Raw genomic sequence first — 140,861 nt, 5'->3', positions numbered from 1 at the left:
TCATCCATAAAATTTATATTTTGCATTGGATGAATTTTGTAGCTATTTTTTGTAAATTTAATTGAAAATTAAAAAAGACGTTTAAACCTGTTTTTCCCTGACAATCCTAATTTGCCTTGTCTGTGGGTAAAAAAAACCAAGTTAGATTTATAAAAACAGCAAAAATACGCATTTCTACAATGATGAATTTGTTGGGACTTTTACTGAACATAGTCAGATAGTGGTTTGTTTGATATGCGTTATTCGTTTGTTATGATTGCTTTGTTTTTTTTCATTATGTAATGACTCAAATACAACATAGAGCTTTGTGTCTGGCCCTACCCTGGAAATATGAAGCTTCTGAATACTGTACACAAATGTAAAATTAAACTTAATTTCACTGATTATATCATATATTGCAATATGCCCAGCCATTTACAAGGTGCTATTGAAATATAAGATAAAAGATGAATATATTTTCACTGAATAAGTTTGACCAATATGTTTGAATCATGTGACGTAAAAAATCAGAAACTGTAAGTAAGTAAGTAAGTAAGAACCAGGACAGAATGAAATTTGTAAATGTAATAAGTATCATCAGCTATAATATTCTCACAATTAGTATCTATGACCCTCTATATTTGCATAGTTGTATTCGTCTATGAAAAAGTATAATTCAATATAGAATTAGTTGCACCAAATTAACATAGGTAGCACATATGGCAGCTAATAAAAATAAATACCTCTGAAAGAGAGAAATTCAGAACTCAGTAAGGACCAGGTAGAATGAAATTTGTAAATGTAATAATTATCAACTGCTACACTATTCTCACAATTAGTATCTATGACCGTATAATTCAATTCCGAAACCAGTTGCACAAAATATACTTCAGTAGCACACGTGGCAGCTAATAAAAAATAAATATCTCTGAAAATAGAAATTCAGAATTTAGTAAGGACCAGGATAGAGCGAAATTTGAAAAAAAATAATTATCAACTACAGTTACACTGTTCTCACAATTAGTAGGGGGAAGTCCCGTAACGCCAGATGGCACCCAACGCGGACACTATTTGACACGTATTATTTATCTAGTATAAAACTTATTATTTCAAAATACAAGTAAAAGGGGTGCGGAATCACGCGCCAAGACTCACCTGTGACGCACACGGTCACGGCGGGAGCAACCCTTTGCTGTTTTAGGCGCAAAATCACGGCCAAAATATCAATTTCTATATTAGCCATAGTTGTTTTTGTCTATCAAAATAGTATAATTCAATCTAGAAACTAGTTGCGCCAAATTAACGTTAGTAGCGCATGCAGACGCTAATAAAAATAAATGTCTCTTAACTAGAGTTTTTTCAAGAACTTTTTTATCCAGCTAAATAAGCCGTGTGCAATAAAAATGAAAATAAGTCCCCTATTCATTATATCGTATGCATTCTGCAAATGACATAATAATACTGTATATCTAAGCACGTGCCCGCATTAATGCTCGTAGTTACATCTTCGCTTCGAACAAAACGCTTCAGGTGCTTTTGCAGAGAACGCGCCCCCATGTGCCTGCATACAATACACGCAAATATCTGTATCTAACTGCATAGTGGCCGGATAAAGAATTCTTTAAAAAAAGCTTTTACGTAGGTAGATTATTTGGATTACTTCTGCATTGCAATCTGAGAGTGGATCGGGCATCTCGCAAAAGAACGAACATTGAGAAAAAAGGGAAAAATGATACAAAAGAGTATGCAGAGCAAGATAAATACGAAGATGGGGTATTTGAGTTTACCGAAAGTGCTGCACGTTATTGCTTATTTGTCTACATATATTTCAATGGCGTAATTAAGACATCGCAATATTTTACATGAAAGTCCAAGTGAATTCTAATCTTTTATTATTTTTATCACGTTAAATTCCATGATATTGGTAACTATATTAGATAATTTAGTAAAAATGTATCAAGGAGACTTAATGTATCAAACTAATTTTTTTAACCAAGGTTTCTAGAAAAACATATTTTTTATGTCGATGCTAGCCCAGTAATTCTGAAGATAAACTAGAAATTTTCAGGCAATTGTATCATTTTTGTCAAAGATATCTGAGTGACGCGGCTTCTACCAAATTACATAGAACTTTATAGCATCAGATTCATATGACTGTTATGGAAATTGGCGTATTAAATACGTACTACATAATAATGAATTTAGTTTAATGCAACATATAATAAGAATTAATGATTTTCAATTTCTATATTATTATATGGCTCTACCATAGATTAGTATATAAAGTTAAGGGTATTTCAATCAGAGGACTTAAGTCGACCCGCCTCGACAACCAGATGTTAAGTAGTGATGACATCTGTTTTATTTACAAATAATATATATATATATATATATATATATTTATATATAGAAATATGTTCCAAGGTTTGCATTTAGCTAGCATTGCTGCATGAAAAAATGATCACTATTACAGATTTTGTAAAAATAAATTTCATCGCATAGAGATAAGACAATTGTTTAATTTGTCATCTATTAAACCGTCGTAGTTATTCAAGTCAAATAATTACACAACAGCTTTTAGGATCTCTTAAAGTTTTGAATATGCACGAGCAAAAGATCTAAAACTCAAAAACAAATAAAATTGTGTTTTTTATTAACAGCAATATTTGAAAGTAGAGGTAAAAAGATGTGTAATCAGCCAAAATCTATAACTAAATATTCATTTTCGTTGTTAGTTTGATTGGTTATGAGTACTGTTCTCTAATTACGAGGTCTTAATATAATTTTTAAGTATACGTTATATATAAACAAGTTATATTCAATAGATGTATTCATATAACTTCTATGATAGCTTACATGTGAGTGGGATAAAAAGGACCAACTAAACTTTCATCCGAACAAAAAATAGTAAGTGAAAATATAAAATCAGTTGAAAAGCTATTTTACAACAAATAAATTATTACTTATTCCATTTCTGCTGATGAATCTTTCTAATAAAATACCAGATCATTGTATTGTATAGTGTGTAATCTTTGTAAAAAGTGCCATTAAAATTTATATTCTATATCGATTAATAGTGTAGTATTATTTCGCAAATATCTTTGAAATTATTAATAAGACATTGGATATGTTTACCCCATGTCTGTCATAACCAAAAATTTCGAGAAATAGTAAAAGAAATATTTCTATAATTAGTAATTTACTGGAAATTTTATTGCACATAGTTCGATGGTTGGATGTTTGATACGTTATATTTTCTGTGATGTAGTTCATTTAGCTTAGGCCGCATGATTACTTAAAGTCAAATGGACTGTTGTGCACCACTCTATATTTAAATCATTAGTATAATTCAAATTACTAGTTAAATTTGAATAGCATCAACTATTTGACAAATAAAATATTCCTAATAAATCTAAATAGGCGTACAGGCTGAGTTTAGTGATAGTTAACGCTAATGTTACATACCATTAAGGTTATAAATGTTACAGAAAATTTATATGAAAATTATTAATTGTACAACTTCATGTAACAATAATATCATATATGTTGAATATAATAAACCAATTAAATACTATTTTATTTATACCTCACTTCTTTTATCGTGATTTTTTTATCTATTTAATATATATATATATATATAATATATATATATATATATTTAACATAATATATATATATATGTATATATATATTATATATGTTTGTGTGTGTGTGTGTGTATATATAGTAGAATGTCTTTAAATAAAGCTGAAATACGTAATGCAATTATCCTCGTACATAACGCCATAAAACGCGCAATAAATCATAAAACTTTTCCATTATATTATAGAGTGCCTACATAGATTATGACGTACAGACACGTGCGAAGTTCTAATAAAATATCAAAAATAAACAAGTACATGACAACTATAAGTATCTTCGTGAAACACATAGCGTGACAAAACCGCAACAGAATAACCACTAAAGCTCACGATGCGCAAAAACCGTACTACGCGATCTGCAAGCTCTCTAAGCTCGAAAGCTCTGTAACACTATTAAGCCCTCTTTCCACCGCCTAACATCTCGTCTTTCTCCGCCGCGTGCCGGACTTAAAGCTCGGTAAAAGCACGAGACGTAAGAGCACTGTGTACGTAATACGTCCGTAATTAGCAGAATGGACTAGTCCGAATATTAGTAAAGCGCTGATGGTTCTCCGGTGGAGAGGGCTAGAGGGCTGACGACGGGAGCTTTCGGAAAAGCTGTTTGTTATTCGGAACGCGTGCGACCATCTTTGTCGTTGCGACATCTGTTACGGGCGGGCGCGGCGTAATCGCAACTTGTAAACAATAGATCTCACGGCTGCAAACTTACTTTGTAGCACAATATTAATATTATTTGTGATACTTTCCAACAAATATTTATCTGCAACAACTATTTCATTCTTGATTTTATAATATTGATATGGAGCAACACATTACATTTTATGATTGACCATATTGTTGACTTTTTTTACTTTCTTTGCAAAATTATTGTTTCTTATTTAAAAAAATTATTAGCATATCATAGTGTACTATAATTTATATACGATATGAAAATAGTTCAATATAGTTTCTGGTCAAGATTTGACCAGGGCTTTTTCTATTTAACACGGAAACCTTCATGGTAAGGATACAATTGTATAAGTATAAATACCTGTAACTTGTAATAAGAAGTGAGACTAGCAAATGTAACAGAGAAGAAATTTGTAAAGTGAAGTTCAATATATCACACGTAGTGAAGTTCACGTATATCACAAACTAAATAGTGGTTTTATTCACAAATCTTATGGTGATGGAATATTTATAATTTACGAAAATCTATATGATTAAAATATTTACTAAAATTAGTTAATAATTTGGGCAAAAACAATTTAGGAGAATTTTTATTAGTTTTTTTATAAAAAGCAAAACTGACGATAAAATGAGTTAACATATTACATATTACATATATTTCAAAAAATTTGAAAATTATTATTAATTTTATATATCCACTGTAATAGCTACATAAATAAAAGTTTAATGATTTTTTTTTGTTTATGTAATCATAAAATTACCAGAATGTAACTGTATATAGAGGTACTGCGATCAAAATAAATTATGACGAATAATAAAGTTATATATTATGTCTATTTTAAACATTAAAAAAATCGGCTAAAAAATGTATAATTAAAATCAACTAAAAAGTTATTTTATAGTGTATAATGCTCAAATATTCGTGATAAATGATATGTGTATAAATATTTATTTAAACAATCTTTTATCACTTTTTTGTTTCTATTGCAAATTATCAGAAGCTTGAATAAATATGTTTTGAAAAATGGGTGCATTATAAGTAATTTTTATTTACTGGATTTTAACACGGTATAAAACTTGAAGTTTTTTGTATTCATGAACAACAATCAGAATAAATAATGCATCATGTGCTGTATCGATTACATTGAACTATAGTGATCATAAAATTTTATATTTAATGTATGTTTCATGGAAAAACATAACCCAGTATCAGTTTGAAAAGTGTTTCTAATTTTTAATTTAATTCGGAAAATATAAGAGTTACTTGTAAATTTACATCCTTTGGTATTGTAAACAATTTTGATTTGTTCATATTTTTTATTTGTTCTTAATTAATGTTAATTTATATAGTAACTGTAAAACTCATATATCCTCTTGAAAAATGATTAAATAACGAGCTAAACTTCGACTTAGTTATTAGTCAGTAACTCAAAATATTTAAAGAAATATTAAATTTACTTAGTCAATTAATAATTTTGTATTTTATTATGATTTATCAATAGTGTTTTATCGTGTAATAATACAATAATATAATGCAGTCCAAAAATAGTAGACATTGGTATCAGTATTTCACATAAGATATCAAGCCGCATAAATTAGATTGAAGGGGTAATTCTGCCATAACAGATCATATAAACATAGATTTGTCATGGCAACCCTATCTTATGGTTGTTTATTGGCAGTGAAAATTGTGAAAATATCTATTTATTTGCCGTGCGCTCAGGTGTATTTTACATATAAACGAGCAAGAAAATATGTTATAATAAAATTATAAAAAATGATAATCAATTATAAAAAATCACATTTTTGGGGCAATTCTGCCGCAACAGAGCCATAAGACCGTTGTCATGGCAACGCTATCTTATACTTGTTTATTGGCAGTGGAAATTGTGAAAATGTCTATTTATTCGCCGTGAGATCAGGCATATTTTATATATAAACAAGCAAGCAAAAATGTTATGATAACTGCATCCTCATAGATTCTGTTATCATAACATTCTTGTTTATATGTAAAATATGCACAGCAAATAGATAGACATTTTCACAATTTTCACTGTCAATATACAAGCTTAACATAGCGTTGTTGAATGTGATTTTTTATAATTAAAAAAATAATTTCCACAGTGAAAATCTAACTATTATTTCATAGATAATAACAACGATTTTGCAATAAAAGTTTGATGGCGATTTTTCTCTAGAATTATGGCAATCTAGAAGGTGTGGTTATTTCCGCCATTCCATAATGAAAAATCTCGTGTTAAAACTCTTCTTATGAGAAAAATGTGTATGCATAATCAAATGCAAAGGCTAAAGGTCGGTTCCGGCGCCACGTTTATGAGCGTCGCACCGATTATTACACAATAAATCTCTGTTATGTGCATTAGGAGCAAACTTTAACTATATATACCAGTATATAGTACCTTGAAGACTGAGACCAATTAAGGAACCCAATCTCTTGGTAGCAGTTCGACCTCCAGTGATGCGGTGTGCGTGGCAGTAAATACCACTTTAATGAATGTTGATGGCGGCCGCCTCGGGCGATTCTGCTTTTAGTTCCAACTCAAGATTTCCCATTCATGAACCGTTTCTCCCTATCTCTCTTTTCGACGCCGCACTTCTGTATTCGAGTCAGCCATCAAATGAAAAACTTTGACCGTTTGCACGTGGATTATAAAAGTATTTTCAAGATTTGTAAACAGGAGAGCACCAGCGAAAAACAGAGTTCGTTTCGTTTTGGGTTTGACGATTTTATCTCTATGAAAACCTTCAGGATGTTAGTAAAATTCACTGGAAAATGTTACGAAAATTTTATATTATGAAATGTACAAATTTATTTTATAAAACTACATTTTAAAACCAGTTTTTTTCAAACTAATTTTATAAAATTTCAAAAAAATCTTTGTTCGATTTGAATGTTTGGAATCCACTTATAAAATGCATGTGCTAATGATATAGTACAGCTGAAATCAAATTGAAAATTTATTCAAACTAAAACAAAAAAAAAATTCACACACACACACACATACTTTTTCCAAATTTGGTCTCATTCGATTCTGAATGTTTTGAAACGTCGAGGAAACATAAAATTAGCGAATCGGATTTTTTGATGAAAACATAAACTTCTTCGGTGAGTTAATAATGATATGAATGGAATTTTGCACATTACTATTTATAACACTAAGGAATTGTTGAGAGATATTTGACTCAATTATAATGGTATAATTTAAATATTCCACATTAGTATAAACTGATAGTTTGTTAGGTGACATTGAATTCAGAATTATAATTATGGCATAAATTAAATATTGCATATTCAGTGAGAAAAAGTTAAAAGACAGAAATATCATAATGTTATATTATAATCAAATGTTGATGCAGATTTTTTACTCGTATATGTACTATAAAATAATAAAATAATGTGAACTTATTGGAATTTAAATACATTTTTTTATCTAAGAATGTTTTCGACTATTGGTAATTGAAGTAAATCATTGTTTCTTATTTTGTTCATTGATATTTGCTATTTAATAATTAGGATAATTATTTAAATTAATCGAAAACGTAGACAAGAATTAATCATTTTTACATTAGTCTGAAATATATAGCATACCTATTGTCCCGATTTATAATTTCAATACGATTTAATTAATTTGTTGATTTATCGATTTATTTAGAAAATATTTTTCTTACTCTGAACAGTTCTGGAACTATTTCGTAAGCCGAAGTTCTTTTAAACTATAGACAAATAGTATATCACTGTTACTTATCTTGTTTATTAATATTTGCTATTTAATAAATATGATAATTAATTAAGTAGAAGAGTTTATTTGCATCTAAAACAAATGTAAACTAAGCATTTTTACATTAGTCTAAAATACATAGCATACCTATTATTCCGATTTATAATTTTATTACAATTAATTCGCCTGATGATTTATCAATAATATAACATTGTAGAATTTATTTAGAAATCTTTTTTCTCACATTGAACAGTTCTGAAACTATTTCGTAAGTCGAAATTCCTAAGGTGACATGCTAAAATACCATAAATAATGTGTCTTTCATTATTTAGAAAATGAATGTATCAAATTGTAAATCGTAATTCTATAAAACATGTAATTTCACATTTTATTTTCATATTTAGCTTTATATTAAATATAACCATTAAAAATATATTAAATTATATTTACTAATTTTTTTCTACCATAAAACTTTCAAGTATTTTTCCATTATACAATCCTGGTTAAATGTTCCATCTTTCAAGATAAGTTGCAAACACACTATAGTTCATTCATTTTAAAAGAAGAACTCTCAACTTTAATCGATTTTAAATATTTTAATTTCATAGTTCAACAAAAAGTCCTAATTTTTGAGAATTTGAAACAATTGTGTAATTTTAGACTGTTCTACAATTGTTATAGAACCCAAAGTTTGAAAATAAAAATTAATAGAGATTAACTACAATAACCGAAAAATGGTCACAATTTCGCCAAAGCTCTAAGTTGCACGTAAAAGTTCAGTTTATAAACAACGTAAGAAAATTCATTTTTCGAAAGTTCAATACTGTAAATGCTTGACATTGATTTCTGGGACACTATATATTAATATATATATATATATATATACATATATATATATATATATATATATATATATATTTGTGTGTGTGTATGTGTAAACGTGTAAATAGAAAATTTACGATTCTATAAACACAGTTCGCTTTTTCCATTTCCTAGCAAGAAAAACTACGTAAAATAACCATTTTCTATTTTGACGACACAATCTGTTTTAAAATGTCTCTGAACAATTTCATTCTTTCATAAGATGATGCCAGTGCAAACCGTGCGTGTTTTATTTCTATCTTTTGCCTCGTGTGCTTTTCTTCTATTTTTTTCGTTTGCTCTCTGGGAGCGCCTGTGATATTTTTCAACGTGATATGAAAGAGAGCCCGGCGTTAATTGGAAACGGTATGATATAGTTTAATGGTCGCTCGCTCCGGGAGCAAATTGTCGCGAAGATTCATTTCACGATAGTGCTTGCAATGCTTGTTAGCCGGTTGAACTGAATGTATGAAAGCCATGCGTTCCCATCGCTTGGAGGCTGAGGGAAATCTTTCTCAAAACTGATTTTTAATATACTTAATATCAGATTAATATATTGACTTGATATCAGATAAATATATTGACTTGATACTATTTAGCTATTAAATATAGTTGAAATAACTCACAAAATGTAGATGCTTTGACATATGAATATTATCAACAAATATTATCTATCAACAAATATATAGGAAATATAAAGGATTTGGCCACAATTTGTCTTTGAGCAATTATTTTATAAAAACCAAGCCAATTAAATTACAAAAATACCACATATCAAACATTCTACTATCTGACTGTGTACAGTATAACATCAGCTAATTTCAATTCATCATTGAAGAAATTAGTTTTATCATAAGATGACCATATTTTTTAAGTTAAATCCGGGACGGTGGAGGAGACGTATGCTAAATAGATAGAATGTAGTTATATTATATGTTATCTTGATAGTTTTAGATTAAAAAAAATTATATGTTATATATATATATATATATATATTTCTTTGACCTACGATATTATATCTTATGCAACTTGATCTATTTTTGAAGTAAAACTTCTTTAGGCGCGACAAAGGTGTAAATCCGTACGAATGCAATGGAAGTCCGTTACGGCCGAAATGTTCGTCATTCGCTCTCGATGAGATCATTTATATAGGGGTCGATTATGATTAGTAGACGTGTATGTGAATAGAATTCTGTCGTCGTATGCGTAACAGCATCAATGTTGTACGCGTACCGATATCAACAAGGGGATCGGCATAGATACATAGACGTTTTAAAGTTACATCGTAGTACAAATCTTAATTTAATGAAAATTGCCTGAATCAGAAGAATATTTCACCCTGTTTTTTGAAAATAATAAAACAAACTAAGCATTTGTACTAAACATAAGTGTATTGATTATAAACTATTTCTATATTATTTGAAGTTTCTATATATCTTTGAAGTCATTAAAATGGAAAATATTTGTTAGCCAAGACAGATATTACAGCTGTTCAAAAAATGAGATTATATCGTCAGCGAAAAATTAAAAAAAAAATACAAGCAGTCAATGAATGTATGTTAATTTTAATTAATGAAGTTCTTCAGACACAAATATTATATAATGATGAGTGATACTGTGAAAACAATATTTGTTTATGCGTTGTTTAACATAATCCACTGTGTGAACGAATATTATAGAAGTTATTAATCAGCAACTACTTGATTTCTCTAATGAAGGTTCATTTCTAAATGGCAATTACAATGACAAACCGAACATGTCATATTTGAAGTATAAAGCCATACATACTTATCCACATTATATAAATGTGTATAATGGTTGACATAAATATGTGCATCACGAGTGTTACTATAATACTAATAACAATTATTAAAAATTGTTATATAATGTATTTATTTTAACTTAAATGCCATCTTGTACAGTAGCAAATAAGTTTTACTTCAATCGCGTGTGAACTTTACGCGCACTCTTTTTTTTGCTTCTGAGTTTTGTATGAAATCAAATTCAATTCTTTTCAAAATTAACTTGACTAAATTAGCACTTGTGTCAGGTAGTCACAATGTTTTCATAATTTCTGCTATTTGTCGTGAAACTGATAGTAAAACTTTGAAAATATTGATGTGTGAGACTGTTTTAATTTGCCTTTGGAAAACTGTATTCGACAATTTTCTCATTCAGAATGTATAATTTATATGAGCATATACGACGTATATATCATGTTTACATATTGATGAGTACTTGTTACTTTATTATCAAGTAATAAAGTATATTTTTCAAAAAACCTAGATAATCCGGAACAACAATTCTATATCCAAGACAAACATTGATTTTAAGAAAATCTTGGTACATAGGGTAGAATTCAGGACAGCCCTGGTCAAACCGGGACGTATGATCATCTTATTTGTTACTGTTTTTAAAAAAAATTGATACCTGGGCCTTTGAAGTATATGCGGGGTAAAACGGAACAGTAAGGGGGCAAAAATTTCAACATATCATTTTTAAGTTAAAATTGTTTTCTAAAATAATAGTCTACATTATTTATTTAATGCGATGCAGTATAATTACTAGCTTGAACAACCAAATTAAAAATCATGATCTAAATATGTATTTTAAAACAAAATAAACAAAAATTTTGATCAAGTATTGCTACTTCATAATTCTGTTTTAGAAGTTATTTCTTTTTAATTCATTTCAATCAGAATAACTGTTTTCCTTTAAATTCAATAATTGCAAATGAGATAAATAATTTTTTTAAGTACATATTTTAGGGGCATATTTTATAAAGATCACCGGATACTACTTTTGTATTGCACTTTATCAGAAGAATTTACAATCAAAGTTGTAATAAACCTTTAGTGTAATTAAGAATGTTGTAAAAGTGATCTTTTAAACTTATTTTACGAAAGTGTAAAGGTTCTGGAGGTTATTTTCCCCAATCACATGTATGCTATTCTAAAGGTTGTATAAGGAAACCATTAAATTCAACTTGAAAATAACAATATATTAATAAATCAAATATTATTTTTTTTATTTAAATTCAAATTGTGATAAAAAACTATCATGAGTAAATTGTAAACCAACTTGCAGTCGTATGTGCTCCATCGCACAAGTGGATCGTTTGTTATATGGATGCATTTATTAAGTACGTTCGTTACTGGTAGAGAATACTATTGTGTAACTTCATAGTCATTATATTTAATATACTTTTTCTATTGTATATTTATTTATACTTTTCTAGAGAACATTCCGTCTAGAACTTTCCAGTGTATAATTAAACTAGTTAGGGCTAAACTAAGCCAGTATCACCATGTCCGCACACCCAGAACGGTTATGATAGGAATAAACACATTTTAAAAAGCTTATTTTTTTAAACAAGAAATTTTTGTATATTTTCCTTTTTTTGGTCTTAATTAAATAAGATTTTCTTTTATTTGTTTAGTTTTCATCCAAGAAACAAATGAAATGTATGTCACTATCATCCCACAAAATTTATCCTTAAGACTAATGTAAATTATGTACGAAAAAGTTAATTGCCGGCAATTAACTACTAATGTACAAATATTAGGTATATATTATATAAATCTATTTTTTGATATATTTGACTTAATTCTGTGTTCTGTTTATAAAACATAAATCGATTAATTGGTTATATACTAAAAATATGACTTAATTTTTGACCAAACTATCGCGTCTCTTGTATTATGCAGTTAGAATATTAATACACCGATGGAAGTAAGCCAACGCAATGGATCATAATTCGTATTAGTTGTATCATTGACTTTATCTCCAATATGGACGAAATTCGATCCAATAATGTCGTTGGATCCGGCGGCAATTTTGCGAATATCGCGTACGCGGTTATAACACGTAACCGCAAATACATTTCCCTATTGACCGTTCGGTATAATGGTCACGTCCCTCGCACAAATATCGTTTTCTAATTCCGTGTTCCGTATCCGAACTGTTTGCCGATCTAGGCAACTCGCCCTTCGATTACGACCAGGAGACCAGGAAACCAGCCCATTGGAGATTGTGGACCGAGAGTTCTTGACGGGATAAATTAGTTCCTATAGATCGTTTCTAAATTAGCCTTTTTCTAAAAAAGTTTATAAAATGGTAGTATTTTCCACATTAGATCAAGATCAAGAATACTATTTGTCAATCTAGCAACCCGTTTTTTGATTACAATCAGGAGACAGCCGATTGTTGCTTGTAGTCCAAGAGTTCTCGTTCAAAATAAATATAACTTACTAGATGACAATAGTTCCAATTTTTATAAATATCCTATACTAATATTTATCATTTAGTTAAAAATCATTAATGTCTTTTACACCACAGTCGATACCAAAATGTTTGTACTTTAATTGAGTGATGCTAAATGCACAACTGCATTAAATAAAATAATGAGACTCTATTTCTACACTTCAATTTCACAGTAAAACCCAAATTAGCTACATAACAACATATAACACATATCAATCAGACAAATATCGAAATATGTTCATCGACATTGTATACAAAACTGTTTACGCTACATTTTTATAATGAATTTATTTTTAACTATAGGTTAATTAATATTTTTGTGTATAAATAAAACTACTTGCTACAATTAAATAAAATTCATCTAAAATATTTTATTAAATTTTGTTGAACAAAATCTGTCCAAACCATTTGATATTTAACGTATGAGCCACCTTCCATTGTTTCATTTTAAATTAGGCTCCTACTTTTGAATAATTGAATAAAAAAAGTAAAGTTTCTAAGTGGTTTCGAAGCAATTACTCACCTTTCCTCAACCTCTATTTTAATACTATAATTGTCCAAATCGGTTCAGCCGTTTTAGAACCTTAGTATACCTAACATAATATTGAGTTCCATTTTTATATATAAGACTAGTTTGTATAAATTGTTTTTTTTATAAAAAATGCTTTGTATATAATTATTGCAAGTTTTTCTACGTCAGATCAAGATACTGTTGAGGCATCTCGTTCTTTCATTGCAACCAAGAGACAGCCGATTCTAGATTGTCGATTGATAGTTCTTGACTGAGTAAATATAGCAAGTAATCTCCTATAGATTGTTTCTGATTACTCTTTTTTATACAAAAATCTGTGTTTTTTATAAAATTATGACAATATTTTTCACATGTGATGAAGATGTAGATACTGCAGACAGCTATTGTGGATTGTAGACTGAGAGTTTTTGTACTGGCTAAATATGACTGATTGATTTGCATATAATGTTTCTGATTAGTCAAATATAACTAATGAGTGTTTATAACATTGTTGCACGTTTAGATCTCAATAAAAATACTGTTTGTGGTTCTAGGCATCTCGATCTTTCATTGCAACCATGAGACAAACAATTGTAGATTGTGAATTAAGGGATTTTGTACAGGATGGATATAGCTAATTATTTTGTATAGGTCATTTTTAATCAGTCATTTAATAATATTTGTTGCCTCTTGAATAAGTTGATTGGATTATTTTTAGTATCAGAAGTTACAAACTTAATATATATTAATAGTGCGAATATATATTATTACTAGCTTTTATCAGTCTATAGTGCATCTAATTCGATATCTGATTCGATCAGTATTATATAACTTCTAATAATAAAAATACATTACTTAGGAATATTTTTTGAATTTACATTTTTAGATAAAAATGAATATTACTACAGCTTAATATAAACATTTGTATTGCGTCAAAACAGATAATCTCATTAGAGAATTTTATTCATTCATTCATTCGTCAGCATACTTGACTCAATTTATAGTAAAATTTGAGTCTAAATTTTGAGAAAAATTATGCGACATTGTCAGTAACCTATCATTTACATATAATTTATTAATAACATATTTAGTATTGGTATAGTCAACTTGTTGCAAAATCTAAATAAATTGTGTATAGTTACATACAATTCTTATCCAAATGATATATAAATTTATATTTCAAAATTTCGTAATAGTCTTTTGCAACTCATCATAATTTTCCGATTCGTTCGAACTTTGTGAAACTTTTCAAATTACTATCCAAATATTTAAAAACAATTTACGAACTAGTTGTAAGTACTCTAAAACGTTCGTCTACTCTCATGCTTCTTTCACAAGTGTATGCCGACTGGTACATAGAATGTGTGCACGTGACTTCTGTAAGATTTGCTGATGTTGGAAGGAACGCCTTCTGTCTAAGACGCTGACGTCAGGGTACGAGAACGAAATATTTCGTGTTTTGTTTTCTAATGGTATGAACTAATCCCTTGATTTTCTAATTTACTTCTTCACAATAAAATTACTTTGTGTTATTGATAAAAACTGCATTACAAAATACAAAAAAGTTTTAATTAAATCAATTGATAGGTTGGAGTTTTCAACAATATTTGAATGTAAAGTAAAGTATGAAATTTTGCATTGGTTCACTAATTTACCTCATCAATGGGTTAAAATGACCAGACAATTTTTATGAAATAGCTGAAAAGACATAGTTTTACAACGTCAACGTATGAATTAAGCTGTAAAATATTTATAGAACATGGTTAAATATTTTTTGTTTTAATGTAGTTGGTTTGGTTTGGTTTTGTTTCTTACAGTATAAATGTATTTCATAGTATACTTCCATAAGTCTTATAGGACGTTTGTGCCCCGTCCTACACTATTATTTTAATTTGAAATAAACATCATATACTATACCATATTCAATTTTGCTTATGCCTTCTATTTTTTTTTGTTTCGAACTAAAACCTTTAAAGCTTTTAAAATGAGTGATTTATCGACCTACACATTTAATTCATCATAGCATCATAAATATTTTACGATTCATATAGAATTAATACAGAGAAAAATATACGATTTATTATTATTATCCTTTTGATAAATGATTTCAATTTAAACGCACGTGAGAGTAGCATGTTGGTAATGCATTTGCAATAAAAACGTTATGGTTTTGCACCAGACAAAGTGGACATTCTTTATCATAAGCGAATTTATCTTAAAAATGTTATTAATATAGTATCCATTAAAATATCTGTCAAGATGAATAAAGCAAAAGTCAAGTCGCAATATTTATAAATGCGAAGTGAAAAAGATTATTGTCGTATTATGATGCAATTGTAGTATTAACTCTAAAACTATGCTCATTTTTGAAGTAAAACTTCTTTAGGTGCGACTAGGGTGTAAATCCGTACAAATGCAACGGAAGTGCGTTACGGCAGATAAGAGGAGCGATTTTTCATTCGCTCTTGATGATTTCTCATTTCTATACTGGTCGATTCTGATTAGACGTCGCGTATGTGAATAGAGATCTGTCGTTGTATGCATAACGGCATAAGCGTTGTATGCGTACCGATACCAACAAGGAAATCAGCATAGATAAATAAACATTTCAAAGTTACATCGTAGTACTAATCTTGATTTAATAAAACAATGCCTGAATCAGAAAAATATTTTACCCTGTTCGTTGAAAAAATAAAACAAACAAACGTAAGTTTATTGATTAGAAATTATTTTTATATTATTGGTAGTTTCTATAAATCTTTGAAGTTATTAAAATGGAAAATATTTTTTAGGCAAGACAGATGTTACAGCTGTTTAAAGAATGAGATTATATCGCCAGAGAAAAAGTAAAAAAATACAAGCAGCCAATGAATGTATGTTAATTTTAATTACATGAAGTTCTTCAAACACAATTACATGATGAGTGAAGTTGCAAAAACAATATTTGTCTAGACGTTGTTTAACATAATCCACAAACAAATATTAAAGAATTTATTAATCAGCAATTACTTCATTTCTCTAATTAAGGTTCATTTCTAAATGCTAATTACAATGACAAACCTATCATGTCATATTTAAAGTATGACTTTAATTACATTATTGTTTTTAAATATTTTTAATGCTATTATGATTATATAATTTATAATCTATCGATTATATAAATGTGTATAAAGGTTGACACTAATAAATATCTGCATCACGAGTGTTACAATATTACTAATAAATATTATTCAAAAAAAAAGTTGTATTTGTGTATTAATTTTTACTTAAATGTCATCTTGTAGAGTAGCAAATAAGGTTTACTTCAAGTGCGTGTGAACCTTACGCGCACTCTTTTTTTAATTCAATTATAGCAAAATACTTTTCTATATTTGGTGACTTTTCATAAAATCGAAGGGCAGGTCGGTAAAAAAATCAATAACTTGAAGTATTGTTGGGAGTAATTATAATAATATTTTCTATGGATGATTTTATTACGATATTTGGCGTTAGTAATAATTCGGAATTATCCAAACATGATATATTTCATTACTTGAAATTTTTATTTGTTTAGTTACACAGTTAGATATTTATTAGTTATTATAGTATTCGCCTATAGTTTTATTTGCAAACTTCTAAATTTTTCAAAACTAAAAGTTCCTCGCGAAATAATATAAATTCGGTTTGCTATAATTTTATTATTATGTTGCATTTTTTTTTGTCACAGACTTTAATTGAAATGTATTTTCAGATAGTTTCCAGAAATTATAAATTTTGTTTTATATAGGCTATTGTGTTAGTCCAGCATTATCTTCTTCCAAGGCGTGATGTGTTTACCAAACATATGTTTGTTTTATTTTATATTCTCCAGCATTTAATAAAGATAGCATAATTATAACAGTTGAAGTAGTTCCATGTACAAAATAAGTTCATTTATCATAAAAACTTTTTTTACCCGGTTTAACTGAATATTCTATATATCTTTTGAGAATTGAGTCATCGACCTAACAGTACCTACGTGAATTCCTCTGATCCACTGATAACGCTAGTCGACCTCATTATATATAACGTACATCCAAAATAGTTAAATGCTCATTCCTGCTGCAGCTTGCACGGATTACTTAAAGTTCGCAGAATTAGTGTCCATCGTATCTGCCAGCCACTCTAACTCAAGTTTAAAACTCAGACCGGTGGAGAGTCCTAGTCCGGAGTTTGTATTTGATGGGAGCACACATAGAGATCTACTAGTTTGGGGTAATTATATAGTTGGCCGGCGTAAGTAACTCGATAGAGAGACCACGAATGCTTTGGTCTGAGTGTGGGTTACAGAAAACTCAGAAATTTTAGGATTGATCACAAAGAGCTTTTATATGCATCTAAGTTACATTAATCTATGAATTATATGCAACTATTTGAGTTTAGAAACATCTTCAAATTACATTTAATGTAACATCTTCCAATTACATTGTCGTTCGAAAAAGATTATTTATATTGAAAAAAACATTTTGAAGTAAAACTTCTTTAGGCGCGACTAGGGTGTAAATCCGTACAAATGCAACGAAAGTACGTTACGACTCTCGATGAAATCATTTCTATACAGGTCGATTGTGATTAGACGTCGTGTATGTGGATAGAGATCTGTCGTTGTATGCGTACCGGCATCAACGCTGTATATCAGTTCCAAACTCAACAAGGAAATCGGCCTAGCTGAACAAACACTTTAAAGTTACATCGTAGTACAAATCTTGATTTAATGAAAAATGCCTGAATCAGAAGAATATTTTACCCTGTTCCTTGAAAATAATAAAACAAATTAAACATTAGTTTCGCGAACTAAACGCAAGTTTATTGATTAGAAATTATTTCTATATTATTCGTAGTTTCTATAAATCTTTGTAGTTATTAAAATGGAAAATAATCTTAAGAAGGACAGAAATTACAGCTGTTTAAAGAATGAAATTATATCGCCAACAAAAATAACAAACAAAAAAGTATGTTAATTTTAATTACATGAAGTTCTTCAAACAATTACATGGTGAGTGTAGTTGCGAAAACAATATTTGTTTATGCGTTGTTTAACATAATTCACTACGTGAACAAATATTATAGAATTTACTAATGAGCAATTAGGTTCATTTCTAAATGCTAATTACAATGACAAACCGATCATGCCATATTTGAAGTATGACCTTAATAACATTATTGTTTTTAAATATTATACATATTTTAATGCTATTATAAATATAAAATTTATAATTTATAATTTATCATTTTACAAATGTGTATATTGTATATTGCACTGAACAATAATATAATTACATTTAACCTAGTATAAGATGATCAATATTCTGAATTACAATAAACGTGACCATACATAATGTTGGTTAAATCTATGGTCTAGATACGCCGTTTCATATAATGATTATTTCCCAGCACAAGTTTGTTATGTTTTCTATTATGCGAAAAAGTATGTACATAATATTATAGATAAAACATTGCATAAAATTTTATTATTTTTCACTTACCTTTATCATCAGACAATACTTGTATCGTATTCGAAAATCCTACATAACAGTCCATAATAATTAACGTGGAAACCTGAAAAGAAAGTTCTACAGGTCGGGAACTATATAATTTATTCAATCTAAATAGGACGTAAAACTTCGTAGAAGTTGTTCTCTATAAATACATTTCAAACTTTCTAAAACTTCAAGTTATTAAATATTAATCACTTAATAATACTAATATTTGATTTTTCTTTGTTACAGAGGCATACTGTATCAGAATATGCGAGATTATGGTAAAGCTGTGGAATCTTTTCAAAAGGCCATACATTTCAGACCTTCTTTAGCAGGTTAGTAAATAATGATAAAATAGAAATAATTAATATAAATAAATATGTATATATATATATATATATACATACAAAACAAATACTTGAATACATTAAGCTAATTTTATCAAAGAAAGTCGACCATAAAGTTCTTTCGAAGGAACCACTAAGCTTTCTAAAGCCCTAATTTAACATGAATATTTTTTACATTTTAATTGGCAGCTGAAACGAGATTTTTGTCGATTTCTTTTATGTAATATTTCTTTTACTTGACAGTTCGAGGGATAAAACGAATTTGATATTCTTATCAAACTTTTTTCTATTAATCAGATGGTATGAGTAATTATTTCCGCGAGATAATATTGAAAGATTGGCATTTCAATTAAAGGAGTGTTTTCGACTTTATTTTCAAACATGATTGCTTTTGAGGATCTTTTTTGATTAATTAGGTTTTCGATATGAATAATTAAAATGGGATTTATAAAATCGATATATATATATATATATATATATATATATGTGTGTGTGTGTGTGTGTGTATATATGTATAAAATAAAATATATGCAAAAATTAATGATTTAAAAAGTTTTTGATACATTGAAAAAACTTCCATCAAATTTTGTATAATATCGGTATCGGTTGAACCACCGACATATCAGAAACAAGTAAAAATTAAAAAGATTAACAACAATATTTGAAAGTAGAGGGAAAAAGATGTACCAGACATCATCTTGATTCTTACGACGTTGGTATTAGAATATAAATATCAATGTTCAAAAATTTATAAAAAAAATATTTCATTTTGTTTTTAGTTTCTTCGGTCGTGAGCACTGTTGTTTAGTTTACGAGGCCTTAACATAATTTTTAAATTTATGTTATTTAAATGTTTTAGAAGATGTAATTTTATTTTTAAGTTATATTCAACAGTCTTTTATATATAACCTCTATAAAAGTTTACATGTGAATGGGGTAAATAGGACCATCTGAACAATTGCCCTGGTGAAGGAGTGAACATAAATATTAAATAAAAAAGCAAATTATGTTAATAAAGCTATAATACAAGAGATAAGTTAAATAAATAGTTATTGCATCTCTGCTTATGTTTATTTCTGACAAAATCTAGATCAAGGTTATGTACAGTGTTTATATACAACATTCATATTTTGCATTGGTTGAATAATGTAGCTATTATTTCGTGAAATCCAATAAAAACCAAGAATAAGTAATGAAACCTATTTGACACCTGCCCACCTGACCGTCGTTTACCTCGTCTATGGGGTAAAAGAACCAGATTACAAATTTTTGCAAGACTTCGATGATAAATTAGCTAGTAGTTTTACTGAACATAGTCAGATAGTTGTTTGTTATTTGTTGTGATATTACTGCTCAAAGTAAAATTGAAACTATTAATACAATATATAATTATAATTACTTTGGCCCAAATTAAAATTCTCTACAATTCAAGAAACTGCTCATTGTCAGATATTTAACGTAACATATAATCATTATTGACCCAAAATATCATACTACCCTTAACATATGTGTCTGTTATCCCCTTATTAACACATAACATGACATTCATGATAGTAAATCGAATAAAACGTATCATGAAAATTCCAAAATCATCGTCATACCTATTCAAGTCCTCCGTCACCGATTTTTGAAGATTCTTGTAATGGGTGCCTGATGTATATATTTATACTCGATCTCAAAATATACACATACAGGGTGGCATAGAGAAATTCGTTGAAAAGACCTAGTATGTAGAAGGCATAATGGGGTATTGGTTTGCTTCTGAATAGAAATTTATGAGGGTGGTGTGTATTGAAAATATTTCATATTCCATCGCTTATGATGCGGATAAGTGGGTGAAAGACGTGATATTCAGGCCGCATACACTCATAAAGCTGTACGTTTATTTTCATACGAGATAAGCATAATAAAAGATTATTCGAGAAAATTTGTGTGTAATATCGAAAACTATTATATTATATCTTTGGTGATCATAAAATCCGCTAGTAGAATTTTAAATAAGATGCGAGATGTTATATTTTATGGGCGATATAATTTTACTATGTAGCATGAGCAATATGTTGCATCCGTGTATAGTTTTACAGTTACTTATATAGAGGAGTGTATACAAATAACAATTGGAGTTGTTGCTCACGATATACTTTCTGCTAAAAGTGAAAGTTTTATATCAAATATTGATATAACCATTGGGTTGCATTCTAAAAAGGCACATAGAAGAGATGATAGAAATGCGCCAGGGTACAGCAGTGACAGTCGTCATAATAGTTTATCATACTAATTGTACATAAACATATTCTGTAGACCGATAAACTTACTAAATTTTATTGGAAGCTTGAAAAAAACTAATAATCAAACAACAAAATTGGCCAAATGTTGTTATAATCCGATAAGCAATTTGAACTAATCTGGTGACTTCACAAAAATAATATTGGTATTTTATTTTTCAAATACTATATAAGAATTTAAATTGAGGAACAGCTGTGATGAAATGTTCTAAATAAATAAAATAGCAAATAAACATATTTTTAAATTTCCGAAAAATAAGTTTTGTCCAAAAATCTGATTTGCAAACTTTATGTTTTCTCGACGATAAGCCATTCTGAATCGAATGAGACCTAATTTGAAAAAAATATGTGTTTGTATGTAAGCCGATTTTTGAACATTTTTCGAACTTTGCTTAAAAACAGCTGAATCGATTTCAAATTCAAATTTAAAATTCATTCGAAGTAACTCGATAAAGACTTGCGTTTGTTAGTTTTGCACGACGATCAGCCAATACGTTTCTTTGTTATTAACATAAAAAATAAAAAAAATAGTCTACGTTATATAGCCCACAATCCTGAATCCATTTATAAAATTCAAGAATTGTTCGAAAGATATAGATTAGGAATCATACTGATTAATTTCCAGTGAAGATCGGCCGGATCGTTTTATTGCAATTGTAATTCCACGATTTTGATTAATCTTTTTTAGGCGATAGGCAAAATAATTAATAATTTTAATAATTCTTCAGATTTTGAAAAAAATGACCAGCGTTTTTTTGGCGCTTGTTACAATTAGACCTGTTGATACAATTGACATTTTCTTAATAACTGCTGAATCGATTGCACAAATTTAAAAAAGATGTACGAAATCGTGGCATTATTTTCTTATTGGAGATGCATAATATTTCACAAAATAATTTATTAGGACATATAAGTACGTGTTTGTGCACTAAAATTAATATAATTACAGATAATTTCAAAGTGTTCGAGAAATATCAATTGGAAATCTCAATGTTTAGATTTAATTAAAAGAGAAAATTTCATTTTCGCAGTTGAAATTTTTCTAAATAAAATATTATATATTATAAAAATATATAATAAAATTTAAAATCTCTCATGCTCATGAAAAATTCTCATGTTTTTTGAAGATGAATCTCCAATTTCTGAAGAATTTAAGCTATAAATTATCTAACTTTATTTATCACCTTGTTGAACCCGGTATTAGATATCTTGTTAGTCGTAAAATGCCTCCACGAATCCAATAATGAAATACCTGATCTAACATTTGTCCTATAGTATTTTATTATTCGCATTGTGTGAACTTTCCCATTGGTGTGTTTCGCATATCGAAGTGTACGCTGCATATTTTCTCAACGCGTTCGAAATACTTGGGCGTGTTTTAGAGAAAGATTAATTACTGTCACTAATGAAAATCAAACGTGCTTGATAAGAACTAGCAAAGGGTAATAAATTATATGGAATAGGATTTCGAATGCACGATACATTTATTTGAATTAATTAGAAATCTTTATAAAAAATAAGAATAGTTTAAATGAAAAGTTAAAATTGGTAATACCTTGGAATTGACCCATTTAAGATGAGAAATAGTGAAGTATAGTATACTATATAATAAGAAATCGAATGCACGATACATTTATTTGCATTAGTGCGGGACGGGGCACAAAGGTTTATTTTGACCTTTAGTATGTACTCGTATATTGTATGACCCAAACCAATTATAGCGCAACAAAAACACATAACAAATAAATAACTATCAAACTATATCTATATATATATATATATATATATATATATATATTATAACTCATATTAATTTGTATAATAATAAATTTATTTTCAAAAACCAGTGGCCGAAGCTTATTCACAAAACATTGAAATTGTAAAAAAATCTCATCTCATGAATAAAAGTAAATAAAACATTCAGCATTTATTTCCAGTGATTTATTGAATCGCTGAAAAGATATTCGTATCAGTACCTGTTGCCGATTTAATTAAATGCAAACAATTTTTCTCGCGTTAACTTGAAAAAATCTTTCGCTGTTGATGATTGTTCGTTCGCCTTGAGGGAAATTGTCCCCAATTCGGCGTGTCATTTTATAGAGTGTTTAAGATAGATTCCGGTAAGAGTTTTCCAGTTTTCCGGGAGGACATTATTTATTCTCCGCCGTTATATGTACTTCAAAATGTCCCCCTCTTTTTAACATTTTTCTTTTTTCTCTTTACTTCGTCGTTGCTTAGTTTTTTCTCGTCGTTTTTCTCATTATTTTCCAGCGTCTGGGGTAGAGAGAAATGCTGGAAGGGCGGCTGTAAATCACACCACACACCCGTCGCTTTTCTTCCTGGGAAAAGCGGGACATTTTGCGTCGGCTACAAATCGCGGTCGCAGTTTACAACCCTTTTTATATATATTGCCAATCCATCTTTATATATTGTCCTTGATATTTTTATTATTTTGTTCACGATGTACTTAACAAATAAAAAAAATTAGTAATAAATTATTACGCGCTTGATAATAATATTTTGTAAGATAGGATAGAGCGGTCTTAATGGTTTGCAATTTTATTTACAAAAAGCCGAAATGCCATGACTAGACTGACTGACTTGGACAAAATTAAAGTATTGGACTGTGAAGTTGAGTGGTCGAAGGATGTCAAATATCTTGGTGTGACCCTGGACCATAGACTCAGCTTCACAAAACATATTAATACAAAAATTGGACAGGCTTACGGGATGTTGAATCTACTGAGACCTCTCTTGAACCAGAACAGCCCGCTAAGCGTGCAAAACAAGCGGACACTTTACTTGACACTAATAAGACCACTACTGACATACGCCGCTCCTGCATGGAACGCGACGACTAAGACTAACTTACAGAAACTACAGACATTACAAAATAAGACACTACGAATAGTACTTAACAAAATAAGGGACCCACTGACTAGACATTACTACTCTTCAAAATACATACACAAACAGACTGACGTACCGACAATACTTGACTACATGAAAAAGCTTACTAAAAATTTTTACCTAAAATGTGGGGATCATCCTAATATTAACATCGCGGGCCTCGGCCAATACACAAGAGACGATATTTGGTATGGCAATCACGCCATGCCAAAATATATACTGATTGACCCATAGCAGTAAACGTAAATTGGCTCGATACAAATTTTCTCCCTTAGAATGAATAAATTTTTATTATGTTTTTCTTCTTTTTGTGTTATTATGTGTTATTATAAATAGTGCTATGTGATTTTTTTTTGGGGGATAAATTTTCATTCCTCTTTTTTGTCACACAAATATTAATTTATTTATATATTTTGAATTAATTATTGTTTGTAAAATCAAATCCAATGAAGGATACAATACCTTCGGGTAAAAAACCCATGTTATAAAGTGCAATGTACATACTTTTATATACTGAAATATATAGTCTTTGAATTGAAAAAAAAAAAATTGAATTGGTTTGCAGGTAAAAAGGACCACCGCCGATATTTCAAAAACAAGTAAGATTAAAAAATTTTTTAACAACAATATATGAAAGTAGGGAGTAAAAGATGTATAACCAGACATCACCTTGATTTTTATGACGTCGCTAACGGCAATGTTAGAAAATCAACAACAAAAGTGTTATCTTTTGTTGTTTGATTTTTTGGTTGTAAGCACTGTTGTTTAGTTTACGAAACCTTAATATAATTGCTAAATATACCTTATTTAATTGTTTCATAAGATATATGGTTAATTTTAAGTTAAATTCAACATTTTTGTTTGTAACCTCTATAAAAGCTTATCTGGGTGTGGTAACAAGGACCAACTGAATCTTTACAATGGCAAAGGTTAAACAATGAAAAATAGTAAATGAAAATGAAAGTTCGCTATTATTTCGTGAAATTTCTTTAAATTTAAAACTAAGGCATTGGACCTGTTTACCCCTAGTCGTTTTATTTTACCCTGCGCATGGGGTAAAATGTATCAGGTAACGAATTCTTGAAAAACAGCAGGAAAAAGAACACATTTCTGCATAATTATGAATTAACTGGAAATTTTGCTGAACATAGCACGATAGATGTTTGTTTGATACGTGTTATTTGTTGTAATGTAGTTCATCTAGTTTGGACAATTTATATTGTCAAAAAACTTTGACTCAAAGTCAAAATGTACTCTTGTGCCTACCCTATTTATGTTTAAAAAAAACAAAAATAGTTGCGTAAATATATAGATTTGATAAAATATATCCAAAGTTTTAATGTAACCCATATTAGTCTTTATGCGAAAACAAAGACGTACGGTGCGAGTTTAAGATTTCATATACCAAATCAACAATCGCTTTATACCATAAATATTCATGACTTGATCAATTTTTGCGGCAGCAGTTTTTCATATTTTTAACTGTTTTCCATAAATTGTATAGTTTAGTTTCCTCAAAAACTGCCATTTTTTGTATATTTATCTCTGTATCTTCGAAAACGCTAGACCTGCCTTTGCAATGTTTTTTGGATTATTCAAATCGGATACTCCGTTTACTCAAAATCTCAATTTCTATTTTCTGCATTCTTCACTCGGTACCTCCTTAACAGCTGGACCTGCCTTTGCTAAAAACTAATCAGCACATCTCCCTATCAACAGGAATCGAATGTTTTTTGAATCATGAAATTCGGTTGATCCGTGTGACCGAAAACGTGGACGGACGGACAAAGCACACACACACACACACACACGTACATCAATTTTTTCTGAAGTATGCCAAAATGTTCAGAAACCTCTGAAACGTGAAGATATGCAAAAAAAAATATTTACGATTTTCGGCCCATTACTATAACATATCCTACGGGAAGTTAATTATGAATTACTTATATAGGAAATTTAAAACAAAATTATTCTGCTGGTATAATAACGATTTTCTGAATCACCCTTTTCCTAGCTACTATTGTTGTTGCTAATGTACTGTCGCGTCATTTTGATTAATGACCTTATTTTTACAACAGAACTAGCATGTAAAACTTGCTAAAGCAAGAAAAGTTTGTGAAATGACGCAAAAGTGTACGAATGTTTCATAAATACTGGACTTACATAGTAGTTTTATTTATTTTGCGCAGCGGAGAAGACTGAAATAGTACCTTGCTGTATATTATTTTAAATTATTTAGCACTAGTGTGGCTTTAGAAATGAGTTTTTTTCTGGAATACTTCTGTTTTATGAATGAGCAAGCATTGCTTTTTCTGTCAACTTTTCATGTAAAGCAGAAATTTACATATAGGGGCTCAAAGTTCTGCGGGTATAAAGGTCCACCATCTCTCTAAGCTAAGTATAGATTTTCTTAAATCACTAATTCAAAGTAGAGATCAAGAGATGTGCAAACCAGCCAACATCGTCTAATACTTCTTTAGGCGCGACTTGGGTGTAAATCCGTACAAATGCAACGGAAGTGAGTTACGGCAAGGTCAAGTGCCAATGATTTGTCATTCGATCTCTATGATATCTCGGGTTCGATTGTGATTGGTCGTATTTGTGCGAGGCTTCTTCGTATGCGTGACTTTATACGTGTGTAGTATTTGTGCGAGGCATCTTTGTATGCGTAAGTTTATACGTGCGTACGTCACCGAAATTGTGAAGCATATTGTGATCGCGTGTGAACCTTACGCGCAATATTTTTGTTGGTGATTTTTTTTTATTTTGGGCTCTTGTATTTAGTTTATGATACCTAAGCGTATATTTTAGGTTAACGTATTTAATTGATTTGCAAGATGAATTATTTTTAATTTGGATTTAATACTTTTTTTTAAATAACCTCTTTAAAAAACTAACTAAACCGTTGCATTGGGAAAGGTGTAACTAATAAGAAATAATAAACAGAAAGTAAATTAATATATATATATATATATATATATATATATATATATATATAAATGTATATATGTGTAAATAATCACTTTAAAAATTTTGATCTAGTAAGAAGTTTGCCCTTGTAAACAATGGTTTCAGCTAAGTTTTGCTCATATATAATGAAAATGATTCGTCCCAAAACATTATGTTGACTAATTTCTCATTACAATGAATTATTTATTAAAACGAATTATTTATTAAAATTAGAATCGTAATAAATATTTAAGAGAATTTTGTGCTGTGGTGAACATCTTTTAACCCAACAACGTGAAAATTTCTTTTGAAAAAGTTTTGTATCGCAATTTGCCGTGGGCGTTGTACTAAGGGAAATGATTTTTAACGGCGCTTCACACCCTCTCGTTTCTACTGGCCATAGTAAAAGAGCTGGTAAATATTTTCCTTAATTTATAAAAGTATTGAGAAAAAAAATTAATTGTGGATGAACTTATCAAATATTAGTTAAAGCTGAATACAACATTATTATAATTCATGTTGATTATTTGTTTCATTCATTCACTATTTTTTCTACTGATTTCCCATAGCACACAGAACAAAAAATCTTAAGATGATATTAAAAAATCAATAATTTTTATTCGTGATTATTTATACTCATATTGTTAATATTTTAACTATTTAGTTGTTTTTCCAACATGTTTTTATAATATACTATGTCTCTATTATGGCTGCCAATTATAAATCAATAAATTTGCTAAATGACCTCAACTGGACAGTTGTAAACTTAGTATTGAATAAAAAAAAGTTATACTCGTGATTGTTTAAGCCGCAACATTGTTGATCTATAGTATATAAAAATACTTTTGATCGAAAAATGATATTATAATTGTTCGCATTTTGATTATATTCTAAAAAATATTCAAGTGTAAATTCGGTTCTAGCCCTCAGGCAAAGGTAGGTAAGCCGGTCCTTCGGTAGTTGGTGAGATTTTTATTAAATGAAGTGTTGAAAACTCGGGAACACCGCTTGTCATTTTAATCTTTGGCTAATGCTCTCAAGGGACTTTTTGAAGAAACTGATTCATAAACAGCACTTCTGGACCAAAAGTTACAAGAATTTCTAATAATATTGATAAACACACCTGGTTAACAGAGATTTTCAGTTATAAATACGGGTATATATAAATAAAATATTCTTTATACCAAAAGTTCATTTACGAATCCTTGTAGCCGTCTCTATTAATGTGGTTTAAATTATTTTTTTGATCATCATATAAACTATTATCATTAAATCAGATTTAAACAAAATAAATGAGTACTTAATTTTATACGAGCAAAAGTAAATAGTATATGTTTACTTTCGAGTAAAAAAGCAATCTACATTCATATATATCGTTTGTTTTTTATTATACTCTCATGATTTATACAATCAAACAGATTTAAATATTATATTGGATTAGCATTAATATAAACTTTTGTTTTATAGGAGCAAAGGTAAATAGTGTATATTTATCTATGAGTAAAAAGCAATTTATATTCATATATTCCGTTTAAAATGTTTTTCAGTATACTCTCATGATTTATATATTCAACCATGTTAAAATAATATAATACTTATAAAAAAAATTGCATATTTACGAGTAAAATAATAAGCAGTAAATGTTTCTCAATACTGTCATATAATAAAATATTTGTTTTGTTAATAGGTTTAATACATATTAAGAAAGTAAATTTGATGAATTTTTCAATTTAATTGTACATAGTACATTCGTAGAATGAGTAATTCATGAAGTGTTGAAAATCACTGAGAAATTCATATACGTATGTTACAAAGATTGATCTACTTACATAGATCGATTATTGTAACTTTGTAATAATTATTGGCATAAACACATCAACAATAGTAATTAAAGAAATTCGAATTTTAGAATGTAAGTATATTAAGTAGAATTCAAATATTGAAATGTTAGAAAAATAAGAAAATGTCAATAATGTATAATTATATTGCAGTACTACCCATTTTTACTTAACATTAGGAGTATTAATTAAGAGTTTATCCATCTCTACAAAAAAAAATCTCTATTTATAACTTACTGTAATTTTATTTATATCTTGTATCTTTGTGCATGTCCATAAGGTTTATATTATAAGTTGTTTATCTTGTCATTACAATTTTTCAATCTTCTATCTAGATATTTATTTTGCTCGTCAGTAGAATCTAATTTCAAATTTTCCATCTAGATATTTAGTTCACTAGTCAGTGAAGTTTCTTTTTTGTCTTGTGTTAATTTGCTCAATAGAAGAGTCTCTTTTCCAATGATCTATCTAATTTTTGATGTGCTCGTCAGTAGAGTTCCTTTCACAATCATCTATTTAGATATTTAATTTGCTCGCCAATAGAGTCTTTTTTCAAATTTTCATTAATTAATCATTTAAATTAGGCGTTCCGTTCTCTCAAAAACCGAATTGTCATTTTTGGCACTTTTTGCCCGAGCTTCAGGGCGATAGAAATCGAATATTTTTTGGAATTATTCAAATCGGTTGATCCGTGTTCTCGAAATCGTTGACGAAAAATAGTATCCGCACACACACACACACACAAACAAACGCACACACGCGCATAAATATACATACACACACACATACATTCCTTTTTCTAAGGTATACCAAAATGTTCAGAAGGCTTCAAAACGAATAGATATATAAAAAAAAATTTTTTTGATTTTTTTATGATTACTTTAACTTACTTATTAGTAATCAAATGCTTGTACGTGATTGAATAGTATTTTTTTTATCAATCAGAAATGCCGTTTATATTAAAACAGAAGTTCAATCTTGCTTTTATATAAAAATACTTAAGTTGATAAAGTTTATTTCACAATATAGAAAACACATGATAATTTGAGTTTAATGATTCATGTAAACTAATTGTGTTTTTATCTATCAGTTAATGAATTTTCTTCTTGTCAATATACATATATTGAATATAGACAATAGCACGTAAATTCCAAACGTTCTACACTAATGTCATTTACAAAGTTTATTGATCCAAGTCTTGTTATAGTTGTAGCAAGTGATGGAACGATTTTAAAAACCCAATATAACTTTATCAATTTTATCGATTGTCTGGAAATTAATAATAGATAAATCTGCGTAGAAATAGGCGAGAAGACAAACTTATAACACTAAGTTAATATCAAACTTATATGTCTATAGCGAATGTTTCGAAAGCGTCGTGCATAATATATTGTTCTAAACTTAATATTTATGTTTCGTGTACGAGACAAGCTCAGCATCTCATCCTGTCCTCTTGAATAGTGTATGGTAATAAGCTTTGCACAAAATATTCAGATATATTCACACTCTTACATCAGTGCTTTGAACACATATAGGCAGGGCCAGACTGTTAGGTAGATATATAACATTAAATAGAAGATATAGAACCTTACTTAAAATGTTTGTAATTTGATCTTGTAAACTTACTTTACTTCTTACATGCAAATATTACACATGTTTGCAAAATAAATTGGGTGTGCAAAATATGTTTTTCAATGTACTTTTTAATACGAATCTGAAGCCAAAATTGAGGCTCAAGTTGCACAAAACGAAGAAAATTAAAGAAAAACGACAAAATCTTCGATCTAGTCATTTTTCTGCAAGGTGATTAAAATTTCATAGTTTCAGTCGTTTCCAGGCCCTTTCACTTTAAGTGAGCTGTGCAACTAATTTCCGCAACATTTTTTCATTTTTTTTTTAGTTTTTTTCGTAGAATCCAGCAACATATTTTCAAAGTACTGTAGATATGTTTGCAGATTACTCAGGGTTAACAAGTAATAAATATTTTTGCAGATTTCAGCTGAATTCTACATAAAAAACTCAATACAAAAAAAAATTATTGCAAATGCAAAATATAGAATTCGAATTATCATGTAGTAGAATTACTGAATTGGAGATGTTCTTATTTTTAATTTTTCTCTGCTTTTTGCAATTTGGCCCCTAATTTTCACGTTAGATTCATGTTCAACGTTTAGAAGTACATTTAAAAAATTTATATATTTTGCACACTTAATACATACAGATTTTTTTATTTTATTTTGTGGACTTGTGTATTTTTTGCATATTAGAATTAAAGTATGTTCACAAGATCAATTTACCACCATAATTTTATGTAAGGTTCTTAGGTGCTTGTTGTAACAGTTTATTTTAAATTGATATATATATATATATATATATATATATATATATTAAGAACTACTAATTATATTTCTACTATTTTTTCACCAAATCGTTCAAAAATAATTCTATACTGTGTTCATTATTTTACTCTTAATATTTTTTTTTAGAAAAAGTGCAGTTTTACAAAAATACCACTGATAATCTTATAATTAATAAATACTAATAATAAATCTAATAATTCTATGATTATTATAAAAAAATAACATGTTCCTGAGTAACTCTTCGCATAAACGAACAAACTATATTTGATACGAATAAAATATATAGGGTTTGTTGTAACAGAAATTCTTGTTATAGATCAACGTCTATTAAAATTATTGCAAATAAAATACATAGTTTTCCTGTAACACAATTTATATGTGCACTTACAAATTATACTTCACTAAGTACTACACAATACCATGTTACAACTAGCCCCTATATTTTGTTTGTAGTTACCCCAGGTTTTTGTTACATTAATAAAGATATTTAAATCATTTAATAATCAAAAAGTTTGTTACACATTCTCAAATGTTGAAAAATTTAAAACGAAAAATATAAAATAGGGTGTGGCACAAAGATCCAATTTGTCTTTGATCAATTAGATTGTGAAAACCGAACTAATTATATCAGAACAAATATTACATATCAAAGAAATAACTATGTTCAGTAAAACTCCTAGCTAAATTCATTATCCAGGAGCTGTAACCTGCTCCTTTTTACCCCATAGGCGGGGTATAGTAGGACAGCCAGGGACTCTCCACAAACAGCTCCAATGCTTTATTTCTAACTTTTAAAGATTTTTAAAAAATAATAGCTACTTTATTCAATCAACGCAAAATATAAATTTTATGGGTAGATTTTTTACATTGTATATAACCTTGATCTAGTGTTTTGTCATAAATATTCGTTAGCAGAGTTGGAGTAACTATTAATTTAATTTATCTCTGGTAAAATTGCCCTTTTTAACACAATTTACATTTTATTTACTATTTTTTTATTGCTTACACCTTTGCAAGGGTAAGGCTCAGTAGATTTTTTTTACCCCACCCAAATGTATAAGCTTTTATAGAGCTTATATAAAAATTTTGTTGAATCTAACTTAAAATCAGCAATACATCTTATAAAACTATTTGATAACGTATACTTAAAAATTATATTAGGATTTCATAAACTGAACAATAGTGCTCACTACCAAAAAACTAACAACGAAATAAAATACTTTTGGTATGGATTTTAAAACATTGTCGTTTTTCTCTCGATAGCAACGTCGTAAGAATAGTTATACAGATTTGTCTCTCTACTTTCAAATATTGTTGTTAAATAATCACTTGCTTTTGATATGCCGGTGGTAAAACTTTGCTCCTTTTTACTTTCACATTTTTTTATATTGAATTTATAAACAGAGTTATAAAAATCAATAGTGTCAAAAATTTTCATAAACTAGAACATCATTCAAACTCTATAGTCTCTCAGTTTCTTGAGACACCAATTTCAAGAAAACTGAAGAAGAAGCTGCTCAATGATAATTTTCACGACCTTTTTCACTACCATATCCTTGCACATATAAATTTAGTGTATTATAATACACTATATATAATACACTATATATAACCTGTGTAATACTATAGTATTACACAGGTATTAGTAATTTCACTCAAGTATGAATATATTTATCACAATAATTTATATGTGTGTTTGAAAGTGTGGGCATGTGTGTGAGTGAATGATATAACAAATATAGCTCATTGAATTATACTGTATTGTGATTGCTATTAAAAATAAAAGTTAAACAAAAAAAACTTTTACAAGGTTTGCCTTTGAATCCCCACTTAACAAATTCAGTATGTAAACAACTGATAATACAAAGAATAAGGTAAAATGTGTTTGTTTTTTTTTTTTTTTACTGAATATTTTCGATTAGTTAAAGTGTCCAATCTATAAATTTTAGTAACTTTTACCATCACATGCCCCTACTTTCCTCGTACGCACCTAAAGCAGTCTTTCTTCGGTCTAACGAACTTGCTTCGAGGCCAATATATGAGCTTGGAAAATTAGATTTACGCCGTAACGTCGCCTGCACGATGCATTGATGTCATTTCGCAGTAAACGAATAAACCACAATATCTCCGCCAAGAAAAGAGTGACGAAAGAGAATGTCTTGATGGGATTTTCATACGAGTTTTATGATATTTTCACACCCGTCCACGTACCTAATAACCTCAAACAAAAAGTGCCATATGCACGCGATATGATATGTGTTTCCAGAATCGTAAACAATTTTATATGGTATACCGATAGTGAGACGCGTCAGGAATCTCATAGTGCAAATATAGAATAATAGCGACTGCAGTAGTGTTCTTGGGATAGAAATAAAACTTTATATATGTATGTTTTATACTCATATTTAAAATTTTCAAAACCTTAATATAAAAGATAATTATCTTGAGAAATACATGCATTTACTTGTTTTTACTATGTGCATAAAATAGCTATTTTCTCAAAAAATATAATTGTTTACACATGTAGACATATAATGCATTCCTACTGCAATTATTAACCCTTTTGCTACGAGAGCGTTTATCGGAATGTTTGCAGGAGTGTCGCTGCTGTATAGAAAAGCGTTTTCATTATTCAGCCACAACGATATATTTAAATATTTTTCTGTCATTATAATTAAAAATGTTTTGAAAGATAAAAAATTACGCTTATGATAATTCAAAAATCACAATAAAAAAATAGAATTCTAAATAGTTCAATTCGTAGTGATAAATCTTAAAGCAAAGACAAACATAATATGTCGACATTAGGTGAGGCTCGTACACACAGCACGTAATGCGAATAGCGTCCAAGATTAACACTAGGGTTTATACAAAAACCGACATTTCAGAAAACCGGTTTTCGAATTTTAATTTTACTAAAAAACCGGTTTTAACCGGTTTTCGAATTTTATATAGAAAATAAATTTTTGCTCGAATATTCTGTAATTTATCTGCAAATTTAATGTAATTCAGAGCAGTATTTAACTGAATTCATTTATTATTCAATTTAATAGATAGTAAACAAAACTATTCTAATTTTAATTAGTAGAACTAAAAAATAATAGTTTATCTTAATTAAATAATCATTTTCAGAATATTTTTTATGATAGAGATAGAAAAGTTTTCGAATAAATAAAAATAATACATTTTTAAATAAAAAAATAAATAAAAAAAAATTAGATACATGTTGGTACTTTTTGTTTATATTCATTTTAGTTTTAAAAACAATTAAGCTAATTAAGCTAATCTCGGGTATTGTCTGTACCGAACAATTTTAATTAATTTTTAAACATTCTAATTGTTTATTTGTTTAATAAAACGTGATTTCAAAAAACTGAGAATGTCTATCGAATTGCTACTTAGACATGTCCTTTGATTACTCACAAAATTTTCTGAAATAGACAATACTCTCATACTTGCGACCAAATTATGCTTAATTGTTTTTAAATCCTGATATAATAATTCTAAGTTTTTTGTTCTTTAATTTGCGACTTCTGGGGTTTAAAACTTTTTTTTAAGTTTGAGTAGAGGAAGTTACCTCTTCAAGAAGAAGCCACACTGATTTAAATTAATATATACGCTGGTATGAAAATCTAAATTAATATATACAAAACCTTTCTGGGAACTATTGCAGACTGATAAGATATCAAATGCTATTGAACCGATATGATTTCAAGAATCAAAACGCTTTCATCTATCTTTTATATTTGGCTATATTTGTCATTTTCCAATAATACAGTGAAAACCGACTTTTTTCACTAAAAAACCAGTTTTCGAATTCCATAATTTTCGCCAAAAAACCGGTTTTTAAAACCGGTTTTTGAAAACCGACAAACCCTAATTAACACTCGTAGCAAAATGTTTCAATATTCATTTATGATAGTATTTTAAAGTTGCTTGTCAATTCTAACTTCATTAACTGCTACAATAAAGTAGCTAATCTCTAATTTTTCTGAAATAAACTTCTTTAGCCGCAACTAGGGTGTAAATCCGTACAAATGCAATGGAATTGCGTTACGCCACAACTGTACGTCATACGCTTTCGATGAAATCATTTCTAAACGGGTCGATTGTGATTAGTCGTCGTGTGTGTGAATAGGGATCTGTCGTTGTATGCGTACCGATATCAACATAGAAATCGGCATAGATAAATAAACATTTTAAAGTTATATCGTAGTACATATCTTGATTTAATGAAAAATGCCTGAATCAAAAGAATATTTTGCCCTATTCCTTGAAAATATTGAAACAAATTAAGCATTTGTTCCATGTACTAAACGTTAGTTTATTGATTATAATTAATTTCTATATTATTCGTAGTTTCTATTAATCTTTGAAGTTATTAAAATGGAAAATATTTTTTAGGTAAGACAGATATTACATCTGTTCAAAGAATGAGATTATATCGCCAGAAAAAAAGTAAAAAAAATACAAGCAGTCAATAAATATATGTTAATTTTAAATACATGAAGTTTTGCACACACAAATGATGTGTGAAGTTGCGAAAACAATATTTGTTTAGGCGTTGTTTAACATAATCACTGTGTGAACGAATATTATATAATTTATTAATCAGCAATTACTTCATTTCTCTGATAAAGGTTCATTTCTAAATGCTAATTACAAGGACAAATCGTTCATGTCATATTTTAAGTATTAAATATTTACATATCTTTAATGCTTTTATAAATATATAATTTATAATTGATCATTATATAAATTTGTATAATGGTTTACACTAATAAATGTGTGCATCGCAAGTATTATATTACTAATAAACATTATTCAAAATTGTTATATGATGTATTTATTTTCACTTAAATGTCATCTTGTACAGTAGCAAATAAGTTTTACTTCAATCGCGTGTGAACCTTACGCGCACTCTTTTTTTAATTAAAATTCGATTCACTAGATTCACTAATACAATGAAGTTGCCATTCGTCTCATACTTTTTTAAACATTATTGCACCACATAAGTATCATTATTGATAAGTCCATCATTCAAACATAAAATAATAAGTCTTCTAGAAATATACTAATTACCAATAAGAATGAAGATGCCATCAACAATTGTCTATAACTCAATTCAAACTGGAGCATCTACCCGAATGGGCATCAGAAATGGGTCATTTTATACAAAACCCAAATGCTTCATTCTGTTTCACAAACACACCTATATATAAATTTTCTTTATAACGTCTCTATCCGAGAGGTCGGCTGGGATTTGAACCGGCACGCATCTTTCTCTGGTTCCAAGCGCCGCGACGGAGTGATATATTAGCGGGACTATATCAAGGCCGAGCTGATTCCGTTTGGCAAATGGAGCGAAATATTGAATCGCTTTCGAAGGTGGAAGTCGAGGCCCTTGCGAAAATGACGTACGACCTAAAAAAATTTTTTGGAGGAATGGCGTATTATGAAGATTGCTCTTCGTTAGTATGAAGATAGAGTCTCTGAATATTTTTTAAAAATTTCATAAAGAAATGTTCCACAAATTAAATTTTGGTAACAAATATTCCACGTTTTGAAATTGTTTGTATTTTATTTGCACTGAGATGACTTTGAATAATAGCAACTAGAATTTTTATTATAAATCAATATATTTATATATTGTCTTTTTTGTTTATATTGAATTGTTAGTGGAGTATATATGAAAAATCTTTGGCCTTGAACCGGAACTGAGGTACACCAGAAATGAGGTACTAGTTACCTAAACACAAAATAGTAAAAGTACTAACAAAATAACATGTTTTGTTTCTTGATGATATTTATTTGAAAATTTAAAAGTTTCAATTTTTTTCTTGACCTCAAATGAACTACCATGCAGTGCTTGCAAAAGAGTACTATGTCGTTTTGTGCATTGTATAAGTATTCCATTGTATAATTATTTCCAAGTAAACAAAAGTAAACAAAAATGTAAAATTTCATCAAGCACCTAATAATGACATTAAAATTTATCAAAATCACTAGTATTGGTATAAGCTCATTGATTTAAATAGAAATAATTGCAATTAATAATAAGTTATTAAACATTAAAAAAACACTAAACAACTGCGACAAGACTGCGGCAATGGTACCTAACATCTGGCAAGATTGTGATGCTTTTACATTATCGAAAAATTGTTATTAGCCAATTTTCAAATAAGGCTACTGTATCATTTTGTCTACATGTGCCATTTTGTCCATATTTTTCTTACATACCGCAGCAAGTAGTGATGTATATTGCAGCTTGAAAATATAGGACGTAAATGTGATAAGAGTATCAGCACGATTTGGAAAGCACAAAGTTAAAATAATATTTCAAAAATAAGATATGACAACATGGAAAGGGTATTCCATGGCGTAACTGGTTTTAACGCGCTGACTCGCGTGTGGGCAGGGCGCGGGTTCAGGTTCCCGCTTTGGCAACTGCATCGTGCAGCAGCGATGTTCATTTTTATATGAAATTATAGACTATATGTTTCCAATTGAAAATATCCTATTTCAGTCACCCACGCACCTGACCTAGGGCATTATTACCCATTATTTATTCACTATGTACTATTACCAACACTATTATTCGTTTCAAGTTTTTTTACACTAAGTATTTTGATCTTTTTTTTATTATTAATTGCAGTTTCTACAATTTTTCATGTTTTCAATATTTTATATTTTTAATAAAATATGTGTATATATATATAATACGAGTAATTTAGTGATGAAATTTTTTTGGAATTATTAATGACGGTATTTAAATGAAACCTACACAGATCCTTATATATATAGATATATATATATATATATATATATATATATATATATATATATATATATGCCAAAAAATTATTATATTAAAAATAAGTTTACTAAATTAAATTATTAGTAAGAGTAGCTTTTTTAAATTATATGAATTTCTATAATAAAGTTTTCATCAGTATCGACTCTTTCTACTCGGGGCACGCACGCGCCCGGTTGTTTCATCTCAACTTACGTGAACATGTACATGTACGTGTATTTACTACCCTTAAGTTCCTATTTCGATGTTTTCTTCCCCGACTAATTAATTACCCACAATGTTCTAAAGTAAATGTTCACTTTCTCTTGGCGTGTGTAGACGTAGAACGTACATTTACCACGACGTAGCTTGTTACACTCTACGGTATTAAATATTTGAGATGCAATAATTGTAATTGTAAATAAGACTCAGTTCTCTGAGCCATCAAGCGAAAACCAAATATTGAAATTGTTTTATTGCGTCTAGGAGTATGTGGAGGAAATTTGAAACGTGTGTCGATTTAGGCTTCTTTCACACTTGCATGTTTAGCAATTTATTACTGATTAAAAACATGCATTAGCCATGCATTAGCCATGTCTGAAAGTGTTAAACTTTTTTTCTACATTGTTCATATATTTTTGATATTAATTTTTTTTTATAAAGTCAATGTTTGCATCTAAATTGCAATATTTTAAAATGTTATGTTCATAATCAAAGTCTGAATAAATGTTTTTCTGTAATCAGTGCACAATAACCAATATATTTAAAGACAAAGATCTATACAGAATTTAATTACTATAATATAATTGATATTCTCTATTAATGAAATAAATCAATAATGATTCTAATTTCCATTCTAAAACTTGTTCTAATTGTTGTGCTTCATAAACGTATTTTTTCTGAAGAAATAAAATCAAAATTGTAATAATTATAAAATAAAATATAGTTATAAAATATATATTACTATTAGTGTATTATTCATTACAATAAATAAATAAACTGGGCATCGGTTTTGAATAATCCCAAAAACTTTCTGCTTGTGTTGACAAAACTATTGCTTTTAGTTTTTTTTTTTTTAATTTATCGAAAATTATTCGAATTTTAATTTTAATTCTAGCTAAAGTTTTGAAGTTGATTTTACACGTTTGTGTTTTCAATATATATATATATATATATCATATATTTGCTATATGATAAATTACTTTTTGTTATACTAGATATAATTGAAAGCAAAATCACTAAAAATATTAAACTAAAAAAAACTAGTGGGGTGGGTGGCATCGTGCCTTAAGGCAAATTGCTGGAACTTCCCGTACCGTAACGAAATGTTCGAGGAATATTGAATGTTTTCAAATAGATTATTATAAATATTGTAACATTGTCTAATATTTATAAGAATTATATAAACTGAATTGCAGAGTTGAAATTATTTTTTTAAAGTATATTAGAACTATAGTCAGAATTAAAAATAAAATCTGAATTATTTTCGATATACAAAAAATTTAAAAAAATTAAAAAAAAAAAAAAAAAAAAAGATGGTACAAAAATTTTTTTTTCAAAATCAATTATTTTGTTAAGACAAGCAGAAAGTTTTTTGAATCAATTGAATCGGACGCTTAATTCTCTCAAAAACTGCCATTTTTTGTACATTTAGCTCTGTATCTCCGAAATGGCTGGGCCTGCCTTTGCGAAAAACTAATAACCCCTTCTCCCAATCATTACTAATTGAATGTTTTTTAGATCATTCAAATCGGATGCTCCGTTCTCTCAAAAACTCGATTTCTATTTTCCGCACTCTTTGCTCCTTATCTCTGTAACTGCTGGACCTGCCTTTGCCAAAAACTAATCAGCTCTTCTCCTTATCAATAGGAATCGAATGTTTTTTGAACTATTCAAATCGGTTGATCCGTGCGCCCTAAAACGTGACTGGAAATTTGTATCCACACATACATACATACACACACACACACACATCCATTTTTTCTGAGGTATGCCAAAACGTTCAGAAACCTTCAAAACGTCGAGAAATGTAAAAATTTTCAATTCCGATTTTCGGCCCATTACAATAACTTACCCTACGGGAAGTTAAAAATATTATACATTACTTTTATAAAGCGATTATAATGTTATCTTGGTTCCATGTAATAGATATATCAAGCAATTCTGCACTCATATATAAATTGCTTATTATTTTTAAGAAAAAATGAGTCTTTTACACCAAATAAGATTCTTTACACCAATTTGTGTCTACATTTTAAAACTTTCATAATCGGAAATATAAAAAGAATTATTTTTGTTCTCTATGTTTTACTTGGCCAAATGTTGAAGTAAATATACATTAAACATAATATATTCTATTAATCAGCGTTATATTTTATTCACATTTTTGCTCCAAGTGTGGCTCATTTTTTTTAAATATACAGATTTAGAGAAGCAGTAAGCATAATAAAACTTTTCATGACTCTTTTTTTTTACCTTATAAAATTTTGAATCTATAAATATGTAATAATTTGACCTTTCAAACGTTAAATCAGCACAATAGCTATACAAAACTGATCATTTTATTATAACTAAACTAAAGTTGTCATAATTTCTACTAACTGTCATGCTTTTTGGATGGCAACTTAATGGTTGATCCGATAATACTGATGACTTAGAAAAAATAAGTGCTAAGATTAAATAAACCTAACTTTAAATGTAGAATTCAATACTCACTACCACTCCGTCCAACAGATTTAATTGGAATTATTGTTAGTTTACTTCCATAATTATAAAAATCTATAAATTATTTTTTTAAAGATCTGAATTAACTCATACCCATTATTTACATTTGTCGGAAGTCTAAAATATTTGTTCCATGTTAAATAATTATACGTACAATAATATGCAATCAGTCTCAGAGTTGCATAGAAAATAGAGTTCTTAATTCATTTGATTCTCTCAATATAGTGAATTCTAAACTGTATGCTCTTACTTACATTTTTTTCTCGCTCTAGGAACAGTCAAAAAGTATATTGTATCTTGATTGCTATTAAGAAAATAAAAAAAAAGAGTTATCTAAGTAAAACAAAAATAGTAATTCAGAGATTTTTCTCTCGTTCTAAGAAAAGTTGAATGTATATCGTGTGATTTCTATTAAGAGAAACAAAAAAATATAGTTATTTAAATAATACAAAATCCACGTTAATGCTAAGTCATCACAACAATTGTACAATACTATAAAAATACTACAAAAAAATATAGTTATTTAAATAATACGAAATCCACGTTAATGCTAAGTCATCACAACAATTGTACAATACTATTTTATTAACTTCTAGTTGCTTGTTTAATATAAATAAAGTAATATATAATGTTACACAGAATAAACTCAATATTATTATTCAAATAAATTGGCAAATAAAATAAAGAAAATTTACATCTATACTATTACTGTTCGTGTGCAAAGACATTCATTGCAACGACCTGCGATGTTTTCGAGATCAAAGGAATTTTCGATTTGCAACAATTTCGAATTACGTCTAACTCCCATCCCAATTAAAACAGACCGCGGGGTACGTTTCGTTTTGATGAAATAAATTATTGACTGTATGCTAAGCAAACATTTCGACTAAGAATTATTTAATTATCGTCTTATTAAAACAGTGTCTTTGATATAATTGGCAGAAAGCTTTCGCAAATGTAATTCTGTTTTCTTTTCGAAGAAACGTACACAGAGAGTCTTGCTAATTTATTTATGAGTTAATAATAAGAAAATGCTATTTATAGTATATATATATAACATAATGACTATATGTATTATGAACAATTGATGTAACAAAGCAGGGCGGGGGCACAAAAGACCAATTTGACTGTAAGTAATTGTATCATATGAAAATTAAACTAATTATATCACAACAAATAACACATATCAAACAACGACTATCTGACTATGTTCAGTAAAGCTACTAGCCAATTTATCTTTGTAGAAATGTTTTTTTCTGCTGTTTTTAAAAAAATTGTCAGATAGTTCTTCTTACCCAATAAGCGGGGTAAAATGAACAAGGAAAAACAGGTTCAAAGTCTTATTTTTAATTTTAAAGAGATTTTACGAAATATTTTTTGCATTATTCTACCAAAATAACACTATATATAACCTAGATCTGGTATTTTGTCAGAAATATTTATCAGCAAAGTTCGAAATATATATTTAATTTATATCTTATAAAATGGCTTGCAACTTTTAACTTAATTTACTTTTTTATTTACTATTGTTCATCATATATATCCTTGCCAGGCTTATAAAGGTTTAATTGGTCGTTTTTACCTCACCCACGTTTGAACCTTTATAGAAGTTTCATAAAAAAAACTGTAAAATCTAATTTAAAATTATCAATACATACATAGAATAATTAAAAAACTTACACTTAATACTATATTAAAATCTCGTGAATATTCTCTAGTTTATTTACAACTATTCAGTTAAGAACAATTAGTAAATTGTTAATTAATCAGACTGAATCAATTAATCAATTAATAGAAAATAAAAAAAATATCATAAACTCAACAACAGTGCTCACAACCAAAAAACACCGAAAGAAAATACTTTTGTTATAAATTTTTAAACATTGTCATTGATGAGTCATTGTCATAAAAATCAAGGTTATGGCTGGTTATACATTTTTTTTCGCTTTACTTTCAAATATTGTTGTTAAAAATTCCATAACTATACTTGTTTTTGAGATATCGGTGGTGGACCTTTTTACCCGTGGACCTTTAAGCCCCGCTTTACGCAACTAACCCGTAATTAAGAGTTCAATGAGCTGTTATAATAATTCTTTTTAAATACATTGCTCCCTGGAAGTCAACCTATATTGCGGACTGGGCCGGTCCTAAGTTGAATGCGGGCGCACGCCTTAGGGGGCACCAAAACGAGATTCGGAAATTGGATTTATAATATATTATTTATATAATTTTTTTTAATATAAAATTTAAAATACCTAGTAGATTCGAAGATACAAAAAGCAGCAAAAATTCAGTTTGCAATGTGATATCAAAAATTTTGCACGCGGGCGCTGAGGACCCCAGGAGCGGTCCTGATTGCGGTTCATCTTTTTAAATTGGATACATTTTCAATATTAGAATTTCTTTAATACTGATTAATTGTTTTTTGATGCAACAATGCCGGAGAAGAATAAATTTACTTTAAAAATGTTATTCCATATATATTATCACATAAACACCATTATCACAACTGTTCGATATCAGGCAGTCCGAGGTGAGTATCAAACCAGAAACTCTGATTTCAAAACCTAAGCTCTTACACAACCACGTATAAGCTCATATGATATCATTCCAATACATGCTATATCTTTTATTATATTTTATATGTGATTTCTGTCACATGCAAAGACTTTTGAAGTAATAGTACCTACGTAATGAGCAGGTGAACGATAAAGTGATATGTACACGAAGAGATTATCAGAATTGTTGTATTTCTCGAAGCGCAATTGCACGGACGTCAATTCACGTACTTGACAAGTCGCGTTGAGAATGCACGAAGGGAAACATTCCCATTTGCATTACGAAGTATGCTATCATATTGCAATGGAGACGTATACAGTTTTACTAATAAATTATTTATGAGAGATTTCTGGTACTGTATGACATCGTGTCTTTTGTAAACTGCTAAAAGTACATGGTATTGGAAATAGAACCAGCGAATATATTGGTGTGCAAGAGGGACATTTGAACATTGTGTAAAGGGAGTTAGGAGCTTCAGATAGCAATATTTAGATTTTTTCATTATTTTTGGCACAGAAATAAGTACTAAGTATTTTATAAACTACTGCATGATAATATGTGCATTATAAATAATTTATGAAGGATTTCTCTGGTACTATATGACTTTGTAAACTAGTACAAGGTAAGTACAAGGTACTGGAAGTAGAATTATTGTCGAATGTAATAGTATACAGAGCAAAAATTTGAACATTGTGTAAAAGATATTTTGAAAATAGATATATATTCAGATTTTTTATCATGTTTTATACAGCAATCACACTATGAGCTTTTGTCCCAATCTTCAATAGAATTGGCATCATACTCCTATCTATTAAATACAATTGTTAGTAGATATTTCAAATAGTAGAATTGAGATATGTACTTGTTTTGTCATCAATCAGCAATGAAAATTTCTTATGATGATTCTTCATCCTCTTTACAAGAAACACTAACTGATTGCACTATCTATTTGACATATTTGTTATTAGTCATAATTTATCTAATAATCGTGATATTTTTTACTTTCAAGAAGGCGCTATTTTCCCTTGATCCAAATTGTCAAGTGGGAAAACAAAATCTGAACTTTCAATTTCGAACTTTAGTTATATTTATTTTTATCAATGCTAATCTGATTACATTAAGTAGCATCATACCCCTATTTATCAGATACTTTTGTTATCAAAAATTTCAAATAATAAAATTGAGATATCTTGTTGCTGTTGTTTTTGTTTTCCTTAAGCAGCTATGATGATACTGCATCAAGAGTAAATTTTTATAAGAAAATCGTAGTGGTTTTACTATTTTTCTAGATAAATTTGCTTTTAGACATAATTTATCTAACAGTCATCATGTATTTTACTTTTGAGAAAGAGCTATTTATCCTTGATCCAAATTGTCGAGCAAAAATAGTCTGAGGTTTAGTTTTCAACAGTTGTCTGTTATAAACTTAATTCGATATCTTCATTTTTATCAACTTGAATCAGATCTATATTTTCAAGTTAAAATGGTTATTTCAACTGCTTGATATGTTATTGAGAATTAGTTTAAACTTTTATAAAATGATGATATCATTATAAATCAATGTTTTTGTCATTTTTGTCAATGAATTTATATACTAATTTGATCTATATATTTAAGTAAAATTAATTATCACTGAATCTTGATAAAAAATCGAAATTTAGCCTAAAATCGCTGTATCTTTATCAAAAGTTTATATTCAAATTTGATTCTGTTTAATAAATATTAAGAATTTGAACTTTTAATAGTTTCGTGCCATGAACTTAACGACTTTAATTTTGTTATCAAAAATACGAACGTGTTTGAGCAGAATTTTCAAGTTAAAATAGCAATCTTTCCGGCTTGTTAAGATATTGAAATATAGTGTGAACTTTTTTTTATAATTTCATATCATAATTTCTATGAATAAATTCATATGTAAAACTTGTTCTAACTTTTTATATAATATGGTTATTTTTACTGCTTGATAAATATTGTGAATTTTAAATCAAAAGGTTAAATTAATGTCGTCAATTCTGTCGACCAAGTTATATGATTTTTTGTGAATATTCTTCCATCTAAGTATTCATTTTAAATTCTTTAGGAAAAATAATTATGGTAGTGGCCATAAATAGATCCACATTGATCAAAACTATTTGAGTAGAATCTATCAAATACACTACTATAGTTTTACTGTTTGGGATATGATGTAATACATTATATAATTATATGCATGGTTCTCTACTCTAAGAGTATTCTAGACTACTAAATATTTTTATAATTAATTATAAAATATATTTTTTATAAAATTAAGTAAACCTCAATTTGTCTCATATATTTTTCTGATTCAAAATCTAATATTTACAAACATATTTTCTATTCCTTCATAATTTGTGATTTAGCTACTAAAATGTACCTTTTTTTTGTAAAAGATCACATATATGTGCGTTTTTCTTAATTAACAAGAAATGATGGTATAAATAACAAAATTAATATAAACTGAATAAATAATTAATTCAGTTTATTAAGTCCTGTTGCCTTCAAATAAAACTTGTTTTTTTCAATCTAGTTATCTTAGAAGCATATAAATATTACTCAGCACAATTCTCCTAACTCTGAAACATTCATGCAAATTCATATCTTTATTGATCAATCGTACATATTTATTAATTCTCTATCTAACTTTATATTGAAATCCATGTCTCTGAACAATAGATATCATATTGTCTTAAATTTTAATTCATTTTCATCTGAAATGAAAATGGTATACTTTTGGTATATGCAATTACTAGAGACTGTCTGATTATCTGATATCTTACTAACAATTCCCCTGTTATAAACTAGTCATATTAATTTTTATATCGCAATGCCTTCCAAATTTGTCAACCATTCTATTTTTTGTTAAGAATACAATTAAATTATTGTGTCCTTTTAAAGCACGTATATAATGTCGAAAGGATTCTACAGAAACTCATTTCATCGATTTTTTGTTATCCATATATACGTTTGAAGTGCTTTAAATAATTAAAGGCTCTATAACAGTTACGTGACACATAGAAAAGACACTTTCCCGAGGAGTGTAGCGAAGCGCTTGCTTTTTCCGCACATTTCTTTTTTACCGCCGCTTGGAAATATTTTTTTCATATTTTTTATGCAAAACGTGTACAACAACCGCGCGGCAACGCGCATGTAACAATATAGGTAGCTACATATCGCTGCGTCGGATTTTTATTGCCGCAGCTACAAAATGGAGGTCGCGAAAATGCTAAATTCACCGCGGGGGATTACGGAGATATCTACCGAACCAGGGAAAGAAATTATATGTGCTTGTTGAAATACTGAATATTTGCGACAATGGATTGTGTTTTCCTTGTTTGACACAGTTACGGTAATAGTTCCCAGTTAATTTCTAATTATATAAATATATTTTACTGCTTTTTTTTAATTTGTCATGTGTATCTTCATATCTCATAGGCGGGATAATAACGTACAACAAAGGTGCAGTCCAATGTCTTAATTCTAAATTTATCAGGATAGTTATGGATTTTCAAATAATTTTCTCTTCTGATAGCGACGTTGTAAGAATCAAAGTTACAGCTGGGTAGAGCGCGGCTTGAAGCTCCGCGGGTAAAAAGGTTTACCACCACAATTAAACAAGTATATAGATAAAAAGGGTTAACAACCAATATTTCAAAAAACAGTCAAATTAGAATTTTGCAACAACATTATTTGAAAGTAAAGGGCGAAAGAGGTATAACCTGCCCTCACTTGCATTCTTACGGCGTCGCTATCAGAACATGAACGGCAATAATTGAATATCTATAACAAAAGTATTCTTTTGTTGTTAGATTTTTGGTTGTAAACACCGTTGTTTAGCTTACGAAGCCTTAATATAACTTTTAAGGGTACTATATTTAATTGTTTTGAAAGATGTATAGATTCAACACTATTTTATATAAACTCTATAAAAGCTTACACCTGAGTCGGGTAAAATAAATCAACTGAACCTTTACCCCAGCAACGGTATAAAAATTAACTAGTGGGGTACGTGTCATCGTGCCTTAATACAAATTGCTGAAACTTCCCGTAACGTAAATAAAAATCTTGGTACGGAACTCAAAAAATTACACGAAATGCGTATACAATATGAAAATCTCTATAAAATATCTGATAATTTGATGTGCATAATTCCAATAAACATTTGTGGCCGCCAAATGATATTTTTTAAATTATTTGCCCCCTGGCCGTTCAACTTTAAGCCGCCTATGGGGTAAAAAGAACCAGGTTACAATTTTATGAATTATCTGAGAGTTCTACTGAACATAGTCAGCTAGTTGTTTGTTTGATATGTGTTATTTGTCGTGATACATAATTGGTTTGATTTTCACAATTATAATTGCTTAAGCTGAAGTTGGATCTTTGCGCCTCTCACTACCCTCTACTTTCAAATATTGTTATTCCTAAATCACTAACTTTACTTGCTTTAAAATATCAGTGATGGACCTTTTTATCAGCGGATTTTCAAGCCCAGCTCTATCCTACGCATACACACACAGACATACACACACACACATATATATATATATATATACATATACATTATACAATTTGTATGTATATATCATGGGCATAAGTTGAAATTTAATAGTAGTTTAATATAATGTAAGATAGCATTGCGAGCATTAAGAACTAAGTACGAACTTAAAGGAGTTTATAGTTCTCAGCTGTATGTTCGTGCATTCTGTTCGCAAAAGTTATGCAATAAGTTTTAATGACATTAAAATATCTGCAGCAAAGTGTTGTAATTATGTAAATATTACTAATAATAACGTTGCAGTCATGCAAATGGTATATTTGGAATTGAGTCGTTAACCTGTTTTAAATATTTACACTATTAGTAATCATAATGATAACATCTTTAGAAAAATCTCATTACTTATAACAGATAATATATATTTACAAATAATGAAAGTGATATATAGAATTAAAAGCAACTATTTTAAATAAATATAAATAATTCCAATAATTCATCCCGTCTATATAATAAATCACTAGATAGAAATTCAATCCATCAATGATTTATTTTCAAAGTCTATATACTGTATTTATGTAATTTGGCTTATATTTCAAAAAAGTTTTATTCATAAAGGTCTAACTTAGTTTTCAATTTTGCCAATATTTTTAGTTTTCTTTTTTGTTATTAAATAATAAAACCACTCAACAAAATTACCAATGCCGTATATTTCATTGCTGTAATTGTAGTTGTTATATTCGGGAAAGTTCAACATTTTTTTAATTGCAAAATTCCTAAACAATTCAGTCTAAAGTTGTAAATTGTATTAATTTAAAAGTACAGTTTTGACAATATTCATTCTAAAATTCTATATATATAGATAGAAGTATAAAATTAAGATGATTTTCTGAATCTTGTTTTATTTTATTAAATTCTTTATGTTAATAAACGTTACTCCTCAGATATCAAACATTAACTTTTGAAAATATGATTTAGGTTTTGTTATTTAATCGAATTTTTTTCATGTATATGTTTATATATATATATATATATATATATATATATATATATATAATATATACATATACATATAATTTATCTGCTTTTTCATTGTCCATAAAAGCCCGAATTTAGTGTAGGCGTATAAAGATGCAAAATAAAATACCTATATAAAATATATAAAAAAATACGTCCGTATATTTTATAGAAATATATCAAAACCACAAAAACCAACGTTAAACGAGTACAATATTTACGATATATTAACCAGATATAAAATTTGACATGGGGTATTTTAATGCTTCTTATATTGCATTTCTTTTCTACGTCAGTATTATTGCCTTTAAAACAAGGATCACTGTCAATCAAAACCAGGAATAAATAACAAGGATCTGAGAAGATCATATTTTTTTATTATTAGCGAAATCTGAGGAATAGATTTTGTTCTCTTGCACTCAAAATGTTTCAAAGTATATGTATTATGATATTTGGTTTTGTTCTCCGAATAAAACCTTTCCTATAGAATTACTGTTACTTGTAATTATTTTAAATAAATAGTTATTCTGTTAGATTTTTTTATAACTGATTTATGGTAGAGATATTCATTAGGTCATTAATGATCTTTTTTATAAAGCATTTTTGATAAAACTTATTTTTAAAATTCTGTGTTCAAACGTTTTGCATAACCACATCATCAAAATATAGATGATTATAGTTATGATATCATTTTCATTTTGAATTAAAAATCTAAAATATGTTTTCAGGTGACAATAGCCCTTCTGGGAATCAAAAATATTTTTGGAATACTATAGTATACTATATACTATAGTATATATCAACAATTAGGTTACTGTATAACAGACGTTAGTAAAATTATTTATTACAACAGATTTTAGAATACTAATAATTTTAATTATTGCTCTAAGAAAAAATGGCTACAAATTCAACTGCTAAAAAATTTTTGAAAAAAATTACCATCAACACACAAAATACATACCATCAACATGGCCAAAATTATCCTGGAATTAAATGTACTAAAAAACGTCTAAAAACTACCATTCATACTATTTATCTTCCCATCCTCGATTATTTAGCAAAAATAAAAAATAAATTAAAGATATATTTTCAACTAAAAATAACCCTTTTGTGGGTCAAAAATCACTGGTTGGTTGGTTGTCACAAATTTTTAAAATGACTTCTAATAAAAAACATATAAAATCAATTTTATAAATAAACTTTTTTTAATATAAATATACAGTTTATAATTAATTAAAACAAACTGGTTAAATAACTTGTGATGATTAAAGCACAAAAAATACCTAGATGTATTATAGATATGTTACTAATTGATCAGTTAAGTGAATCTAAAATACTTTGTTATGCGTAACAAAATACACTCCCAAGCATCTTGGTCAAAAAAAACTGGAAACGAGGGTAGACTTAATGGAATTGTTTTGGCTTTAATACAACATTTTAATATAATTTGCTTATTTTTCTATGCCGTGCCTTCTCGTACATATGCAAAAAACGACGCGATGAGATTTTTAATGCGAAAATTTCTTTTCTTATTTTAAATACATGCCCTGGCAGACGCGACAACAGTAATATGCTTTTAAGAGAATTATTATTTCAGACATGCTTCCCTTTTTTGCCTCCATACTACGGATTTCTAAATAGGATGTACATTATATAATCAGTAGTGGTGTCTATCATTCTGTTCAGGGTATAAAGTTGGATAAAAGACGCTTTGCTGGATTTTGAAGCAAAAGGATCAAAATGAACACTACTATGTCTGCGAATATAATTAAAGTAGAGATATAATATATCATGAGTTAAAAATTCATTTTAAGTAGGTATATATATTTTGTCTAAATTTTCAAATAAAATATTTATTACCAGAAGTTGCAATATCACAAAAATTACTTAAATATAAATATCTTCCCGCAGATAGTAATTGTCAAATTTATATTTTGAATCAAAAATTAAAATTTGTGCATATCTTTACGTTTCGAAGGTTTCTAAACATTCTGGCACACTTTAGAAAATTCCACCGATGTGTGTTTGTGTGTATGTGTGTGTAGTGTATGTAAGTACGGATACAATTTTTCGTCGACGTTTTCGTAAGCACTGATTAACCGATTTGAATCATTCAAAAAACATATGATTCCTATTCATAGGGAGGTTATTAGTTTTTGTCACAGACAGGATCAGCAGTTAGGAGATACAGGGTATGAGTTCAGAAAATTGAAATTCAAATCTTGCGAAAACTGGGCATTCGATTAGATTGATTGGAAAAGTATTGAATTCGTGTTAAGGTCGAGGTGTGCTAATTCGTTTTTTGGAAAGGCAGGGCAGACCGTTTTGGAGGTACGGAGCAAAATGTGCGTCAAATAACCGTTTTGAAAGAACGGATCAACCGAATTGGATGTTTCAAAAAGCATTTGATTTGTATTGACTGGGAGAGGTTTGTTGATTAGTTTCTGGCAAAAGCTGGTCCAGGCACAAAAAAGAGCAAAAAATATCCATTTTGAGAGTACAGAACATCCGATTAGAGTGATTCAAAAAGTACTGAATTCGCTTTAACGGGTGGGTAGACGTACAGAATAGTTTGTGACGAAGGCAAGTCTAGCCATTTAGGAGATACCAGGCAAAACGTGCAAAAAATAGCAGTTTCCGAGAGAATGAGGCATCCGATTAGAATGATTAAACAACACTGAATTTGCAAGTCCAGCCGTTTCGGAAAGAATAACAGTTTTTGAGAGAACGGAGCATCCGATTAAAATGATTCAAAAGGCATGATTAGTTTCTGAGAAAGGCATGTCTAGCGGTTTCAATTTTTTGGAACTTACAAAATTTTCAATAAAAAAATATTTTCCAAGGTTTCAAAAAAAAAACTACTTTTTTAATTCAAAACTTAATTTTTCATGTTCAGATAATTTCATAAAATTTGTTACCTATCATATTCAGATAATTTTATAACATTTGTTTCATAATTTTCAACTTCCCGTAAATAGTAATCACAACAAATTTGAAAATGAAATTTGACAAGATAAAGAACTGATTAAATTTTTGAGAAGGCAGGTCGAGCAGTTATGGACTCTAGATAAAAATAAGTTACAAGACTATCATTTGACGGTCAAAAATGTTTATAGGACATATGTACATCAAATTATCAGATATTTTATAAAGATTTTAATAATGTGTACACATTTTATGTAATTTTTTTTACGTTCCGTACCAAAATTTTTAATTACTGTACGAGAAGTTCCAGCAATTTGCATTAAGGCACGATGCCATGCATCCCACTAGTACTGCGTTTACTTCATCAACATACAACAATATAAAATTTCATTCTGGTATGTATTTACTTCACATCAGTCTATATTTTACTTAGGTTATTGATATTTTGACTTCCAACGAAAACAAGAAGTAATTCCGAAGTTGGCGTAATTTTATTAGAGTCACTGGTTTAATATGCATGTTTTTGGTTTTAAAAACTTTCTTAAAATCTCTCCACTGCGGAAGTTTTGTATTAAAAAGTTTTTAAAAGGGCATTTATATACGTGCATGTTTATTATACTGCGGGTTATTACGAGATGAAAATGTAAGGCATAAAATTACTTCTTTGGCGAAAATACTCAGAAAGAAATGCGCTGTACGCTGTAATATCCTATTAATGGACGGAATGTAGTATAATGACTGTATTAAAAAGATTCTAAAAAAAATCGTGATTGTTATTTGTTTTTATGCCCAAAGTAGATATTAAAAAATATTTGCTCTCGCAATGCATACTACAATTTTTGCTTTTATAAGAATTTCATATTGCGCAGAGATGGTATTAATAATGATTCACTATATTGTTATGTAGTTTTATATTCAATGAAACTATTTAATGATCTGCTATGGAAATCTAATAATTGTACAAAATCAGGAAAAATGTTCTTCGTTATTGTACAAATGATAAAGTACGAGTATCCTATTATATTTGATATCGATGTTCTTATTATTGTAATGTGTTCGAAATAAAGTATCGATATAATTGGTTTTCATAGAGTTCTGCATAAACCATCAGTCACCAGAATATATGATATTATAATTTGTCCTGAACTCAAAAAATGAATCGTATTTTTTTAATTATGATTTAATTTTTATTACTTTGTCATCTGGAAAATATCAATATTATTATATATTTAATTACATGCAACTTTGGTATTTCTTGTTGATTATTTAACTATGTATAGTCAGACAACAAAATAATAACAATAGAGTTATAAAAAGGTATGACCTAAAACTCCAAAATTTTATCTTGATTTTGACATTTCAGTAGTATATATGAATTTTGACTTACTTTTAGTTATATTTTAATAAAAAACGTTGTTAATTTCGACATTTTAGAAAATTAAAAATACATTTAAAAAAAAGGTTATTTTTTAGGAGGACAAATTTAATATTGTTTAAAATAAAGGACTAAAAATAATTTTCATCCAACAAATAAAAACAAAATCACACTACATCATTTACACTTCATAAACATTAAATTGCTCATTTTATTATACATTAATATATTTATTTAGGTATCAGTAACTGTAATTTATAATCATTATAATTACTATTGTATTTATATGTTTATATAGTATTATAAATAACAGTAACTATTAGTTTGAATTTCATATTTTATGTAACATAAAAATAGCTTAATTTATGCTGTGACTATTTATATTTGTTATATGTAATAAAAAATAAAAAATTAAGAATGCATATTAAAATACGTTATTTACCTAATTATACAAATAAATTTATTAGCATATTCTTCTTGATCATGTATTAAGAGCAAATTTGTTTTTATATCGATTAAAATATTTCATAATTAAAATGCAAAACAATATGTATGTAATCTAAACAATGAACCAGAATTTTCAAATTCAAAAACTTTTCTAGAATTTATTTATTCATCATTTGGGGATAGTGCAGATTTGTTTTATGAGAATATCAGACGACCCGTTTCTTCATTATTCAATGTTTTTAACGATTTTGATAAAATTATAAACAAATATAGATTACATAATTTTAATCAACATCCTTAAATATTATAGGCCTACTATAAGTGATTTATATACCAATAATCATTTTAATGTAAGCCATGAGAAAAAATGTCAAAATTCTACCGTCAAAATTTTAGTTCAAATCTGAATTTTATTTTTTACTAATTAGGTCAAAATATAAACGAATTAAGTAAAAAAAATCATTTTATTTCTATTAATAAGGGATCGTGCTGATTAGATTTTGGCAAAGGCAGGTCCTGATAGTACGGAGATATGAAGCAAAGAGTGCAAAAAATGGAAATTAAATTTTTGGGAGGTCGGAGAATCCAAGTTTCACTTGTATTGTCGTAATGAATGAAACTGATTAAGCTTTCTGAGATCCAGAAAATGGTAAAATAAAGTGCCATCCAATATAAATGGCTATCAAATCTTTCCAAAAATATCTTTATTTAAAATAGGCATTTTTTTTATGTTCAATTTTTCAAAATGTGTTCAAATTATCACAGAAATTCAAAAAAATTATTAAAAAATATCTAATATTTGTCTTCTGAACTTTTAAAAATTTTGATTTACGGTACGGGAAGTTCCAGAAATCTGCATTAAGGCACGATGCCATGCATCACGAGTGTTTTCATTATTTTGAAAGGATTTTAAATAATGATACAGTTTAAGGTCGTCATAAATTAATTTGATTATAATTTTTATTTTGAATTACTCAATTGCTGTTGAGTAGAAATGAATGAATTTAATCTAAAATATCGTTTCTTCTATTTACAGTGGCCTATTTAAATCTCGGAGCCTCTCTAATAGCGTCCGGCAGATGTCAGGAAGCCGCAGCGGTTTTGCGACGTTGTTCGCGGTTAGACGGCTCTGGCCTACGAGACAGGGCCGCACATGAAGCAGCAAGGCTGGGTGCCCTTTTGCAACTGGGTGGATTGTACTCAGAACAAGGAAGGCTGCAGAGGGCCTTGGCTGTCTATAGAGAAGCTTTGCACACGCTACCTGAGAGGTATCCTCCGCAGGTAAGAGCTATGATTATTGTCCTATTAATTTTTATGTTTATCCCCAATGAGCCTGCATAGGCTTTATGAAACAATCGAAATTTTTCAATAATTTAGCAAATAATTATGTATTTGTGCGTGAGATGACGTATAACTCTTAATTCTATAACAAAATACAGACGACCAATATCAAAATTTATGATCTTTGCTAAACTTTTCGACCTGAATTAACATTTTCATACTAAGAACTACTAAACATTGTAGGCCACTGTCACTCGTACTTAAAAATCACATAATTCATCAATACCAAAAAATAGTTAAAACAGATTTTGTTCAGAGTGTAAAACAAAAATGCGGTCCTTAGAGGGTCAACATTTAATGTAAAAAAGAAGTACACAAAAAAGTTGACTTAAATTTTTTGGAAAATATTGTAAAAATTGCATTTTTAAGAATATTGATATATTTGAAAATTTTGTTTTTTTGAATAATTTTAATGATTTTATATTTTGTATTTTTTTGAAAATTTTGGTCTTTTTTTCGAAGCAATCGCACTGTGTTAGCTGCATAGAGGAGAAATATAGAAGCGCGTATGCGCCGAGTCTTACGGATAAACTTTGGTACAAAACCCATAAAAATGTAAAAAAAATTTATTTACATTTTGGATTAAATTTCTTATGAATCATAATTTATTATTTTGCGTGCAAGTTTCTAGTGTAACAACTCGCTTATTTAAAATTTTATACGTATACTCTTAATCTTACCTCAGGCTGCATGAATGTCAGCATTTCTTCGCAAATTGCAGAGTACAATTGTTTACTTCCAATTTGTATTTCCAAAGATCTAGTAAAATTAGAACTTCAGACATAAATGTTGTGATCTTTCAAGTGAAACATTGCAAAATTTGGCGCAACACTGTTAACACATATGAAACACTTTTTAGTCCATAAAACGGCCCAGAAGCAAAATTCAGTATCACTACTTTATTGTCCTTGTGTTTTTTAATGGTTTTTGTTCACTTGTTATGGCTAATAACATCTATTTCCTATGATTTCACGATTTGTGAAGTTGACCCTTTGTTCTAGCGAGTTTTTATTAGTTGATTTATGTTTGAAATGTTCTTGAGGACCTCTGTTCTCAAAATTGGACTTCTGCTGAAAATAAAAAAAATAGTCAAAAAAAAATTTTATCAAATATATGACTATAATATATAAAAGCAAAGAAAATACTAAAAGCTGTATGTTCATTACAAATATAAAAAAAATCATATGTCATTAAATATGAAAATAAATAGAATATATAAACTTCTCCTAAAAACTAATCACAACTTCTCCCCTTCATTACAAATTGAATGTTTTTTTGGATCATTCAAATCGGATGCTCCGTTCTCTCAAAAACATCTATTTTTGGACTATTTGTTCCGTATCTCCGAAACGGCTGAATCTGTTTTTGTCAAAAACTAATCAGCATATATCCTCATCAATAAGAATCAAATATTTTTTGAATCATTTAAATCGGTCGATACGTGAGCCCGAAAACGTGGACGAAAAAATTTATTCATCCATACATACACACACACACACACACATCCAATTTTACTAAGGTATGCGAAGATGTTCAGAAACCTTCAAAACGTGAAGATATGCAAACATTTTCATTTTGGATTTTTGGACGATTACAATAAATTAATAATATGGTTCATATGTTATTATTATTTCATTCCCATATAATCAAAAAATCATAAAAATTTTCAATTGTAATTATTTTTGGCTGGTGCCAAATTAAATTGCAAACTGTCTGACAAAACCATATAATATTAAGCATTAATATTAATTTGACGTTATATAGAAATAGTAAATAAGTTACATTGATTAAACGGTCATAAAATATCATGGTTTCAATCAATATACGTCAAATTTTAGTAAAAAAAAATTTCCTATATGATTGGATATCGATACCAGATACCAATCAATCACTTCTATACCAAATTTTGTTTCATTAATCACGTGCATATCATATTTATATTTGAATGAATATAAATGCTGTAAACAATATTCATGTAAAGCACATATTATGCGATTTTAATCACTGTTTGCATCCCAATTATAATAATGAACACCTGTCTAGTTTGGTATTTTAAAACATACTCGTACATCACTTATGCACATATCAATTTACTAATATTGCATTAGAAAATTCAAATAAAATTTTATATTATTTCACATGAAGCTTTTAGCAAATATATCTTGTCTATATAAACCTCTACAAGTAACATGATCATTAAATCGGTTGAACACGAAAGCTTTATGATAGCAGATGTTATAAAATAAAGTGTATTACACATCATGTTTTAACCTGTAAAATTTTTACAAAACAGCTTAACTGACGCATTTTATAACTGGGTATAAAAAATTCAAAGACAGATATCGTTTTGCAAGTACCGAGTTTTATGAGAATTTTATTAGTAAGTTGACAAACATATCGTAATAATTTATGATGGGAATGAAGTATAAACCCCATTCGGACTCTGGAGGAATGATACGGTTTTGATGTACTTTTAACGTTATAGATTTATAACCTGATATTTTTTGTCTGAAATATGTTGATTATTTATAACAAGAGACAAAAAATATGAGTGCATATAATTCTTTATTTCTTTGTTTTCCGAGGATAATAATAAACTTCTGTCTTAAAACTGTATTTTATACATTCAAGATGGAATTATTACTATTGTTTTGTATGGAATGTCTTAGCTCTAACATACCTGCAAGTACAAATATTTTTCTGAGAGTCTTTAAAGAAATTATGTTTTTAACATCAGATAAGTACATAGTTTTTATTAGGTTGTCAAATATACCCCTTCCGCTTTTTTGCTCTTGGTTTATAATTCAAAAAGGCGGAAGGGAGATATTTGACAACCTATTATATTAACCAATTTTCCGTGAAAACTTTATATATAATTTTCTTTTAATTTCAATATCAGTTACAACTGGTAAATAACATCTTGAAAAATTAGATATAAATTAAAAGGTGTTATGATTAGAAATATAATACAAAATAACAGTATTTCGATTAAAATGATGATAATTTAATATGATAATGAAATTAATAAATAAACTAAATAAAATTTATAAAGAATATAAATGATAATAGTGAAACAATAAAGTACAATAAAAACAAATAGCAAAAGAATAATTTTAAAAATAGCAATAATTTAAATTGAAGGCATAAAAACGTTTTAGTTCGAAACTGTTTGAAAATCCGTTTTTGACATAAATTAAAACTAGTAAAAAATGGTAAAAAAATATAAGAAAATTATTACTTTATTAGCGGATAAAATGAATATACTTATTATAAAACTGCATAAAAGTCTGCATTTTAAACAAAATAAAAATAATAAATTTGTAATTAAAGAAAAACATAATAAATAAAGAGCAATATCAAAAATCATTTAATTTACTAATATGTTCATAAATTGTAATATGTATACCAGGTTGTTTAAAAACTAATTTCTTAGTAATAATACCTTTATATGAAATTATTTTTCATATAATCTGATATTTGAATCATTTTTTATACCAAAATCAATTTGAATTTCTATATTAAACTTAATAAATTGTACTAAATCCTGAGTTAAATGAAAACAACTATTCAAGCTATTAAATTCAACACTTTTTCGAATAATGTATTTTAAAACTTCAATAAAAATCTTATTAAAAGCAATTAGAAATATTTAAATCATTTATTAGGCACCTGAAAATCAATTTATTTATCGAAAATTCAACATTTCGTAATTAAAAATTTGTTTTACTAACAATTAAATGAATGAATTTAATAAAATTAATTATTATGAAACTGTATAAAAATTTCAAATTTTGAATAAAATAAAAATATTAAATTTGTAATTAAATAAAAAACACAATTAAGAAAAATCAAGATCTGAAATCATTTGATTTTAGTAATGATATTTCTATATAAAAATTATATGTACCAGTACCTGATTTCTAAATTATTTTTATACAAAAATCAATCTATTTTATATATTAAACGTTATGAATTGCAGTAAATTTAAAATTCTGATTTAAATAAAAAAGCTATTATAGTTATTAAATTCAACACTATTTTGAAGTGTATTATGAAACTTTAATTTAAATATTATTACAAGTAAATAGAAAAATTTAATTTGTTTATTTAGAATCGGAATATCAATTTATTCATCGAGAACCCAGCATTTTGTAATGAAAAATTTATATTTTTATAATGCTTATAAAATGTTCTATTTTATCATCGACTCTTACCACATTTTTTGACGACTATACTGAGCTAGTTATGATTAATTGCCAATAATTAGAAAAGAATATATCGAAATTATCATTACAATTGAATATCTAGAAGCAGGATTTTTTACACTGGTAGTACAAACCCTCACAATAAAATCAAATTTAAGTGACTAATACAATAAAATCGATCACATATGATATAAATACAAATCACATTTACTAGATATTCAATATACGTTCAAATACTGTAAATTATGGTTAATTAAAATAACCATTTAATTTCTTCAGTGAAGTATTGTTAAAAGTTAATTAATTATTGTTTTGAATATAAGCAAAAAGGTGTAATAATATTAAGCTTAACTGTCCTAAAAAATAGATAAAATATCTCACATTATTTGGAATGTTACGAGCTTTTAGGTGCAACCTAGAACTTTGGTGCAATTATGACCATTGACCAGTTATTGTGGGTAATTTTTAGTAATTTTGTTCATTTAAACTTTGAAACCGTAAGTGTTAATTATATTTTACTAGGACCACAATCAAAAACAATAACACACTTATCAATAATTAGGACATTTTGTTAAACTATGAATTTAAGATATTTCAAATTGGTCGAATTTGAGAAGCACTCCTTCAACAAAAGCACTAAAGTGTCTTGGCGGATTTTGTCAAAAGTTGACGCATTTAATCAGGATTGTAAAATAGTAAAATACTTTATAATTTTATTATTAAAAAATTTCGAGTAAAAAAAATAATACCTAAAAATGGCATGATTTTCACTAGTACATGTTACTCACAAATCACCCCGTTTTGGCTTGACCTCAAGATCCGGGACAAAATGTATATTAAAGTAATTAGTGATAAATAATCATTTAATTTTAATTCCACCCTTTCTGTAACAACATATATCTGATTAAAATTTTCTCCATATGAGGACTAGTATTAACATAGCACATGAAATAAAATTTCATTTATCTGTCTAATATATTTCACAATTGACCATATGTATGTAGTTTGTCGTTTAATAACTTTCTTTATTACAAAGATATTTGTTGCTGGTTAGTCTTATTATTTTATTCCGTATCATGTGTAGCAATACATTGCTGTTATAGATATATTAATTTTCTATTCTCCGGCTATATTACTTTACCAGGCCCTTCCTCATCTGGCAGAGATATCAGCTTCGCCATATCTATTGCAAACTTCTACGTCGCTACGCCGCTACGTCGACTAATTAAAGATGGCGCGGTACTTGCTAGCTACGTTATTAGTGTTTCCATAATAAAGCAAACGATCCTATATATGTTTTATGTTCGATATTAATCATGTGCACTTGGCTGCTACTAGTGTTCCAATGTTTGCCGACCGATCATGCGATATGATTAAAATTAAACATACTTAGTACTTGATAGGGCTACGCCAATGCCATCAACCTTAAGGGATGGATATCGAATGTCAAATATTTAGTTATGTCAATAGGTAGATCAAAGACAATAATCATAAGATGTAATAATATTGATTATGGTTTGTGTATACAAGGCCCACAATAAGAGACAAGCTTTCTAATATATGTGAAATAGAGAATGCCATCAGTGTGTTTAAATTTGTAGCAAAAATTTGCATTAGCTATTTTTTTCAACAACATGTTTGAGAAGAACGCAAATTTATTAGTAGGGATGATTGGGCACTGTTGTTCCAGGTAAGAGTGGTGTCAGTCACCATAACAACTAAAGTATACTAATTTTCATGTAGGGTTCAAAGTTAGAAAAATATAGTATGTTTGCTTGAACAAGTTTACATTATTGCATACAGTCTGTGCCCTACATTCTAAGAGTCAAAAATAATTCTTTGTTCGATTTTTTAATAATGACTGTTACCTGTATACAAACAGATCAGTTTGTTTGTTATTTTATTGTAAATTGAACATTATAAGTACTTAGTTGATTACTAGCAATTAGTTTTCGGGTAGATAATTTGTAGTTGATGATATATTTTCAAAGGTGTGCGTTGTATGTGTGACACGTGGTTGTGGGTCTTGTCCTCTTTGGATAAAGTTTCAACATATATATCAAAATCTAACCTAACTAAGACAAAATACTGAAGAGAAACGAAAAGTAAAATTAAATACAAAAAAAAAATTACAAAGATTTCTTATTAACTTGGTTTATAAAATTATGATTTGTAATATATTATTACAATTTATTCATAAACTTTGTTTAAATTGTTATGTTATATTTATTCAGCCGTTGCGAAAATACGGGACAAAAAGTTCCAAAACGGTGATTTAGTTTTTTGGAGAACAAAATGCCCGATTTGTTTGATTAAAAAAACATTTTACTTGTATTAACAAAATGAAGAATTGATTACATTTTTGGTAAGGCAGGTCTAGCGGTTCCGAAGATACAGGGAAAAAGTAAAATAAAATGAAAAATGAACATTATACATACGTATACAAATATTTTATAGAGATTTTAAAAATGAGTAATAATTTTGTGACAATTTTGTAGGGCTTACTTGCACGGTTCAAGCTAAATTCAAAATTTTTAAAAATATACAAAGTTTTATACATCAAATATGAATTTTAAATTTATAATTCAGTTTAAAAATATTAACAAAAATCAATATTAATATATAACTGATTTTTTTTCTTCGAATATTTAATTCTGGTACCGATGGTTCCAGCAATTTGCTTTAAGACACGATGCCATGCACCACTAGTTTATTCATAAACTTGGTTTAAATAGTTATGTTTTGTGGTGGTACATAATTTTGACAGTAATGGTCGTTTCAAAATGTTTTGGTTAACCTATTTTTATGCATTTCACAACCATCCTAAGGGTGTGGCCGGTTGTGATACCAACTCTTATGTGTAGCGTATGTTATTTCCACGTAGAAAAATATTAACATTACCATTTGATTAAAGTAATAGCACAGCTAACTGGTAAACTACTAAAATTATCAGCTGATCAAAATAGTGTCACAACCGGACCCAGTCACCCCTACATATTACTTGTTATTTACTTGCTCTCAAAATTTATTTTATATATCTAATAATTATAACTTATTTTATATATTCTGATTTGGAGTCAGGTCTATAAATTGAGTTATACATATTTCAAACTATTAGAATGAATTTAGATGCAATGTCTAAATACTCCAGAATTTACCAGAAAAAAATTGTTTTATACAACTGTTTCTTTTGTCGAGATATGGAGTTTGGACTACCCTCTGCGTAATGTTCTCTCTACATTTTTCTTCGTCCAAAGCTAAATACAGAGATATGTACCATCGGCTTAGAACACAGGGAGACAGGGACCCATTAAGTGTGGTCTTTAAATTACAATGATCGCATTATATTTGCTAGGCTGTCCTCCCTTTCGTAAGAATTGTCGCAGAACCATTTCTTAACAGTCAGTATTTCATGTTCATTGCTTTTAGGGTGGATGGTAAATGTTGACAAGGTCCGCAGCTAAATATTATTACGGTGGAACTGGGCTAAATAAGTACCATTAGTTTTAAAAAATATCGTGAATCGAAGTATTCTTCATAAAAAATCATTTTTATGACATATATCATTAGACTGGAACTGGAAATTTGTTCATTTTGCTAAATATTGTTGTATGATTTTTTTTTAAGAAATACTGTCCACATGTCCAATATATACCATTGTATATGAAAGAAATTATAACTGATGATAGAGTGTAAATACCTGAGCGCAAAAAAAAAACTCTAAGTAACACGATACTAATGAAAGTCTAAACTACATAAGAAATATAATGAAATACATATTTTTGAATTAAAACTGAAATTGAACGAATAATGTAGGAAATCCCTTTATTACGAGCTCGAGAGTTATATTTGTGTGAGACTTTTTTTAAAAAATAACTATTTTGTTATGGTACTTCTATGTAAATTTCTAAGATTGAAATGTCTTATTAATACATTGTTTTTAAAATCAATAGTAACTGTACATCTAATTTATGATAAAATGTAGGTAAAAAGGGGGAAAAATCCTGAGAGTAAAAAACTCTGTCAAACATTGTATTATATAATAAAATACATACTTATAAATAGAAATTGAATGCAACAAATCACTCTATTACCGGTTCGAGGGTGATATTTGTACGAGACTTTGAAAGTAATTTTTAAAATGTAGATAAATTTGTTAAAGTGCATTTATATAAATTTCTAAGTATAAAATGTTTTGAAAGTTTTAAAAATATAAAAACAACTGAATATAAAGTTCTGAAAATACAAAAACAACAGTGTAATTGCAAAAATCTAAATTAGTGAAGGGCTGGGGATAAAGGTCCAATTTGATTTTGAACAATTATATTTTAAAAACAAAATTAATTACGTCACACCAAATAGCACATATCAAACAGCATGCACACAACTATCTGACTTTGTTATGTAAAGTTAAATTTAAGCTTATCAATGAAAAAAATGATTTTTTTTTGCTGTTTTCCAAACATTTGTCATCTGATCCTTTTTACCCCATGGAAGAGACAGTCTTACTTTGGATTTCAAAGGGATTTTACGAAATAATAGCTACATTATTCATCCTATGCAAAATATAAAGCTCATTGGTACATTTCTTACGGAGATAACACTGCATATAACCTTCATTTGGAATTTCGTTAGAAATATTCAACAGCAGAGTTGGAATAACTATTTAATTAAGTTGTCTCTTATAAAATTGTTTTTTTTTAATTTAAACATTTGCTAGAGTAAAGGTTCAGTTGATCCTATTTACCCTAACCCCTTCTAAGTTTTCATAGAGGTTATATAAAAAACTGTTAAAAGTAACTTGAAATTGACAATACATATTATGAAATACTTAAAAATTATTTTGGGTTTTCGTAAACAAAGCAAAGAAACTCTAACAAAAATCTAACAAAACTCTTAACAGAAAACACCAACAAAAATAGAAAATAATTATTTATGGATTTTCAAACACGGTCGTTTATCTCTCAATAGCTACGACGTAAAAATCAATTTCTTGGCAATTTATACATTTATTTCCCTCTACTTTCTAATATCGTTGTTATAAAATTCTTAACTTTACTTGTTTTTGAAAATTTGAAAAGGTAGTGGACCTTTTTACCCGTAGATCATCAAAGTCCTGCTTTATCATATATTATATTAACCTTATAGATTAAAATTTCCATACCTTAAACGTATGAAGAATCCTATGAATCTATACCCATTTAGGCTTCCATTTTCCGGCCGTACAGTTTTATTTTCCTTAAGCGGGAAAATGGAAAATACTCCTGGGTCCGCAAAGGGGATGATAGATGGACATTTATCGGAAAGTGACCGCTTGTGTTCGATCACCAGGATACATATGTCACACTTCGACAATGACCACTGTCCATTTTCACGACGTTCAGATTTTGTTGAAATATTTTACGGCATTTGTACTTGTGTATGATGAGGATATTGGAAATGCGGTTGTGAAAAGAAAATTCGGTACATCATTATTTATGTACATTGCATGTTCGGAATATGCATTAGTATATGTACATTTTTCGTAAGCGACGTAGTCCTATAAATCAATCATATTTTCCTATTAGTGCCCATATATATATATATATATATATATATATATATATATATACCTATATAATACCTTAAAAATAAGTAAAATTAGATCAAGGTTAATGTTATCTTTGTAAAAAAATGTGCTCATGAAATTTATATTATGAATTGGCTGAGTATTATAGATATCAACCAGTAAAATCCCTTTAAAATTAAAAATTAAACATTGGATCTGTTTGTCCTCAGGCTGTCCGATTTTATCGCGCCTATGGGGCCAGACATGACAAATTTTTGAAAAATAGTAAAAAACACGTATTTTTTTATTGATCTTGACCCAGAATTTATTGTAAAAATAGATAACACACATTAACATAATATCAGCTTTACATCATTTGAAATTTTTCTAGAAAAACCACTAATGCAAATTCAACCCACTACAACCTAATGTATCAAAAACATGTCTTTAAAAAACAGAAAAATATATATATTACTTAGAAATTTGTTGAGAATATCAACGCTAATATAAATGATAAAATTTTCAAAGCATGCGTTTTATATATAACTTTTAATAATTAACTTTTTGGTCATAAAAATATTAAATGAAATGCAGATATTTAATATAATTAAATAAAATCATTGCTTATCATAATTGATTACAGACATTTTTAATTTATCATATGCTATTAATGGTGATAATCAACATTAAAATTAGTTGGTATTGGTATTTTTCCTTGCGGCAAGCTCATGAACTTTCCGATATGTGTAAATAATCGACTTAATAAAATATAATTTAATTTATGAGAGATTAAAAGTATTTCGAGTAGATTCATCACACATCTTTAACAACAAACAAACTCTCTATCCTTATACTAAGTAAATCTTCTAATTTTAATTTTAACAAAGGTCAAAAAAACTACTCATTTTCTCAAATTTTGATGAATTTTTGTCGCAAGCGACTTGTCGTAGGACCGTAATATTTTAGTATGATCTGTAAGACTATGGTATCTACCGTCATACACACACACACACACTCATACTTTTTCCAAATTTGCTCTCATTCAATTCAGAATGGCTTGAAACGTCGACAACATAAAATTAGCAAATCGGATTTTTTTATGAAAACATAAACTTCTCCTTCGGGAAGGAAATAAACAACTATGATAGATAATATCTATTTCATAAAATATTTTAATACATACTCTAATAATTGGGTATTGCTATTTATGAATATTATGTATACAAGTTTTGAAGGCATTTTGAATTATTTATATTAGAAAAGCAGCCTTATTGAAAATATTATTTCAAAAAATCATCTAACTCGTGTCAGCCGCATTTCTTAAAAATTTCTGCTCTCATTACACAATCTCATTAAAGTTTACCAAATATCAGTGAACAATTTTGCTACAACGCCAACGCACCCGTCCTCTGTGATTTTAATAACGAACCGAATACAAAAAAAGATCGTCAACTCCTTGCACTTGACATATATCAAAACACACTCTCAGAAAACAAAACAGTAGAATACAAACAACTTGCCACTTTCCGTGAAATTTCTAAACAAGTACATCCGTCAAAAGTTTCAACCCCTCGCTCTGGAGTAAAACAAAAAAAGCCGCTCAGAGCTTTTAACTTAACAATTCCGCCCCGCTCGAAGCGGTCTGAGAAAGTGTCAGCATGCGAACGAACTTGAGATATCATAGACTTTCCTCAAATAAAGTCACAACATTTTGCTTATGATACACGAAACGGATTCGAGAATTTGTCAGAGACAAAGTGGGAATGACATCAGAGATTTTTTAAAAGAGATCGTAAAGCTTTCTAGGCAAAAAGTTACTTATATTAGCATGTCATTTCGAGTGAATGAACTCAATATGGATCTATTTTGTATTAATCATTATTTTTGTGTTAAGTGTCGTCATTAAGAGATATATGAAAAATTAGAATCGATAATAATGCCAGCAACAATAAATTATATGGTATTAATTACATGACTAAAGAGTTATTTACATTTAGTCTTATAATAGTCAAATTACATTTTACTGTGATGTCACGTAAGTTTCAATAAATAGCTTCTGAATATCATTTTAAATCTTCAAATATATTAATTGCAAAAATACCTTTGTAAATTTAATATTATTTTCAGCGATTAAAAATTATATTATTCATCCAGTAGGTATTGATATCTAGTGTAAAATATAACCTAGTTTAAATAAATTAATATATAATTTTTAACTTCCCGTAGGGCAAGTTATAGTAATCGCAAAAACATCAAAAATTACGTTTCAGAGGTTTCTGAACATTTTGTCATACCTTAGAAAAAATAGATGTATGTGTATGTGTATGCGCGCATACACATTTTCGTCGACGATTTCGGAAACATGGTCCAACCGAATTTGATTATTCAAAAAACATTCGATTGCTGTTGATGAGGAGACGTTCTGATTAGTTTTTGGCATAGGCAGGTATAGCCGTTACGAAGATACGGGGCAAAAAGTGCCGGAAACGGTAAATCAGCTTTTAAGGAAACGGAGTGTCTGATTTCAATAATTCAAAAAACATTTTACTTGTATTTACAAGATGAAAAACTGATCAAATTTTAATGAAGGCGGGTCTTGCGGTTTCGGAAATCTAGTAAAAAAAAAGTAAAAAAAAGGCATTTGGTGGTCAAAAATGATCATTTGACATATGCACATAAAATTATCAGATATTTTATAGACTTTTTAACAATAAGTATAAATTTTGTTTACATTCCTATGGGTTCCGTACCAATATTTATCCGTTAGACGGCGACGCGGCGCTTACGAGCTTCATTATTTAGTCTCTAAATGCAGATAAACCTGTACGATTGCTTTGAAAAAAAGTTCAGAACTTCCAAAATATTTCAAATTAAAGAAAACGTTTTTTTTCAAAAAGTTTTTTTTCCAAAAAAATAAATTATTTTCAAAAATTTATAGTTTCTCAAAAATCTATTTTTTCAAAATAATTTTTTTTCTAAAATGTTTATGACAAAAATTTTTCTAATATAAGTCAAAATGTTCAGAAGCCTTAGGAATGTAAAGATAAGCAACAAATTTCATTTTCGATTTTTTCGCCATTACTATTGTTACATTACGTACTCTACGGGAAGTTAATAATCTAATATGCATTATTTAGTTTAAAACACTACCTTATAAAATGTACAACTGTGCGAGTAAAAAAACTATGCTTGTTTCTAATTCACTAATGCAATACTCACTGATAATTAAATACCGTGATAATATAAAATAATAATATACAAATGTGTACTATATAAAAGCTACTCAATTTCCTAGATGGTCGTTTCCATGAGCTGCTACTTATTATTCAAGCGAAATAATTTAAAAATCAACGCTTGACTCCATTCACTGCTTCCAAATTTCGTTTTATCATGCGAATCATTGATTTCCTTATATTAGGCGACTTTCACTCAGCAAAGTGGGTACCTATGCTCTTATACCCTAAACGGTTCCTCATTACCTCTCGTGTGCTCTCACATATAATTTCAATTCGTAGTCTTTGCCTCTTTTGGTTCGAGAGTCGATGTTAAAAATATGCATGTTTACGAATGGAATTTTTATTGATATTTTAAAAGTTTTATATTGATTCAACACGTTGATAATTTATTAAACGTACTATAATTCTGTTATATACAATTTCTGATGTAAAGAGGTCCACCACCAATATCTTCAAGACAAGTAAAGTTAGGAATTTTGTAACTAGAATATTTGAAAATAGAGCAAAAATATGTATAACCAGCATAATTGTTTTATAAAATGTTTTGTTATTTTCAAGATTAAACAGCTTTTTGAAGTCAAACTTCTTTAGTTTACTTCAACGGAAGTGCGTTACGGCTCTCGATGAAATCATTTATATACGGGTCAATTGTGGTTAGATGTCGTGTATGTAAATAGAGCATCAACTTTGTATGCGTACCGATATCAACAAGAAAATCGGCATAGCTAAATAAACCTTTTAATGTTACATCGTAGTACAAATCTTGATTCAATGAAAAATGCCTGAATCAAAAGAATATTTTACCCTGTTCCTTGAAAATAATAAAACAAATTAAACTTTTGTTTTCTGAACTAAACGTAATTAAAATGAAAAATATTTTTAGCCAAGATAGATATTACAGCTGTTTAAAGAATGAGATTGTATCGCCGATGAAAAAGTGAAAAAATACAAGCAGTTAATGAATGTATGTTAATTTTAACTACACGAAGTTCTTCAAACACAATTACATGATGAGTGAAGTTGCGAAAACAATATTTGTTTAGGCGTTGTTTAACATAATCCACTGTGTGAACGAATATTATAGAATTTATTAATCAGCAATTACTTCATTCCTCTAATGAAGGTTCATTTTTAAGTGCTAATTACAATGACAAACCGATCATGTCATATTTGAATTATGACTTTAATAACATTATTATTTTTAAATATTACACATATTTTTAATGCTATTATAAATATATAATTTATTTTTATACAAATGTGTATGGTGGTTGACACTATTAAATGTGTGCATCATGAGTGTTACCATATTACTAATAAACATTATTCAAAATTGTTATTTGATATATTTATTTTTACTTAAATGCTACCTTATACAGAAGCAAATAAGTTTTACTTCAATCGCGTGTGAACCTTACGCGCATTATATAACCTCCATAAAAGCTTTCATGTGTGTGGAATAAAAAGGTTGAACTGAACCTATACCCTAGCAAAGGTGGCAAAGTAAATTAAGTTAAAAAGAGCAATTTTACAAGAGATAAATTATATAAATAGTTATTTTAACACTGCTGTTGAATATTTCCTACGAAATACCAGATCAAGGTTATGAAATTTTTATTACTCTCATAAATTTTATATTTTCCATTGACTAAATAATTTAGCTATGTACAATTCTTTTAAAAATAAAAGTAAGTCATTTTACCTGTTATTCCTGGTCGTCCCATTTCCTCCGCCAATGGGTTAAAAAGTGAAATCTGACAAATTTAAAACAAAAACAAAAAAACATACTTCTACAATAATGAATTATCTGGGAATTTTACTTCGTTTGATATGTATTATTTGTTGTAATAAAAATGGTTTAGTTTTCATAATACAATTGCTCAAAGTGAAAGTAGACCTGTGTGCTATAGCTTATTATACATTTTAGTGCAGTAAACGGAGCGTTTTAGGTCTGAATTTTTTTACTGTGCTTGAATTTCATGAAATTTTGGAATTAGGTTCATCTTACCCTCAAGTTCAAAAGTGAAAACAATTCGGTTTGCGCCATCATTCCCCGGGGGGATGACACCCCTTCTCAATTGTGTAATTACATTTTTTCAAAATAACTTCGGAAATCGATAAAAGAACTAATTATAAGAAAAAAATGTCAGAGGTTATACCCTTTTTTCCTCTCCGTTTACTGCACTATTTCTAGATTATGCAAATTATTATAAAATTGAAAAAAAAACATAGTTTTTATGCTTGTTGAGTGTTTGAATTGAAAAATGCTTAAGCATCAATGTAAAGTTTATTCTTTCAATTTCATAATAATTAAATAGGTGAATAAATAAATGTATTTTTTTATAATAAATATTTTTTTACTTAATTTTTTCAAAAAAGGAGATTTTTAGTTTACAACTTTAATAATCATAATTAATAATAGCTATCTTCAAAATTTTAATTGATCTTGTGGCGATTATGCAAGTAGCAGTTTCAACCAAGTTATGTTCTATTTCCCAAAAATCGAATTGATCATTTGCATCTCTTATCTTTATGGCTAACAAAGTAGCAGAGGCGACATTAATTAGTATCTGAAATTTGATATGGCTTTACTTAAAAGAATAGTAATAACCTTTTTATTTTTTCATTAAATATATTATCCCAGCTCTCCAATCATTTCGCTAATATAACTACACTATGCCTCCGTAAGTAACGCAATGAGGGCATTTATTCTTGCGCCAATTTCCCGAGGTTTTCCATTGCCCATATTATTACGGCCGCAGCCGGCGATGAGAAGAAGGCACTAAGGATTCATTTCTTTCCTTCATCCGGCCTCATCCTAAATGTAATGGAAACAAAATGGCGACGCTTTTCCGACGAACGGGCTGGGGTCGTGATTTTCTGAAAATGTTATCCCTCTGACGCTTGCGGGTAATTGGCAATGGATAAATAATTGATATTAGTTTGTGGTTATTTCCTGAATTATCTCTCTTCTTGCGGAGTGATTTTGGTAGATGCTCGTAAAAAATTAATGAATTGTGGGGTTAACCTTTTGCATTTGTATATTGTTTACGAGGCATAATGTAATATATGAATCATTATTAAATATATTGAATGTGTTGCTATTTTTTAAAATTTGTCATCTGTTCCTTCATGCCGAAAACGCCATTTTTATTTAAAGTAGATTTTACGAAATATTAGCTTTATATGTACCTATAATAACTCATGAGAAATATAAATCCTATGGGAACATTTTGCATATAGATGTATATATCCTTGATCTTGTACTTCAAAAAAAAAATAATTATCAGCAGAGGTCAAATAATCAGTAATTTATCTCTTGTAAATATGTTTTTGAAGTAAAACTTCTTTCGACGCAACTAGGTTGTAAAACCGTACAAATGCAACGGAAGTGCGTTACGGCCGAGTCGAGTGCCAATGATTCGTCATTCGTTCGCGATGATATCATTTCTATGCGGGTCGATTGCGATTAGTAGTCTTGTATGTGAATAGAGTATTGTTGTTGTATACGTATCGGCATCAACGTTGTATGTGTACCGATATCAACAAGGAAATCGGCATAGATAAATAAACATTTTAAAGTTACATCGTAGTACAAATCTTGATTTAATGAAAAATGCCAGAATCAGAAGAATATTTTACCAGTTTAATCGCGGACCTTCAAGCCCCGTTCTACCTATTCGAGAAAAAGCACTTTTCTCGAATAAAAATTTAAGATCAAAATTCGACTATTTTAACAATGTGTTACATATGCCTACAACTCAAAAAATATCATTGGTATGAAATTCATACTTTATCAGATTAATTTAAGCTGCAACTTTAAAACCCACACGAGAGTCATTCTCAAATCATCCATATATTTTTTAAGCATAATATATACATTAGGTGGAACACATATTTTCTATAAAACCGTGCATTAATGGATTCATAAAAAAAATTAAATAGTCTAAAAAGAATTGGCATTTGCATTATTGGTTTTTAAGAAAGTTTGTAGAATAATCAATTAAAAAAATAATTGTTAGAAGTATGCACATAAAATAATATATTCATAATGTACATATATCCTTGTTGCTAAGTCATGGGTTTTTTATTTATATCACATAATAATAAAAATTCCTATAAAAGTAACATCAAGATGTAGAATTTACATAAAAATTTAAATATTGTATATCAGTCTACGACTATTTAGACTTTGTAGCAATAGCCAAAACAAAAATTGATTGAAATTAGATAACACATCGTGTATGAACACTTGCATACAATTCAAATTTACGTGTTCTTAAATATATTTAAGAACAAGTCCTTTTTAAATAGTTTAATATTATTATACTGGTACTGATATTTTTGCATAAAATAATAATTGTGTTCTCATAAATTTTCCTAAAGCCACAATGACATAAAATAATTGAATATTATATTTAATACATATTTCTTCATACATGATTATGATAGCAGTCCTTTAATATTTCAACTGACCATACAATATGCTCAATGATTGCTTTTGCTGCTTTACGATCATAGGAACTTTAATATATAATATAAATGAGTATATGAATCTATTCAGATCAAAGACATTCCTTCCAGCTGATTTGCTATCGCCGAATGCATTTAGCGAATTATTGGATTGTATTTTCGCATCAGAGAGAACGCGCGTTCTGTACAAATGAGAAAACTTATCTGAACGTAAACAAGATTCAGGCATCGTTGATTTCCAATAACATCGTCCACATACATGTGGAACTTACTAGAGAAAAAATAAATTGTAGTAGATACACGCATTTGAGGTAGAAAATATTAGTTTTTTAAATTTTGTTAAATTAATAGATTTTAGCGAAGTCGATATATATTTTGGTGTTACCCTAACTAATGTTTTTGACGTTAACCTTTTAGTTATAAATGCTATTTGCATTAATAATAATACAGTTCCACAAAAAACAAGTTTTGCGATATATGTTTTTCAATGTATTTTTACAGTTGAATAGGAATGTAAGGTCAAAATGGTCAAACTGAAATTTTCTATTTAAAATTGTTTCTACATGATAATTGATCTATATGAAACTGATGTAAGGTCAAAATGGTCAAACTGAAATTTTCTATTTAAAATTGTTTCTACATGATAATTGATCTATATGAAACTAAATTCTGCCACGCATTTTTCATCTCTGTCGAGTATCTTTTTAAAGAAGCCGGCAGTTATTTACAAACATATTTAGAGATAACTGCAAATATGTTTGCACATTACCTAGAGCAAATGAGAAGTAAATATTTTTACAAATTACTGATGGATGCTATAATAAATTTACTGATTTGAAAAACATGTTGCAAAAATCCGTTACAATGGTGATTTAATAAGTAAAAAGCCAGGACACAGAAATTCTAAGATTTTAATCTCCTTGGGAAAATGTTTAGATTAGAAATTCTGTTAATTTTTTACTTTTTCGTTTTTTTTGCAGTTTGGTCTTCAATTTTGACTTTAGTTTATGTTTGGCAAATAATCTGGATTGTTTGCTTTAAAAATTTTTGATGAAATTGGCATACTTTTTTTAAACTCGTTTTTATTGATAGTTATCAATATTGATATATTGATATTTGATAGATATCAATTTTTATGGTAATTTAGATTTCGATTCCTTTAAAGCTATCTTAACCGTGATAATTTAGGTAACAATATACTTTGTAGTTAATTTATGAAAGAAATTAAGATGAAAATGATGAATTCAGGATATAGGTATAGAGACCAGTCGTCTTTCTTATGTACGTTTTTATTTTATTTGCTAAAACTGGTTTCAAAAATGCGATGATACTTTGAAAAACTTCGAGTGTGTTATTTTTGCGAAATTATAGGTCGATACTATTCATTAGAATTGGCAATAATTCATATATTAGCAAAAAAATTCTGAACTCATCTTGAAAATTTTAAAACTGTTGCCAATTTATCATCAAAACTCTAATTTCAAAAATATTAGTTGAAAATTGTATCTAAATAGCTATATCTCACTTCTAAATGATTAAGTGAATTATTTATTCGTGTCTGGGAGTTTATGCAACCTTTCATTAAATACAACTGCTATTTTCAACTAGTTATGCTTTTGGTAGTCTTTATTATATATGTACCTCAAACGAAACCCAAAATTCTAATGTATTTACCAAAATTGTGTTTACATTAATAATTCCATAAATCAAAAAACACGAACTTAATCTTAAATTATTTGTTATTCCTTATTGATGTATTTATCAAAGACCTTCTATTAGTCATGTTCAATTTAAATTTCAACTCCATTTTTTTTTAAATTTAATGGGTCGTCGTGTCGTTATTAATTTCACTCATTAACTAACTTTATTTTATATTAAAGTTTCGTCAAATAATTTATTATTCTATCAATTTCTTCAATTTCGACAAAACAAATTTCAATATATAAATTATTCCGCTCAACAGCAGAGGTAGTTTCAAATAAGGCAAATTCAATAAGGACAAAGCCACGAAGGAAAAAGCCGAAGGATGATCCTCGTCTAGCTGGAATCAAATGTATTCGGTGAATTAACTCAGTTAAACTGTGAATAAACGTCAACGACAAAACTTAAATTGAGTAGTCAACCGGCACTTTCTCGACGGCAATCTAAAGTATTATAAATTCATTATGCATCCAACAAGGATAAAGGAGAGAGAAGGAAGGACCCGGTCCTTTTTTGCATCACAAAACAAACTCTACGGACCGCAAACGGGGCGAAAAGTTTTTAAAGTGTTCCAGAGTACAAAAGACAAGCAAAAGGCAACGGGAACATCGGAATGGAATTAAAAGTTTTGCTTCGCTGTTTGGCCCTTGAGGGAACAAAACGCCACGGTATTGTCATTCGTAAAAAGAAAACGACCATTTGCGTTCGAGACGCACATATAATGTATACATTCTTAATAAACTTTAGTCTTAAAACGGAATTAAAAAGTTTCAGGGTAAAGAGTTATTAGCACACGCCGAGGCTATTTCATAATTTAGCGCTGGAATTACAGCGTTGTAAACACTCCATGAAAATGTTAATTATTTCAAACTTTTAAAAAATTACCCTTAGAAATATATGTATACAAATATATATATATATATATATATAAATATATATATAAATATAATGTATAAAAAACATTATCTGAAAATTTTAGCTTCTAATATTAACTTTAAGATAGTCCGCTAAAGATTCTTCTTCCTAAGTTAATACTTATTTTATAAAATACATCAGTTTTTTTTTCAAAATTTGTTATTTTTCATCAAAATAAACAAATACAATGTTCTTCTGAAAATTTTAATTTACTTGTCGCTATGTTATAAAATTCCAAAAAACAAATAGAATTTTATTCATGTTATTTCTATTTCCAAGCCATTTTATCCATATTTGGTTGGAGTGCTGACTATACTAAAGTTAATATTAAAAGCTAAAACTTTTAAAGATATTTTTTATCATTTTATAAGCATTTGAGTCTCTGGAAGCAAAAAATTTCCAAAAAATACAAATATATAAATATATACCTTAAAGATTTTGATTTTTTTTTTGTTCGACGTTGAGACATAATTTTGAGTGTTAATTTGCAGCCAATCGTTGAAGTAAAAGAAACGATAAATATAAACTATTTATTTATAAGTTTCGACACTGTTATGTGTCATCATTCAGCAATTTTTTGATATTTTTACAGTATCACACCAGGAAAAACAATAAAAAAATTTAAATTATTAAAAATTGCTGAATGATGACACACAACAGTGTCGAAACGTATAAATAAATAGTTTATATATTTCTTTTTTATTTCGACGATTGGCTGCAAATTAACACTCTACAATATATATATATATATATATATATATATATATTTTCTTAAATATATAAATCTACTGTACGTGTATTGTCAATAAACGCCTATTATTTGATAAATAATTTTCAATTGTGTAAATGCACATACAATATGTGGTTTTGAACTGAAAAAAAGTGAAAAAATGGGAAAATAAATATTGTTTGACATATAAAATAAGAACTATCAAAATAAATGTCAATTTGCTTGATATCTGAGCTTAAACGATGTTATATAATACGTCATCATAAGTAAAAAAATATTATTTAGTGATATGCCAGAGACTAAAATATCAAATATAAATAATAAAATAAACTTAGCTTGATAGTTGGCTGTTCAAACAATATCAGTTTATTTGAAATTTGTACTTAAATACGATATATTTGCAGTCAAAGAAAACTAGAAAATTTCTCGGTATGCATATAAACTGACACATCTTGTGGAGAAAAACGTGATTTTCCAGGATTCTCAAAAACATTTTTATGATAAAATTCATTAAGTTTTTTTGATTCCTTTTTACTGAATTATCCAATAAAATTTCCATGGCTCGAGCTAAACTTTTTCTGATAATATTGTGTTAAATTTCAAAATTTTTATAATTTTTTTAGTTTTTCCGTTAAAAACAATACAACTATTGTTTGTATAGCGGGATTTTACTCTATAAAACATTTTATCTCGATTGAGACAATACAGAACTTTGCGCACAATTCGAATAGCCAAATGCTTTCCAAAATATCTAATATTATTTCAAACTGCCAAATTATAAATTAGTTACCACAATTATCTTCCCATAGGGTAAGTTATAGTAATCGTAAAAGAACGATAATGAAAACTTTTATATATTTTTACGCTTTAGATGTTTTTTGAACATTTTGAAATTCCGTAGGAAAAACGGATGTGTGTGTGTGATTGCTCAGATACAAATTTTTGTCAATGATTTTGAAAACACGGTTCAGTCGATTTAAATTTAGAAAAAAGATTTCAAAAATAATTTTGAAACTTTTCTAACAAAAATAATTTTTAGTACGAAAAGTAGAATTTGCCTTAAGGCACAATGCTATACACCACTGGCTATAACTTAAATGCAATATCTGTTTATTTTACAAAATTTACATGAGAGAGCTTGTCTATATCATGTACTATCAACTATTATTTGAATTTTAGCCTCCTGGTGACCACTGTTATAATTCAGACCGGCGCTGGAATTAATTAATTAGCTTCCCTCTCAATCAGCAACATAAATAATTTTCAGTCGTTTCCCCGTATCTGTTCTGTCGACTTTTATCTTGGCAAAATCGTTCGCCGGTAAAGTACATACACGTCATTGCAATATACGAGCACGCGTTGGCTCAACAGACAATTCAATTATTCGGCCCGTCAGCCATGACCATTTCTAGTGCTCTTGTAGCCGCTACTGCCGGCTACGGCGGTCGTACTTGCCAGCGGTTCGTGGTGATACTTCGAGGGAAAACGAGAGCTGGGCAGCCTTTTGGAAATAAATTTCTACTAGTGGGGTGCATGGCATTGTGACTTAAGTCAAATTGCTGGAACTTTCCGTACAGTAATCTCGGTTCGAAACCCAAAAAAAATACACAAAATATGCACGCATTATTAAAATCCCTATAAAATATCCGATAATTTGATGTACATATGCCAAATAACATTTTTTAACACATTTTTATTGAGAGTCTATAACCGCTGGACCTGCCTTCCCAAAAATTTAATCAGTTCTTCATCTTGTCAATACAAGTAATATTTTGTATTATTAAAATCGGACGCTCCGTTCTCTTAAAATCAGAGTTACGTTTTTGGCATCTTCGGAACCTGCCTTCACGAAAAACTAATCAGCACGTCTCATTATCAATACGAATCGAATATTTTTTGAATAATTGAAATCGGTTGAACAGTGTTCCCGAAATCGTCAGCGAAAATTTGTATCCGCACACACACACACACACATTTATCAACTTTTTCTAATGTATGCCAAAATATTTATAAACCTTTGAAACGTAAGAATATATAAAAATTTTCAATTTCGAATTTTTTACGATTACTATAACTTACCCTACGGGCCAAAAAACGAATGAGTCTAAATGGGATACATAATAGAAAAATGATCAATTGATCAATGATCAATGATCCGGTTAAAATGCTTATGTTATGTTAACGATCTATATTGTTCAATATATACGAATGAGATGGTAGTCACAAAAAGCTACGTCTTTGCTGCTCGATCGGGCGTCTTACACAATATTTACTTCTAAATCCTAACTTCATACTAAAACAACCGTAGAACAGAACATAATTCGACTTCACACAGGTGTTATTATATGTAACAATAAAATGCTGTACTTATGGTAACATTGTTGTTGGACATTTGTGCCAACTGGGGGTTACGATTTAGAAGTAAGTAGGATTGAGTAAATATCTGTTTTGAAAAATATAGTTTTTTGACAGTTGATGACTATCAACATACCAATTTTTGTAATTAATCAAAAGAGGCCCAAAACATAACATAACTGATTTTATTCAGATAATCGACCCTAATTTTTTTATTTTTAAATTGTCAAATTTGCTTGTATTTATTCATTAATGTTTTTACTTTATTAAGATTGTATAAAGGTTTGAACAACTTAAAATTGAAAAAAAAGCAATTGTACTTTTTACTGAATCATTTGTATATTGTGCCATATTTTACCTTATATAATGAAATATACCATTCATTTCAAATAACGTTGGATAAAATAGAGCAGGACTCAAATGTTCAATATGACTTTCAGCAATTATACTGTCTAAAGCAAATGAACTACATCACAACACTTAGCACGTATAAAACAAAGAACTATCGAACGTTATTAGGTCAAATTTCTAGTTGATTCATAATTATAGAAAGAATATTTTACCTAATTATCAAAATTTGTCGTTTACAAAACTGCCCGAAGGCAAAAATGTCAAATTTCTTATTTTTAATTTTAAAAGGATATTACAAATGATATCTCACATACGAATTTTATTATCACATTTTTTATAAAAATCACACTGTACGTAACCTTGATCTGATATATCGTCAAAAATATACATCAACATAATTTCGGTAACAATAACTTGTCTCTTGTAAAATTGCTTATTTTACATTAAATAACTTTTTAGCTCACTGTTTTCTTATTGTTTAATTATGCCAGTGTAAATATTTAATTGTTCATCTTTATCCCAACCGTATGTAAGGTTGTCAAGAGGTTATAAAAATAAAACTGTTGAATCTAAATTAAAAATAACAAGACATCTTATATAAAAATTAGATTGCGTATATGCACTTGAAAAAATTGAATTCAGATGCCATGAACGAAAAAAATACTTCTGTAATAAATATTGAAATATGGCAATTTATCCTCTAATATCGATGTCACAAATCTATGGTAATCACTGATTACACATCTTTTATCTTCTACTTTAAAACAGTAACGTTAAGAATGTGCTACTTTACTTGTTTTTGATATAATGTGTGCGGACCTTCTTGCCCGCGCACTTTTGAACTCCGCTCTATCCATAAATATAAATATTATTCATACCCAATGTTGCTTATTTATAAGTAATAGCCGACAATAGTTAACTAACTAGGACAGATAATGTAAATTGTATTTATGATATAAGTAATTATCAAACTTAATGTAATAAATAACAAAAATAACTACATTTTATAACCTTTCATGAAAATTCAATTAAAATTTAGAATGAATTTTTAAATAATACAAAACTATTTAGTTTCGTTTTACATTGGTATGTTTTGACTCAATTTAGGCAGATTAATACTATAATAGTTCATTTTAGATGACCTTACTATTAACTGACTTTAATAATAAAATACTGGTATCTCAAAAAGCTGAGTGACTTAAGAATTCGTATAGTCTTCCAGTTTTAGACAATATTAAAGACTTTTATTGCTTTGTCTATATATTCTATATTAAGATCGTCATGCATAATCTTATTTGTGACGAACCAAGGAGCATCTGCCTCAAAATTTTAGACTGGAAAAGAAATTTGATGCACTTATTTAAATCAAAATTACAAACCACGATCTTTCTTCAAAATATAATATTTAACTAAAAATTTCTACCTCTGGGTTACTGTATCCACGTCTATTAATACAGTACTTTCCGAAAGGCAAACAATCGCGCACGGATACGTGGAAATTTAACCTGTGTGCATGTAACGCACAAAGCATACGTCACTTGATGTCACTAAAATGCACTTCGGAATTCGAGGACGAAGTCAAATAGAGCTGTCTGATTGCTGAAAATAGAATTGAGTAATGAAAGCCCTCGAAAATATATCTGATTGATTTACATTCAATGAATAAGGATTTATGTAATACTTTGAAGTGTGCTTTTCATCTCGGTGAACGTAAAAATTCTATCTGCTCTACACATAAAATTTACTAATTAATTTAATGATGAATTCAAATATAACCTGAATCGATTTTTATTTATTTATTTTTCTATTTCAGGGTATTTATCACAGACTAGGAGATACCCTAGCAAGGCTTAACCAGTGGACAGAAGCTGAACGTTTTCACAGGGCCGCTTTGGACGCCCAACCAGACCATGTGCCGGCCCATCTGTCGTATGGAACCATGCTTGCCCAAAATGTAAGTTGATATAAGACACATTTATATTTTTGTGATTTTTAATTACTAATTTATAAAGATTGATAGTTATATTTTTTGTATTTATAATTTTAGAGTAGTAGAGCAGCTGAAGCAGAGCAATGGTTTAAAAGGGCCATGAAGTTGGCCCCGAATGATCCTAGTGTTTATCATCACTATGGTAAGTGATTTTTAAATAAATTTTTTGTATATTGAAGAATTTTTTTAAATAACTAGCATTGTAACGTTTCTTTCTGAAGATTTTACGGCTTTACTGTTGATACGAAATAAAAAAATAAATGAATAAGCAGAACTATATGAATTTTGAATCTTACTGTTAATGTGAATACTTTCAATTCTTCACAAATTGTATTTGCAAATCTAATAATTATTCTAAAAAAATGATAGTAATTGATTCAATTATTTCAAAATATAAATGAAAATATATGTACTTATATTATACTATTAGAGTAAGGTATTCACACCCTAATTCTGGCGCATCCAAAATGATAGCTTTCAAATTTATATTGTTAAACTACTAATATCTACTACAATTAGTTACTACTACTAAATAACACTATTTAGTTATTATTATACTATTTCGGCATACCGATTGAAAAAAATAAGAATTTCTGAAAATTAAGCTGATTAAAGTGCAATATAATATTTATTCTGAATTTTCATCATTACGAATATTACCAAAATTTTACAATTTTATATCAAAGTATGTTTATGCTCTGCAATTATAGAAAAATAATGGTCAATCATTGAATAATTTTGGAACAGAAATGATTATATATATATAATCAATTTCTGAAACATCTTGAATAAAAACTTGAGCATTTAGATTATACAAAATATTCATTATGATATATATTGGATTGCAACTGGAAATAGAATATGATATATATTGCATTGTAACTGGAAATAGGTTCTATGAGTTGTTTTTGTTGCATATTTCTTAACTTTATTACATTTTTCACTATGTGATTTTACACTACTTTACAATTTTATCTCATTGAATTGGAAATAAGTATATGGGGCACCATATATTCTTTTTATTAATGATCAATATTATAAAATTAGCTGGGAGCAAATTTTTTTGCCTTACTACTTTTCTCCATAGTTTTTGCCTACCCTTTTCATTGGATAATGTATGCCACCAAATGTATTGCATTTAAGGTTTATAATATCAACTGATAATCTGATATCAGACTGCTCGATATCAAGCCACCCCAAGTTGGAATCAAATCCTGAATTAGACTCTACAATCCAAGTTCTTACCATGGTTGGCTCATGTGCGTAAAGAAGTAGTACTATAAAATATGCATAATGATGGATATCATTACAATAGTTGACTTTTTTTTGAAAACTTAATAATGTAATTAGAGTCATACTTCAAATACGACATGATCGGTTTGTCATTGTAATTAGCATTTAGGACTTGAACCTTTATTAGAGAAGTGAAGTAATTGCTGATAAATGAATTTTATAATATTCATTCATACAGTGGAAAGCTATAATATAACAATCTTAAGCAATTTAGCAATAAATGAACTAGCAATAATTAAACTGCATAGATGAAGTATATCTGTATATAAATAATATACAAACTATAGTTGTGCTTGATCTCTTGTTTAGAGTAAAAATTTGAATATCAATTCATTCTTCATTTCTATGAAATATGAACAATTACGGATGTCATTTACAATAGTCCACATTATTTTCAATTTTTTCTATGTGTAATTGAAGAAGGCTTCACGGTTTAACAAAAAAAAGCATTTTGAATTCATAACTTCAACAATACATCACATACACGTGTTTTATTTTCATCACTAATTGATATATTTGTTTACGTACTGTGTTATTTTTACCTTTATCTAATAAATGTTTCGAACTCATTAATCATCATTTTTCTACATGAACTGACCAGAACTTTTACGGATAACAAAATATTTTTTCTATCTTTGTCGGACATGCAATGATAAATTCTCTTAATGCGCTGTGGGACCGACGTTAAATTCTACTTTGTTTCCGGCACTCAGTTATATGTTTATTCCCAAACCGCAAGAGGTCGTGCCATAGACGGTTCGCTTCCATATTTCGCATTTTGCATATTTCAAACTAACAGCAAACAGAAAAAATAAATAAATAAAATGAAAGGAAAAAATTCTCACATATTCTCACTGTGAGTGCCGAGAGAATGGTGAACTCAAAGTCGTAGGCGCACTGCGCGCTCCGCGTCATGTTTGAGTAATGACACCGCTGAGTATGAAGTTCAGAATATAGAAAATATTCAAAGATATTTACTCCTACGTATATATACACATGTCAATGTACACATATATGTATATACATATATGAATTCAAACCTGCGTTCAAGACAACTTTAAATCATGCAGAAGTAATCTCCATTTTCCATGAAAATAAGGATCACAAATGTGTCTCCAATTGAAAATAGACCATATGAGTAAAGAATTGCAAATTACATTTGGAACTTGACAACACACTTTAGTTTTCTTTAAACGAATGCTTTTAAAATTCTACCAATTTTAAGACACTTCACTTTTTTCTCAAATTCATAATTCATCAAAGAGTTTGAATTCTCGAAAACTTGAGGCAATTGTGTCATTATTTTTTTGCTGTGGTCCTAGAAATGTTATATGCTATCACATATTGAAAGTTTAAATGAATAAATTTAATAGAAATAGGTCGAAACAAACAAAAAATCGTAAGCCTAAGGTTCACACGCGATTGAAGTAAAACTTATGTGCTACTGTACAAGATGGCATTTAATTAAAATTAAATACATCATATAAAAATTTTGAATAATGTTTATTAGTAATATGGTAACACTCGTGATGCACACATTTATTAATGTCAACCATTATACACATTTATATAATGATAAATTATAAATATATTTAAAATAGCATTAAAAATATGTATATTATTTAAAAACAATAATGTAATTAAAATCATACTTCAAATATGACATGATCAGTTTGTCATTGTAATTAATATTTAGAAATGAACCTTCATTAGAAAAATGAAGTAATTGTTGATTAATAAATTCTATAATATGCGTTCACACAGTGGATTATGTTAAACAACGCCTAAACAAATAAATCATCATGTAATTGAGTTTGAAGAACTTCATGTAATTAAAATTAACATTCATTCATTGACTTCTTGTAATTTTTTACTTTTTTGTTGGCGATATGATCTCATACTTTGAACAGCTATAGTAACTGTCTTGCCTAAGAAACAATATCTAATTAATAAACTTGCGTTTAGTACACGGCCCAAATATTTAATTTGTTTTATTATTTTCAAGAAACAGAGTAAATTATTTTTCTTATTCAGGCATTTTTATTAAATCGATATTGGTAATACGATGTAACTTTAAAATGTTTATTTATATCTATGCCAATTTCCTTGTTGATATTGGTACGCATAAAAAGTTGATGCCGGCACGCATACAGCGACAGATATTCACATACACGACGGCTAATCACAATCGACCCGTATAGAATTGATCTCATCGAGAGCGAATGATAAACAGTAACGGACTTCCGTTGCATTTGTACAGATGTACAACCTAGCCGCGCATAAAGGAGTTTTACTTCAAAAATTAACACAATTTTGCCAAAGCTCCAGGTTGCACTTAAAGGCTTATAGTCCTCAACTATCATAAAATAAAATTCCATGTACAAATTTAAACTTTTAAGTGCATTTTAGAGCATTGATAGAACTGTGGCTAATTTTCGGTTATTGTAATTGAGTTTTATTAATTTTGTTCATTTAAATCTTGGTTTTGTAACCGCAAATGACATTTTTAGGACCACAGTCAAAAGTTATGACTCAATAAATGAAACTTAATCAATCGAATTTAAAATGAAAAACATTGTAAAGTATTTATAAGAATTATATAAACTGAATTGCCAAGTTAAAGTTATTTGTTTGAAATATATAAGTAAGCTATAGAACTTTAGCTTGTATTGGAATTAAAATTCGAATTATTTTTGATATTAAAAAAAATATTTTTTTGAAATTGAAAAAACAGAAGCAAAAAGTGTTCTAAATCATTTAAATGGAATGCTTTGTTCTCTCAAAAACTGACATGTTTTACACATTTTGCTCCGTATCTCCGAAACGGGTGGACCTGTCTTTGCGAAAGTTAATCACCTCACACTCTCTATCACTTCGAATTGTTTTGAATGTGTTTTGAATCATTCCAATCGGATACCCGGTTAACCGGGTATTCCCGCAGAAATTCCGAACTGGGGATTCTTCCAGAAAGAGTACCATTTTCTACACTCTCGGATCTCGGAAACGGCTGGTCCGATTTTTTCCCAAAAACTAATGACCACTAATCCCCATCAGTAGGAATCGACTACTTTTTCAATCATTCAAATCGGTTGAGCGGTACTACCGAAAACGTCGACTAAAAATTGTATCCACACATACATACACTCACACACATGCATTTTTCTGAAGTTCAGAAATCTCTAAAACGTGAAGATATGCAAAAAATTGCATTTTCGATTTCTAGCCCATTACTATAACTTACCCCACGGGAAGTTAATAATTAATATAATCATAAATGCAATGGAATCTAATACCGCAGTCATGAAATCGGTTTCTTATCCGTGTATAGGAGCGATGCTCTACCCGTATAAATGGTTTCGAGTAATATGTAATAATTATCTTACCTCTGTAATCTGATAGTAATTAAAACTAATTGAATCAGTATTTTCCATAACAGAGATCTGTGAAGTTCCGAACACTTTGCTTTGATGATACAAGACCAGTAGGTACCGAGCAAACGTGCAGGAAATTGTATGAAATAACTCATCGTCTTTGATGGCGGGCGCAATATACGTTAATTAATTCCGAGTTAACTTCTGTTTATTTAGTTTCTCGTGCTCTACTAGTGATATGAATTCTACCAGTTATGAGAATTTATCTGCTTTTGCCAGACCGTATATGTCGGAATTTCCATTTGGCGTTTATCTCTTAGCGCAAAACGGCTGCAAAAACTTTTGAGAAAAGCTGCGAAGAAAAGTCAGGGCTTGGACAAAAATATATAGCGAAGAAAAAGTATATGTGGAACTGATGAACCAGTTTCATGATTTCAATCGCTTTCATATTGATAAATTCTTAACAATTTACTAGAAAACAAACACGATTTGTTTATCCTCTCTTTATAGCAATGCTGTATTAATATGAGTAAATAGATTATATTAGCTAAACACTATTGGCCAATTTACAAGAGAAATAGTATAATATAGAAAACACGCCATGCCAAATTATATCCTGATCGAACCATCGCAACAATTGGAACACATATCAAATTTTATTTGTGAAAATGTCCAATCTTCTCATTGTTTGTCACATAAATATAATACACTGTTTTAGTATATTATATATAAATGTACTGGTACCAAATATCCAATGTAGATAACTTATGTACTAATCTTTGTGTATCATTCAATTTATATAATGAAACTAGCAAACCGGTCGAACTCCGTTACACCACCAGATGGTTTCATTTTATGTAACATACACGTGATTGATTTGATGGTTTCCAATTGAAATGTTAGGAAACGAATAACTTATTTTTTTACATTTTTTACATTTTTTCCACAATTTCACAGTGAACACAATGCCGGTTTGTCACATAAAAGTAACTTAGCAGAAAACAATGAATAGCTGTCAACCAAATGAGTAGTAGTCAAACAAAAAATATTAGTTTGTAGAACATGCTAAGTATCAGAGATGACTCTGTATGTAAAAAAAGAAAAAGTGTTTTCCGCTTTTCTGTTGTTTCTTCAATTTTCTTTGCTATAAACCTCACGGAGTCCGAGACCTTTCCAACGAATGCAAAATCGTCGAAATCGGTTCGTTATTTCTGGAGTTATATCGTCAGGAAGGAAAACCCGATTTATTTTTATATAATAGATATATGTTTTTAAACTTTTGTAATATAATTAAAAAAACTTAGGATATAATATGGAACGTAATTAGAAAAACATAGGCATATTTAAATTAGGCGTTAACATAAATTTTATGTAACTGTTTTTATTATTACTTTATTAGTATTTTGAATATAGTAACAAAATATAAATAATAGTTAAAAAAATGTAATTTAGAGCGATATTCCAATTTAATCATTTCTTTATGTGTCGCATGAATTATTATCCTCAAAACTGTGAATAAATGCATTATCCACTCGAGTTTTTCATATTTGTGTTTATTACAATTTGCTAGCACAATGATTTTCATGTAAACTATTGTACTCTTCCTGAAGAAATAAAAATATAATTCTGCTAGAAAGTTCCACTTGTATTTAGAATTATTCTGAGCTGTTTCAGAAAATTTGTATAAAATTATGTGTGCGTGTATAAGAGCCAATTTTTGACCTTTCGTTGATGTTTGGTACGATAACGCAAAAACTTTTGTCGATATTTACGCAAAATATTCGAAAAAGTTCAATTTCAGTGTTTACAAGTTAAGTGGTTATAACTATGTAACATAACTTACCATACCAATACAATTCATAGCCTAAAGGAATATCCTGAAATAATATAGTCCTACGAAAAGTGGTATTATTATAAAAAATCTTTAAAATTCTAGTATATACAAGCTCGTGTTTGTGCGCAATAATCAACTTAATTACTGGTACATTTATTTATTTGAAACATTAATTGAAAATCGTATTGATCAAGAAAACCGGAAGTCTTTGCAACTCGCATAAAAGCAAAATGTAACTTACATCTAATCTTCTCTAAAAATATCCTTTTGTATATTAATGTCAAACACACTTTTTCAAAAAAATTATCCTTCGTATTTTTCTTGTTATGTGCATTAACTTATTTTATATTTGAGTTAGAAATATTTATATATAGTTACATATTCAGGTTTTACATCTAAATGATTTATTTGAGTTATTGAAAATAAGTTGTCAATTTATATGATACTTCTCTATATAAATATTTATTTTTGAAGATACGTGTGGATATATGCTTTCATAGAAAAGTTTGAGAAATTTGATCTATCACATAATTACATTTTTTTACAATTTATTATATTGGGAGTATTTATTCTTTTCAAATTATCTCAGATTATACAACAACTCGTTTTCGATCCTTTACCAACCCTGCCGAAAAGTAAGTTAAATGCGGGTTGCAGTTGCTAACTTTTGCTCTCGCAAAGTCGTCGTGCAAGTTCCTACTTTGTCCTGTTAGTTTTTTCTTATTATATTATTTTCTCTATTTCTAAATGACATTTTGCGATGTTATCACGCATGAACGGCACTTTATACTATTACACAAGGGGCATTTCTGAAAACCCTAATATGCCACAACTGAAAAAAATTAAATAAGTTTTTCTTTATAGGAAAAATTGTTGGGATATCGAATGAAACAGATGTAGAAGTTCAAAATCCGGTTAGAAGTTTAATAACATATTGTGAAATATTTTGTTATACAAAAAGTAGGTCGTTTATGGAAATAAAAGTGTTAGACTTTGTTAGGAATAATGTTCTGGAGCACAGATTTTTTGTGTAGTTATAAAATAACGAAAGTAAGAATTAGACTTTGCTAGAAATTATGTTGTAAAGCATCGATTTTTTATGTAGTTATAAAATAATATTCAATACTTCCAAGCCATATCAATATTTGCTTTACCTTGCTAATTTATTTAAATTCTTGATTCACTGATTAGACAGATATTTATATGAACAAAGGAAATTTTATAATTATATTAATTATTATAAGTGTTTTTAAAGTTAGCTAAAGAAAAGCTTAAGAGCTTATGCCAGAGAAGCAAGACTTATTTTAGAAATAAACAGTCGAAAGCTTTATCTAAATATTATAATTTCTATTCTTATAGAGATTAAGAAGATAATTGTATTAATCAACTTATGACTCTTGAAATTAAATCGATTATCACAATTATCAATTTAATTACATGTGCTACTTTTACCTCATTGAATAACTGCTTGTACCAAATCAAACAAAGTATAAAAAAGAGACTGATATGATGTTTCTAGTTTTTATATTTTAATTAGATATTTGATCATGTCTTATGCTCTATATTTAGATTAGCAATTTCTTGAAAATCAATTTAAAACGTAACATCACACTAACACGTTAACACACATTCATAGGCACGTACAAAAATTTCACATGAAAAGCAATTTCACAAGAATAATACTTAACGAAGTTATTTATAGGATTTTTTTCTTTTCATAATTGAATTTATAACTCTAGTTTTGTTCTACTATTTGATTTTGTTTGATTTTCCGTTGCCCTGCATTGCCTTTGGCTGCCAAAATAAATAATAATGTTCCTATTGTTTTTACATAATATTTTTGAATTTTACATAATGAATGATCTTAGCAATTGAGTAAATTGTGAATCATGTAAATATTTCTAAGTTTTTTGAAAGATTATTTTTTCATAAACATGATTTTTAAGAAGATGCTATTTTAAAAATCTCGATCGCCAGGATTACTATAAGGAGTATGTTTTTCTCGTGTCATTATGTCTCGCCGCATATACAGACGTGAATAAGGCCCGACAGCAAAACCCTTTTTGGCACACGACCAAAAACACTCATCACATTTAACTGCGAATCTTGTCGCCTGGAAAGGTCGAACAGAGGTACACCTAGGGCTTTTGAAGGGTGCCATGGTCACAGGTTCAAAAACTTAGAGGATAAAGGCTAGGAACGAATCTATACGTTTTTAATATTCCTTTAATTAAATTCTATAAAAAAAGTAAAAAAATAGCATGAACTTTAACCCTTTGACTCGCAAATTGCAGAATATACGTATTGTGCAGTAGGGGCCAAAAGGGTTAAACTAAGTAAGGGTTAAACTAAGTAAGGGTTAAAATTTGGAAGATATTTTTTGCCACGATTCCAGATAATTGATAATAATATAAATTCTACATAGGTAATTATAATTCTAATATATATATATATATATATATATATGTATATTTAATAAAGAAAATATGAATACAATAGATACACTTCTAACTTCCTTTGTGTTCGAAATATCAAAATATATAATATAATATAAATATTCTGTATTTCTTATAATAGATTCACTAACTTAATAATAGGTTTATTGCTCCTGCTTTTTTCCATATTTTTATATTTATTTTTATAAATGATTTTGTTATAATATAGAGAAATATTTGTTTAAATAGATTACTTGTTTGAAAATTTGGTTCTGATGACCAAATATTTAAAAAAAAATGAAAGTGATTTCAACAACGCCAAGTTTTGAAGAGCAATTTAAAATACAAATTATAGTTCTTTCGAAATTATAGACTTGAAGGTTTTAATCAAAAACTTTTTTTCTTTGTTACATGATCTGATGATATGATGATATTCAGCTATATCATACTATCACTGCCATTTGTTTTTATAAAAAATTTGATTTGCTAATTTTATGTTTTCTCGGCCTTTCAAGCCATTCTGAATAGAATGAGACCAAGTTTGGAAAAAGTAAGTGTTAGTGTGTGTGTGTATGTGATCTGTTTTTGGACCCTTTTGTCGACATTTTCTGAAAAACGTCTAAACCGATTTCAAAAATTTAAAAATCATTCGATGTAACTCGATAATGACTTACGTTCGTCAGTTTTGCGCATAGATCGTGCGAGTCGTTTCTTTGTCAATAGCAGAAAAGTAATAAATGTCTTAAAACTATTTGAAACATATTGGTTGGAGATCGACCTGAATAATTTTTGGTAAGATTTGTTGGCACAAGTTCTTACAATCAACTGTTAAAAAAAATTCGATGGTCTTTATAAATTTTTTTTGGCTATAATAAGTGTATCATTATCTAGAACATACTATAATATTACGGACTATTACGGATAAGTTATGTATGTACTTTTAAAAATTAAAAGTTTGGAAAAATAAGTAACACTTTTTTGACGTTTGTTAAAATTAGATCTTTTCTCAAGAACGGTGGAGTTGTTCAGCCATTTTAAAATTCGTCGTGGAGTTTTCAGCCATTTTAAAATTCAGATTTTATAGAATCCTGAAACTGTTATATAATTTGCTAAAAAAAATTCTAAAATAATCTGATATGTAATAATCTAATCTACTCGTAGACATCCACTAAATGTCCACTTTAGCCAAACATAACTTCAAAGCAACTGCGCTGATATCTACTTGTAGCAAACTTGTTCAATCTTTTATATATGTTTATATATATATATATATATATATATATATATGTTTATATATATATACATATATAAAGGCTCGTTGCACGTTGCGATTAAAGGGTCGAGATGCTCGTGGGTTATGCGATCTCCCCGAGGTGATATACACCCGTAGCATTCGTTGACACGGTTCTCACAAATAATGCAAGAAGACGTCCTGTAGGCGACCACCTTTATGGCTGCAGATAATATGATAACTTGAGATATTACTTCTCGTTTTTGCTACTTGCCAACTATATGTGAAATACTGTTATTGCTAAGGTTCGTGGAAATGTAGTAAACCATATTAATAGATAGGAACTAGATCGCGATCTACACAGTTTGTAAACTGTACAACGTTTGTGTGAAATTTAAGATAACGAATATTATTAAAGATGTCTTATAGAACAAATATAAATGTTGTTAATTTGTTAAATATTGGTAGATTTTAAGCGTGAATATAATGTTTCTGTCTTCGAATGGCTTATTAATAAATGGCATAGTGAAAAAAGGTGTATATCCAGCAATCACAATATAAATGACCATATAAATGACAATTTCTGAAAACCCATAACAAAAGTATTTTCTCGCCTTTTTAGTTTTTTAGATTATGAGCACTGTTGTTTAGTTTACGAGACCTTAAAGAATTTTCAGGTATACGTTTTTTTATTGTATATCAAATTTTCACTACTGTCCTATGGATATTCAGTTAATATAATGGCTAATGGTAATTGATTGTAATTGTTTGTAGAAGTAACCTGTGTTACTTGCATTTAACTATAGGAATTTAGATTGTTACGGGTACATATTACTCTATAAACTCAATTGTGGGTGATGTTTGCAATTTAGTCTTTTTGGAAGGTTGTCTTTATGTAGTTTTCTGGCGGGATGGTAACGTATACGGTATTTCATTTTTTTTAAATTTTTATTATAATATTGTTAATTTTAAGTTAGGATTAGCACTTTTCTATATAGCCTCTATTAGGGCTTACATGTAGGTGGGATTAATAAAACCAACTAAACCTTTACTATAGCAAGACTATTGTAAACAATAGAAAATAGTAAATTAAGTTAAGAAAATAATTTTACAAGAAATAAATCAAATGAATAGTCCTTCCAACTTAGCTGATAGATATTTCTTACAAAACGCCAGATCAAGGTTATATACGGTATTATCTCTGTAAAAAATATACCTACTCAAATACTTAAATTTATAATTTGCATTGGTCGAGTAATGTAGATATTATTACGTAAAATTCACTTAAAAATAAAAATTAATCATCGAACACGTTTGCCTCGTTTAGAGGTAGAAAGAACCAGGTGAAAAATTTTTGTAATACAGCAAAAAACACATTTTTAGCATCCCGTAGGATAAGTTATAGTAATCGCAGAAAAACCAAAGGTTTCTGAAGATTTTGGCATACCTTAGGAAAAATTGATGTTTTGTGTGTGTGTATGTTTGGATACACTTTTTCGACCACGATTTCGGGCGCATGGATTTGAATGTTAAAAAAAACATTTGATTCCTGCTGATGGGGGGATGTGGTGATTTGCTGACGATGGGTGCTTGACGGTACAGCCGTTTCAAAGATACGGGGCAAAAGTGCCAAAATTGGTAAATCTGTTTTTGAAGTAACGGAGCGCCCGATTTGAATGGTCCAGAAAACATTCAATTCGTAATTACGGGGAGAAGTGATGTTTAGTTTTTGGCAAGGGCAGGTTTAGCTGTTTTGGAGATACTGAACTAAACGTGCAAAAAATTACAGTTTTTGAGAGAATTAAGCATCCGATTTGAATGATGCAAAAAGCTTCTTCGCATTTTTTCTGGTTGTTTTGACAAAATAATTGCTTTTGGAAAAAAAAATAATCCGATTTTTTTTCTATTTTTTTTCTATTTTTTTGTATGTCAAAAATAATTCAGATTTTAATTTTAATTCTAGCTAAAGTTCTGAAGTTCCCTTATATACTTTAAATAAATTATTTTAACTTTGTAATTCAGTTTATATAATTCTTATAAATATTAAACAATGTTACCGTATTTACAATAATACGCATAAAACATTTATTATTCCTCAAACATTTCGTTACTCTACGGGAAGTTCCAGCATTCTGCTTAAGGCCCGATGCCATGCACAACAAGCTATATTGATGAATTGGGATGGGAATTTTGCTGAACATAGTCAGATAGATGTTTGTTCAATATGTGTTAATCATTGTGATATAATTCGTTTAGTTTTCACAATAGAATTTCACAATTGCCCATAAAGTTAAAATGACCCAATTAAAATAAAATTGGAACTTTGTGCCTCGTCCTACAATATATTTGTGCACAAACTGAATGCAGTGTAGTGTAATTTAAAAGTGTGCATAAGTGTATCAAAAATATTTAGATAGAAAGCTATACAATTTAAATTGGTGTATAAAAGTTGAATGACAGATCTCTCTAAAATCAGATATATAATTGAAGAAAGCAGTCACGCTAAACTTATTTCCAAAACTAATTATTTTAAGTTTGTTGAATGATTAAAACCTTTTAATAAAATTCCATCTGCAATAATCGTGGCCTTCTTTATTTACTCAATATAACACTAAAGTTAAAACACTGTAGCAAAAATATCAATATTGATAAACTATTATTGGTAAAATATTAATTGGAAAATTGATAAATTTTAATTTTAATAATTAATAAATTATTCTAACCTCCAATTTATACGAAAAATAGAAAAAAAGATAAATGTCTTTCAACTTTCAAAGACTATGAAATGGTTTAATAAAAGTTTTTAATTCTGTAGATCGATTCAATAGTTTAATGTATGTATTCAGAAATGAATTAGCATCTAAAGCACGTTTGCCTGTATCTCTAAAACTCCTATATAGCATCCAGCTGTCATTGTTTTGCAGCTTTCACGATGCGAAGCAGTTTGGACATTTTTATTTATCTCACTTTCCACACGTTTTTCTCGCCGAGTACCACTATCGGAAAAATGACAGACTCCAAAGAACCTGTCATTTATAGACGACTCCATCGGACATACAAACTGGACTTGGAAAACCGATTGTGAAAAGATTGCCGTCGCTGTATTCAGATACAATTTACTTAATGCATTGTTAAAATAATAATTTATTGAAAGCCTTTATAGCAGTGTAATCATTTTTAAATCATATGCTTAAAGCAACTCGAATAAAAAACATGATGTAGCATGGTATCGCTCCTCGAGGAAGAAGTTATACTTTTTAATGCAAATATGAAGATTTTAGAAAGTAAAAGTGAATAAATCAAAATTATTAGTTTCAAATATTTTCAAACAGTATATAACATTTTCAAATCATCTAAACCATTGTTAAACTATCAAGAACATTTTCTAATTATTAAGTTTCAGACTATTTTGATCATTTACTGACTCGAAAACATTTCTATAATCTTTAGAATATTATCAGGCTATATTGAATATTTTCAAGCCATCTAAAAAATTCTGAACATTTTATCATCGTATCTAAATTTTTTGTTTCTATTATTTAGAACATTTTTCAAAATGAAATTGGTTTCCTTTGGACTCCAGATTTTTTTTTGTTTATACAAAACATTTTTGGATCACCCATCATCATTTTTAGACTATCTAAAGCATTTTTAGACTATCCAGAACGTTATTATACTATCTAAAATAGAAAGTTTTCAGACGATCTATATCTACAGACTATAAAAAAAAACGAAAATGTCTTCTGTTTAACATTTTAACATCTTGTCACTATATATTGCAAAGTTGCTAAAGTCGTACCCCCTTTTGGCAATTATGTTGTAAACCAAACCATCAAATAAATCAAAATATATCGAACATTAAAATACTATCAAATTGACAAAAACTGACTATGGTCATTAAAACTTTTAACTTTTTGTTCAAAATGCTTGTTTTTTTTTTAAAAAAAAGTCACCTGATACTTTTTATCTGGTGGCCTGAGGTCTGAAGTCTTATTTTTAACTTTAAACAAATTCTTTGTTTATTAACTACAGTATTAAACCAATGCAAAATATATATCAAATCGGTATTTTTTACAAAAATAACACTGTATATAATCTTGATCTGTTTTTTTGTCAGAAATATTCATTGGTCGAGTAAGAAAAAGTATTTATTAAACTTATGTTTTGCAAAACTGCTTTTTGACTTTATTTACTATTTTTTATTATTCACCACATTACCATTGCCAGTGTGAACTTTCAGATGGTCATTTTTACCCAGCCCACATGTAAGCTTATATAAAGAATTTAAAAATAACAATACATCTTATAAAACAATTACGTAGACTCTATATATTAAATAGACTATATTAGAGAGTATACCTTTAAGTTCTATTAGGTTTTCGTAAACTAAACAACAGCGCTCAAAATGAAAAAAATTAATAGCAAAAATATGCTTTTGTTATAGATTTTCAAACGCAAGATTTAAAGTGATGGCTGGTTATACAGCCATTTTACTCTTCTTTCAAATATCGCTCTTAAAAAAATTTTTACCTTTGCTTGTTTTTGAAATATCGGGGGTAAACCTTTGCCGGCGAATCTTTAGGGATCCGTAAGTAAAGGCTAGTAAAGAAAATTATATAAGATTCATATTGATTTTTTGAGCGGCCAACAGCTGAGTCAAAAATTGATAGGAACTTTACAAAAAAACTGACTATTCTGTTATACCTGTTTTACTAAGTCGGAAAGTCGGTATACGTTTGCTCACTCAACTAGATATGATGGTAGGTACTATTCAATGGCACCAGATAATGTACTTTATAAAAATCAGATATAATATAGCCGAGGTACGACTAAGGAGACGGTACGACTTGAGCAATCTTGCTCTGTAGAATACTAAAATTTCTCAAATTTTCTGATATAAATTGCGGAAAACTGATCTCAGAAATGTAATTTGGCAGTTTGTTCTTAATTCCCTTATCCAGTCGTCGTCGTCCTAAGGTCGATTTTCTGAAATGCCGCTCAGAGCGTTCTTGCCGAACGCCGTAACATCTGCACTTGATGTTATTAAATACATGTTCTAGATTGATGGCTCGCACTCACACACGAAGAACAAACTCTCGGTTCGAGCTGAGCTTCTAGAAAATATTTTGTTGAATCTGTGACAGCGATACATTACGGATGACGAATCGCAAAATGACTTTTAGCAACGTTTACTTGATTGATAGCTTTGTATGTTATTAATTTCGCCGAACGAAATTGTTAAACTCGCATCATGGTCATGTCCGGACGTATTCGGGTAATAAATGTCACGTTTAGCATTTGTGCGTTAATTGATGACGAATATGGCTAAATGCATTCCGTTCGGCTAATATTTGCATACTACGGTAAATGGTAAATATATATTTTTTATAAATTATCATATTTCTTTCAACAAGGCATGTTTATACAAAATATATAGTACCTTAAGTTTGCGTTTATTTTCATTTTTTATTGGAAGAAACAGAACTATTTCCATATGAAAGTTTCGATATATTAACATTTTTATGGTAGTTTATAAGCAATTACATTTAGATGACATGTTTCAAAAGTTACTGTGTATTGTTCATTGGCGTTGGAAGCCAAAATAAAGAAATAGATAAAAAATATCCTATCTATAATTTACAATTAACTGTACGATCAATATAGTTAATACAAAACTATCTAGTAGTGTATGGCATCGTACCTTAATGCAAATTTCTGAAGATTTCTGTACCTCATGGAAATATTCAAAGAATATTCAATGTTGTCAAATTTATTATTATAAACACTGAAACTTTCGTTAATCGTATTTAATAGGCAAAATATAAGAGCTTATAAATTGAACGATTGCGTTTATATAAGTTTACGTGAAAAGAAAATGAACAAAACTGAATGAAAAGTCGCTAGAATAAAAAATTGTCTCATATTTCTAAGAATGATAAAAACTAAATAGCTAAAGTTAAAATCATTTAATTCAAGTATATAGGTGAGCTTTAAAATTTTAGCTATTATATATTCCAAATTTTCAAAAAAAATTTTGGAAATGAAAACAAAAATAAATTAAAAAAATTGCTTTCCCCAAGATCTATCATTTCGTCAATTCAAGCAAACAATTTTTTGAATTATTCAAATCGGATACTTCGTTCTCTAAAAAACTAAAATTTCTTGCACATATAGCTCCAAAAAGGCTGAGTGTCTGTCTTTGCCGAAAACTAATCACGATTTCTCCTCATCAGCAGGAATTAAATGTAAAATCTAAATCGTGGACAAAAAATTGTATTTACATAAAACACACACACACACATATACATGAACACACCTAAATACCAGATCAACGTTATATACATTGATATCTCTGTAAAAATTGTACCCATAAAATTTATATATTGCATTGATTGAATAACGTAGGTATTACATCGTAAAATCTCTTTAAAATAATACGTAAGACATTGAACCTGTTTGCACTCTGGCTATGCAAATGGGGTTAAAAGAGCCAGGTGACAAATATTCGAAAAACAACAAAAAAACAAATGATTCTAAAATGAGCAATCAGCTGGGAGTGATATAATTGCTAAAAGTGAAGTTGAAGCTTTGTTCCCTGTCCTACCCAAGTATACAACTTGCATTTATCTTTTTTTTTTATAAAATGCGTCAAATCTGTCCGAAAAGATGCAAAATCATATTCAATTTTTTTGTGATTTTGATAACTTTTTTTCCAGCACATTTTATACTTCTCAACTATAAATAGAGTATCGAGAAATTCTATACTTTTATGGTGTTCTTTTCATTGAGAGTGTTGGCGACCAACTTCACTCATATGTTATTAAACCATATTAAAAACATCCAGTTATAACATAGATTTTGTTGGACATTTGTGCTTTTTCTAGGTTAGGTTTTCTATCTAGTACGCCTGACTGCACAGCAAATACATGGATTTTAACAGTTATTAGTACGATTTTGTATAGAAACTACTACATAATATAGCCTTGCTGTAACATCGCTTTAGTTTACAGCTAAATCGGCTCCTCAATTTTTTTGCAATTTAAATAACTTATTTTCAGGCACGTTCAAAATCCAATTTTGAATTATGTCAAGAATTATATACAACTCGACCATACTCATAGTATCGTCAACTTCGAGTGTCGAGAGTTAAATTATATGACTCTATAGTGTTCTTTTCATCAAGAATGTTATCGACCAACATGTCACTCATGTCATTTATTCATATCAGAAAGATAGGGATAACATAGGTGTTGTTGAACATTTGTGCATTTTCTAAGATAGGTTTTGACAAATAAAACTTAGCATAGCTTTGCCTATATGCAACTCTATTTTACTGTTGCAAAATCGGCTTCTCAATTTCTTCTCGATTTTAAAAACTTATTTTACATAGATAGCAATATGTTTCCAAGTGAAAACAGCCCTGATACGGATTTGCTGCAACAATAAAAAGTCATCACTATTACAATAATTGTAATAACAATAGTTTCAGCTCATAGAGATGAAACAACTGTTTGGGTTACTATCTATAATAAAAAATAAACATAGTTTGTAAGAAATTCATCTAAACAGCTCATAGGACCCATAAGTTCTGATCGCTGTTCAAATATATAAATGGAAAAAAAACTTATTCCCAGGCACGTTCAAAATAAAAATTTGAGCTAATTCCATGCTTATAGTATCGTCAACCTCGAGTGTCGGGAGTTAAATTCTATGACTTTATAGTGTTCTTTTCATCGAGTGTGTTGGCGACCATAGTGTAGTAGCGCTTCGTGTGTCAGATTTACGAGCTAAGGCTTCCTTCCTGCTTGAAACGACGAAGCGGTCGCGGCACATGTAACCCGCAACGATTCCCGTTGTTCCCGGTGTAACATACGAAAGCCAGCCAGAGGAAAACGAAATAAAAGCCAATGGAAACGGAAAAACATCATACATGACCTGTCTGACATCTCACAACATTTCAGGAAGCGAGACTTTAAGGGTGGACGGCTAAGATTTTGTAATATTCGATTAAAAGATATATGATTGGGCTATTGGAAATGAGTGATGGTGGTTATCCAAATTATCTCATTATTGATTTCAACATTACTGATAAGCATTTTAATGTATTAAAATTATAATAATTTTGCTTGCAAGGTGCTAAATATAATTTTTTTTGAAAGAAAGACTCTTATGATGCCTATTTTTTATCAGTGAATTTACTTATATTTATAGGGGCTAAAACTTTCGGATAGAATAGTTCTAACCATAAATTTCATTAACTGATGATATGTCTACTGTCAGGTTTCCATCTAAAATGTCGCATAATAAAACCTTCAGCTTAAAACATATTAAAATTTGTTGTTGTACCTGGTTCGTTTAGTAGCGCGGCTTCCTATTCCGTATAGCAGCATCATTCCTGCGGAAACACTATTAGCAAAATAGTTAGGAAAAATTGGCACAATGTTGAAGAAATCTTAAAATCTGATAGCTGTTCTAATATATCATGAGAAGATATCAAATACAAGAATCTATTGCGCCAATTCTCGGATAAAACAGAAATGTTATGGTAACAATATATTATGGGTCTATCTTCGTATGAGTTGGTGATAACAAACTGTCAAAAAACTAAGTATTTTTTGCGCATCGTATACATAAATCTAATACTTCTAATGATAAAGTAGTACTTGAAATCGAAAATATTTCACGTGAAAAAATCTTATTCAATTCCGATTTACGGACAAACTAGTATCTAGCATAAATAGGTGCTCCATTTTTACATGAAAACATAAATTATTTTTTATCTAGAATAAATAACCTTTGTTCCAACGTTGTAATAAATGAAAAATTTAATACGGTAGCATTATATCAGAAAAAAATTGTCAAATGTATAAATGTTTTTTACATATAAAAATAAATTATTTGTTATGTAGAGAAAATAGCCATTGTGCCATCGTTGTAGTGAATAAAAATAAATTTAATACTCTAGCATTATATCAGAAAAAATCTATAGGTCAATTATCTCCTTTACTTTTGTTAATAAAGAGATAATGTAGAGGATAAGTACCAACACAACAACTTTTAGGACAAATAGGTCCGCATTGCTATTTGATAGGAAGAACAATGAATATCATAATAATAACAAAATTATTATAGTATTCCTTGTGCCAAGTTATTGTTTGTATATGTATATTAAAATCTTTCTAACCATATATGTCATGAAAAGCTATCAAATGGACTTATGATGGCATTCGATTAATATTGTCTATGCTAAAAACCGCTTTTTTTGAGAAAAAAAGATCCCTAGCTTATGTTATATCTATTATCTATTATAAGTCGGGTTTTCCTTCCTGACGATATAACTCAAAAACGCACGAACCGATTTCGACGATTTTGCATTCGTTGGAAAGGTCTCGGACTCCGTGAGGTTTATAGCAAAAAAATTGAAGAAAGATTTCAACAGAAAAGCGGTAAACACATTTTCTTTTTTCACATACAGCGTCATCACTGATACTTAGCGTGTACTACAAACTAATATTTATTGTTTGAGTGCTACTCATTGGTTGGACAGCTACTCATTGTTCTCTGCTCAGTTAATTTCATGTGACACACCGGCATTGTGTTCACTGTGAAATTGTGAAAAAAAAGTAAAAAAAAACAAGTTCCTAACATTTCAATTGGGAACCATCAAATCAATCACGTGTATTGTGCAAATTTTTATTCAATTTCAATAGCAGGCATTTTTTTCTTCAACTTTTAATCACCAAACGAAATGTTACATAAAATGAAAGCATCTGTTGGTGAAACGGAGTTAAAATAGTAAAACGGAGATAAAATGGTATTACGCATTTCCATAATATTAATAGATACGAGTATACAATAACAAATATATATATAAGTCAACTGTTAACTATTCAAGAAATAACAAGCTTACCAGACTAGAAAGCCACTTATTTAATATAATAATAATAATAATTATTATTATTTATAAATTACTTGCTTATTTTATCTAGAAAATTTAATATTTTTGTTAATATTATATTATCTGTTTTATTTTTTATCATCTATTTTTAATATTATAATCCTGGTTAATTCTTCGCTGTGCGTATATACTAATATTTAATCAAAGTGTTCTACTTTTGATACTGTTTTTACTTTTGATATAAATCGTTGAACTCATTGTATTGTATAAACAGATCACAGAATAAAATTATCAAAAAGTTTAATAAATAACTGTCAAATGTCAATTGATTCAAACAAAATTCATTTTGAAACAAAAAATAGTCGCGATTTGTGTAAATGGTACTATACTATGCATTATCAGTATTTATAGCAAATTTATTTTCCAAAAATACCTTATGACAAAAGTGTAGATATAAATACATATCGCAGAAAGCAATAAATTTCCACATTCACCGACAAGTGAGTATTTCATTAAACATTGCATTTCAATCGTCTCGGTGTTCGACAGTGAAAAGCTTTTGTAGGAATTAAATGGACTAAGCTCGTATCGCATTCTTGTTCCTGAGTCGATTCTTCGATACTTCGATACTGCTGCCTCTAGTTTGTTTACCTGTATACCTGTTTACCTGTATACCTGGCTGGGCCTGTGCCGGATCGTATCTGTCGCAGGGATAAAGGTAACGCGGACTGCATTCTGCATTACAAAGTACGTTCGACGACTACAAAGCTTATGTACTGACGTAGAGGAGGCGACAATGCGATTACCTCGAACACATTGGACTCGGATAAGATACACATAGACGATATCGAAAAGTTCAGACAATAAAACTTTAGACACTTTTCACGAGACGTGCTGAATACATTACTATGGTATATTATCTAATCAGTTGCTTTTGGATTTAAACAAATCAATTTTTCCTATAACCTTTTGGGCTAATTTTACTTAATACTACGTAGGTTTTATAGGTGGAATTGTATCATGTGTGATAAATTTTATTATTACAATATCTGTAGTAGGGCGAATTTTATTGATGCAACAATGCCGGATGAGAGCTAGTTTCACTTGAAAACTACTACTACTACTACTATAAATATTTCCTCTTAATTTTCTTAACATTTTTTGATTTTCTTTGAAATTTACCACTGCATCTCGCCTATAAGTCAAAATACGAAGTTGCTATGGATACCACTATACTTCATCATATATATTACGAGGTTTTAAAGTTTTTGAAAAAGTTCGGACGTAATACCATAATGGTAAATTTCAACAGCATATAAACCAGATTTCGATCTAGGAACAATATATGAACAACATATTATAATGGTTTAAATCAGTTTTTCCTAACATTTTGGATACCATATATTCTTTAATTATAAATTTAAACATCTAAAAACGGTTTTGTGCTCTTAAGAAATATAAATGATAAGCTTTTTCTAGAATATTTCAAAGATAAGCATTTTAGAAATTGTAAAAAATAATATCTAGTACAGCATTAAAATAATCGAATGTCCAAATTAACAAAATTGAATACCAAATTTGCAGGAACCCAATTAGCTAAATCGATGCAGATTTATTGTACTAATTAGTACCTATATTGTACTAATTTTGTACTATTATTTAAAAAAATATGTAGCGCTGCTTAGCTTTATATAAATTGATTTTACCAGTTTGGTCTTGCTAACTTAAGAAAGGTAGTATTAAATCCATTTCTATATTACCCCTTTCACTATGTTCTTGAATTTAAAAGGATTAATATGAGAAATTATCATTCATGAAAAAATCATAGAAATCCTAGAATCCCATGCAAATTATAACCCTAAGTACTATGTTGTTTATTTCGATTTTTGCAAACGTATTCTTTACTCAATATTGTAGCATTGATTTGCTTCTTCTATTTGAAACAAAAAATACTTTCATTTAACTTCTTTCGCAGAGTGCAATAAATCAAGTGACTCATTCATGAGACCTACTTTACTAACTTACAAACTAAGGAGATTTCTTCTAGTGCCAGTACATGTCAAAGGGGTTTTTAAACATTTAAGGCAGTCGCAAGAACTTTTTAAAAAAATAAAATCAATATTTAAGACTGAATAAAATTTTTTCTGAATATTCTAATATTAATTCGGAAATTCACATTGTAGATAATTAACTATTATCTAATGCTTAAACATTTAGGTTACCACATAGGAAAAAGTCCCCGGGTGCCGGACACCTAAGGTTATTTATATAAATAAATCAAAAAATATTTTACAAAATGTTTATTAAATTATGACTTATGTTAGATAATAAAGTTGAAAATCAAACTAAATTAACAAAAACGCAATCTTTGCTAAACAATAATTAATACTATCAATCAAACTTGGTAGCAAAAAATATGATTTTACAAAGTGGCACCTAGTACTGGACATTGCAAAATAACCAGAATTGAACACATATGTAGCCGTCACCATACTCTGGAATGTCTGCACATTTGTGTTTGACGAATATTCTTAGGTATTGCAAAAAAAATCACTAATTATCCACCCTTTTGGCTGAGTCACACCGATGCTCTCAGCTGGAGCAATCATCATAAGATTTTGATTAATTGACTAGAAAATACGAGAAATGGAGGTATGTAGTGACCGTTAGCACTCATACAGAACAAAATTAAATAATTAGAATAAATTACGTCAATTCTCACAAGAAATATTAATATGTTTACTTCCGGCACTAAGGGACGACTTAGTGTCCGGTGCCAAGGAACAGACAATTTTGTTCATTTGGTGGTACCTACTAAATTTGGTCAAAATATCGCACTACTTTTATTTTTGAATGCCACTAAAATATAAATGCATAAATACACTAGAATTACTTCCATTGATATTTTGGAGACGCCGTTTTTTTGCGTCTAAAACAATAAAGGGTTGCTCTCTCCGTGGCCGTGTACGTCACAGGTGAGTCTTGGCGCATGACCTGTGTGCCCCACGCGCCCCTTTCACTTGCATTTTGAAATAAAAAGATTTATACTTGCTTAAATAATACGTGTTAAATAGAGTGTCCGGCTTTAGGTGCCGTTCGGCGTTATGAGACTTCCCCCTACTCCAAGGTAGCGCATATAAGAAGTTCATAATTCCTATTTTGCAAATAGAAAGTGTTCAAACAAATTTATAAAATCCATTTTAACATTTAAGAAATGGATTTTATTCTGGATTAAATAGAATAATCTCATTGAAAAATTATAATATGATAATTTTTTTGAATAACTAAAATTTTTGGTGATAATATTCTATCTACTCTTATGATAGAACTGATGAAATTGTTTATGATTGACTTCATGTTTGTTCTGGAATTTCTAAATGCTTTAGAAAATAAGTTAAAAAATGTGTCTAGTTTTTTGGACAAAACATTAATTTTGCTTGCTCAAAAAAATAACAATTTTAATTTCGAATTTAATAAAATATTTATTAGATGGCATAATTTCATAAAAAAGTAAATAAAATAAATAACAAATTATTATGTTGTATTATTATTAAAATGTGTTTCTTTTGTCACCAGGTGAATTCCTATCGATGGTTTCGAGACACGCAGAGGCGTGCGCGGCCAAGGTGCACGCAGCCGAATTGGCCCCTACGGATTACGCACTTGTGGTTGGCGCCGCCACTGCTCTGCGGCTTATGGACCGCAAGTCAGAGGCGGAGTATTGGTATCGACAGGTAATTAATGAAATCGTATTTTGTAAAAGTAATTAAATAGGAAGCATGGCGTATGTTAGTTATATGATGGTATTAAAACCGTAAAATTGCTTATAAATTATTTACTTCTATGAGCATGAGTCTCACCAGATGTTGTGTTTAAGAAAAAACTAATATAGGTATTGGTATTTTCAAAATTGGTGAATAAAATATCAAACAAACTCGGTGGTGGCTAAATTTTGACAACCTAGAAGGACAACTCGCTGCATTCAAGAATTATTATACATATCAATTATGCATAAATTATTATAAATTATTTATTCTTAATTTAAGTACGTTAAGTAATACTTTGAAATAAATATAGACATTAATAACTCTGATCGTTCCTTACAATACATTGAGAAAAGGGCCTATATATTATAAAATCATTTTATCCGGATGATTAGATGGCGCAACCATTTATATAGAAATTCATAAAGAATTTAATCAATATATTTTAATAAAAATAGTACCACATTAATTGTGAATTATGTTATAAACATATCATTTTGTTTAGATCATTACAACTGATTATTGTTCTAATTCACTATTGTTATTAATAATTTAGTCCTAAGTTAGGTATGTTAAGTAATACTTTGAGGTAAAGATAGACTCTAATAACTCAATAAAAGATTGAGAGAAACGCTCATATATTATTAAATCAGCTAATCTAGATGACTATTTTATTTGCGTATACTATATAGAAATATAAAAAATAATCATAATACTTCATTGAAAAAAGTACTAAATTAAATGTGAATTATGTTATAAACATATCATTTTGTTTATATTATTACAACTGGTAGTTGTACTAATTCACTATTGTTAATTAGTTATTCCAATTCCAATGAATTCAAATTTATAAATGAGTGTCAAATATTACTGAAAGAAAACGCAGTTTAAGATATTTCAATTGATAAAACTATGCGTAAGTGGCATTTTGCATTTCAGGAATACTTAATTTTCTCGATTACTTGTAAATATCCGACTTGATTATTAAGACGTGGGATTATTAAATGTTCAAATTGCGACCATAACATATTAAAATTTTGTTACCGAAAATAACTTTAAACTTTAACAAATTTTCATAATTGATGCACTTTTCGTTTAAGTATAATATTTTAAAATGTGTACTATTATAATAAGAACTCTATCACCACATAATGTTTCATTAAAAACGCCATGAATTTTCAAAACCGGTTCAGGATTTTTATTTGAAACTTAAACGAAAAATATTGACTACTAATTATATTATAATGAAATCTGAAAATTATTTTGAACATGTTTCTACTGAGTTTTATCCAATACCTATAAAATTTTTGATATCGGTACAGCGGTTTTTTGTTAGAGGTCAAATTTTCACAATTTACACACATAATTATATTATAATAAAACTAAAAAAAATTGCTGAATGAGTCCTTGTCTAGTTTTGTCAAATAGTTAATATATTTTTGATATCGGCGTAGCCGTTTTTGGTAAAACTTTGGCGAAAAGTCAAATTTTTGACTAGCATTTACACACATCATATGAATACACATACAGAACTCATTCTTTAATTTTAATATGGTTTTATCTGTAATAACATGATCGGTATATTTTATTAATCTAAGATGTACAAGCCTGGGGAATCTTCAAAAAAAAATGGAATAACGAACTCACTATTTAACTTCAAAGAAAATCAATGTATGAAATATACATGAATCATTAAAATAAATTAGTAGATATTTGGAATAAATTTAGACTAATATTCTGATTATTTTTTCTTTTTTTTAAGGCTGTCAATTTGAGGCCCGATGACGCAAGATCTCACACAAACCTCGGTGCAATTTTGCACCTCCAGGGCCGCACCAGTCAAGCGGCCGCAAGTTACCGAGAGGCCCTTCGACTTCAACCCGGAGACCCAACAACCCTGGCAAACCTCGCCAAACTCTCAACGGCGGATGCGTAGTGTTAATATTAGAAAAAAGACAATTCATAAAAATAAAAAGAAAGCTTTATTATCCTACCAGTATATAACGCGAGCCATGTTAAAAAAATATTGAAAAAAATAAAAAATAAGAACCGCTCACTTTACCCGCCCTGTACTATCCCCAAGAAAAAAGCCTGTGTACATTATTGAATCGTCAAGTTTTGTGATTGTGCATTTGTACATATTTATATGTATGCTAAAAAGTGACTGTAAAAATTAAAAGTATAATTGGACATGAGTAAGTGTAAATTTTTATAGATAAAAGTATTACAATTTATTAAATGTGTATATATAAATATATTTATTTAAAAAAATCCATTCAGATGAATATTTAATCAGTATTGATGCATATATTTAATTTAAAAGAAAAACAAAGATACAATGTAATCATGAAATGTATGATAATACATATATATTATTCTATTTCGTCAATGACTTGCTAAAATAATTTTACATGTGTTTTATTTTTTTTTATATTTCAGGTATTTCAGGTATCTTAAATAAAATTTGAATCTGAATTATGTTTTCTCTAAATGTGAATTATACCATGGTTTTGAACTTTGTAGACTTTTGGGGATTTATAGAAGCTGTTCTATGAAACTAAGCTTTAAATTAAATAATTTTTTGAGATAATCAATAATATATCCATTCAAATAAAAAGAGCAGTGTTTCCAACCTTTTTTGCACCACGCCTCTCTGCCTTAATAGAAACAATTATTGCGTTTTTCCTTAATATTTGCAACAGTTATAAATTATTACAAATACTCAACTGATGTTAACAGACTACAAAATGCAATATATTATGTAAAAATATGCATAAAAACTAATTTTCTTGTTAATTTTTAATATCGTTCCAAAAATATTGGATAATTTTTTATAATGGTATTCTGATAACAGATGTACGCGCCCTCTTCAGTACAGCGGGACGCCCCCCTGAGTAGGCGCGCCCCACAGATTGGAAACCGCTGAAATAGGGTGTTCTATGACGTAACGGTTAAGCGCACTAACCGTATTGACACGTTGTGTCAATAGGTTGGTTGAGTTCAAGTTTTCTGTGGGCAACAGCGATCCATTTTTTATATATCAAAATATGTTTACTATTGAAAATTGCCAATTTCGAGCACTGCGGTGTAAAATAGCAATAAGAAATCTTTCAAACTCTATTTCTATGAATCGAATTATTAACCCTTTATTTATTATTATTTACATAAATAATATTTGGCTTTGCTATAATCCATATATAATATTCTGTGCAAACAACAATTAAAAATTATATTTAGCACAGTTGGATCAAGGTATTTTAATTTTTCTAAAAATTTCTAGAAAGTTTCTGAAGTGCCTCGATGCGTGTGTTAGCGACTTTATTCTACTTCTACATATTGAATAAATTAAGTAACGTCTGCGACAAAAATAGTGAAAGCTTGGAGAGAAGGGTATATAAAACACATCAAAATGGTTCGAACAGATAAAAAATGTCATTTGTTCACAATTGAGATTTATATTATTCATTAAATTAGGAAGAAAATGTGTTGTTTTATGTGGTAAGCAGAAGATATTCAAATAATGGCTACAAAAATGACCCTTATAGGTTTTTCCACATATTTTGTGATTGGAAAACACTCTCCAAAAATTTAAGTAAATTATTTAAAAAATGTATTTTTGATATATCGTTCTAATATTTTATGATAAATTGTCAGAACGTGTAGTTTTGAATGGTTTTAAAAATTATGTGAAAATAATTATTTTAGTACTATTTTATACAAAAATGTCTTCGAAAGTTTAGAATTTAAATTTGTTTATGAAAAATTGTTGCGCTAAAATCTTAAACTAGGCGTAAGTGGCATTTTGACTATAAAAAAAACAAGTTATATTACCTTTCCCATAATTTATAACTCATTTATAATTATATATATTATATAATTTAATTAATTTAAGATATTATATTATATAATTTAATAGACACACGTAAAATAGTTCCAATCTAATTTGCAACTGTTATTCGAAACACTTCCAAAAACAAATTTTTATAATTAAATCTCTTTTCGCAGCCGTGCAATATTTTAGGATAATCGTGAAGACCAAAAACAGTTTGTACCATTAGTATCGGAGAAACGGTTCTACTGATCTGTACGAAACATATACAGCTCGATTCCTAACTGATGTCTTTCGAAATTTTTGGATTTTCAAACTCACTTCGAGATTTTCGGCGAAAAAATTGAATTAAACTCTCGTTAATTTTTTTTTCTTTTTCCTTTATTTTTATTATTATTATTATCATTATTATTATTACTATTTTCATTTATTTATTTATTATTATTTTTTTCGATTCCTTCGTGTCACAGTAGCTCTCTAGCCAATAGAAATTTACCTGCAATTGACAAATTTATTTTAATGTACTGTGGCCAATGCAACAGTAGTTTTCTAATGATATTTAAAAGATATTTTAAAAATAAAAAAAATATTTCATAGTATTAATATTATTTTTTTTTACTTTGTAAACTAGTTCATTGGTCACTTACTAAACTAATTCAAATTAACTATAACTAAATACTTATATATATATATATATATATATATATATATAAATATTCACGCGCGTACAAAAAAACATATTTACAATAATTTGTAATGCAAATACAATGTATACAGATAATACAATACAAATATCTATAATATGATATACCGTTCTAACTTATAAATTTAAATTGTACTAATTAAAAAAAATCTCTTTGAAAATTATCTACTTTCATAGTTATTTATGAATAATTGTTGGAGTGAAACGCATTTTTAACTTCCCGTAGGGTAATTATAGTAATGGGCCAAAAATCGAAAATATTTCTTTTTTTGCATATTTTTCACGTTTTGAAGGTTTCTGAGAAAAGGTGTGTGTGAGTTATATGTCCGAATTTTTTTCGTCCATATTTTCGGGCGCACGGATCTACCGATTTGAATGGTTCAACTAACACTAGATTCCTATTGATAGGGAGATGCTGATTAGTTTTTGGCAGAGGCAGGTCCAGCCGTTGCGAAAATACAAAGCTAAATGTTCAAAAAATGGCAGTTTTGGAAAGAACTAAGCATCCGATTTGAATGATTCAAAGAACTTTCTGCGTGTTTTCACAAACTAATTACTTTTGGGAAAAATTGTTTCAATTTTTTTCTGAATTTCATTTTTATTTCTGTTATAATATACATCAAACCATAATTTCAAATTTGTAATTCATTGAATATAATTCTTATAAATATTAGACAATGCTACAATATTTATAATAATCAAACAAATAATACAACATTTAATACAGTAGTTTTCTAAAATTCTAATTCTAATTCTAACATTTTGTTTTGGTTTGAGATGTTCTAGCAACTTGACATAAGGTATAATGCCATACACCATTAGTTCTTTCTCAAGTTTCTCGTAAAGTTCACTTACTAAGCAGGAAATACTTAGTCAAAACACTATCTTCATGAAGTAAAAACTGTTTTATTTTATTTAATATTCTTTCCGGTGCCATATCTTTTGTATTATTTATATACGAGTAATATGCGATTCCCTTTGTGATTTGCCTGATTTTGTTGCGATCTTAACAAATGTTTGCTCAGTTCGTAATTACAAGAATATTCAGTTCGTTACTCATCATTTTACACTCGCTCATTTATAAATAATTTCCAAAATTTCAGCACACTTGTAATTTAAAACTGGCTGTTCGTTCAAAGAATAGGATGAAGTTTCATATATAAATAATTGAAGTTTAAGCCATAAAAAATGTCCGCTCGGTCCGAGCAAAGTTTCCTCTGTGTAACAAAAAGATCGTCGTCGCGTAGAAACTAGTTTGCTCTAAAATGAAAAACGCGCACATGCATTATGTATTGGCCAACTGGGAAATCCGTTATTTCAAACAGTTGTATAAGATTGCTACGACTAATAAAACTTTTATGGTATCAAAGCATGTTTTGATATTAGTTCAAACCGACTGGGATTTTGGACTCTCTGTATATCGACTTCCGTGTCGTGCGAGCTTTTTAAAAATTGCTAAGCTATGTTTTTGAGTATGAAATGATAAAATATAGCGTTTTGCATAAACGCAAACTATTCCATTCTTTTGTATTCTGTACACAATAAAACAGTGTAGAACTTCGCATTAAACTATTCGCGTAGAAAAAATTAACTTGCCGTAGGGTAAGTTATAGTAATGGGCTGAAAATCGAAAACAAAAATTTTGGCATTTCTCGACGTTTTGAAGGTTTCTGAAAATTTTGGCATACCTCAGAAAAAATGGATGTGTGTGTGTGTGTTTTGTATGTCCGCATTTTTTAGTCCACGTTTTCGGGCGCACGGATCAACCGATTTGAATGGTTCAAAAAAAAACATTCGATCCAATTGATAGGGCGATGTGCTGATTTGTTTTTGACAAAAGCAGATTCAGCCGTTACAGAGATACGGAGCAAAGAGTGCAGAAAATAGAAATCGAGTTTTTGAGAGAACACAGTATCCGATTTGAATTATCTAAAAAACATTCAATTTGTAATGATTGGGAGAAGAGGTGATTAGTTTTAAGCAAAGGCAGGTCCAGCGATTTCTAAGACACAGAACTAAATGTGCAAAGAATGACAGTTTTTGAGAAAACTAAGCGTCCGATTTGAGTTTGTGCTTGTTTCAACAACATAATTGTTTTTGTGAAAAATAATTAGGACACGATGCCAAGCACCCTACTAGTTAAATTCAAAAAAGTTAAGATTTGTGATTTTTTTCACAATTAACTTACCGTAATGGGCCAAAAATTTCGATTTTTGGCCCATTACGGTAAGTTTTGCATATCTTCGCGTTTCAGGGGTTTCTGAACATTTTGGCATACCCCACAAAAAATGGTGTGTATGTGTGGAGACAATTTTTTGTCGACGGTTTTGAAAAAAACATTCAACTCCTAGTGTTAAGGAGACGTGCTGATTAGTTTTTGACGCAGACAGGTCCAGCGGCTTCGGAGATATGGAGCAAAAAGTGTAAAATGTCAGTTTTTAAGAGAACTGATCAACCGATTTGAATGATTCAAAAAGCATTCGATTCGTAATGGTAGGTAGAAGTGGTGATTAGATTTTGACAGAGGCAGATCCAGCTGTTTCGAAGATATAAAGCTAAATGTGCTAAAAATGGCATTTCAGAACTTAGATATAAGCAAAATTTGTGTTCAAAAAATTGTTTTAATATTTAACTTCCCGTAGGGTAAGTTATAGAAATCGCAAAAAATCGAAAATAATTTATTTTAAATATCTTTCGGGAACACGATTCAACCGATTTCAATTAATTAAAAAACATTCGATTGCTGTTGATAAGGAAACGTGCTGACTAGTTTTTGACATAGGCAGGCATAGCCGTTTCGAAGATACGGGGCAAAAAATGCCACAAACATTAACTCCGTCATTAAGAGAACGGAGTGTCCGATTTTAATAACTCAAAAATCATTTTACTTGCATTGACAAGATAAACAACTGATTAAATATTTTTTTACAAAGGCAGGTCTAGCGGTTTCGGAGATCTAGTGAAGAAAGTAAAAAAAAATGCCATTCGGCTGTCAAAACTGATCATTAGAGATATGCACATAAAATTATCAGATATTTTATAGAGATTTTAACAACAAGTATAAATTTTGTTTATATTCCTATGAGTTCCGTACCAATGTTTAATAGTTAGACGGGGACGCGGCGCTTATGCACTTCGATATTTCGTCACTATGCAGTTAAAGCAGTATGATTGCTTTGAAAAAAAGTTCAGAACTTCCAAAATATTTCAAAATAAAACATTTTTTTTCAAAAAGTCTTTTTTCCAAAAATATATTTTTTTTCAAAAATTTATAGTTTCTTAAAAATCTAATTTTAAAAAGTAATTGTTTTCCAAAAATGTGAATCTTTTAAATAAAAAATAATTTGTGGTACGGGAAGTTCCAGCAACTTGCCTTAAGGCACGATGCCATGCGCTCCACAAGTTATGTTTCAAATAGTTTAGAATAAATATAAGGGCCGACTAACACAAAATTAGAGCATTTATCCGGAATAAATATATTTTATGAGTAAGTATATTTTATGATTCATAGATTTGTCAAGTTAAATAAATTAAATTTTACATGATTTATAAAATAAATACAGTTGTAAACGGAGAATACTTATACAAATTTTCAAAACATTGTAAAAACGCAAAATAACTATATAAAGATAGAAACTGTGATGTCACTTGCTGAAGGAGCGTTGCCGCCAATCGTGGAACACTCCCACAGTCACAGACCTAATATATCTTTATATACTTTATAAAATGGAAAACATATGAGGAATAGCAGTCTATGTACAAACACATTTTTAGTTACTAGGCCGGTTAAAAATATGCATCCTATATCATATGGCAAATATTGGCTCATGGTTCGATATTTAAAATTCGTGATCCGCTTATTGAATAGTTCAATATTTGCATTTTACGTAAATTATTTCATTCAACTTGTTCTGTTTCCATGTACAATATTTTACCAGAGCCACTTCGAAAGCCCTACAACATGTAACAATAGATGCAAACTCATAGATGTAAAAACACGTTCCTGTATCAAAAATTAAAATTGGAGGCTCTTTCTGCGTATGAAAAATTTTACATTTGCATTCCAATTCAAAAAATGCTTTTTTATCTGTTGCACGGAACACAATTCTATTAGTCGAATAATAATACTTGATTAGGATGCCCTAGACGTGTGTTAACAAGCAATATAAATGCAAATTTACCGATCGTCATGCGATGCATCAAATTTTCCGCGGATGGAAAATGCTCGAACATAGTTGCACGATGCAACAAATTAAGTGGCGACGAACAGGGTTTTGAATAATTATTTTGAACTTTTTTGAATAACTATTTGTTTTTTTATTAAAGTACATATTGAATGCAATATTTTTATATTTATATTGATAGATTTGTCTTAGACTTTACGAAACTATATATAATAGCTTCAGTAGGGGAGCTAGAGACTATTATTAACAGGGGTGACTAGTTAACTTTCCGAAGGAGAAGTTTATATTTTCATCAAAAACAAAAACTTCGATTTGCTATTTTTATGTTTTCTCGAAGTTTTAAGCAATTCTGAATCGAACGAGAACAAATTTGGAAAAAGTATGCGTACGTATGTGTGTGTGCGTGTGTGTGTGAACTAATTTTTTACCATAAATCGACGTTCTCTCAAAAACGGCTGGACCGATTTCAAAAGTTTAAAAGACATTCGTTGTATCTCGGAGAGGACTAGCGTTTCTCAGTTTTTGCGATGTCTACGAGCCGTTTCTTTGTAATTTTGAAAAAAGTGTTAAAGTTTTTGTTCACATTTAAGCTCTTACTACCGAATCGATTTTAAAATATCAAAAACTGTTCGAAAGATATTAGTGGGGGCTGATAGAAATTAGTTTTAGGTGAAAATCTACCGAGCCGTTTTCTTGTAATTAACTGTTGAAAAAAATTTTTTTGCCAATTTTCATGAATCTTTTTGGCAATAGATATCACGGTCTTATAAAACATACTAAAATGTTACGGCTCTACGACAAATAGTTTAATATTAAAAATTCGTCAAAATTGGAAAAAATATTATAGTCAAATTTGTATCAAACGTTGCTTTTTTGATGTGATGAGTCAAACAATATCAATTCATTTAAATTTCAAATAATAGCTACAATTTTATTGCATATGAGCACGTGTCTATGCAATATAATTAATATAATTACAGTTAATTCAAATGCTTATATTGAATTAATTGAAAACATTAACTTTGTTTTTGAAATAAACAGTTAAAAAATTTATCTAAATATCTAAATTTTAATTTTGATTGATTAAGTCAATTCTTACAACACATTTTGCGAAGTTTATGCAACTTGCCTTAAAGCTAAATACCACTTTCAACTAATAAAGGCTTGCGTTGATTAATTTTGCATTTCGTGGAATTTTCGAAATAAAACTCAATTTGGAAATTTGATGTTTTCCGGATGTTTTAAGTCATTCAGAATCGTTTGACACTAAAATGTTGAACAAAAAATTTGTTGACACTAAAATTTTGATAAAAAGTACTTGTGTGTATGGAAACCAAAATTTGATCTTTTGTTGATATTTTCTGCAAAAACGGCACTAGAGGAACCCGTCATACTTTTAAATCACTCATAAGTTAAAATAATGGTTCAATTCTCGTTAAATGTTTTGTAAGCGCAAAGGAAACACACAACTAACATTAGGAAAAAGACATTCTCATTTTTTTCAGAATCGAGACTAAATTTTCGGATCGAATCTATGTAAAAGTCAAAACTGATGCATGTACGAAACGAGCAAAGTCAAAGTCTTTTCCTCGGTTTCATATGAATTAATTATTAGCTTTCCGTTCGTATAGTTGGCAGCAGATAGGACAGAAATTACGAAATGACGGTCGGGTTAAGTTTTGGGTTTGCGAAGCCGGAAAACCAATTTCAAAGTTTACGAGCAAACGGGGCAATCGTAAAACAGTAAAGAATGTTCTCAAACAATAAAACTCCAGCAGGTTACCGCGGAATAATAAAATATATCATAAATCATTTACGCGCTGTCCGGCTACAGCAACCTACTCTTACTACATTTGCAAATCGTTATCAATGTCGATCAAACTATTTCATTTATTACTCAATTTTCTATTACAGTTATTACTAACAAGACAAAATGATCTGTTTAATTTACTTGCTATATTTTGGCAAATATTAAGCTGTTCCTGAAATGATGTACGTGACCGTTTAGACGAGTTTTTAGAACTCAAATACTTCAATGATTAATGTAAAGGAGTAAAATGAAGTAGATGTGTATAATCAGTTAATGCCATGACAAATGCAACAAAACAAAAATACTAGAGTTGCATGGCATCGTGCCATAAGGCAAATTGCTGGATTTTTCCGTATCGTAATATTTGAAGAATATTGAATGTTTTCAAATTATTATAAATACTGTAACTTTTATTATTCTTATTTATAGACAAAATATAATAGTTTATGAATTGGATGACTGCGTTTGATTAATAAAAAAAGTAAATAAACCAAACTTAATCAATTAATTTTACAACTTAATTTATAAGAATATATTATAAACTAAATTGCAAAGTTAAAATTGTTTATTTAAAGTATGTATGTGAGCTTTAGAAATTTAGCCAAAATTAAAATTAAAATCCGAATTATTTTCGATATACAAAAAAAATTTAATTTTTAATCTTGAAATTAAAAAAAAGCAATTGTTTTGTCAACACAAGCAGAAAGTTTTTGAATCGGATGCTTAGTTCTCTCAAACACAGCCATTTTTTGCACAATTAGCTTCGTATCTCCAAAATGGCCTATGCCTAAAACTAATCACCAATTCTCTCCATCATTACGAATTGAATGCTTTTTGGATCATTAAAATCGAATGCTCCATTCTCTCAAGAACTCAATTTTTATTTTCTGCATTCTTCGCTCCGTATCTTCTAAACGGCTGGACCTGCCTTTGCTAAAAACTACTTACTATCGAATCATTTAAATCGTTTAATCCGTGTTCCCGATATCGTGGATGAAAAATTGTTTCCAAACAGACGCACACATACATACGGCCATTTATTTTGCTCATAATCAGTAAAATTTTAATAAGTGATAAAAATTTATGATGAAAAAAATTAAGTCTGTTCAATATAACGTAGAGCGGGGCATAAAGAACCAGTTTGACTTTCAGTAATTATACTGTCTAAATCAAATGAACTAGAAATATACCACAACACATAATACGTATAAAACCAAGAAATATCGAACTATGCTCAGTAAAATTTGGTGTTAATTTCTAGTTACAGAAATATGATTTTAACTGTTTTTTTTAAACTTGTCATTTGTCTCTTTTTGCTCCATGAGTGGGATAAAATGGGGCAGCTAGAAGACAAACAGTTATTTTGTCTTTTTTCTAATTTCAAAAAAATAATGCTAAAATAATGACTGAATTCTTTAACCAATGCTTAATACAAATTTTATGGGCGCAATTTTTACAAAAATTTCACTGTATATAAACTTGATCTGGTATTTTGTGGAAATTATTCATCAGCAGAGATTGAAAAACTATTAGTTTAATTTATTTTCTGTAAAATTGCTTTTGAAACTTAATCTTTTTTTTTACTAATGTATTATTGCGTATGCCTTAGCCAGTATAAATGTTTAGTTGATGCTTTCTTCCCGAACACATGTGAGCTGTTTTAGATGCTATACAAAAAACTATTGAATAAAATAAAATAAAAAATAAAATAAAAAGGCATCTTATAAAATGATTAAATAACGTATAGTTATCATAAACTAAATAAACAAGTTTAAAATCAAAAAAAACATCCGACGAAATGAAATACTTTTGTTAATATTCACAGCGACGCCGTAAGACGATTCTCATTTCACATTTTTAGCCTTCTACTTTAAAATAGTACCGTTGATTCTTTTTTACTTTAATTGTTTTTGAGATAACTATGGAAGAGCTAAGGATTTTAAATATAAATTACTATCAAAAAATATGCTACAAAAATAACGAAACAATCTGCAGCACTAAACAAAGGAAAATTGCTGTAATTTTATTAGATACAAATAATTGTTCAACTGGTTGAAAATCATTTTGAATAGAAGCAAAGAGTGTAAACTCAATATATTGAGTACAATCACACACATTTAGTGTGTAATAAATAAAAAATATATACCTTAATAATAATAAATATTACTTTTTATAATATAAAGTGGAAGTAAATGAAAAAAAGTGTAAATATTCAAGTTCATTCCCAGATAGTTCTTTTTTAAAAACAAACAATTAATTGTTAAAATTCCTATATCTCGGTTCAATGGGAACCCGCAGCTGACCAAATTCAAAAATACAAAAATCTCATGCATAGCTAGTCAACTGTGTTTTTTATTGCGTATATCTGCATAGTGGAATATTGATGAAAAACAAATAGCATTGTACTGAAATGCTAAACTTCTCATTCATATAAAATACGAGGACGGGTATGAAATATTGGAAAATTGTAGGCATTAAAATTAATACCCGCAACACGGGAATGTTATACCGAACAGCATAATCATGGTATTAAATCTGTGGCATTGTGAAATTCGACGTTTTGATTATTTAAATATTATAACGTACACAATTTACTCTTTTAACTGAAAAGCAATATAACCACATCGCAATTTATATTAATTGCAATTAACATAGCTTTAGTAAAAATTGATTTTAATTACAAATAATTTACATGTTACAGACAGTGCATGCAAAACTAGTGTAATCTGACTCCGTGAAATTTTCGAAGTTACATATTTGATTGTTGATTCACCAACTTCAAATAAAACCATTGTCTTTACTAAAAAAAAATCAAGAAACTGATGTCAAATTTATTAACTTACCGAAGGATAGGATAGTTTATAGATGTTTAAGTTTTCATAAAAAAATCCAATTTGCTAATCTTTTATTTCTCGATGCTTCAAGCCATTCTGAATCGGATGAGACCAAATTTGGAAAAACTTTGCGTGTGTGTGTGAACAGATTCTTTACCTCAAATCGACTTTTTCTCAAAAACGGCTGGACAGATTTCAAAAACTTAAAAGGCATTTGATGTATCCCGATGAGAACTATCGTTTCAAGTGAAAAATGTTCGTCCACGTCCAAGCCAAAAATTTCGATTCGATTTTAAAGCTATATTATATTCAAAAACTATTGGAAAGGTATTATTTGGGAATCTCGCTGATTAGTTTTGGACAAAGATCTGCCGAGCCGATTAGTTTCAATTAGTTTATATATTTATTACTTGAACAGCAACCAAAGGAGTTCTATGAGCTATTGTGATGATTTTTTTTCTATTTACGATCAATATCTATTAATTTTGGATATATTTTTATTATTAAAATTTATCTAATACTGATGATAAATTTTTCATTTAACGCAGCAATGCCGCGAAGACTACTATTTAAAACCATATTTTTGATAAATATTTTTAATGAAAACTAATATCACTGCTGCTTGATACCAATCTGACCAGTCTTAAATTTCAAACATGTGGTTTCATAATATGTAACTAAAATGATTCTGCAGTATTAGACTTATATGAAACCTCCATGTCCACCTTGCTTGATTCCCCACACACTCCGTGCCCAGTGTTGACCTCACAGTTTAAAAAATACAGGGAAACACGTTATAAATATATGATTGGAAAGCAGATTATAGCAGTGTTGTGGTACTGGGCAATTAGTAATTCATTCGATGGAATAATTGACAGTTTCGTCGGCAGATCCCTTATGGTAGGTAATTCGACCGTCCATCATCTTAATACTCTGCATATGGTTCTGAATATAAATCATGTGGTGAATTTTCTGAACCTCGATGTCTTGGTGAACTTCGAAGATTCAGCCTCGATCTACTATATTAATTTTTATATCTACAATATTTTGGGTAAACAGATGGTGCTCTGTAAGAATATGAATTTTTGCAATGACTAAAATAATCTTGTCAACTTCAGTAGCCCTTTGGATGATACATCGGATTCTCGAATCGGATGTGATTTGAAGGAGAGCGTATTAAAGAATCATCATCTTGACCAAATGCAGTTCCAAAGATTAATGCATCAAAAGACGAATCGGTGAGTTAACGGACAAGGAGAGGTTGAATTGCGATTTCAATGCACTATTCGATAGCAAATTCAATTCATGATCCAAAGTCTAGGCTCAGAATTAATTTTTGTGTCAGCAATAAAGACTGAGGTCTGGGTATACAAAATGGGTATACCAACGGAAGTCCGGTGTCAGGGCGTAAATGCGTTAACTCGCGATGAACCGAGGACTGGACGTACCTTATAAGTAGTCACGGAAGTCCAGTGATTATGGTGCTGCATCAAAGTCTACATTTTTTTGAAATTCTCGATTCATTTTCCTTTTCTGTCTTTATCACAAAAGTCGTAGGTCACCAGTGTGGAAGTAGTTATGAATATAAAAATATAAAATCCATTGGTATAAAAATATAAACATTTGAATATAAAATTTTGTGATATGAAAATTTGACAAATCATTTTTGTTTTTCCTCCATGTCTAGCTTGCTTGGTTCCCGACAGATGTTTAGTGAAAAATAATAATTAAATTCGAATTGATGAAAATGCAAAAATAAATACTTCATAAAAAATCTACCTTATGAGTCAAATATAAAGGCACGGTAATTTATACATGTTTCATGTTTTTTGTGGAATACTTATTAAAAAATGTCATCTCATAATTTCGAAAAGTTCAGTACAACCCCTAGGATAAAAATGGCTGTGAAAGCATGATTATCCATCTAACTTAATATTGAAGTGGTATTAAAATTAATTTCAAGGCAAAGAACAATAAGTTACAGCTAATAAATTAAATATTATATGTTAACTTATGAAATTTTCTTTAAGCCTCAGTTAATACATGTAATAAACAAAAAGATAATGTTATTTTTCCAATTTACAGCAATAATTTTGCAATGTGCAGCTATAGCCTTATTGCCAGTTAATTACTGCTACATATTTTTCAATTATATTAATATTACATACAAATATTTAGCAATTATCATGCATGATTATAAAATTGGAATCCATAGAAGGTGAAATATTATTTTCATGTAAATGTAGTGTGAGTTTATAAATTGGCTCAAATACTATACACGTAACAATTTTTAATTGAAATTCAATTCGTTGGTATAAATTCTACATTAGTGAGTGAGACAAGTTTAGATCATTCTTGACTTTATTCGTTAAATTTAATAGTACAAACAACGATAGTAGAAAAAAATCTCAAAATTACCATTTTTTTTTCAAACTAATAGCATTACTAAAATTATTCATATTAATAAATTTCAATAAATATTTCATCAGAATTATGATCATATTCTTGCCTTCTTGTATGTACATAGGACTAATTTTAGTATATATAAATTAACTCAATTTTATTTCTTAAAGTTTAGGGATACTTAAACTATTAAAAGCAAATAATATTTTATGTTTGGTTAAACTTTGGACAAAATACAAAAATTAATAGTTTTAACTTTTTTCAAAAATATTATTTAATTTAATTTATTAATATATGAATTTTTAGACAAAAATATGGATATTTTTCCAGATAATAAATATAATTTTGCTTCGTTTTAAATTACTTTCACTGCCAATTTTAAAAGGGCTAAAACACGTTGATATGCACTTAATATGCAGTATAATATTATGGTATATTTATTTATTATGTAAAATATGATTATCATTAAATCGATACGATACACAAAATTAGTTACATAAAGCTAATTACATCGACTAGTAGTAGTAGGTAGGTAAAACATATAAAATTACTAACCAAAATTATTATAAATTCAGCACAATATATTTACATGACTAATGCGTTATTACAATTCGATTATAATCGACAAATGGGTTTAAATTGTCATGTATTAAACATAGTTTCTGAATAAAAGACTCTTTCATATCAGTTTATATGTTATTGGTCCGTATAAAAGTCGGTACGAGACTGGTATAGTTTCAATAATTCATAACACTTTTCAATACGAAAACTTACTCCAACGATTTGTAACATCAAAACGATTTCCACTTTGTTGAAAACGAATATATTTTTATTTATTGAAAATACAAAATTGAGAGATAAATGTTTTTATAGTCAAATTTTAGCTAGATAAAACGATTTTTTTACTAACTGAAAATCATAAACGATATTGATAAACATCTCACTCAATTTTTGAATATTGATGCTGAAGCTGTAAAATATCAAATATTTATATGTATATTATATTTATATATCCATCAGTAATGAGTTCTTAGGTCTGAAGTATGAAAAAAAGCCTGACTGACTATTTCAATAGCTTAACAAAAAGTTTGTTAAATTCATTAAAGAAGAATTTAAAAAAATCTTGATGACCCATTTTTATATCTTTCAATAGATTCATTTTGTGCTATTTGTCGCATTACTGCAAAAAATGTCGTTGCTGTATATAGTTCTTAAACTTTTTTTTAACTTAAAAACAATTGTAAGTTTCTGATATGTTCTAAAAAAAATCTATATATCGATATGTATTTTGGTTGATCGATTTATTCAATTTCAAATATATTTTTTGGCGAATTATTCAAATAAATAGATTTCTAAATAGGTGTGTAATTTTATTACAATACTTGTTATTTAATCCCACATTTTTGGTAAATCAATATAACAAGTGATCATTATTTGTTAAAAAAAAAACAAGGAGAAACATTTTTTCCTAAATATGTACTTTTGTTAACGTTGGTAGTGTGATAGTTTAAGTCTCAATCTTGTAACCACAATATATCAAGTTCAATTCTCAATTTGCCCGTTTTTAAATAGAAATAAAGTCACGATTTTGTTTCAAGAACAAAAATACAATTACAATTTGAAGTAAAAAAATTATAAGGGTAATGACAATCATTGTGTTGCCTTCTTGTAAAATCAGATGGGGCGAAACACAAAGGTCTAACTTGATATTTAGTAATTATATAGTCTACACTGAATCTACACAAAACAACCATTTAGTTAACTGTATTCTGTAATATTCCCATTTAATTCCTAATAATTTTTTGCTACATTTGTAGCTGAATAATGTCATCTGCACCTTTATACGTCATAGTCGGTGCAAAAAGAGATAGCCAGTGGCTAACAAAACAATTGGTTTATTTCCAATTTTAAAATGATTTTACAAAGTAGTTGGTACTATAGTAATTGGTTATAATTGCATCTATCTATCAATCTGTTTCCTTTACAGAGTAACCATAAACACTAAAACTATTAACGAGAAGAAAATTCTGAAATATAGCTAGAAGATAACTATAAAGTTAAAGAAAATGCAAAACTGGCATCACTCATATGAAATATCTTATAATTTGATGAACATATGTCTGATGATCATTTTTGACTGTCAAATATCTTTTTTTTACATTTTCCTTCATTTATCTCCAAAACCTCTAGACCTGCAAGATTTGATAAAGACTTTATTTTGCCAATAAAAGTAAAATGGTTTCTGAATCATTCAACTCGGACGCTCCTTTCTCTCAAAAACTGAATTAACATTTTTAGCACTTTTTGCCACGTAATTTCGGAACGGCTAAACCTGCCTTTGCCACAAACTAATCAGCACTTACAAATCAGTAAAAATCGATTTTTTTGAATCATTCAAATCGGTTGATCTATGTACAGGAAATTGTGGATAAAAAATTGTATCCAAATATACACATACACACATACATCATTTTTTTTCTAATTTTAAGCTATGCTAAAATGTTCAAAAATCTTTGAAATATAGAGATATGCAAAAAATTTTCACTTTAGATTATTTTGCGATTACTATAACTTACCATACGGAAAGCTAAAAAAAAGCAAGTTGATTTTTCACATTTTACACCTAATAATATAAAACTATCAGTATTATCACTTCGTGAAGGCCAGATAAAATCTATGTATTACCAGCCCAATAAACAACATTTGCAATCTATTTTGATCATCTCTAGTCTAACAATACGATCTGGATCGTAGTTCTGAAGCGAGTTTCTGAAAGTTTTGTAATTACCCAAATAACTTCTCTAATTATTCTACACTATATGATATAAACGTAACCGAATAAGTTTCGCATCTATTGTACGCGATATCTTTAAACCATGCACTCTAATAACTCCAAACACATGATATTAACGCGGAAGCAAAGGCGACGATTGCATCAGTGAGCAGAGATAGCAATTTGCGCTCGAACTTAATAATTGGCAACGAATAGAAATTTATTTTTCTGATTATTTTGTTAAGCATGTTAAATATAATGATAAAAGTGTACGTATATTTGTATATTTTATATTTTGTGTTGAGCACTACATACCAAAATTCTTATAAATAACATAAAGATATTTAAAGCAATATTATTTATTATCTTTGTTCTGGAACTAAGTACATTCACCATTGGGTCATCTATCAAGAACATGTTCTCGTTTAGAAGATGAATCAGACAGACCTAATAATTTATTGTAAAAAAAAAAAAATTATAACTAGGCGTAAGTGACACCTAGAAACATTAGAGTATTTGATTTTAAGCTTGCATGATCTCTAATAAAGTTGTAAATTTGATAAAAACGCAAAATAATATTGATGTAATATTTAATTACAAAAAAAACGGTCAGAAAGATCTTTTCCAAGAACTGATCAGCACGATTGCCAACCTTTGCCAACTTTCGAACGGTTTTTAAATTTTCAAAATCTGTTCGGATTTTTTTTGCGAAAATAAGATTAAAAAATTTGCTTTTTCTTGCTTATTTTAATGAAACAGTTCTACAACAAATCGTCTTGAAATCTAGTTATCGCTAGACCTTAAGGCTTTTCATCGAATGAACCAAAAAAAAATAAAATCGGTTGAGCCGAAGAAATATAAAATTGGATTGGTTTATAGGTCAGCGGGCAAAAAAGTCCACACTGATATCTAAAAAAAACAGTAAAGATAAGATTTTTTTTACAACAATATTTACAAGATTAGTTTACAAGACTTTAATATAATTTTTAAGTATACTTTAATTGTTACATAATAAGTATTGATAATATTGAGTTAGAATTAAAAGCTTTTTTTTACGGAACTTTTATTATATCTTGCACATGGGTGGGGTAAAAAAAAGCCCACTAAAAATTTGTCTTGACAAAGATATAAATAATAAAAAAGTATTAAAAAAGTGAATTAAGTTAAAAAAATGCAATTTTGCAAGAGAAGAACTAAATAAATAACTAATCGAACTCTGCTGATGAATATTTCAACAAAAATACCAGATCTTTTATATATTCGCTGTGAAATTCCATTGATATTAAAAATAATACATTACACCTGTTAGACCTCTGGTCGTCCTTTTTACTCCGCCTATGGGGTAAAAAGGACTGGGTAACAAATTTTTTACCATTACATACATTTTTACAATGAAGATAAGCTGAGAGATTTTCTGAATATAGTTATATGGTCGTTTGTTTGATATGTGATATTTTTTGCAATAAAATTGAATTGGTTTTTACAAAATTATGGCTCAAAGTCAAATTGGACCTTTGTGCACCGCCCTACCCTATAACTTTTTTTTTTCAATTTGGATCCAAACGGTTTGAAATTAGTCAAAATTAGCGTATCGGTGTTTGTGGCAAACATAAATTTTGGGAAGTTAATAAATTTGATATAAAAAAAATTATCTAAAATAAGAATAATTTTTTTTATAGAAAAGTTAAAAGTGGAATTGGGTAAACAGAGGTATTTACTAATAAAAATATTATAAACATCAAAAAATAAAAACTTTGTGATAATATTTTAAGAGACAACTAAAACAATTTTCACTAGAGAGCTAGAGTGTCACTAATCATAGAAACCTAATAACATTAAAACTATTAACAAAATGTTAAAATTACAAAAAAATCTGCATAACTGATTTTTATCAATCAGCTTACTTCTCAACATATATAGCTTCAAAAATATTGAAATGTTCAAATTGGTTCAATCTTTTTGACCCAATATTCAAATGTAACTATCAAATAAAATCAAAGTACTAAACCGATCATCATGCTAAACCAATTAATGGAAGTCATTGTAGATGCTCATCAACTATTTCGTATTTTTCCTTATAGCAATCAGAAATTTACTACCAATATCAATCAAAAAAATTTTTCTCACCGATTCTACGTAAATTGATAAGTAAGTAGAGATATTGTAATACAACATATAGTTCTGTTTCTATATGCGGACACCACAATAAAATACCACGGAATAGCGTAAAGCCGCCAGCCAAATAATCACATATTATTATATTATCAAGTTGATATCATGCGATCAAAACGAGAAACCGAGATATATATTGTGTGATAAAATTTTGATTGACGGCTGAATGAAGTTATTTCGTACGAAATCATAGCACAGCAGGAGCTACGATTGTTGATTGTTGTATTACCATACATTCCGGTAAGAATTGATATGCAGCTAAATGGATGTGAAAATTGATGGGGAATATCTTGTAATAGAATTGATATTTAATTTAATACTATTTGATGGTACGTTTTTCGAAGTAAACTCATGATATTGAATAGCAAAAGGAAATGGAAAGACTTAATTGCAGTTGTCTTTGAAATTTCTGACCTATTTTGTGGTCATATCCGCATTCCGAATAACCTAATATCAAGCAGAAGTAATATGCATTTTCACTTCTGGATGATAACATTTTTGCAAGTTATTACCCGGAATTATCGCAAGTTATAAGTTACATCAGTGGTTTCCACCTTTTTTGTACCGTGCCCCCCTTATTTTTTGGAACAATTCAATTTTATAAATACTCAACTAATATATCGAACTACAAATTAATATGCAATATTATGCAACTAAAGGCACAAAAACTAATTATTTTTTGTTTATTTTTTATTATTTCAAAAATGTAGGGTTATATTCAAAAATAGCATTCTAGGAGCAGATGTACGCGGTACCCCTTAGAACAACCCTTAAAAACCGCTGAATTACGTGTTATGAGGTATCTTTAATATGAAAACGCATTTCGGATAACCATTGGGTTGTATTTCATTATGAAACATGTAAAGCATCCCCCAGGTATAGTTTATAGTTTTAAGTAAGCTTCTAAGGGCTGTTCTGAAAACGAAATATAACTAGTGGGATGTATGGCATCGTGCCTTAAGGCAAATTGCTCGAACTTCCCGTACCGTAACGAAATGTTAGAGGAATACTAAATGTTTTCAAATAGATTATTATAAATATTGTAACATTGTCTAATATTTATAAGAATTATATAAACTGAATTACAAGGTTAAAATTATTTGTTTAAAGTATATTAGAACTTTAGTCAGAGTTGAAAATAAAATCTGAATTATTTTTGGTATACAAAAAAAACTAAAAAAAAAATGATACAATTTTTTTCCAAAATCAATTATTTTGTTAAACAAGCTGAAAGTTCTTTGAATCATTTAAATTAGACGCTTAGTTCTCTAAAAAACTGCCATTTTTTGCACATTTAGCTCTGTATCTTCGAAATGGCTGGGCCTGCCATAGCCAAAAACTAATAATCACTTCTCCAAATCATTACTAATTGAATGTTTTTTAGATCATTCAAATCGGATGCTTCGTTCACTCAAAAACTGGATTTCTATTTTCTGCACTCTTTGCTCCGTATCTCCGTAACGGCTGGACCTGCCTTTGCCAAAAACTAACCAGCACATCTCCCTATCAATAGGAATCGAATGTTTTTGAACCATTCAAATCGGTTGATCCGTGCGCCCGAAAACGTGGACGAAAAATTGTATCCATCCATCCATCCATACATACATACACACACACAAACATCCACTTTTTCTGAGGTATGCCAAAATGTTCAAAAACCTTCAAAACGTCGAGAAATGTAAAAAATTTCAATTTCGATTTTCGGCGCATTACATTAACTTACCCTACGGAAAGTTAAAAAAGTAGATAAATATACACAAGTACTTGCATTTATGTGGTAGCGCAAATCTGATAAACTAGAAGGAAGTTCCGTAACGCCAGACGGCACCTAGCGCCGGACACTATTTAACACGTATTATTTAAGCGAGTATAAATAATTTTTTTTATTCCAAAATACAAGTGAAAGAGGCGCGGGGAGCTCACAGGTGCAGGATCACGCGCCAAGACTCACCTGTGACGCACACGGCCACGGCGAGAGCAATCCTTTGCTGTTTTATGCGCAAAATCGCGGCGTCACCTAAATACCAAGGGAAGTAATTCTAGAATATTTATACATTTATATTTGAGTCGTATGTAAATACGAAAGTAGTACTTGATTTTTATCCGTAAAATGATGAATATTATTAGATCTTTTAAACAATTTTAGTTGGTGCCACCAAATGAACGAAAATGTCTGTCCCATAGCACCAGACACTAAGTCATCCCTTAGTTTCGGACGATGAAGATTGTAAGGTGAATATTTTTCAATGAGTTTGTCTTATAATTTGGTAGACATATTGATAAATTTGGTTTTGTATAATATCAACCAATCATTCGTATTGTCGTTAATTAATGAATGGCCAAGTACATTCAAATTTGATTTGTTTTTTAATAATATTTTCCATAACCAGATAATATCTAGCAATTTGTGCATTTAACAAATCTAGTGCGATAAATTCCAATCCGACAGGATCTGGTTGTGATTTTACACTGTGCAAATTCGATTATATGTTTTACGATAGGCAATTTATGATTGACATAACTCGAATCTAATTATGCCAGTTTATATTGTTCAATTGATTACTTGCAAATACGTGGATGCACAGGATCAATGCAATATTTCACTTCAAACTATTCATATCGGCGGCTGTGCGCGAATTAACCGGAACCGTTTTATGCTCATAGTAGTTTCCTATTAATTTCCTGCGCAGACTTGATTGCGGATAGAGAAGTGATGCTATGTCGATCATTTCTAGATCCAAAACTTGTAAATTGAATAGTTTATAAAGAATTTTCTGAAATACTCATTTTTGTTACAAACAAAAACTTGAGTGGATAGTGGAGATGCTTCAAGCAGTTTATTGAAAATTCTTAAGATAAGTTATTTATATTATTGCATATGACGCAATTTGATTAAGAGTATTGTTATTGAAAGTCAAGATATAATTCAACCATATCTAGTTCTTAAACTTGCCAAATTCCTTTTAATCAAAGTTTTGCCTGATACACTAATATTATGAACAAAATATCATATTTGATGATCATATCATATCAAATCAAATCAAATCAAATCAAATCAAATCAAATCAAATCAAATGTCTGAATGAATTTATTTGTTATTTAAACAAACAATAAACAAACAATCTATAATTGTACAATTGTGTTGTATAAAAAAATATAAATATAAATATATAAAAAAAACGATAAAAACGTGGACTAGCAAACACAATATCAGGCAGCTTAATATCTTACAGTCAAATTTTCACATAGATATTATCTAATTGCTGTTAAAAATATTAAGTAAAACAAATAATTAACTAGTGGTGCATGGCATCGTGCTTTTAGGCAAATTACTAGAACTTCCTATACCGAAAATTATTTTTTTTAAAAAAAGATCAACATTTAAAAAAAAATATTTTGAAAAAAATAGATTTTTGAGAAACTTTTGCCAAAAATTTACATTTTTGGTAAAAAAAAAGCATTTTGAAAAAAATGTTTTTTTTTATTTGAAAATATGTTGGAAATTTTAAACAATTTTTCAAAGCAATAGTACTGCTTTAACTGCATAGAGACGAAATATCAAAGCGCGTAAGCGTCGCGTCGCTGTCTAATCGACAAACGATGTTACGGAACCCATGTAAATGTAAATAAAATTTATGCGTATTATTAAAAGCTCCATAAAATATCTGATTATTTGATGTGCCTATGCCTAATAATCATTTTTGACCGCCAAATGTCATTGTTTTTTACTTTTTTCACTAGATCTCCGAAACCGCTAAACTTGCCTTCCCAAAAATTTAATAAGTTCTTCATCTTGTCAATACAAGTAAAATGCTTTGTGAATTATGAAAATCAGACGCTCCATTCTCTTAAAAACTGAGTTACTGTTTATGTTTTACCCCGTATCCTCGAAACGGCTAGACCTGCCTTTGCTAACAACTAATCAGCACGTCTCCTTATCAACAGCAATCGAATGTTTTTTTGAATAATTGAAACCGGTTGAACCATGTTCCCGAAATCGACGACCTCTCACACACACACACGCATACTTACATTTTTTCAAAAATCAGATAAATTAATTTTTAAATTAAAATTCTCAGTAAGCATTAGAAGTACAAAATCAAATATAGCTTATTTTTTTCAATTTGAAGCTTGAAAATGGGAGATAATTCAGAGTTTCCTGACTTCTGAGATTTAAGTAAACGACTGTTTTTAAAATAAGCATCGTTTTTTGAAAATCTTTCAAGAATTCGAAAATATCAAAAACTTACATAAAACTGATGTGAAAGATGACTTTACATGATCAGTTTAATATTATTTTAGATTATTTACCTATTATAAAAAATTAAAATTGTTTTTTTTTTTTGAGGGTAAAATATATAGAATCGCCAAAAATAAGAGAAGATATTTACAAATATCATCAATAGATTCATACTAAATTTAAGAAAAAAGTACGTTTTTAATACCTTACATTTGTCTCAAATAAATCTCTTTATTTATATTATTTTATATTACTAGACTTTTGTAAATCCTTTGTTGTTTATAGCAACTCTAAAAGTATATATAAAAAATTAAACTTCTATGCGAAATTATATTTATATTATATATTATATATCTGACTTTAAAGTCATAGAAAATTTAACACGCACGAATGGGCAAAATTTAAAATTAACAATGAAAAAGTTTTAAATTCAATTTTTTAATATAGATATAAATTATTCATTGAATGTACATATTGTATTTAAACAGGTCAGATTCAAATGTATATATTTATAAAATAGATAGTTATTCCTGCAATTTTCTCATCTCGAGTTACTTTTTTTATAATAAATATGATAGGATTTATTACAACTGCATTAACTCCTTTGGGATTCATACTTTTCTTAATTAAAGTGTCTGTGATATTTCATTTTATATTTTATTCCCCAATGATATATCCAACTGAAATCCTTCGGACATACAACTTGGAATTACACAATATTTTATATAACAGAATTTAAAAGAAACTAGTTGGCATTGGTATTTTGCCTTAGGGCAAGTTACATGAATTTTCCGATATGTGTAAATAATCGACTTAATTCATGATAAATCAATTTATTTATGAGTGGTTAAAAGTATTCAAAGTGGATTTATTACACATAATTGAAAACGATCACGGTAACGCGGAGTACTTTCTAAAAGCCAATTATCAAAAATCAATAATTTTTATAATTGAACCAGATTTCTTTGGATGTTGATGGTTTAGTATGTTCATTAGGACCAAGTATTCTATCGTTATACTAAGTAAATCGCCTAATTTTAATTTTAACAAACGTCAAAAAAACTACTCATTTTCTCAAACTTTGATGAATTTTTAAAATTAAATTACTTGCCGTAGGCCGTAATATTTCAGTAGGTTCTATAAGACGCCAAAAAAAGTTCATCTTGAATTAAATATCGGCTTAAATTTTTTTTAATAGTTAATTACAAGATAACGGCTCGGTAGATTTTCACCTGGAATTAATCAGTAGAATTCTCAAATAGTATCTTTCAAACGAACAGTTTAACATTTATTTTTACAAATTACGCTGCAAAAAAAACTGAGAAAAGATAATCCACATCAAAATACATCGATTGGCTTTTAAATTTTTGAAATCGGTTCAGGTGTTTTTGAACAAAAGTCGATGAAAGTTCTAATTTTGACAAAGGCCAACAAAACGATATTAATTTTTGCGAACGAACAAACGGTTTCACAAAAAAATCACGAAATATCACGTGGGGGAGGTAGGGGTATAGTAAGATATCATCATGTGTATTTATTTTTTACCTGATTTTTTTTTTAATCCATTTAAAAAAAATTACAATTTTTTCTCGTAACTAAGAATACACGTGATGTTTGGCGGGCGAGGCGGATAATTTTGAATATCACCACGTATCACGAATGGGGAGAGGGTGTCCAATATTTCTTAAAATATCGATTACGTGATTAATGGACGCCCCCATATTACCTTTTAGATGCGGACAATAAACTTAATCAATCAAGATACATTGCAAATCGTGACAAATTTCACTATCGATTTATTAATTTTTGTGAAATCTTGAAACAACAATGCCCAAAAATGCTTACATTTTTTGTCATACTCTTTAAAAAATAATTAGATTTTATTCTAGGAAATATCAATAATATTCTGCATTGTCAAAAAATTGAAAACTCTAAAACATTATTACATAAAATGTTTTGCATATGAACACCCAATTATATTTAATCTCGTTAATAGCCCTCAAAACAGGTTTGTCAAAATTAATCATTCAAAACATCCGTCTTTCACATTTGCAAAACTGCACAATCATAGTTGCTAATTCTAGCATTACAATACATTTAACAATGGACAATAACATTATAAGTGAGTTTCTATTAATTAAAAAGATAACGAGTATAAGGGCGTCATGGTGTATGTGTCATGTGTCCCATGGTATTTAGGAAGGCAGGGCGCATTGCCGGTTGCAAGTCTTCTGGGAAATATGGCGTAGTATCGCTGAACGTGTAGGCACATTTGTTAAGAAGAGCAAAAAATAATATCATCGTCACGACAGATATGAAGCACGACTACGCTTCTAAACCTATCTGGTATTAGATTTGGTTTTAAGATTTTGATTTCATTTCATATAATGGATTTAGTGCACCTTTTTGTATAAATACCTATCTTCTGTTAGAGGTGATGAAAACAATTACTTAAACTACGGATATCGTCTCTAGGTGACATTCACATGACATATTATTTATACAGAAGCCGTTTCTGGACGACATGTTGTGTTTGCTTTTTTTCAAGATTTATCGCTATGAGTTAAATCATTGAGAATTTTACTTTTTCATTGTATTTTCTACTTAGAAGCGCATTCATTTATTTTTATGCAAAACTATAATCAGTAGTGCAATTGGGCTCATCTCGTAGTGAAAGGGTTAATGAAATATGACATATGCTGTGATAGTTAATTTCAATTATGTAGCAAATATATCACAAAAACCATTTACAATAAAAATCTGATCTTACTAATAACATATATAATCTCATTTTATTCGAGTTTACTTGTTCAGTTTCAGTTAACAATAGTAATTTATTTCATAGTAAATAGTATATTCCGTTTGACCAATTATTGAGTATTAGTACCCTTTGATATAAAATTTAGATGAATATCTTATATATAAAAATGGATCGCAAAATGTGTTGGTAAGCGCATAACTCAACAACGCCTGGACCAATTTGGCCAATTCTTTTTTTAAAATGTTCGATGAAGTCCAAGGATGGTTGTTACGGCGAGAAAAAAACGAATAATTGCCGGGAAAACCCTAAAAACAGCCCTTTTCTTCTTTAATCGAGTAGGCAACGCAATTTGTAAAAAAAAACAATGATCTATGTCATGACATTTTGTGTAGTTTTTGATAATCTAATTTTGAATATATTTATATAAACATAGATAAAGCTATATTGGCAGCCAAAAACATTGATGTAAATTAATTAAATTTCAAAATTCAAGAACAAATTACAGGCGAATCAGTTGATTCGGCAACTAACCAAGACGATCCACCGGAGTTTTGAAACTCGCTGGATTTGCTAGGATTGTCACCTCACAATCTTCAATTAAAGGTTGGATCGGCAATTATAATGTTGCGAAATATCGACCAACTATATTCAAAGGATAGTATAAAGCAGAAGATGTTCTCGCACCATGCATCCCAATGCGTTTCCAGTGCGTTTTTGGTATCATTAAGTGTTTGTGGTATTAATTTAGAAAACCCATGTTTCTCACATGGAAAATTGTATGTTGTTTGTTCCCGTATTGGAAAACCATCAGATTTGTTTGTCTTTGCGCCAGGTAATCAAACAAAAAACATCGTTTATCACAAAGCACTACAATGAAAATTGAACTGATTTTTTAATTATGATTTACATTATCAAAATTACTTACTTTTAAATGCTTATAGTGTTTTATTTAATTATTTTTAATTCACACCGAATTATTACCAGGGTGACGGTTCTGTTCAGGATAATTTTTTGCAAAGAATAGAAAAAAGGTAGGCACAAAACACCGCCACATTACAATTTTTTTTTGACAGGACGAAGTCTGTCGGGCCGGCTAGTAGTTCATAAAAATTATATCAGAATTTAAGATCTACTTGAATATATAGTGAAAACTAAACTAACAGTATTATACACTTCGGTCAGTTTCGGATTTTTTTTATAAAATTGATTTTATTTCTATCATTTATTTTAATCTTAATTATAAGTGAGCCTTAAAGCTTATTGTACTCTAATCTTGTTTATAAAAATTATTCGAAAATGTTGTTTGAATCCATTTACTATATATTAATCGTTTTGTAATTTATACGTTTTAACGAGTTATGAATTGAAAAAGCTGTTTTTTTCTTAATTTTATGTTTAGAAAGTAAAAAAAATTATTTATAATTTTCTGATTGTATTCGGAAAATTATGATATCAATTGCTATAAGCAACAAATTCATTATATTTGTGTCATGATATCGATCTGAAATGATGTTTTGTATCGTTTTTCTTTACTTTTAATTTTATACAAATATAGTAGCTTGTGAATGTTTACATAGCTTTTCAATAGATTAATTGTTAAAATTTTGTATTAGTTGTTTACCTAATCTATTGAAAACTTATATGAACATTCACAAGATACTACATTTGTATAAATTTAAAAGTAAAGATACACGATACAAAACATCATTTCAGATCAATAAACAACTAATAAATTTTTTTTAACATTTTCAAACTATTAAAATAATATAAATGTTTTCTTTGGAGTTAAACTTACAAGTCTTCAATTTAAATCTTTATATGAAAATATAGATAATTTATAATTTGTTGCATAATGTTTTTTAACAAAGTTCAATAAATGCACTAAAATTAATCCAATTTTTGCAAAACGCATTTATCCATATATAAACAACCATGCATTTAAAAAATCATCTTTCATGCAGTATTCCAATATAATTAATAGGTGTAGAAATAAAAAAATATTTATACATTATATTTAAATTTTTCTAATATTTTAATAACTTACCTTATACGGAGGCAGCATTCTCATTCGAAGTATTTATCATTTTTTTGCAGAACTAGAAGGAATATAGCATATATTCGGCTTGGTGGTAAATTTCTGAAAATAAAAATATTTTAGTGAAAAAAAATATGTTTCATATTTTATTTTAACTATACATAATATTTTCAGAGATTTGCCATAAATATTCATTCATTTTTGAATACAATTAATAACGGTAATTTTGCATTAGAAATTATTAAAATCGTAATTTCTGATGCACTTATTTATAAAAAAAATTGCGATAACGTAATGCAAATCTGCAAAATTAAACTGTAGCGTGAATTTAATGAACTGCTTTTTAATAAATGAAACTGTAGCTATGAATTTCTACTAATTTTTGAAAAAAAAATTATACTCCAAAGTATGTACCGAATTTGTATATACATAATGACGACATAAACACAAACGATGAAGATAATTACAAAAGCAGTCTCGAGGATCATCCAAACTCACTTGTCAGATAACAAAGTCACAAAACTACAAGGGCAAGATTGAAAATGAATTCATATTACATTTACAATTATAAAAGTTTCTGATAATGGTCAGAAGATTCTGCCTACTGTTTTACTTATTGTCTATTTCAAGACAAGTAAAAAAATTACTATATGTGAGACTGGGTACGGTTGTGACACTTTTTGTTATATCTCACAATTGCACCTACAATATATTTGTCACAACCGTACCCAATACATTTTTAAAAACAAATCATTGTTATGGCTGAACTAATTGCTGGTAATTAACTACTGATGTTCAACTTGCAGCAAAGTATTAAACAAATTGATCTATTAGTAGACAAGTAACAGTTATTACTAAACTTAATCAAACAAAGAATTTTTTTTGACTATTTAGAAGCAATGAGGCCTACACATTATGTTAATGTACGGCTCAAATTGATAAGTACAAATTGATCTATTAGTAGACAAGTAACAGTTATTACTAAACTTAATCAAACAAAGAATTTTTTTTGACTATTTAGAAGCAATGAGGCCTACACATTATGTTAATGTACGGCTCACTCAATGCAATAGTGCAAGCTTGTTCGATCAAACATACTTTATCCATATTTCAAAATTAGTGTAGTTGTACCCTGGCACAATCGTACCTAGTCTCGCCTATAATAAAAAAAAAATAGAATAATATTACAATCGTATATTCTGATGGTTTTGCTCCGATAATTGCTATAAAAAAGCATTTAAACCATACTCAAAACATATAATATATTAAAGTTTACTATAATAAGCATATAAAGCTATATTTAACTTACAGTATGGATATTTGTACTGAATTATTATTATTATTTAACGGAGTTTGCAAACCAGCAATGTGAACCAGTTGTAATAAATTCCTCGGCCCTAACTTTCATCAGGACTGTTTCCGATACAAATAAAATAGTATCTGAAGAGAAAATGAGTGCAGAGCACGTGACACAAAACTTTCCAATGACCATCACAACTTGATAGAGACGGAAAAACTCGCTTATGAGAAAAATACTAATCGTGTTATTGTACAAGTTTGTTCGCACGTATCTAATATCTCACACCCTGTTGACTCTTGTTGTACTAATATTTAATTAATTTGTGCCGCACACGGAAGAAAGATGAATTCACTACGGAGAAAGTTAACTTAATTGATACTTTTGTTTTGATGTGCATTATAATTGATATAGGGAAGAACGGGTCTTATAGATCCGCGACTAAAAATGACCACCATCAAAACTAACTGGAAATAAAAAGGACTACCATCTCAAAAATAAGCAAAGTATAGAATTTTTACTGGTACTATTTGAAAGTAGAAGGCAACAAATGTGTAACTAATCATCACCTCAAATTCTTATCAATATTCATAACACAAGTTTTTTTTCATTGGTCTTTTCGTTGTTTCTTTGGTTTTGAGTTTTTGTATTTTGTTCATATTACCTGAATATAATTTTTAGATATACCTTATTAAATTATTTTGTAAGATGTTGTTTTTAAGTTATATTCAACAGTTTTTCATATAACCTTTAAAGTGTTGGTATAGGGTAAAAATACAATTAAATATTTACATCGGCAAATGTGTAAACAATATGAAATAGCGTATAAAAAATTAACTCAAGTTAGATAAAAACAATTTCACGAGAAATGAAGAAAATTCACTCTTTGGGCTGTCCACCTGAGTGGACAACATACTCTGTGAGACACAGGCACACGAAACGTTGAATAAATTACATATAGCAGTGACATATTACAAAGTTGTATTTTGAAAATAATTTTAAGTTATTTTAGTAGTGCTTTCAGCCTTTTTCTTCGCTATATAGTCTTTTTTTAAATATCAAAAACAACCGAGCGCTTTTACATATGGCAAAACGACTAGTAAATTTTGTGAATTAAGTAGTAGTGAAGATGAGTTTCAAATAGACATTCAAACAGACAAATTTTACGAAATTACCATTCGCACTGAAAATAGTGATGAATGTGATGATGTAATTATCCTACTAACAAAAAGAATAAGAAGTTCGACAAATTAAATAAAGAGTGGGAAGACTCCTTCGAAAATCGAGTTTGACATACATCAACAAACACCCCGACTACAAATACCAAGCAAGATAAGACATCGAATAGATTATTTTACGTTATATTTTACAAATGAATTATTAGACAATATAATAGAAAAAACAAACCATTATGGCAGCAAACAGATGAACTAATATACTAATAAGTGGCATATTCTAAATGCGAGAGAAAGAGAGATTATATTGTATGTTCTGACAGAAAAGGATCAGGAGGAAGGCGGCGAACAACATTTTATTGTAAAACATGTCAAAATCAACCAGCTATGCATTTCGGAAATTGTTTTGAACGTCACCATTCTTTATAAAATGATCAAAAATAAATTAATATTATAAATGTTTGTCCTTCAATGACCACAAATTTTTATCAAACAAATTGCATAACATACACAATGAAATCAAGTTTACAGCCGGTACGGTTGTTTTGAATTCGGTGCCGTTACGTAAGTGGTAATATCACGGTATTAGGGATTACGGTAAATAAAAATATGATCATCAATGCCAATTTGAAAAAAATGCAGTTGCAATATAATTTATTATTTTAACATTTTTACTATTATGGACTGACACACATCAGTCTACTTCATCGATAACTTGTTCATGAAATAACATTGATAAATTCCATAGTTTTTAATGATACAAAATTTTAATAATAATCCATATTCTGATAATGGCAAATTAATTTGATAATCTAATTGAAATACAGATCCAATATAATTTTGGCAAATATAAAAATTAGTTTGTAGTTTAACATATCTAAGTAAGAAAAACTATGGCGCCAATTCTTATGTAAAGTTGGTAGTCCTGAATTGCCAAAAAGTTATGTATTTGTTGTGCGATAAGGCATTTCACACATAAAACCTAAACTCCAAAAGGCACAAGCGTCAGAACATTACCTTTGGTTAGACTTCACGTTTGTGTGTTATCAAAGTTACATAAAAAAGTTGCATTTATGATTAAGTTATTATTTTGCATTAGTGCCTTTTGGAGATTATAATGTATATGTTAAACACTATTGCACAGCAAAGAGAACTTCTTGACAATTTGCGATTACCTACTAACTCAAGCGATTAGGACGTAACTCGTAACTGAACACTTCCATTTTGGCTTACAGAGTAATTTAGGCAGAAAATAAAACTTGATATTTTTTCTAATTCTTACCAGCAACTTTTTCAAATACGTATATTCAGAAGTTACTAGTACCGTCTTTGAATTTGTACAAAAACAATAAAATCATTAATATAATGTCTATGATAATTTTGTGTTAATTTGCTTTTTAATGCATATTATCAACAATGCGTTTATTATTATCATTTTTTTTTTGAAATAAGAAAAAACGAACGTAATGGCGTTGTGACCACTTTGACCAGATAATACTAGCAATAATTATTTTCATCATGATACAACAACACTAACATCGTCGTGTTCCAGAATAAGAGCACAAAACATAAAATCCAGTTCGATTTGTAAAATTAAATATTAAATTGCAAAGTTACCTCTAAGAAAGGTTTTTCGTCGATGGCTCACCATAACGTGCTGACACTCAGTTCAAATGAAATATAAAAAGCAAAATATTAAAAAAAAACAACCGAGTCACTAAGTCACGCCAATACACAATAAAATAAACACCACAAAACTGAAAACTGAAACGCCTAAAACTTGCATTGAACCTGGCTTAACTATTTACAAGCTAAATTACGCAGCATGTGTTTCTCCAAGATTTGGCAGAGCACCATCTATTATTCAAGGATTAAATTTGTGTCCGTCATCAAAACTTTTTGATATTGAAGGTCACTAAATCAAACTGACACTACACGATTAAACACCACAAAAATTGAAACTACAAGGCCAAAAATATGCTTTGAACTTGGCTTAGCCATTTGCAAGCGCAACTACAGAGCAAGCGTTTTACAAGGAATGCTTATAGAACCATCTATTATTTAAGGATTAGTTTTGAAAACGTGAAATACAAACTGGAAAACCATCGCAATCAACTTGTGAGACAATTGCTAGCACTATACATCCCCAGAAGGCTTAAAAAAATAAACCCGAAAATAAAAGAAATAAAGAATAATAAGTAATTTAACTCATTATTAACTTCCCGTAATGTAAGTTATAGTAATCGTCCAAAATCGCAAATAAATTTTTTTGCATATCTTCACGTATCAGAAGTTTATAAACTTTTTGACACACCTTAGATTACATGGATGTGTGTGTATGTGCGATTCGTGTGGATAAAATTTTTTGTCCACGATTTCAGGCGCACATATCAAAAAACATTCGAATCCTACTAAAGGGAAAATGTGTTGGTTAGTTTTAGGCAAAGACAGGTACAGCCGTTTCAGAGATACAAAGAGTGCAGAAAATAGCAATAAAGTTTTTCAGAGTGCGGAGCATCCGATTTAAATGATTCAAAAAACATTTAATATGTAATGCTCGAGAGTAGTCAATTATTACACATTTCGGGAAGTTTATGCAACTGGCTTTAAGATTGAATACCACTTTCAACTGGGTATTTTTTCTGTATTTTTCCGCCTATTCTGAAAACTTAAAATTACCACTGGGTTATATTTTAAAATATTATCCTACGCATAAGGCACTTTGTAATTATGTATATGGAAATAAGAAACAAGTAATCTAAAGAATCTAAAAAATTTACTATCAGAATAAATATGTTTGAAATGCCATCATTGTCTAGAGAGCACCAAATAATTATGATCTTTAACCATACTCTAATAATTGTTAATTTGTTGATTTGTAGATCTAATCCCGATTTTTGATGTTAATAAATGGTTATTGGTGTTGACCCAGAACAGCATATGGACCAAAAAATAACTTTTAAAATAATGAAAAATCAATTATTAATAATTAAGACGATATACTCATATTTCCATGTCACGATGAAAAGTAGCGGCAATAATTTAATTTTTTCATTATACGAGTAAATGTATGGTTCGCACACATTTTTCTGCTTTAAAACGCTTTTGTAAACATGCTCGCATTAAAAACAACAATAGACGATCCCAACAAAAGAGTATACGAGTTGAAATGCAAAATATACCCCGTTATATGGGTTATATCGCTTCTGAATACATCTGATGCTGAATATAATAAAATTATTGTCGTTCAGCAAAAAATGAAACCATATGGTATTGACATGAAAAACATACTCCTGCTTTTAAATATATAAAATACTATATTATTAATATCCGTAGGGTAAGCTAAAAATGAACCTAGAATCGGAATCATATCATTTCTTTTCGAGACCATCTGATGTGATTAGAAGCACGTAGTGTATATTTGAAATATATATGAAGGACGAGATACAATATACAGAAACATTAACAAGATATTGGACTGAACGATTTTTGCTAAAAAACAATTTGATGTTGATATGTGCAAATTATTTCTAAACAAAGTTTAGCATTCAAAGATTTCTATCATCTAAAATTGACTAATGTCAAATTGACACTTAATAATTTTTAAATTATTGCAATAATGGCAGGGTTATTTTACAGATTATTTATTTTTTATATATGTTTATTATATACATTTGATTTAATTTATTTTGCCCTTTTCGGCATTACCAAAATTAACTCAAATATATCATGGGTGTTAGAAAGAATAACCATTGGGTTGCTTTCTAATACAAAAC

At 28.8% G+C, this 140,861-nt stretch overlaps 1 protein-coding gene across 1 annotated transcript; it reads left to right on the top strand.

Annotated features, from left to right (window-relative positions):
- Nucleotides 1–19,430: 19,430 nt before the first annotated feature.
- On the top strand, nucleotides 19,431–106,805 carry LOC113387433 (transmembrane and TPR repeat-containing protein CG4341-like). Its single transcript, XM_026624849.1, has 6 exons — nucleotides 19,431–19,497; nucleotides 55,235–55,479; nucleotides 80,867–81,007; nucleotides 81,101–81,185; nucleotides 104,682–104,839; nucleotides 106,632–106,805. The coding sequence occupies exons 1-6, from the start codon at nucleotides 19,431–19,433 to the stop codon at nucleotides 106,803–106,805; spliced, it is 870 nt and encodes a 289-aa protein (XP_026480634.1).
- Nucleotides 106,806–140,861: the final 34,056 nt, after the last annotated feature.

This window comes from Ctenocephalides felis, unplaced genomic scaffold (genome assembly GCF_003426905.1).
Source record: "Ctenocephalides felis isolate EL2017-DRISC unplaced genomic scaffold, ASM342690v1 CF-g0.4_SCAFFOLD_00845, whole genome shotgun sequence".
Taxonomy (NCBI): Eukaryota; Metazoa; Arthropoda; class Insecta; order Siphonaptera; family Pulicidae; genus Ctenocephalides; species Ctenocephalides felis.
Note: the sequence above shows the minus strand (reverse complement) of the source record. Positions and strands in the feature narration are given on the sequence as shown.

What these genes read in the sequence shown, in the direction of transcription:
- LOC113387433 (XM_026624849.1), top strand. Translation starts at nt 19,431, where the DNA reads ATGCGAGATTATGGTAAAGCTGTGGAATCTTTTCAAAAGGCCATACAT. An exon ending in TAGTGTTTATCATCACTATG is followed by an intron (nt 81,186 to 104,681) that starts GTAAGTGATTTT and finishes TTTTGTCACCAG; the next exon opens with GTGAATTCCTATCGATGGTT. An exon ending in CGGAGTATTGGTATCGACAG is followed by an intron (nt 104,840 to 106,631) that starts GTAATTAATGAA and finishes CTTTTTTTTAAG; the next exon opens with GCTGTCAATTTGAGGCCCGA.